Source organism: Micromys minutus, assembly GCF_963924665.1.
Source record: "Micromys minutus genome assembly, chromosome: 8".
Lineage (NCBI taxonomy): Eukaryota > Metazoa > Chordata > Mammalia > Rodentia > Muridae > Micromys > Micromys minutus.
In genome coordinates this window covers 858,739-991,668 of record NC_137977.1, presented here as the reverse complement: position 1 = coordinate 991,668, position 132,930 = coordinate 858,739, and the positions used below count along the sequence as shown (strand labels likewise).

The 132,930-nt window shown below is 45.3% G+C and overlaps 2 protein-coding genes across 3 annotated transcripts; one reads left to right on the top strand and one right to left on the bottom strand.

Moving 5' to 3' along the window:
- Nucleotides 1-1,435: 1,435 nt before the first annotated feature.
- RIOK3 (RIO kinase 3) lies at nt 1,436-26,373 on the bottom strand. The gene is made up of 13 exons (XM_080919839.1): nt 26,175-26,373; nt 19,510-19,625; nt 18,684-18,829; nt 18,488-18,595; nt 18,178-18,287; nt 16,138-16,281; nt 12,723-12,850; nt 7,411-7,608; nt 6,763-6,922; nt 4,669-4,749; nt 4,488-4,577; nt 3,716-3,823; nt 1,436-2,883 (listed from the first exon to the last, which is right to left on the bottom strand). The coding sequence occupies exons 1-13, from the start codon at nt 26,235-26,237 to the stop codon at nt 2,776-2,778; spliced, it is 1,560 nt and encodes a 519-aa protein (XP_080775965.1). The 5' UTR covers nt 26,238-26,373; the 3' UTR covers nt 1,436-2,775.
- A 7,257-nt stretch (nt 26,374-33,630) lies between these two features.
- Nucleotides 33,631-131,686, top strand: TMEM241 (transmembrane protein 241; the record flags this gene model as incomplete). 2 transcript variants are annotated; one of them, XM_080919813.1, is made up of 15 exons in its annotated part: nt 33,631-33,743; nt 36,340-36,386; nt 40,463-40,540; nt 47,003-47,084; nt 56,172-56,249; nt 67,408-67,433; nt 69,531-69,582; nt 71,185-71,233; nt 72,590-72,635; nt 73,349-73,384; nt 78,234-78,268; nt 88,227-88,296; nt 91,206-91,299; nt 122,241-122,305; nt 131,406-131,686. In XM_080919813.1, the coding sequence occupies 15 exons, from the start codon at nt 33,672-33,674 to the stop codon at nt 131,467-131,469; spliced, it is 894 nt and encodes a 297-aa protein (XP_080775939.1). In that variant the 3' UTR covers nt 131,470-131,686. The 2 variants fall into 2 exon arrangements, with proteins under 2 accessions (XP_080775939.1, XP_080775940.1); XM_080919814.1 differs by lacking the exons at nt 33,631-33,743; nt 36,340-36,386; nt 47,003-47,084; nt 56,172-56,249 and having other exon boundaries at nt 40,502-40,540.
- Nucleotides 131,687-132,930: the final 1,244 nt, after the last annotated feature.

The following is a 132,930-nucleotide window of genomic DNA, read 5'->3' as shown; positions in this document are numbered from 1 at the left end:
AAGCCACTGTATTCGCCATTACAAGATGGCGCCCAGCCCAAAGGGAGGATGGCCAGTTTTGAGGTAAACAACCTAAGTGCGCATTCATTCGCGCCTGCCTGTTTTTGCTGAATCATGGTGACTCTGAGTATGCTAATTAGGGCGCACAGAATGCACCAATCAGTTGGCGGCACAGTCCTCCTAAGCATATATAAGGAGGGCTGGTTTCTGGGCTCGGGGTCTTTCACTACTTCAATCAAGCCCGCAATAAACGCCTGTAGAAGGATCCTGTTGTGGCGTGTCTTCCTTGCCGGTGAGATAGGTGATCGCTACAGCTTCGGTCTGTTTTCTGAGTACTCTGCTGTATAAAGTGTGCTTTTCTCCGGTTCATGTCCAGTCCCCCCACCCCAGGCAGCATGGATGACTTTCTCCCACAGATAAATGAGAGCACTATGAAAGCAGACTCTCCAGTCCCAGTCAGCGTTTCTCATGTATGTCTACTGTCATTTTACCAGAGATCAAACTCAGTACTAACAATGTTTGGGACTTCAATGTGCAGACAGGATGCTCTTCTGGTCAGTGTGCAAATGGCATGCCTTCTCCAACAAGGCCACACCTCCTAATCCTTCCCAAACAGTCCAACTGGGGACCAGGCATTCAAATATATGAGCCTGGGGTGGAAATGGGGGTTCTCATCCAAACTACTACAGTCTCCATCTTCTGAGGGAGTCATCCTTACTTAACATAGCCCCAATCGATGCCCAACTTCAGTTTTCTTTGTCCATCCAATTTGTTTTGTCTAAAGCAGAGTCTAAGGCTGGCCTCAAACTTGTAGCAATCCTCCTGCCTCACTCCATGCCTCTGCCAGGATTAAAGGTATGTGCAGGCACAATCCAATCCAGAGTTTTAACTTCTAACTTGCTTTCTGTTGTTGTTTGGAGACAGGGTCTATGTATTCTTGGCTGGCCTGGAATTCATTAAATATACTAGGTTGGTCTCAAACTCACAGAGATCTGTCTGCCTCTACCTCCTAAGAACTAGACTCTGTTTCTTTATATCAAGGGAACTAGTAATAAATTATCTTATTGAAACAGAAATGCTCTCCAATCATACTTGCATGGCTAATTTATTTTTATAGCTATATATAATCTCCACGGTCAATAAAATAAGGCAAAATATTCCTATTATATACATATACACATTTTACTGGCTTACTTATCAAACTAATATCTCCTACAACATCCAGCTATATAAAAAAAAGTCCTGACCTCACAAAATGGAAAAAAAAAACTTATGTGTAAACTACACTGCTAGTATTACTCAAAATAAAAATCATGTGTGCATTTGTGTGTGTGTTTAAAACAGCACTGCTTACTTCACTATAGAAAGGGAGTCTTGATGGCAGGACATTAAAATAAGGATTAAGAATTAACCACACAATGAACCAATTTTAAAATGATCTCTTCATTTTTAATTTCTTGAAAGGCAAGTTTCATAGCACACTCCAAGCAATGGTTTGAGAAAGAATATGTCAAGAAAGCAAACAAAGTTTTAAATGATTATTTCAAATGAGTTTTCTGGAATTTCTGTCCAGCCAATAATTAGTCATCATTTAAATCTTTGTGTGGAGTAGCAAACATCTCAGAAGTGGGATGAGTCACCTAAATTCACACTCCTCTGAAACGCAATTAAAAGCAATATAACAGAAACAAAAATAAATAGTCTAGAAAGAACATATTTGGCAATTGAAAATGTTAAAAATTTTCAAATATAAATTACATTTACTCTTTATAACCAGACAGAAAGCTAGGCTGTGTAGTGGATCCAATGTGACTCCTGGAACTGGGGTAATGAGGTGAGATCCAGCAGCCACTGGTCTTTGAACAGTGGCCGCCTTCTCAAGCTGAATCCAGCCAGGATGAAGGCGGGCAATGAGGCCAGACAGATCAGTTAGTTGGTTAATTCGTTAAGTGAGTAGTTCAGGCTTTGTCTTCCACTTATTTGACAGCTACTGTTACTTTGTTCTATCTCTCCAAATGATTAACAATCGATATGTGAACAGCTTTAGGGAAATGTGAACTGAAATGCTTCATTGCCTTCTTAAAATGTATCAGATACGATTCTTACATTCTGCCCTTCCAGATACTTTGAATTTTCATTATAAATGTAGATGAGTTACATCCAACCATTTAACCTAAATGAAGAGAACCTGAAAGTTAGATGTTAAAATTTAGTTAAGAAATGCTTCTGTATTTATCTTTCAGAAACCTGTTATCTTTCCTGGGTATGGGATTGAGTGTACAATTCCATACATCCACGATGCACCAACAGAAGGTACACCGTTCATGTCTATTCCACCGTCCACTCTGAAACAAAACGGCCATTTCTCACAGCCACTGGGGTCCCCAGGCTGAGAAGGGCTGATCTAGAATGATAGCAATCACTCAAAGATGCAAAGGGAAAGCAAGAGGCAAGTGAAGTGGGACACAGTGCAGCCACCCACCTCCCACGTGAAACACTGCCTATGTGAAAATCCTCATCAAGACATTCCAGATCATGAGTTGTGTAAGATCCAGACTCCTCTGTCTACACATCTGTGCCTGTTAAAGAATTTATTATCCTTTTTGTAAGATGAGAGGTAGTGACATTTTATTCTTTCAATGCCGACTTAAAAATTGCACACATCTGGCACGTGGGTCACAAGTGAGAAGCCCAGAAGCAGCACTGTCCACTCCTGCTCTGGTATGTCAGGTCACCCACACTCGCCGGCTATGGTAGCTGGCCGTCACTGCTGCACTATTCTGCATACAGCGCAGGTGGACTTCCATCATCCTTCAGAAACGAGGCTGCTTTCCTTCCATTCTTCTGAACGTGATCTTCATTCATTTTCTCCAGAGCTTCTATCTACAGAACCAATCATGCAATCCACTCGTCAAGTTTTGACTTTTTATCAACATACCTGACCAAGGTGGTATTTTTCCTCGCCAGCCCCTGGCCATTACTAATGATTCTGGCTTTGAATTAGAATCAATCTCTCCCCGCCCCGTCTGTCTGCATGTGGCATGTGTCCATGCTGAGTATCTGTATGGAGTCAGAAACAAGAGACTCTTGACTACTCTCTGCATTGTGGGTAAAATTAAAAAGACATCCTCTATGTAGCTCTCGATAGTCTGCAACCCTCCATGTAGATCAGGCTGGCTCAAGGTCACAAAGATCTGCCAGCCTCTGGGACTAAAGGCTGTACCACCTGTTGCTTTTACATTTTAGCTTTTGTCCAATACCTAAGGCATCAAAAGATCTCTGAAGAAACCTGGCTTTCTGCCTCTTTGTTCCCATAGCTCTCATACTACCGTGAAGGAATCCATCTCTGTGGCTACTTGTAGCTTTCTACCTTCTGTTAAGGGCAGGTAGGTTCCATGAGCTCCTGTCTGTACCTCACCCAGAGTGTTCCTTAGTCAACTTCCTCATTCTTCAGATGGAGAAAAGAAACTAAGCTGGAAATGTGTTGTTACCCAACAAGTAGAACATGCTGCCCATAAACTCAGAGATCTTCGTCTCTGCCTCCTGATTGCTGGGATTGAAGACATGGGCCATGCCCAGTGTTCTATTACTTTAAGCAAACTGTCAACTCTGAAAAAGTGTTTTGGTGTGTGGAGAGAAGGTGTGGAGGGTGTAAGGTTTGATGGGAGCTCCAGCAGCTCCCCAGCACCAAGACACAAAGCTGTGCACCACCCACCTCAGCTAAGAAATCAGCTTCGTTGTCTGCAGAGATGTTCAGGCCAGAAACAGCATTGAACAGCTCCCGTTCATTAAGGGCTTCCTTTACTCCTCCTTTCTGGAAGAACTAGCAATGGCACACAAGTGGTCAGACACCAGGAAGTTCTCACAGAACAGCATGCACCAGGCACCAGTAAACTCCACCATTTTGCAGGAATTAGGTTAAGAGGCCCAAGTTCTACTTGATATTGTCTATCTTTAGCACCTGCTCTGCTCTCTGGTCTCTCTTCTTCACTTATAAATGTGGTGCCCTGTGTACAATTACTTTTGCATCGTACAGACATGCTATATTCACTAAATCCATGAATTGTCATTTTAAGCAGCCCACAGGTTACCTCCAGAACAAGATCTTTCTCTCACTTGCTGCTAGCAAGTCCTTTCCCTTAGAATTGGAAGTGAGAATGAATAGGCACTGCTCCTCCTCCTCATAAAGGACGTGGTAGAAAGCAGCAGGCTTACCATGTTCCACCGTTAGTTTATGCACCATGTATGCACCATGTATCACTGTGTAAACAGCAGGAGCCAAAACAAAACCACAGTCTCTTAGAAACAAGCCAAGTGAGTCACAGACTCAAGAGTCCATGAATAAATTCTGAAAATGTCTCCGTTATCTCATCTGCAAGGTAGCTGGTATCCCCCTTCCTTAAATTTCTACAAATATGGTTCTCTTAGAAGTGAGGAAAGTATTTGAACATTTAGGTCCTTCAAACGAAATTGCTTTTCACACCTACCTGTGAAACATTCCTACAGTCACGGAATAAGAACTCCAGGCCATGAGGATGGGTTGGTTCTACCGACTGACTGACGTCAATCAGCCAGACCTAGCAAACATAAAGCACAGATTGATGCGTTTACATTCAGTAATTTACATCAGGAAATGTGACATGGAAATTAACTAGATGTGCCACTTACCGTTCCTGCATGCCATAGCATGTTATACTCGCTGAGGTCAGCGTGCACAAGGGCGCAGTCCTTATATAACTGCTGCATCAGCTGTGAGAGAGGAGGAAGGCACAGTTCTAATTCACCTCCACTAAAGGAATTACGTTTCTGATTAAATACTCCCAGAAAAACAACTTAAACTTACTTCCTTATTTGTCACAGTAATGAACTGGACCCAAGGACGGGCACACAAATGCTCTACAACTGAGTCACAGCCTCACCCAAACCCTTCCTTCCTCCTTGTTGCCATTAGTGTGGCTTCGGAGGATGAGGAATAGCATGGCACTCCAGAGAATCACTAAGTGACACTGTGCTTTCTTGCTGGGCCAACAAAATCAGTCCATGGGTCAGAGTCCAAGAGCATCTGCTGCCCCAGCAGGGCACCAAGAGCTGTAAGAGCTCTTGTGTCTCCCTAAGACCTCCTGGAGCTCATACATGTGAAAACATTTCCTGCAGTGGTGATAAAACAGGAAAAGAGAGGTTCTTCTTTGTAAGCCAGTGTCTGGGTAGATGAATAGATGGGTCTTGAGCTGGGATTTGCAGTGTGTGGCACATGTGGCTAACAGCCTTTCTAAATTAAGGAGCATCATACATTGAACACAGTGATAACCCCAAACCTTATACTTGAAACCACTGTTTGATCCCCTGATAGAACCAAACAACAAAAGCTGATGACTTTGTCTCTTCTCCAGTTGCCCAAAGCTTCCAGAAAAGGGTTGTTTGGTTTTTCTTTGTTTGCTATTCTTTTGGCAGTAGAAGGTGGTTTACCCCTTAATTGTATACGTGCTCATGCATGTGTAAATGTGCATGCAAGTGGAAGCAGGAAGTCCATGTCTGGTGTCTTCCTCTTTTACTCTCCGCTTTAGTCCTTGAGACAAGGTCTCTCTCTCCCTATAATCCTGGAGCTCATGGATTCAGCTAGAGTAGCTGGCCAGCAAGGCCCTGGTATCCTCCTGTTTCCTCCCAGAGCTGAGATTGCAGGCACACACCAGGCTTTTTAGAGGAATACTAGGAGTACAAACTCAGCCCTGGGCTTGCAAAGAAGTATACCGGCTTTAAGTCCATTCCCTGCCCCTACATTTCCTGTTTGCATAAGAGCCCAGAAGCACTGGAATGAAACCAAGGCTGTGGATAGCTGCACCACTGAAGCCCAGGCCCCTCAATCATGTCTTAACAAATGACTTGGGTAGTGTTTTTATATTCACAACAGCACCACAAAGGTTCCATGCACACTGTAAGTCTCACAGTGTTCACTGAACACTGCAGAGGAACAATGACATCATTAGGGATGTTCCCTTAAGCAGAAGGCCTCAAACTTAACTCAGTTATGATCCCAACACTCCTGACATGGGCTTTCCAGTGCAAGCATCTAACACGGCTACTGTCACTCCAGACCTCAGTTGTCATGGTCCTCCTGCTGTAAGAATGTCAGTCTGCTTCCTCAATTCCCAACAGTAGCCATAGGCCCTTTCTTTACTGTTAAGGAACTTCTAAGAACTCAGACACAGAAGGATTCCATCTACTAAGCTTGACTGAAGGAAGTTCAGTGAAAAGTTGTTTCATATTTTGAGTCAGCAGTGCTAAGAATGAAGCCTGCCCTTGCTCCATGAATGTTGTCTAAAGTCATTCAACACACAAAACACAAAAGCAATTCTTTTTGTTGAGATAGGGCGTCACTAAGGAGGTCAAGCTGGCCTTGAGTTTGAGATCCTTCAGCTTTAGCCGCCCAAGTTGTAGTGTTACAGACAGGCAGCTTTCATTTAAGGGATTAGTTCTTTTACTCTGTATGTATGCGCATCAGACCCCCTCAATCAGAATTCCAGGTGGCTGTGGACCAGGTGACATGGGGCCTGGCAACAAGAGCAGTGAAGTGCTCTTACTTAATCACTAAGTCAACTGTACCTTCCTACCTCCCTTTCAGACAGTGCCTTACTACATAGTCTACTTGTCTAAAACTTGATATGGAGACAAGGCTGACTGAAACTTGTGGCTAGCCTCCCAAGCAGCTGGGACTATAGCACCGCACTCACAAGGCAGGGCCCACATGCCGCAGAGGCTACTTACAGTCACAGTCTGATAGTAGGCATCCTGCATCTCTTCATTACTGAGCTTTGCTTCTTTTAACTTAGGGGCTGGAACTTGATCATGGCCAATGAAAGACATAACTAAAATGTGCTTCTTAAGCAGTACAACAGTTGGACAAGGAATTCCAGCCTTCTGCATTCTGTACAGAAAGAAATAATTAAGAATATAAAGATCAGAAGGAAACAACATGCATTAATTCAACAAGCACCTAAGTAGGGGCTGCATTGAGCTGATATTATGTTCTGCACAGGAGATGTGGAAACGAAAGGAAGGAAAGGCACAGGCCCTGCAGGGACATTCAACAGTGCAGTGGCATCATGGGAAGGTAGGCATAGGTGCAGTGGGTGCCCTGTATGCACTGTGATTCTCCAGAAGGAACGTCTAACAGAGAACTTTCATACATATGACAGCATGTCTCCCTATCAATGAAACAGGAAAATGGCTTTTCATTTCCAAAGTAAGAATTCCGGTTGTTTTTCAAACAAAAAGCTGCACGAAGCACTAGAAATCCAGAGCCTTTTGCTACTTCTGTAAATCAGCTTAAAAGACAGCATGGATCTCGGCTGGCTAGCAGTCCTGGTAGAAAGGGCAATTTCCAAGGTCACCTGTGGCAGATGGTTTCTTTACCTTGTAAGATTGTGCATCTCTTTCTCCGCCCACATCCGGATGATCTTACGTGGATTTAGTTTACTGAAGCGGTCTTTAAACCTGAAATCATCTTTAATGTATTTGTCCCGATTCTTAAACTCATTGAGGGTTGTTTTAAATACCTTGATGGCACATTCTGGTGGTATGACTTTGCCATCTTCCTTTTCATCCTCCAGGCTAAAGGGAAGAAGAACTAAGTCAGTATAGGTCACCAGTGCACGGTAAGAATGTCCCATCCAAGTATGCCTACTTTGTTTCCAGGTACCAGCCACTGTCTTGTCTTTTTAATTTAATACCTACAAGTATTGTATCTTAATAAAATGTTAGGTTTTTACAGGGTTCTAATATGTTTCCTAGAATAGCCTGGAAAATCCTAGACCCAAATGATTCTCCTGGCTCAGTTCTCCAGGACTCGGAACTATGGACACACACTATTGCAAATAGTTGTTTTTGTTTCTTTTAATGTAAGTATAGTTTCATGACTATAGTTGCAAGCTTGACAAGTAACAGGAAAGCATACTTCTTAAACCAAACCACTCAACAAAATCAACACAGAGAAAACCCTCTTAAAACTAATTCCTTCCTTGGCAGCTGTGGAAGGGTAAGTAAAGGTGTGAGCACATGAAGAGGCAAGAAGAGAGAAGCAGAGTGTGAATGGACGCCAGGAAGAGCCAACAAGGACGTGCAGGTGAACAGAGCCAGGTCAAGGGGAGGGCCCGAACAATGTTCACAAGAGACTTGGGCCCTGTCTGAGCGAACAGTACAGTGAAGTCCTGGCAGGAGAGGAAGTCACAGATGCGGGTGAGTGACAGGGTGAGGAGGAGACAGGCTGCAAAGAGCTGGGACATTTCTCCAGAGGCAGCAGCCATCACGAGGGCTTATTGACCAGCATGTTAGAGTAGGAAGATCGAGGCAGAGGCAGGGCTGACCCAAGAGGTGTGGATCACAGTGGTAACTGGGAAGAAAAGAAACTGGGCGAAAGAAACTACAGCAACATTTGCTTCTAAAGACCTGCAGGCATGCTAAGCTGGAAGAAAAGTGCTTCTAGAAGACAGCATCTGAACTCGGCCAGCAAGCTCTGTGTATTACACTCTCCTGGCTACTTTTCTATTCAGCCCCAAAAGTTCAGAGTCCTTCAGCAGGTTCTGTGGCACCCCATCCTTTGTGTGACATCTAAGGCCTTCATGTCCTCTCTATGGAGAGCACTTAGCTTCCCATACCTGATCTGGTTTTCTCTAGAATGTCAGGTCCCTTGATTCAGCCCACTATTGCTTTCCTTGGATGTCCAGCAACTTTCCATGCCAAGAACAATGGTACCTTCCTAGTTCTATTGTCCCTTAGGCTCTCATCTCAGGAAACAACACCAACATTGGCTATGCTGGCTAAGAATACCCCATGTCAGCCCAACAGACTGCTGGTTAGACTTTCCCACCGCAACTTCCTGTTCCTTACCATCGAGACTAAAGCAACACAATAGTTCATCTAGACTGCCATGAAGACTTTCCACTGTAATCGTGACTGCATCCAGGACTCTCCATGCTGTGTAAGTACTGAACTACATCCACAGCCAAGACTTTTTCTTTTTTACTATTATTCATTTTCCTTCTAGCAGCCCAAGTCATCTTTTGAAGATAAAATTCCCATCTTTGGCTCCCACTGTGCTTAAATAGAAGACTCCTTGCAGGTGCTGGCTCCTCCTGCTTCCTAGACTGCTCTCTCTAGCCTGCAGTGTGGTGCAGCCTGACCTTCCACGTACATCGCGGATGCCCTTCCTGCTCCCCTCACCAAAGCCACGGCATTGCCCCACTGAAGCCGTGTACAGCACACACCCGGTGTTGTCTACACACTGACAACCCTGAAGGCAGAGGTGATGGGACTGCGCTGTGTTACAACAGGGACTTGAGCACTAAGAACACCAAGAAACTGCTCAAACATTGGCAAGTGGATGAGGCAGTTTTCAGGAAGACATGAGAGACTTTACAAAGAAATGTCCCCAGTACCCTAAATGTTATAGACAGACGAGGCTGACTTAAAATGAGCTTCCTGTCATTGGGCACTTTACCCAGAGTGAACAAAACCTGATTTTCAAAACAATCAGTGATACAGAGTTCAATTTAAATAATTCATTTCAATATTCTCCTAGCAAAACACATCCATGTACTTTAGACAAATCACATATCCCTCTGCTAATTTTATGATCTTTGTTTTTTGAAACAGGGACTCCAATCGCCTAGATGCTTGCCCCACATTTACTGTGTAGCCAAGGATGAGCTCGAAATCCTGTGCCCCTTGCCTCCACTCTGAGTGCTGAGATCATGGGCACCAACTCACCCAGCTCCTCCTCTCCCTTGTACAGGCTTCCTGGTGCTCAAGGAAACTCAACTCACAGGAAGCTGCAGCTATCTACGTGCATCCTGTCTGGCTTCCTATGCCAACTTATGGACCTTAACCACATCTACTGTGTTTATATCATGTTATTCCCTGTATCTCTTAACATTTACTGTCAGGTAAAAGAATAAATCTGTTTAGCACAAATATCAACAGAGCTGAAGCTTTGACTATAAGCCTAAGGCAACTACTGTCACAGTGCTTCATTTCTAGTGACACTGATCTTGGTTGTTAACTTCACTGTATTTGTAACCAACTAAAGCCCAAGCAGCTGGCATGCTATGGGGAATAATTCTCTTCCTCCTCCTTTTTTTTAATTTATTTTTTGGCCAAGACAGGGTCTCGAGCAATGTAGCCCTGGCTCAAACTCACAGAGCTCTTCCTGCCTCTGCCTCCCAATTGCTGGTAAAGGTATGTGCCACCACCACCTGGCTGAGGGATTACTCTTGATCAGATCTTGGGTAAGAAGATCCACCCTAAATCTGTTCCAGCCCACATAAAAGGGAAAGGAAGGCCTACTTGCATTCACTTCTGCTGGCGTGAGAACTTATTTCTTCATGATTCCAATGCAGACTGAAGACCTGCAGCTCCCTAGGAATTCCCGGGGGCTCCAGGGACATCCAGTCTCCTGACCGAGCAACTATCAGATTCCTGGCCTTTCTATCTATCAGGAGGCATCCACTGTTGGTCTATCAGACCACAGTTTGTGAGACACTGTAATAAGTCACCCCCTTTGACTTATATACATATGTATGTATATGCAAGCCTATCACTGATGTTTTTAAAGAGCTCTGACTAAGCCAAGTGTGGTGACCCACAGCTTTAATCCTGATACCTGAAGGCAGGAGGATCTCTGTGAGCTCGAGACCAGCCTAGTGCACAAAGCAAGTCCAGGACAGGCAAGGCTGGCTACACTGAGAAACCCTGTCTCGAAAACAAACAATAATAATAATCTGACCAATATACATACGGAAATACCTATGTGGATATGCAGCTGCAGATGTACTTCAACTAGCATTTGGCTATCAACATTGGGTTTTTTGCCTACTTTAAAAAGAAAGTTGAGGTCTGAGTGACTTTTTCATGGCCTCTCCCTGAATGTGTCTGGCAAGGATCTTGCTTGTGTCTCTTCCTCCTCTACGGTGTCTTCCCGTGTATAACTGTGTGCCTTTTCACTGTTCACCACTGTTCCTGCTGCAGTGACCTGTTATGGCAGTCTGCCTGACGGCTGTGGTGACACACGGGCCATACGCACTTTTCCTTTTATCTACGAGTCTGTGGTAGTGAAGGTCAGCAGACAACAAGGGCGGTGGCCCTTGCCTTCCACTTTGGGGCAGCCTTGCTGCCTGTGCCAGGCAAGCTGACCTGTCAGCTTCCAGGGCCCCTGCTGTCTCTAGCTCCACCCTGCCACAGCTGCACAGGGAACTCCAGCCCTCACACGGCACAACAAGCACTTTACCCTCTGAGCCAACTCTCCAGTCCCAAGAAAATAGACTGTTAATTCAAAACAAAAAACCAAAGGGAAAACCCATAAAACCCCAAGAAACATTATTACACTAGCCAGCTCAGAATTTGAAAGGGAGCAAAAGCAGCTTTCATTTCAGTGAAGCCTTCCACTAGCTATTTAACAAAGGAAAGTCAAGTCCACAGTGACGTGTCCAGGGTAGCCTGTGAAAGCGCAGCTGCACTCAAGGGTCAGTTAGCGTAGCGGGCAGCAGTTGGAGAGACTCAGCCCTTAGGAGCACTTGCTGTGCTTCCCGTTCCAGAGGACACCCACACAGGACACTCACAAACCCCTGCAGCTCCAGCTCCAGGGCCAATGCCATCCAGTCTGTTACTGTCACTGGTACATGTTTGCACACAGTTGCACAAACATAAGTCAAAAGAAGGAACGGTACATCTAGAATACAGAAAGTTCTTCTAATACCTAAGTCCTTAAGGTGTGTTAAGGGGGGAAGACCACTGCATCAGATGAGAAGAAACAAACCTACACAAACTCCTGAAACATTGGACTCAAAACTGACAGTTATGGAAAAACCTTAAGTGAGTTCAGATGAAGACTGCTTCTGACACTTCATGGTCAAGTTTTAGTCATGGACAATCTCTTGCTTTACAGTAATTTGCACATTAAGTCATATGTGTCTTATTTCAAGGAAGCCTGTGTTGAAATGTATAAGGAAGAAATAAGTGTTTATGAAGATTAATACCAGCAATTACATCGAGCTCCGCAAAAACCCGTATTGAGTAAGTCTGTTCCAGATCAGTGGTTGAAAGAGGCAAGCGGGCTGGAGAGGTGGCTCAGCAGTTAAGAGCACTGGCTGCTCTTCCAAGGTCCCGAGTTCAATTCCCAGCAACCACACGGTGACTCACAACCACCTGTAATGGGATCTAATGCCCTTCTCCAGTGTGTCTGAAGATACTGAGAGTGTGCTCACATAAAATAATAAATAAGTAAATCTTTTAAAAAAAAGAAAGAAAGAAAGAAAGAGGCAAGCCCTCTCCCCCACACACCTCCTTCCCTTTTGGTTGTTTTGGTTTGGACCTGGGATTGGACCCGGGCCTTCTGTGCACTAAGCATGTGCTCTACCTCGGAGCCACACACCCAGGCCCAGCGCTGCCTTCGCTCCTCTTCTTTAGAACCCAACAATCCAATTCAATATGATGTTTGTGCATTATGGAGGTGTGTAAAGAGAAACAATTAAGGAAACTAAAGGCAAAGACTTGATTAATAGGCATTTGAATGGTTATAAGTACAAAATAAAAGTAATGTGTAATCTTTCTACAGTAACGCCTTCTAAATGACTTTACTTGCTATGCAGAATTAAGTTTGAATAATATATATCCACCAGTCCTGAGGAGAAAGGTGTTTTCACACCATGGCACTATTTTGTTTTTTCATTTACCTCCCTCCATATGCATGAAAGACAACAGATTCCTTTCCTGTACTAATACAGCCAGTGATTGTCTCCAACATTCCAGAGTTGACCATTTTATACATAAGTAAGCGTGTCTTAGGATCAACTGCTTTTTCCTGTAAGAGATAAAGGTCTATAAGTGAAAATGGTCACCATGAAAGAATCTTTAAAGGCATATGCAAAGCAGGCTCTCGTTAGAGCTCGGTCATGATGATGCACTTCTTTCCTCGGAGGCCCCCGGATTCCAGCCCCAGTGTCATGAGGCTGAAGACATGGGTTTGGTGACCGTCCCAAATCTGGACCATAGAGCCACTGCTTCTGTGGCAGACCTCCATCAAGGGTCAGAGCTTCTCAAGGAATAGCCCCAAAGGGACTTCAAGTGCTGGCAGCAGAGCTATAGTAACTCATGTCCAAAGGTAAGGACAGCCAATTAAGGACAATCCTAGATGGTAGAGCACAGAGTAGGTGAGACAGAGTGTGTCTGAGTGTGGACATAGGCGCTGAATGTGTGCAAGGACTCCGGCCCACCCATATCCTGCCTGGAAGTGTCTGAAAATGACCACTCATCTGCTGTGCTTCCTCCACACTGACCTCAGGGAGAAACTAGCTCATTCTCCTTCAGTTCACCATGGGCCTCGACTGTGGGAAACTCTGAGGTATTGGGAAAACTAGCCTCCTGAAGAGCATGTGCTCCGACCAAGGGCTTCCCCCTCATTCTCAGCAGCACTGCCGGCTTCCGTGCTCTGGCTCCCCACTTTATGGAAGATGATATGGGTCTGGAAAGGAATCTCTTCAAGGAAAGAAAAACCTTGAGTCCTGCACTTTACGCTATCCTCACCCACTCCTCCCCGTCCTCCCAGGTAGAGCACTAAAGTAGACAAGGTTCAGAGACAATGACAGCTCCCAGGTAGCACCATGCATGGTTCCAGTCTTAGAGGCCACAGATACAGTTCAGAACTCCTGTCCATTGTAACATTCCCTTTGGCCTCCAGTAATTCCCAATTTTGTCCCAAGATAAACAAGTAGCCCCAAAGGAGAAAACAGAGTGGGAGCATAGCCATAGCTCCCCTGCAGAGACAGAACCTGAGAAGGGGCTAGAGAAGTGGGGGTCATATTACCTGCTGTCTCCTATGGCAGCAAAGTGCTGCTCCCCAGCCCCCACATCATAAGCCAAGATTACAACCAATATGGACTGAGGCAGTGAATGCAGGTGGTTAAGTGGTACAGTTGGGATGCCGTCAGGAGTGTACTCTAGACTGAATGTATACCAGGTCCTCCCTTCCCTAACCTCTGGCCTTTCTCCACTGTCCTGCAGTATTTTCTCTACCTAAGGAGGCACCCTCTGCTGGGGACCCAGGTCTCTCTTCTACTTTCATACACCACCTCTGCAGATATTCTGAGGCTATAAAACAACAGCTTCTCCCTTCCAATCCTGAGCTAGTATCAACCTTGTGACATCTTTCCCTGTGTACCTTATTTGGGCCCCTACTACAGAGCCTTGAAATGAGGCTCTTTGACTATAACTTCTACATTCTGCCCTTAAAAAAGAAACTGAAAGTTAAATCAAAATCCAAACACTGGCTTAATAAAAGTCTTATTTTACCAACTTTAACCAAGTTTAAATATCTCTTGTTAGTCTTATAGATTTTTAAAATTCTTTTTATTTATGTGTGCATGTGCTAGGGCAGTTTTGAGCTGTCTGACATGAGCACTAGTAATGGAATGCTGAGCCTCTACAAGAACAATACGTGTTCTTCACATTACACCGAGACATCTCTCTGGCCGTCTTATGGCTTTTGAAATGTTTAGTAAGTCCACTTCTTGCCAGAATATTACATATTATCCTCACTGATATAAAAAGATTAGTGTTCTAAAGAGTAGTAATTTTATTTTCAAAATAGATATATTCATTAATGTAAAACACCAGAGACTATTAAGTTACAAGTGTCAGTGTAATAGGCAAAACCACTTTTTTTTTTAAACCTAGAACATCTGGGCTGGAGAGATGTGTGGGCAATAAGAGCACTGGCTGCTCTTCCAATGGACCTGAGTTCAATTCCCAGCACCCACATGTCAGTTCATAACTGTCTGTAACTCCAGTCCCAGGGAACCCAAGGGTACCATGCACCCATGTGGTACACAGATGAAATACCCATCAATATGAAATAAAACAGATCTTTAAACATCTGGAACACCCAACTAAATGCACAGGGTTTGCTCTAAATTATTGTCATTAAAAGAAAACGTTTTTAGGGGGAAAACTTTATTCTAATTAATTCACAAATATTATCATTCAGATGGCTTAAGGAGGCTGCATATAACCACTTATTCTACTATAAATCCTGTCATCTCAGTGAACTTCTGTAAGGAGATAGCATTCTGAAGCAGTAAGATTATTACTAAATAAATCACAGGGTGTATTAACACATAGCATTAGTCCCAGCACTTGGGAGGCTAGAGGCATTTGTATCTCTGAATTCAAGGCCAGCCTGCTCTACAAAGCAAGTTCTAGGACAGCCAGGGTTCAATTCAGTTTACACATTATACTTTCATGACCAGTTTTCAAACATTTCTTCAACTGCATTAATCCAGAGAGCAACTAATGTCACTTTTTTTTTTTTTTTTTTTTTTTTTTTGATAAGATATCACTAGTCCAGGCTGACCAGGAAATCACTGTGAAGCCCAGGCTACCCTCAAACTCATGGCAATACTGCTGTGTCAGCCTCAAACTTCAACATGCTGGAATTATAGGCACGAGCCACCTGAACTCAATTTGAACTCCCTGACCATAATAGTCCCTGGCAGGCAGACCAGACACTTTAACATTACCAGGAGTTAACCTCATACAGGTTTTGGACATGTTAAAACTTGTTGAATCTTATGAACTCAAGGGTCACCAACTGTTTCTGCTAAGCCAGATAGGTTCCTTAAGGGTTCTGGTAGGTGATGTCAGGGTTTAAAGGCTGAACATTACTACCTCCACTGAAGTCTCTGATGACCCCTGCCCAATGCATGTTTAACAGCCACATCACCAGCTACAGTGGCTACACCTGGGCCATTGCATCTGGCTCCTGGGGTGCAACAGCAGGTGAGCCAGCTGCAGATGATGGTCACTGCTGAAGGCTACCCTGGGTCCACACAGAAAGAGGCCTTCACCTTCTGCACCAAATCCCCAGAGCCTGGCAGCACTGCTTCTAGATACTGAAAACTCCTTAATGCGTGTTTCAAATAACTGATCAACTAAACTTTCCATCAGAAAACGCGCAAAGTGACATCAGTTGGGCAGCATTGGTTTGGAAAGCCAATTGGGTAATCGTCAAGTTTGGTTTTGTTCTTTTTCCCTCAAACACTGTTTGTAATATGAATTTTCAACCAAAGCGAGGGAGATGCTAAGAATGCTTACAGCAGTGGAATGTTCCTTCTTCTCATGGAGACGAGCACTTCGACGCTCTTCCGAGTAGGCGTGTTGTTTTAGAGCATTAAAAACGTGGTTGGATAGTTTTAAATCCATTCCAATTCCATCCCCTACCTGAAAACCAGGTGCAAACTGAGAAAGAAAAGTCAGGAGTTAATGTTGGAAACAGTGACAAGTTAGTTGTACAGCAGATTTCAGATTCAAGAGATGACCTTATGCACAAACCCACAGGCCCCGGGGGCAGGGATCTCAGACACAGAGGAGCAGCACCAAAGAAACTGCAGCCCAAAGGAAGGCACAACCCTTATTTTTATGCCAAAGAACACAATGTTATAAAGTCTACACTAAACCTTAACAAAAAAAAATACAATTTCCTAAGTTCTTTTCGAAGACTAAGTTGTTCCAGTAAACTGTAAACCATGGCAGGGAGAGTGCACTCTGGCAGCTGCTAGGCACCCTATGGATATGTAAATTTGAAGTGATTACTAGTCCTCAGCAGGGCAGGCAGTCTTCCTTCCCTATCACAAAGTTCCCTATCAGCATTCCGGGCAAAATACAATACAACCACACCCAATGAGATATTTACTAGACAAATATTTGTGGGTTAAGGTCTGCATTCTTACTGGCCACGGTATTTATGAAAGAAAATTCTTTAAAAGAGATTTATTTATTTGAGGCAGAAGAAATGACTTCCCAGCTGGGAACACTGTTCTTCCAGAGAACCTGAGTCAGTTCTTAGCACCCATATAAACAGGTTCACAGTAACCTTTAACTCAGTACCAGGGGATCCAATACCCTCCTCCTCAGGCCTCCACAGGCACTGAACACCTGTCTGAGTGTCTGCCCATATGAATGTACCATGTGTGTGCCTGTGCCCATAGAAACCACGAGTATCACACCCTCTGGAACTAGAGTTGAGGATGGTTGTGAGCCGTCATGTGGGTGCTGGGAGACAAACCCAAGTCCTCTGCAAGAGCAAGGAGCACTATAAACTGCTGAGTACCTCTCCAGTACTCAAGACTTTTTGGTTTTAAGATTTATTTGTAACTGTATGTGGGTGCGCACACACTCACACACATGTGTGAATGCACATGGAAATAGAGGCATCAGCAGATCTTCTGGACCTGGAATACACAGAGGGTTATGAGCAGGTGCTGGGAGTCAAACCTGCATCCTCTGGAAGAACAAGTACAAAGATTTCTTCTTCTAGTTCCTTCCCTGTCCCCATTGCTGTGTCCTGTAAAAACACTATTTTGTAAAAAGTAATGCACTAGGGCCTGGAGACATGGCTCGGCAGTTAAGAGCACTGACTGCTCTTCCAGAGGTCCTGAGTTCAGTTCCCAGCAACCACATGGTGGCTCACAACCATCTGTAATGGGATCTGATGCCTTCTGATGTGTCTGAAGACAGTGACACCGTACTCATAGACACAGAATAAATAAATAAATAAATAAATAAATAAACAAATCTTTAAAAACAAATAATGTACTAGAATGTAGTTTCTTTCTTAAAAGACACAGTCTATGTACCCAGGCTAGCCTCAAAATCACCATGAAGCCAAGTATGATTAACTCCTGACTCTCCTTCCCCTACCTCCCTGGTGCTGAATTTCAGGCATAAGCCACCCATGCTCAGCTTTATTACTTAATTTTAGAATCTTGTAAATCAAACTGGCTTTGAAGTTATCATGTGTTCTTTTACAGAAGAACACCGTGTGCTCCTTTACAGACTGGGTTTGGTAGTCATGTGGGGTTCTCTCTTCACACTGGGTTTGGGACTTGTGCTGTCTCTGCACCCTGAGGTGGTGGCCACAGTACAGAGGAGGCACAGAAAGGAGCGTGAGTCTGAGGCCATATGAAATAAATAAAAGAAAGCTTTAGAAATGTGCTGTGCTGTATCCAGAACGCTGCTGGCTGGTTTGTGTTTCTGTGTTCACCATGTATCCCTGGCTGGCTGTAACTCACTATGTACAGCATATAGACTAGAATGCTGCTTTTAAGACTGAGAGGTACACTACCTGTAACTTACATTCTCCATCCTTGCTGTATTCTTTCTTCCGCATACTACTGCGTCATGCTTAGTGGTAATGTCTTTTCCTTTTCCAATGAAACCCTTCTTGGGAGTAGGAACTGGTTTTGCTAAAGGCAATCAAGAAAAGCCAAGAATGTAAGAACAGTAAGTAGTAAAGTCTTGCATTCAGCAAGACACTGGCGACCCTTGACTCTAGTAGAGGGAATGATCAAGTGAGATTCAATGTAACCATGAATCTGAACATGCTCAGAGGAGACAGTCCTCTTCCTACTTCACCCTCCCCACGGGGTGTGGAAGCAAAGGGCACCTGGTCTGTAGGGGTCATCTCGAGTGTCCTGCCAGTCAACCTCGTCCTCAGAGCTGTCACTGTCTTCAAAAGGATGAACTTTCCGATAGTTTTCGAAGGAAATGGAGACTTAAAGGTAAAAATGGTTGCTGTTTATTTAGGAGTGCACATAGGCATTTCCTACCCCCCAGAGGAAACGTCACGATGAAGTCCGTACCTTTGCTATCACCGTTGAACTTCTTCTCTTCACGCCTAAGCTGTGCGTCATATTCTCTGTCAAATTCCATCTGCAGCATCTGAGCCAGCATTAGGTCGCTGGAAGTGTCAGTGTTTTCTCCAGATATGAATGGTCCTTCGGCAACACTGTTCAAAACAAGGTGATACAAGCTGATGTGCTATGCACCAGTTGCTGACTGTGAGAGAAGAAAGCAACTTTGCAATGCTAAAATCCCGCTGAAGACGGGCAAGAATCTACTACCGCCACCATCTTCTGTCCAACCAGCTCCAGCCAACTCTGAGAGCCGCAGTTAGGACTGAGAGCGGGAGTCAGGACTACAGGGTCTGTCAGGAAATCCAGACAGAAACCCAGAAACTGTTGTCTATGATCTAATCAAAGTAGAAAGAAAACTAATGAAGAAACAGACAACAAACACTAGAAAACAATCCTTCAATAGTTCAACTGTTGATTAACAGGGAGAAAACCCAGAGAAACAGTGGTTTGTCTAAGATAATATAAACTCAGAATCGCTTCTCTGAATTGCTTGCGACCAAAAGTACTTATAATTTTGAAGTTTTCAGACCCAAAGTCTGAAGTGACTAATGTCTAAATGTTCTTGATCTAAAATATTACAATGTGAAATACTCTAAAATCTGAACATTTCTGAGTGCTTTACTGAGGGCCACTCGCTCTGACTGAGAATCAGGACGAACCCGGTACAGTGCACTTTCTTTTGCACTGCTGAGCGTGCACTCTTACTCATCTGTGACAGTCCCCAGTCAGACTCTAGAGCTGTGTCACAGCAAGCGCTGTGTGTGGCACATACACAACATCAGGGAAAGCAGCCGCTTCTTCTTCCAACTGCAGCTCTTTCGCCAGCTCTTCACTCATCACCTCGGTCAGTGAACAGGATACTGTGTTTTGAGGGGCAGCCCACGGGCACTGTTCAAACAAAAGAGAAAAATTTTATAATAGCAACTAAATAGTTGAAAACGAGGTTATCTTCTGAGAATTAAACTAGTTAATACTATAAAAATGAGCGATTCCCTATTTACAAATTTCATCTTAAGAGAAAGCGTCTTATTTTGTTAACTGCATTTTGTAACTTGCTTACTCTGTGTACAAGCACCACAATGCAAGTCAGGTCAAAGGACACCCTGTGGGAGTTGAATGTCTCCTACAGCCTGAGTCCCAGGGACTGCACTGAAATCAGACAGCCAGGCCTGGCGACAGGTACCTTTACACGGAGCCATGTGACTACCCCACAGTGTAAATCCCACTGAGGGTAAATGTAAACTGAGGCACACCCGGCCTTTTGGTAGGTGTGTTCTCAAGGTTGAAACAGTACCAGGCTATTACACACAGCATCACCTAGAAGGCAAGAAGTTCAAGTACAACTAACTCCCTTTGTTCCAATCTATTTCTCATCAAACTTTTCTTCTTCTGCTTTAGCTTCCCTAGAATATTCTCTTATGGAATAGATTGTATCAGCAGACATATAACTCACTTCTGTAGCTCCAATGTCTGGGAGTCTGAAGGAAGAGGGTTGCTGTGGGATTGAGACCAGTCTGCCCTACAAAGCAAGGCTGTCTCAGAAAAGAAAAAAATTAGTTTTACCAACGAATACAATTCTAATCCCATTAAAGAGTCATGCCTAATTACAATCTAAGCATAAGGACATGGCTCATTATAAAAGTGCCAATCCTCCTAAAGATGTCTGAGTATATGCTAAAATAGAACCAAGGAGAAGCCACAAAATATGTAATTGGCCAACTTCAGGATCTGAGAACCAGACTTAACGAAGTATGATTACAAAAGAGTAATGTTCCTGAGATTCTTCTTCAGCACTGGCCTCCCTTTGTGACGTCACTGTCTCAGCTTTCCTGAAACAGAGTCTACACCATTTCACACCTTCCTAAAACATCCAATTCATCATTTACTCCTTGTCTTGGTTCCATTTTCCATAACACAGCACTTTTACCAAAATGAAGATTTTACTAGTTACTTTCCCTTAGTTAAATTTTGTGTTACTTTCACTGTCTGAGCTCATCCTTAATGAATGTCTACTACAGAATTAACAAACATCAATATCTACTTTAGCCACAAAACTCTTTAACCAAGGTGAGACAGCAAAGGCACATGAAACTGAGACAAGTAGAGAGAGGAAGCACCCATGCCCAGGTCCAGAGCACTGTGCAGAGAGGGTCAGGACTGACTTGGGCAGGCTGAGGGTGATCAACAATTATTTCACGCCTAAGGAAACCAGAGCAAGTTGTGTCTGGACTTAGCCTAAGACAGAAGTGCACATGGCCCCTTGCACAACCTACAATAACCATTGTAGAGCTGGTGCATCCTCATGGAGGGCTCTACTGAGACAGAACAGAGACTTCTTGAAAGTTGATTGAAGCTCTCTGTAATATGCAGAACATGGTTTTCTTTGGCCTTCTACTCTTTAACTTAGAAATGCTTGGTCTGAGGGATTGGAAAGATGGCTCAGCGGTTGAGAGTAACTGGATGGTCTTCCAGAGGACCCAGGTTCAATTCCCATACCCACATGGGAGATCACAGTTGTCCGTAATTTTATTTCTAGGGGATTCAACACCCTCATATAAACCATACATGCATGTCAAGTAAAATTAATTAAAAGAAGTTCTTGGTCTGATCAATTCCAAAGCCCAAGCTCCAAAAGCAGATGATTGTGTTCTTCCAGTCACAATTCTCACCACAAATATCAATAAATAGCAGCCTCCTGTACCTCCCCTCCCCCCTTGCAGTAGTGGAGACTGAATCCAAGGTCCATTCTAGGTAACTGCCATTCCAGGCAACAGCATGAGCTACATTCCCAGCCCAGATAACATCGCAATAGCTCCTATATTTAAGTCACATTTGAATCATGCCATGACTGAGTTGCTATATTATTTCTTTATTGGTTGGTTGGTCTTGTAAGATCTTAAAGAAACCCAGTTAAATCTCACTTGTGGCTCCTCCCAGCACTTCTCAGCCACGCCCCCTATTCTACCTCTTCAGCCCAATGGCTGGGCTTCCCTTCCCCCAGTTTATAATTCCTATCTAATCCAACCATTGTGGCCATGCACCGTCTTGGTCTATTGGTCTGCTTGCCTCGCCTTTCTCTTGCTTTTCTCTCTTCTTCCCCAAGCATGGCCAAAGCAAATGTGAACCCTTCTAGATGTACTTTCCCTCAGATCTATAATAAACCCCTTCTCTTGGATGAGAAGCTATCTCTTGGATCCTCATTTGAATTAGGTCTGTTTTGTAGTTCTGGTTGTCCTGAATGTGGACCAGGTTCTGCCTCTCACCTGCTGGAATTAAGGGCATGAGCCACTACATCTGGCCATATCACCTCCATTTTAAAGGTTCAGAAACTGAGACAAAAGAAAGCTCCATTAGTGCAGAATCAGCATTAACATTCATCTCAGCTAGGACAGAGCATGCGCTCTCATCCTTAGGACTCAGCTCAGAGCTTCAGACACAGAAACATTCAAGTAATTACTGCACGATATATGCCAAAGAAAGCAATGCAAAGATAACTAAATGTAGTCTGAAGCTGCAGGGGTCTGGTGCCTTTCAGCATCTCAAATTGCTCAAGTTCCTTCCTTCATCCTGCCTATTTCTGAGGCTTGAGGGTCTACAGTCATCACCAGATTCTAAAGACATTAACTATAAACTATTAGCTGACACACTGCTCAGAAGAGCCAACAATGCCAGGCAGGAGTTTTGTTACTTTGAAGTAGCAGTTTCTCTATATTCCAATGATAAGTTCAAAAACACAGACCATAGATACTAACAGCACCTGGAACTGCCCACTCACAGTGATCATGACCTATGCAACCTCACACTCTACAGCTATACTTCCCTATCTATCTCTGCCAACCAGTGTCAACTGGGCCACCTCCCACTGAGGCAACTTCCTGGAGTTAGGTAAGTCACAATTTCAGGCTTCCAGTTTAAAATCCAAATTGAAACATTTAAAAGTAGCTAGTAAAAATCCACAAAATTCTCCAGGGCTCTGTGAGGGATAGCATTGGGGAAGGGAACACTCCACAAATGGCTCATCCTGTTGAAAGGGGCTTGGAAAATTTACCAGAGGCTTCTCCTATGAACTAGCACTAGGGATATACAGTGGCTCCCTTATGAACTAGACTAGGGATATACAGTGGAGAGTCTGCTGTCAGTGCCGAGACTCTTTACTGAGTGGTTAAGAGGCACTGGGACAGAGAGATGGCTTAGCTGATAAGACACCTGTGGTACAAGCGTGTCAACCAAGTTCAACCCCCAGAACCCATGTAAAGCTGGAAGAAGAGAACCAAGTCCACAAAATTGTCTTCCGATTCCCATATGCAAACCATGGCACATGTGCACCACACCTAACATCATACATGTTCACAAGAAACTTTAACGAATTTAAAGTGGCAGTAAACCTAAGACAATGGGAAATGTCCGACTCCTACCCCATCAGTGACTTTTCTGTTCATCAATATATTTACGAATAACATAGAGTTCATGTGAAAAACAGCACCCAATCCTTTCTGAATGCATCTGAGGTGGCTGTCAATATAATCAAACTAATAAATGCCCAGATTCAAATCACTCCTCTGGGTGTATCTGTGAGGGTTTTCCAGAGGCAAGGAGACCATAAGGGTTCTGGTCTGCTTCCTTCCAGACCCTCAGCTCTGACTCCCACGACTCGCTGTCTCATTATGGGCCTAAAAACACAGCCAAGTGACCATGGTCTGAACACGCCTAAACCACGACCCAAATCTTTCACCTTTTAAACGGTTCTCTCAAGTATTAACTATCACTGTATCTGACACACCCACAGCCAGCTTCCTAAATCCTTAAACTTGGAATAGTTCCACCATCTAATCTGTTCAAGTCCCACCACTGAACTCTGTTCCTGCTAGTGCGGGTTGAAGGGAATCAGCCTTCTTTCCTTTGGTTCCAAATGTGTCTGTTCCTACCTTTTCATCCCACAATGTAGAAAGGATTTTACTGAGGTCTATGGAGACAGACTCAGGTCAAATGAAAAATGACAGACACACAGAGGCACACAGTAACAGAAGTTCGGTCCTCCACTTAAAGCAAGTCTAAGATCACAGCTCACAGGAAGATCCTTTTTCTAACCAAATAATCCAGGACACATTGTCAGAGTCAAACATTTCTGGAAAAAGTGATGTGGGTTTGCCCAAAGGGCCAACATCTTGTGCTAGAATTATGCATTCATCATAATTAACATAACTTTTCTTGGAGATACAATATATAGCCAACAGTGGCCGCGAAACTTCACCTCCCACCTGCCCTCAGTCCTCCTACCCGGGATTACAGGTATGCACCATTACTACTGGCAGTTTTTGAGACAAGACCCTCACTAGGCAGCCCAGACTGGCTTTGAACTTCTGATTTTCTTTTCTTGGAACGACAGGCGCACACTGCCATGCCTGGTAATATGTTACAACTAAAGTCCACACCTTATTAACGTTCCCTTAGTCTTCCCCTAATGCCTTTTTCTGATGTAGAACTACATCCAGGACACCACATTAGAGTTGTCATGGCTCCTTAAGCTCCTCTTGGTTCTCAGTTTCTCAGACTCTTTGGTGTCTGCAGAAGTTCCATGGATTCATTTCTACAACTCCCTGTCAGAGGTAGAGGCTTCCCAACCTCTGCTCTGGCTTGACAGTCCCCTGCTGTCTCGGGCTATGGCCTATAACTTTTTGTCTGTAATAGCAGTGTGGCATTCTGTCACTTGTACCCTGGGAGAGCAGGTCACTAGGACTGTGAGGTCAAACAGTTTTCAGCATTACTAAGACATGCTCTGTAACTTTTATCTCTCAAGTATAATAGAGTTTTCCAGAGTTTCCATCAGATCTGATGACATCATCATCCTGTGGGCTGACTGAATGTGTAAGTGCACACTCATGCTAACTCTACTGTATTTATCTCTACTGTGTCCATCTTCAACTACACACACAGACACACACACACACACACACACACACACACAATGGATTTTTCCCAATATACTTCAATCAAAAAAAAAAAATTACAGCAAATACATAGAAGAGTAAGCTCCCCTCTACTGAACTATGCACTGGTGAGTCTTTACAGTGTTAAACAGTCTAAACGGTCCATCCTCAGGGCCTGTGTGTCTCCTCCCCAGGCACTCACTGTGGTTTTCCATGCTTAGAGAGGGAAATGGTTACACCAAGCTGGTTTTGGTAGTCTGTCTACCAAAAACCTTCAAACTCACTTTTGCTAAATGATGACAATGGGACTTTATAGCTCTGATGATACACACGTAGAGAGGGCGACAGGCACTGTTCATCCAGTATTATTTATCTAGGAAGTAAAACATGTTCTCAGGGTCCATGTTTCACTGAAAATTTCCCCCAACTTCTGTGGGTGTTTAGCTGGAGAAATTCAAAGAACCTGACCTCTACTTTTGTCCTTTTATGTATGTTCATCTTGATTGACCTCAGCAAGGTCAGAGCCTCACACACAAATGGATAAAATGACATGAAGATGTAATCATATTTATAGTACATTTGACTCTTCCTACAGGTTTATAAACTTATGAAAACCAACTTAAAAGCTGAGGAGTTGAGCCTGGCAGTGGTGGTGCATGTCTTTGGTCAGAGGCAGGTGGATCTCTGAGTTAGACGCCAGACTCATGCACAGAGCAAGTTCTAGGACAGCCAGGCCAGGACTACATAAAGAAACCCTGTCTCAAAAAACCAACCCTTCCACACCAATCACCCCCAAATCCAAAACTCAACAGTTAATTATCTCTTTTTCTGGATTAAGAAAAAGGCACGGTCCATTATAACTAATAATGAATTAATAAATAAAACAAATTATTCTGTTATCATGCAAACACTATTACGAGGTTTTAGAAGGCTGGATTCCCTTCACGACCTTAAACCTGAAGAATTCAAACCCCATACGAAGCACTATTGCTCTTTTCATCCTAACCAGTATAACACGAAAAAGAGGAGGCTCAAAATCAGACGTGAACACTAAAGAATTGTAGTCTGCCATTCGAGAGGCATGGAGAAACCAAGCCTACGGCAGAACATGAAAATTCATAACCATATTACAGTATTACTGCCCACTTTAGTATAAATAGCTGGTGAGGGGAAGGCGCACGTAGATGTTTATCGTTAAGACTGCAAAAACAAGACATTACCGAATTGGGATAACCGCACTCGTCTGAAAGCGACAGTTTCCTAAGCAATTTTCTGCCCAAGCTTTCTCCGGGTTGGGCTGACCCACTTGGCTAGTGAGAAACAAGAACCAGCTGTGTTCACTCAAACCTCGGCATCCGTGTAGAACAAATGGAGAAGACAAGACTACCCGGGGCGGCCTGAGCGCAGCCGTCAGGGTCCCGCCCCCCAGGCTCGCCCGGCTCACGTCTTCGGGCTTCGGAGACCAGCGTTCGGCGTGAGTTATACCTCCCTTGCCGTGACCACCGCTCACCTTACTGGGTCCCCAAGCTGCTGAGGGCCCGGCCTCCGGTGAAGACACTCCGACCAGATCCATTCGGGGAAGAAGGCAGACGAAAACGGAGCCGAGAGGTGACAGGAGGGAGAGCGGGCTCCGACGAGGACACGGGCCGGGCACGGGCAACCCGCTGCTGGTGCCGGAGATGAGGTGACAGATGGCGGCGGCGGCAGAGGCCGCGTCCGGAACTGGACCGCTTCTCTTCCGCCCTCTACACTGGGGCTCTCACTTCTGATTGGCTGCTCGTAACCCGGAGGGCTGTACTTCCGGTCTCGGCCCATCGGGCTCAAAGTTTCTCTGGCAAGGGTTGGTGTTGACACTCCTGGCACAGCAGAGCTGGGTTTGGTTTCCTCTCCGCTGTTACTCACTGTGCGGGCACCGCCTTCCCGTTCCTTCCTCCCAGTCACCGAATCTAATTATTCCAACCAGCACGGCCTCCGAATGGTCTAGCCAGGCTACCTCTGATCATTATTTCCCGGGGTAATTCGAAACTGGAACGGATGGGGGGGGGGGGGGAGGAACGGCAAGTTTAAAGAGGGGAAAGTGATGAGGCTTTTACTAGTTGTTTTACGGTTGTTACTAGTGTCATTTGAGGGCACGTGTGGAATGAGAAAAACCACTGAATATGTGGCATAATGCGGAGCAGAGCATAAGACGGCACAATAAAATTTGTGATTTTGTTGAGAAATTCATAAAGTGACTGGAAAAGCATAAGCATTATACATCACCATATCCAAGCACTAGTCAGAGTCTTAATCTCAAAAATGATGTTGAGAAGATTCTATCCGTACCTGAAAATGAAACAGGCACATAGAATAAAGTAACTCAATTTGGAAATTAAATGACCCCTCCAGCTGGTCGCCTAGCATTTTAACACACGAGCTTTGTGGGGGTTGTTCAGATTCAAATCACAAGAACTAAGATAAAAAAGACCTCAAAGATGGTTGTTATGACAAAAAGATATAGTAAGAGCTGAAAAGCAATTAAAAGTAGAGTGTAATGCTTCTAATTGAGTACCAGAAAGATATTTTTGACAGCTGTCAGAGGGGTGATTGCAGTGGGTAAGGCTAACCTGACAGTCAGTTAGGGAGGGTTTCGGAGACTTGCCTTAACACATCTTTTGAATGTGTTGCCATCCATCTGTCTAATTTCATGTCTTAGGTACTTTTACAGGGTTCTGTAGGGTGACTGCATATTCCAACTCTGGTCTTTCTTTTATTTCCAAGATTTTAGTTTTGAGTTGGGGTACAGGTATTGATAGTGTACTGCTTAAGAGTTTTAGAGATAAGCAAACAGTACATTCTTGAACAAAAGGAAACCCCAGTGAAGTGGAAGTAAGATTGAGGCTGGGATGCTTACAAGACCAGGACAAAGGTTGGGCATTGAATAAGGATCCAGATGGATCTTGATATCACTCAGCACAGTGGCAGTACTGGAACACGGTGGGAAATGTGCAGCCGCCAGCTGCCACAGTCTTCAGGAAACACCCAGCTTGTATCCTTGAGGCTGTAAAGCTCCATTAGCTTCGGGATCTCAGTGGCGTCGTCAGGGACCAGCTTTAAGGATGGCTCCAGGGCTATGCTGAAGAAGGTGAAGAACACACATGTTCTCTGCTCCAGACATGGCCGACAAGTGCACCATCTTACAGAACACTCAGAATGAGGCATGGCAATAGACCAGGAGATTTGGTTCATCGTAGATGGTGTTCCCATTTAGCACAGTTTTGTAGGCTGACTAAAACACCCTCTGTATCAGTAGTTAAGGTGTTTACCTGATATTGCCAACTACATACTCCTAAAATGTCAGGCAGACACTTAAATTATCTACAACCTTTGGCCAAAGGAGCTGGCATATACCATTGGTCCCAGCACTTCAGAGGCTGAGGCAGATGAATCTCAGAGTTGGAGGCCAGCCTGGTCCACATATCAAGTTTCAGGCCAGTGAAGGCTACATAGTGGGACCCTGCCTTAAATAAATAACCAAATATTTTCAAATCTGAATAGAGAGTGTGTGTGTGTGTTGCTTACTGAACCAGTCTTAGAAACCTGACTGTGGTGCCCAGACATGTAGACACAATGTCCAGAAAAGCTGGCATCAAGTAGGTCATGCCTGCTCTGATGGGGTGTATGTACTATGTGTGCAGCAGCTCAAATCTCAGCACATGTACTGTACACAGCATAGTCTAGGTAGGAGGCCTTTGTACTAGAGCTGTCTCCAGCGGCAGTCATCTGCTGGGAGGAAGCTTCAACCGATAGTCTTTGTATGTATTCATCAATTATTTGAAAACACTCTCACTTCGACCCCAGTAAGGGTTTACCATTTACCAGTTCCAAGCTTCACCCATACAGGGAAGGCATTGCCAATCCCATGGGTCCTAGGTCTTCAGCCCTTGATGTGCCCAAGTCAGTTACACACATTCACTTAGAACTTCATTCATTCTTTACACATTCAGTCAAGGTTTCCTCAGCTCCACACAGGTACAGTGTAGCAGTGATAGCATTTAGATCTGTAAGATTTAACAGGGAGTCTTTGAAGGGGGTTGTGCCTGTTTTGCTATGAAGGAAGCCTGACATTTAAGGGCTTTACTGCCATGTTTGCTCTCTCTCTCTCTCTCTCTCTGCTAAACAGCCCAAAAGTGCTCAGCTGAGACCAAACACTTGACAGATTTGCGTGTCAGGACTTGGGATCAGCACACTTTTAGGTCTCCAAAGAAAACATAAATAAGGCTCCTTGTTTTTTAATACTGAAATGAATTTAAATCTGTTTTGCAAATAGATTTTGAAAGGTGGTTGCCATCATGTCCCTTTACGATGAATATATGCATATATGTATAAATATATGAATGGATCATGATTCTGACTTCTTAAGATATGTTGTTCAAAGCCTGTACTCTCCCACAAGGTTTAAAAATTAGGCAAAGTTTGGAATTTTTTGTAGTGTTTAAAAATGGAGTAAGAAGCACATCTGAGCTGCTTTACTTCCCTTCATCTTACATGATTTCCTTTTGCAAATGAAGTTATGAAGAGGGTTTGTGAGGTACCTGAGTGAGAGATTCGAGGATAAGAAATCCTGCCCTATGCAAGCCTAGCTCACTTGCTGTGTTTAACATCCGTTAGGGAAAACACACATTATCTCTGGAGTTGCGGAGGCCCCTGTTCCGCCAGGCATTTGCATAGTTTCTGGAGGCCTGGACTCCAGTCCTCATGCTCACACAGGGAGCTCAACTGCAGAAACACCTGTCAGCCCTGCCGTGTTTTCTGTCTTGGTGCTAAATACGTTTACCCTCATGCCCTCAGCTTGGCACAGTTTCCAGCCCCGAAGCACGCAGAACAAGATGAACGAGGTGAGAGTGGTCCTGGACCTGTTGTCCCCTCTCACCCAAACAGGGTTTCTCTGTGTAGCCCTGGCTATCCAGGAACTCAGTCTGTAGATCAGGCTGGCCTCAATCTCAGAGATTCACCTGTCTCTGCCCCCTGTGTACTTGGAGTAAAGGAATGTGCCACCACTGCCCTGCTGGGCTCTGGCTTTTTTGTTGCTGATTTAACAGGTTTTTACAAGTGTTATACATTCATTTATTTGTTTGTTTATTGTGGTGAGGCACTCACATATGCCATGATAGTCATGCCTTTACTGCTGAGCTATCTCAAGAACCCTTGATTGTTTGTGTGTGTGTGTGTGTGTGTGTGTGTGTGTGTGTGTGTGTGTGTTTTACCTAGACTCAAAATTACACACAGTTCTTTAAAAATGCAAACAATACTAAAAGTGGGGAAAGTAGGTGTAGTGACAATTTTGGAACTCTGGTTTGTTCGAAAAACACAGAAGAATTATAAGAAAATGTTTTTGTTTTCATCCCAGGTGTGGGATATGGGGCTGCTTCAGATTGTCCACAGCAACTGACTATGATTTGCCTCATGCTGTAGCAGGGGCGTGATTTTTCCAGCAGCAGATAGTTTCTGGGACTTTTCACGGGGTGTATAAAGTCCATGGCCCCAGCAGAGGTGGGTTAGTGGTCGGTTGCTATTGTTCATGATTTGTTATGCAGTCGATGGCAAAGAAGAAACAACAGAAGAACTTAGATACCTTGATCATGAAGAACAAACTTGCCCCAAGGAACTTGATGCCCTAATCGCCAGGAAGTAGTCTAAGAAACATCGCCCCCTTCTTTTCTATCCTTTTTTCTCTCCTATCTAGTGTTAGAGGCTGAAGGGGTAGAAAGGAGTGGAGAAGGGTGGAAGGAAAAAGAACCACAAAGTGGCCAATAACAGGTGTGTTTCTAGGGAAGATTAGCTAAAAGGACGGGAGAGCAGGCAACATGACTCACTAGGCGGGGCTGGGAAGGAAAGGAAAGGAAGGGAAAGGAAAGAGAGTCTGCTTCCAGACATCTGCTCTGCCAAGCCCACTCAGCCAGTGCTACCTGCTCCTGTGTTATCTGATCCCCGAGTCAGCCCCATCCTGTGCAGGTTGTGTGTTGGTAACATAGTTGCAGTCATGTCTGGAAGCTGACATTTCCCCGAAGCTCCCCCTTCTCGCTCATCCTTACACCCTTTCCACTCTGTCTCCTTCATTGACCCTTAAGTAGGAGCTAGCCTGACAAACCCATTTCTTTAATGTACAAAGTTTGGGAAAAGACAAAACAAAGAGGGAATATCAGAACTTTACCAAGGCCAGTGTTTTCTGGCAATGAATTTAAATGTTTTGGCTGCATAGATTTTCATACACTTTTTTTTTTCTTTGTCAGACAGGGCCTGACTGTAAAGCCCTGGCTAGTCTGGAACATGCTGTGTGGACCAGGCAGGCCTTGAACTCACAGAAATCTGCCTGCCTCTTGTCTCCTGAAAGACCCCCGAGTTCGGGAAGCCCCTCACTCTAGTACCGGGAGAACTCGAACCCAAGAACTCACAGGGAGCCAATCTTGCTGCGATCAGGCAAGAGGTTTATTGGGGTGGGGGGCAGAGCTCTGGGGATGACACATATCTCACACAGGAGATAGAGGAGTCAGCCCCGAACTCAATTAGGGGAACATATTTATAGGGAAAATTACATAAGCAGTTAGCAACAGGCGCATAGCAATTTCATTGGTTTATTCAAATTGGCACACTCTGTCTGCTTTTGGATATGATTCAACTCTAGATCACCCTGTTTTGGGGCACACTGACTTTCATACTAGTTTTTCTCAGGACTGCAGAGTCAGACCTTATTGAGACCAGGTGGTCTGTGGTTTTTGTTCTCAGCCTGAGACATACTTGTCCTCAAGGCAGGGTTAGTGGGGCTAGCTTAAAATTTTAACTCTTTCATTCCCCACTTCTTCTAGTGGCTAGTTCTAATCTTAGAACTCACTGTCTTTAGTCTATTTGGAGTCCCTTAATGCATGATATTGCTGGTGAAGCATTAAAATCTGCACTGCACTAACTCATTTTCTAACAAAGGCTACCAACTTATTGAGGATGCATGGTCCAAATGTAAGAAGCAAAAGCAAAATTAAAAGAGGCCCCACTAATGAGGAGATTAAAGTAGTCAGCCATGGGAATCTGTTAAACCATTTCTAAAACCATCTTTGTGGTTTTTTTCTGTCTCTTTTTCTTTGTCTAGTCTTTAATCACCCCTGAATGATCTATGTAAAAGCAATATTCTTCTCTTAAGGCAGCACATAGCCCTCCATCTTTAAGGAACAGTAAATCTAGTCCCCTTCTGTTTTGCAAGACCACCTCTGAGAGGGGGGTCAGTGACTCTTTAAGCTTAGATATGGATTGTTCTAGGGCTTGTAAATCCTCATCTATTGTGGATCTCAATGTATGAAAATATTGAGGAGTCTGTATTAGTGCTACTGTGTTTGTTTCTACTCCCATAGCCATTCTAAGCCCCAATATAACTGCTAGGAGTTGTCAAAAGCACTAGATACGGCCCCTTCCAGTGAGGTTTCAGTTTCCTACTCGATGACAGCATCTCTGACCTGGAACTGGTGGGTACGTTCTCAGTCTCATGGGCCTCTTTCAGTTGTTCCCAGGCTTGACGTCTTATCACCTCAAGGGCAGGCAAACAAAGGTTTAGAAAGACAGCATCACACAGGATCTCATTAGGTGTTAGGTCAAAGGGGCCAGGGGTGTTCTGTACATGGAACAGAGCGAAGGGGAGGAGGACAGTCCAGTCTCCCCACCGGTCTCTGAGGCCAATTTTGGTCTTTTTTTAGAGTTTTATTTATCCTCTCTACCTGTCCTGAACTCTAGGATCTATATACACAATGTAATTTCCAATTGGTCCCCAAGAAATGAGCTAATATCTGACTTACCTTGGGCAATAAATGAGGGTCTATCTTCCTGGCTTAGTCTCTGTAAAATCCACTTCCCAGTAAACCTCAGTCTTATCTTTTCTCTTTCCCGGCCTTCTACTTACATTTACTTTCTGGCATGGAACACAGTTATCTACTCAAATCTGGCACAAAAGAATTTGACCTCAAGACAGTCTTTACAAGTTTGTCTACCTCTAGATAAGTCCATTGATGCGTTTTCTTCAAGTCCAGTACTGTATGCCAGGTTCTGAATGGGGCTCAACAGGTTATAGGGGTTGGGTACTGTGAGGTGGAAATCAGTCACCCTTTTGTTTACCTCTCAGAGATCTTGAACTGTCCAGCGGTCGTTGGTTCCAGGTTTCTGCACCAGTCAGGCTGATCGACACTTACGCAGAACCCGGAGTTGGAGTAGGAGGATGATGTGTGTCTTGATTCTGTCCCGCACCTCCTCTGACACGGGGTACTGACGCACAGCTATCAGGCTAGCCTGGGCTTTCAGCTCCTGTGGATGCGCCTGCAGCCACCAGTCCATCTGATCTGAGGCAGGCTGTTTCTCCTTTTGGCCCTCTAACCTGTGGTCCATCAGAGTGGAAGTGAATCTGTGCCCCATCTTAGTCAGGAGGTCTCTCCCCAACAAGGGGATTAAGGCCATGTACCGCCATGTCCTTAAAAAGGAAATATTGTGTTAAGTCTTTTGAAATGGTGAGGACATTTTAAAATCCCATCCATATGTCATTGGATTTACTTCTTCACATTTCATCCTGCTTGAAGATATGGGTCTGGACTGGGCTCAATTTGGAAAGAACCTCTTAAGAAAGCATGAGGACCTGAGTTAGGTCCCCTACACTACAGTAAAAGTGGGTGTGAGGTGGTTCTGGGGAAGCCTACAGAATTTTCATTCAGCCATTCAGTAAAAGCTATGGCTGTTTTTCTTCAAACCATAAAGGGGGGCGATGACATCTTCTGTAACGTGTTTACCCTCTCTCTCTTCCATCATTTCCCACTGGTACCAGAGAGGACCAGAGTCTTGCCACCCAGAAAGATGCAGCGTGGCCCCTTTAAGGAGGCGGGCTCTCGGGCGAGCGGCCCGCTGATTGGCGGAGCGTGTCCGCGTGGCAGGGCGGCGGAGACTGAGGAGGCGGGTTGGGCTCCGCAGCCTGTCCCCGGGAAGCCGGGAGAGCTGACAGATGAACGCGAGGAGGTCCCTGCTCGGCCTCACCTTTTGCGCCTGTTACCTGGCTTCTCACCTCACCAACAAGGTGAGCGGGCGGGCGGGCGCGACGGCAGTGCCGCGGAAACACCCTGAGAGGAGGCGCTGAGTCCACTTCCCGGGACTTTGTCTTCTAGAGTAGGCGGGAGACGTGGCTTGGCGGCGGGCACAGAGCCGCGGGCTCCGTCTGCGCACTCACCTAAACTCTCAGACCGTGGGAGGTGGGTGTAGGAGGATCGGGGTTCAAGGTCATCCTCGGCTACCTCTAGAGTTTGAGGCCGGCTTATGAAACCGTGTCTCCAGTAAATAAATACAAATATACGCAAATAAACGGAAAGCAAGCAGTTGCCCCTCTGTTTCTTCCCCAGAACTCAAAGTTCCAGAGCAGTGGAAAGATGAATTCCTTAGCCCTTACCTCACTGATGGGTTCATTCATTAAGTCTTTCCATTCCAAGCATTTCAGATATACTCGAGGTTTTTTTTTTTTTTTTTTTTTTTTTTGCTTCCTTCCTTGTTTGTTTTTGTGGTTTGAAATCTTGGTGAAGCAGAACCTGTCATATTTTGATAGGAGTGGGAGGTTGCTTTGAGTTAAGATTTATTTTTATTTTATGTGTATGGTTGTTTTGCTAGTATATATGTCTGTGCAGCATGTGTGTGCAATGTCTGCAAAGACCAGAAGGTATTAGTTTCTCTGGAGCTGAGTTACAGATGGTTGTGAGCCACCATGTGTTAAGACCCTCTGGAAGAGCAGCCAGTGCTCTTAACTGCTGAGCCATCTCTCCAGCCCCTCTCTCCCCTCCCGCCCTCCAGATCATCAGGCTTTATTCAAGGAGCCATTTCACCAGCCCTGTTTCCCCCCTAAAACAGGGCTTGCTGAGTATTCCAGGCTGGCCTGGACTCTTCCTTCTGCCTCCTGACTGGAATGTTGGAATTACAGTCAAGACCCTGCACACAGCTCAGTGACATTATTAGAACTAGCATTCAATTTGTCATAGATTTAAAAAAAATACTTATTTTAAGTTTAATTCCATAGGGGTGTGTGTGTGTGTGTGTGTGTGTGTGTGTGTGTGTTTTAAGATGGCTGTGAGCCAACCAGTGTGGATGCAGATAATCTAACCCAGGTCTTTTTCAAGATAAGTAAGCAGTTTTAACTTGCCACTTGCCATCTTGTAGATTTATTTTCTTACTGTTCTTTAGCAAAAGTGAGGTGAGAGCCTCTGAGTTCTGATTCATTTAGTGGTCCTAGGGGACTGAACCCAGAACCTCATGATAGGCTTATGCTCAGCCACTGACCTGCACCCCCATCCCTGCCTGGGCCCCGGGCTTAGATCTCCCTCTGTATCTAGAGCAAAGCTAAGCACTAAATACACTGAGTGATATTTGGTATCACTGTGAAGGTCATTATGGGTGTTCAGAACATGCCCAGTTCAATTCACCCTCCAGTTCAGAGTGAAAGCATCAGGGGAAGGTAGGGCGGGGCATACTCCAGGATGCAAGTGAATGTACTTCCATGAAAAATCATAAATGTGGACCACAGCAAGGAAGTCATTCATCGTCGTGATAGTTAGGAACTTATTCATGGAGAACTTTGGGTAGGCAGAGGAGGATATTTCCATGAACGCCCTCAATACCATTGATTCTGTTTGGTTTATTTAACCCCTTCCTCCCTTCCTCTTCCTACCCCCCTCCCGTTTTCTTTCGTTTGAGAAAAGGTCTCAGTATACTTCTAGCTGCCCACTGGCCTGGAACTAGCTTTGTAGACCAGGCTGGCCTTGAACTCACAGAGATGCACCTGCCTCTGCTTCTCAAGCACTGGGGTTGAAGGCGTGTGCCACTCACCTGGCTTAACTGCCTTTTTTAGACAATGTAGAGAATTAGCAGAGTTCTTTTCTGAAGTATTTAATGACTATAGACAAGAATGAATGAATAAATAAATACGCAATAAACAAATAAACTTAAAATGTTCATAATAGAAAAGGATGTCTCCAAAGACAGGATACAATTCTTCCATTATAAAGCTCTATACATGAAACACATATGAGAAGGTCTGGGGAGACACTCAGGTAAACATGCGTGCCTTTTAAGTGTGAGGACCTGCCTTCAGATCCTGGAACCTGTGTGAAAGCTGCTGTAATAGTGTGTGTCTCTACTCCTGCAGCAAGACTGGAGCTCCTGGGCTAGCCTGGGTATGCGATGGTGGGTAACAGGAGCACATCACAAGCAAGCTGGGAGAGAAACTAACACTGCACACATGGCTGTACTTGCACACACTTACACAGCTGAGTGTGTGCACATATTATATCAATGAATTGAATTACATACCTGTAATTCTGGCACTTAGGAGGCCAAGGCCAAAGGATTAGCAGGAGCCTGGGTTGTATAGCAGACTTTAGGCCAGCATGGGCTATAGACAAAATCCTGTCTTAAGAGCAAACAAGCAAACAATAACAAAATAAAAATATAAGCTTACCTCAGCTGAGTTGCTCTTCTGTGTAACTTGGAAAGTCATTCTTTTGCCATTCATGATTTTGGGGAGTAAAGCCCTTGAGGTATTTAACATACTCATATTTCTTCAATAGAAATATTATATGTTTTATCAATTCTGTGTCATTCAGAATGTCCATTAATTTGTATTTGTCTTTCAGTATGTCCTGTCTGTCCTGAAATTCACCTACCCTACATTATTCCAAGGGTGAGTATCTTTTTTTTCTCTCAGATTTTGTTCTTTAAAGTTTGGATGTTTCTGTATGTGTGTATGACACATGAATGAAGGGACCATAGAGGCTGGAAGAGGGCATTGTTGCTGGAGTCACAGGCAGGTGTGAGCTGTCTCACATGGCTGCTGGGAACTGAATTCTGTTTCTCTGCAGGAGCAGTGTGTGCTCTGAACTCCTGAGCATCTCTCTGCTTCCAGGCAAATGTCTTCAGCAGCCTTCGTATGTGTTTGTAGGAGATGTGCACACAGTGCCTTAGGATCTTCTTAGAAAGTCTTAGTAACTGCACAGTCTCGTCATCAGCGAGATACTGTAGTTCATCCATTTTGTTACTATGCACTGAATCATGTCCCACTTAGGAAGCACAGAAGCTCCAGACATTTTTGTTTTTTAACTGGTCAAACTGAACGACTTCTTGGATATTCTCACTTAAATTTGACAAAAGAACTTCTTCAGCATTCTTTTTCCTTTAGTTTTCCGTCTTGAGACAGATTCTCTCCACAGAGCTCTATTAGTAATGTTTAGTGTACTACTACTCACCTGCCCTTAACACACTGCTTTTCAGACACAGGCTGGGTTTTAACTCACTCTGTAGCCCAGGCATGCTTTGAATTTGTGATCTTCTTGCCTCAGCCTTTCTAGTAGCTGGGATCACAAGCCTTGGCCACCAGGCCTGACTTTACTGTGTTTTCACATTTTAAGGATATAACCATTAGGGGCTGGGTGGCATAATGGTTCGGGGTATTAATGAGAACCAGAATTTGGCTCCCAGCATCTATATCAGGTTATTTGAGACTGTTTGTAACTTCAAGTCCAGGATACTGATGCTCTCTTCTGGCCCCTCTTCAGTACCACTTCTCACCCCAAATAAAATACTAAAGAAAAATAAAAGGGTACTAGCACATGACCACTATGTTTATTGGAACATTTTTTTTTTTTTTGTAATTTGTTTCTAATTGTTTAAAATTACCTTTTAACTTCTTAGTTTGTAGAAGGAAGCACCCATGCTTGAAAGTGATGTCTAATTGAGTGGCAGACAAAGTGACAAATCAGAAAGAATTGACAGAATAGGATCTGCCCAACTCTTACCTAAAAGAGGAGTGCAGAGGGGGCGGGGAGAAGGGGAGGAGGGAGGAGTAAGTTTTACCGTGACAGTTATAGACAGGTTGTAGAGAAAGAACAAGCTACACACGAGTGAAGACAGACTGAGCCAGAGAATGAGAAGGAGCCAGAGTTACTATGAGGTGGAGCAGAGCAATTCAGTCAGAGGCCAAGAGAGAAGCCAGATTGAATCAGTCAGCATGGAGAGTAGTTTTGAGCCAAAAGAGCTGAGTTGAACCAGCCAGCCAGAGTTCACAAGAAAGGGTGAGCTTATTCAGCAGTAAGTCTCAGGGGGTGAAAACATTCTAGGCCTAGATAGCATTGTATGGAGGCTGGAAGCTTCCAGGACTAGGACTAGGATAGCAGACAAGCAGTGAGCCTCCGAGATGACACCTAATACAGGAGAACACAAGTTACGTTTACAGTTACCCAACTCATTGATTGTGTAATCCTTCCTTTTGCCTTTGAATCCTTAAAACAATATATAGTTAGTCTAATATGGTCTTTTTTTTAAAGTATTTTTTGTTAATTTTTTAAGGAGAAGAGTTGTTGACATTTTTAGGCATTATGCCATTTACATATGTATAGAACATGTCTCTCATGCTTTTTGTAGAAATGTGTTTAGTAGATGGAGAAATGGCTCCACGGTGCAGAGCACTAGCTCTCTCATGAAGACCCTAGTACCCGCAGTTCAGTTTCTAGCGTCTGCGTGATGTCTCGTAACTCCATAATTCCAATTCCAGAGGATTCGACACCCACTCCTTGCCTCCACAGCCACTGCACACATGAAGACAAAAACACCCATTCACATAAAATTAAATATATTTATTTTCAGAAAGTCTCCAAGCATTACTACATGTCTCTGGGGGAACTGACAAGGTTTAGACCTCTGCTGTATACCAGAATGATTCAGAAGGCATAAGCTAGTTGGCCTGTTCTTAGCTGGACCAGTGCAACTCTAGGTCTTACTACTGACCAGTTGTCCTCTAATGCATTAGGAGATGAGGGCATATAATGGGGAATGTGAGCAGTACCCACAAATTCCAAGCAGTAGGAATTGGCCTGGCACATTTTGAGGTTGCATACTATGTCCCCAAGACAGGGGAGAGAGTTTATCCTAGGGAGGGACTGGCCTGTGTCAGAGGGTTTTGAGTCACACATGAGAGACTTTGTCCTGAAGGACAGGGGTTCTTGGTATAATATCACAACACATGGGTGTGTTACGGTCACTTCTGAGGTGAGGTCCCTCGTGTCATTTGTGACTAAACTTAAGGTCTTAAAATGTATGGATGAATCATGTGAAGTATAAAGGTGACTAAACTGAGGGTGTCCCGAGAGGGAGGCTGCTATCAGATGTGATCCCTAGACACGGCTGTGAGCACGACCATGATTGCAGCTATTAGAGCTTCCATATGCGGACAGCGGGACAGAGAAAGGCCACTGTTAGAAACTGTCAGGGAGAAATTGGCTACATGAGGCCTGAGGATCCTGGGACCCACCATAAGTCTTCGAGATACAAACTGTGGCTCCTTCATGTAAAGTGATCAGTGGGAATTTACTGCATTTGTGTTAGCTCTAGGAGCTCAATATTACTTGGAGCCCCAGAATATGGATAAGAAACATCACTAAAGAGTACTGAGAACTATCACTTCTCTGTCACCTGTAAGAGATGGCCTTGAGTTATTTCCCTTTAAAGGTTTATTTTTATCTATGTAAGTGTGTGTGAATGTTTCTGTTGAGTGTGCTGAGCCATCTCTCCAGTCCCTCACATTCAGCCTCCCAGGAGTTGGGATTACAGGTCTATTCCACCATGCCTGGCTCGTGAGAGGAAGGGAGTTGCTAACCTACACTCTCCCTGACTGTATATAAGAGCACGTACACATATACTGTAGTTAAGAGCAGAGTGCCTCTAGTGAGCGCCATGGCCCTAGGGTGCATGTGGCATTCATGACTGTGAAGGGACTGAGGGCTCAGGAAGAATCGACGATTTTTAAAACAAGTGAGTGGCATGATTTAATTAGCAACTTAGAAGAAAATGCTGCAAGATAGAGAAGGAACGGTGGGGACAGCCTTGGGGACTCATTATAGGACTAAGCTAAGGACAAGGTGCAAGAAACCAAATTACAGCAACAGCCAGGGGGGTTGCTTTGGATGCGGATTGTACTGGCTGGTTCTGTGTCAGCTTGACACAAGCTGGAGTTATCACAGACAAAGGAGCCTCAGTTGAAGAAATGCCTCCATGAAATCCAGCTGTAACGCATTTTCTCAACTAGTGATAAAGGGGGGAGGGCCCAGACCATGGTGGCTGGTGCCATCCCTGGGCTGGTAGACCTGGGTTGAGCAGGCTGAGCAAGTCATGGGAGGCAAGCCAGTAAGTACCATCCCTCCATGGTCTCTGCATCAGCTCCTGCTTCCTGACCTGCTTGAGTTCCAGTCCTGACTTCCTTTGGTGATGAACAGCAATATGGAAGTGTGAGCTGAATAAACCCTTTCCTCCCCAACTTGCTTCTCGGTCATGATGTTTTGTGCAGTAATAGAAACCCTGACCAAGACAGGGATGCTGTGGGGTGAAATACAATCATGAGAACTTTGCCAAGTAGCCGAGGAAGGGCTAGGAAGGACAGTTGAGACCATATCTCGGTTGGCTGTAAGGATGGTAGCCATGTCTGCGGTGGCATTTTGCATATGACATAGTTGGAAATGTATGGAATTTCAGGGTAGATCTGGGTAAGAGTGGAGACCTGGAAGTCACCCATGTCTGTGGCTGTGAGTGAGGTTGTTCAGGAAATGCCTAGAGTGGAACAGGTGAGTAAGAATGCCAGCGTACCGGAGAGCTGGAGTCAAGAGGGGAAGGGCTGGAAGTACGTTAGTGACGTCAGCAGGTCTGGCGTGACTGGGGAGAGCTGGACTCTGTAGGGCTGGAGTTACTCATCTCCACATTCATCCTTTCCAGGTGGCAGACATTCATTGGTGGACTTTTGCTTCATATGTCATGGAAACTGGGCTGGGTGGAGATCCACAGCAGTCTAAGGTACAACAGCACCTGTGTAACTGACTCGTGGTTCACACACACTTGCTTTAAATGTGTATTGAATTGCACCAGGAAACCAACCTTGAGGTTCAGTGATTTTATAATGAGGTAAATCTTGAATAGTGTGAGGAATATGATATTAAAACTACTAGAGAGATACAAGTTGCAATACCATATTAATTTGCCTTTATTTTAGGTCTAAGGATCACTATGGATATTTACTTTAGATATTTAGATATAAGCTTTAGATATTCTTAGAAATTTTTATTAAATTATTTTCTACTTACGGAATAGTTAAGTATAGTTCCAATGTATCAGTTACTTTTCTTTGGCTGTGATAAGACACCAGGGCCAAAACAATTTATAGAAGGAAGGGTTTGTGGTGGGCTTACAGTTCCACAGGTTCAGGGTCCAGGATGGCTGAGTAGAGGCGCCACAGCAGGAATAGCTGAGAGCTCACATCTTGGTCTGCAAGAAGGAAGCATGCATGCAAAACAATGTATGGCTTTTTCAATTTAAATTTTTTTAATTGAAAGTTATTCTTTTATTGTTTTGAGGTTATAATTTAGTTATTCCGTTTGCCTTCTTGCTTTCTTCCCTCCAACCTCTCCGATACATCCAGAAGGAGCTGCCAGACCATTGAATCATTAAAGTTATTGCTTGACTGTAAGCCCAGCACTGGTGTGTGTGTGTGTGTGTGTGTGTGTGTGTGAGAGAGAGAGAGAGAGAGAGAGAGAGTGTGTGTGTGATGGGGATACAAAGGAAAGGTTAGCCAGTCTAGCAGAGTCAGTGAAATCCAGCTTTGGTGAGAGACCCTGTCTCAAAAGAATAAGGTGCAGAATAATCGATGAAGACATCTTAGGTTGACCTCTGGCCTCCCCATGCACATGCACAACATGTGCACACACACAAACACGTATACACATATACGTGCACAAGACAGAAAGGGACATGCTGAGGTCCTTCCACCTGTATAGCAAGTGGTGGGTGCTTGCATTTTAGGCAGTGTCAGTGGTCAGCCGTCTTATGCTTTATTTTCATGTTTGGAAGTTACTTTATGTCCACTAGATGTCAATAGAACACAGAATTTTTGAGAATTCCATTTGAGGAGCCCTCCAGGTATCCATAACAAAACACTTGCAGAGTGTTTGCAGGAAGCAGATGTTCTCTCAATAAGGCGTGCGCTATTTAAAAAACAAGTGATTTAATTTAATTAGGCTTCGTCTCAGTAACAACAGCCTTATTATGTATGCCTATGGTACTGTGCACATGCCAATGGAAAACAGACCCGAGTCAAGTGCAGTGCACTGTCTGGGCTTTTGGTCACTTAAGGGGCATGACAGATTGGCAGTTTTCAAACCAGACCTCTTGGCAAGAGATACTTCAAAGTGATGTACCTGCAATCCCTTCTGTTGGGAGTTGGACCTCTACCCTCTTGCAAACACACCCTCATGAATACTCTCAGTGGCTCAGCATCCCCCCAGGCCCAGATGCTGAAGGGACCTGAGACCCTGCTAGGACCACCACAGACTTCAAGTCTATTTTGTTTCCTCTGTGGGCAAATAAGGTAAAGAAAGAAAGAATTTACGCATACAAATGCCTGCTCTACTCCTAATGTTCTTAGACTCAGGGTTAGGCCGTTAAAGGTGGCCAGGTCAGTGTGAATCCTCTACAAAGTGAGTTTGTAACCAGCATAAACTTCCGGCTCTACCTCTGAATGGCACTTCTGGGCACTCACCCTGAGTAGCCTGAAACCATCACAAACATGAGAAAACAGTGCATCCAACACGACATTCACAACACTGTTCAGTTATTAAGGCAAGTTAGTGTCGTGAACTCAGTTTTCAGTGAGTTGGGTGTGGCTTTTTGCCATGGGGATGTGAAGCTGAGGAGGTTTTGAGACATTATATGTGTGCAACAAGACCCACTGTTGGTGAGGTGTTACCATGCTTGCTGTCGGGCCCTGGGAGTAGCCTGCTGGGTCTGACTGCTTTCTGGAGTGTCCTGGGTTGTATTTGCAGGACTTTCCTTTTGTTTTCTGGTTTTTTGAGACAGGGTTTCTTCTCTGTGTAGCCCTGGCTGTCCTGGAACTTCACCTGTAGTAGATCAGACTGTGAACTCAGAGACCGGCCTCTTCCTTCCAAGTGCTGGGATTATAAGTGTGTGCCACACTGGGCCTACATGTTGTTTCTGTTAATGTTAGAGTGTGGCCCAGGATGGCAGGTTCTCCCTGCTCAGAGGGGCCAAGTGTCTCCGCAGCCAACTCTTAGAGATTTAGGGTCACAAATCCAATAAGCCAGGTTCAGCTGTCAGTCTGCAGTAATCCAATTAAAATAGCTAAATTAGTAGTGAAAAGTTGAAAAAGGTGATTTATTCCCTATGATCACACTGGGAGGAGTGACAAAGTGTGACAAAGGAGTCATACTCCCTACCAAGATCTTCCTCAGGGTTCTAAAGTCCTCAGGTTACAGGTCTGCACTGCCAGGTTATATATGCCCAAGCGACCCTGCCCACCTATCGAGTCTTCTGTAAGTCACCAAGCAGCTTGTACCTCTCTTTCTGGTAGCAAAGTGTCTTTTCGGGCTGGCCTAAGCCTCCTCTTTTTCGGGTTTGGGACTCCTGGGGGTGATCGGTTTTGGGAGGAGTCCATAATTGGAAGAGCCTGACAGCTAGAGTGATGCACATGGGTGCCTCTTTGGGAAGTCAGGACAGTCTCCCAACCTCTCCTCCCCGTGTCTGAAAATGCCTGCACCCTTTAGGCTGGGGACAGACACTGTCTATGGGCACATCCTGCCCTTTCCAGTTAGCCCCAAGTGAGATGGCAGGTCAGTGTGGGGTCATTATAAGCCACAATGCCCGATGCCAGGGTCCTGGCCTAGATGTTTGGGACAAAATGCTCCCTCAGCCTCCCGCTGCACTTCCCTGTGTGTCTGGTTGTAGTTTGTGTTTCGGAGCCGGATCGGCACACACTATGCTGTTTTCTTGTCCTCACATCCTTAGCCAGTGCACACACTTATTTATCGGAGTCTGTAACTCAGCAGGAGTTTCCTTTGCTTATTTTAAGAGGGACTCCTGGGCCGAGGCCTGGGACTTCACTGACCTTACATTCATTGCCTTGGGCCTGCGACAGTCAAGCCAGCTGCTGGCTGGCATTGAGCGTTGCACTTCTGGAGCATGGCTTGCTGTAGGTTGTTCTCTGTTGCCTTTGATCCTTGTGAGCTTAGTCAGAGGTGGGAAGGCCTTTTCCTAGGGAAAGGCCACCGTCTGTAGTATCTCCTGGCCCATGAGGGTGGGGACGGTGCTCTTCTCTCAGCTCACCCTTAGGTTGGGGATACACATGTCTGTTCTTTCAGGCAGGGCTGCTGGTGATGGAGCCTATATCCTTGTTGGATTTTTTTACTGGATACAAAGCTCCCATTGTTTTTGCAGCTTACCTGTTTGTAGCCTTGTCTCCCATTAGAGAGTGAGGCCGTGTGGGCAAAGGACTGAGGCTGAAGACTTAGAGCTGTGTAGACCTGACTTCAGAGTCTGGCCTCATTGTTTACTAGCTGCTCAATAGGAAAGTGACCTGGGGTCGGTGTGCATCTGTGTGAGTTGACAACCTTTGATTAGAACAGGATTTAGGAATTGGTCAAGTAGGCTGGGGATCCCAAGGCAACAGGTCTGAAGATGTCAGAAGTCGGCTGTGGTTCCTGTTTCTGTGTTGTCTCCTTGTCTTAGTTAGGGTTACATTGCTGCAGTGAAATACCATCATCACAAGCAAGCTGGGAAGGAAAGGGTTTACTTGGCTTATACTTCTCCCCTGCAGTTCATCACTGAAACAAGTCAAGCAGGCAGGGGCCTGGAGGCAGAGGCTGCTGCAGAACCACAGAGGGATGCTGCTTACTGCCTTGCTCCTCAGGGATTGCTCAGCCTGCTTTCTCACAGAACCCAGGACCATCAGTCCAGGGATAACCTCACATACATGGGACTGGGCCTTCCTATGTCAGTCATTAGTTAAGAAAATGCACTCACTATAGGCTGGCCTTCAGCCCAATCTTATAGATGCATTTTCTCAGTTGTGTTCCGAGAGGCCTTAGTGGCTCTGTGACTGAAACCAAGAGGAGACCTCAGACCCCCATCTGAAGGGGCCACCTGGGCTAACAGTACATCCTCACCAAACCTCAAGCCAGTTTCTGCCAGAAGTCCTTTTTAAGCCTCCAGACTAGGACCTTGAAAGGAACCTTATTTCTGGGACCCCTCCTGTTATATGGGAGCCCTCTTTTCCTCTTCCTCTTCCCCAACTGCATAAGCTCTTACCTATGAATCTATAATAAATTTCTTTCTAGAACTGATCCTTTGTGGTTCAAGAATTTCACTATTTTTATTTTAATTTTGACTTACGTGTGTGTATGTGTATGTCTGTGTGAGCGTGTGTTCCATGTGTGTTGGTACCCTTGGAGGCCAGACGACCAAATGGGAACCTTTGGAGCTAGAGTTATACGTGGTTGTGAGCTGCCCGATCTATATGCCGGGAAGTGAACTTCCACCTTAGTTCTCTCTGGCCTCTTGAATTTTATTCTTTGACTTTTAGAGACAAGAATCAGAAAATTATTATAGGCTGTTTTCGTCAGTGTTCTATTGCTTGGTCACGGCAACTCATAAAAAATGCATTTAATTGGGCTGGCTTACAGCTTCAGAGGGTTAGTCCATTATTGTCATGGCAGAAAGATGTTGGCATGCAGGCAGACATGGTGCTGGAGAAGCAGCTGAGTAGTCTACGTCAGATCCTTAGGCAGCAGGAAGAGAGAGATAGATACTGGGTCTGACATGGGCCTTTAAAACCTCAATAGTCACCCCCAGTGACACTTTCTCCAGCAAGGCCACTCTTACCCCAATAAGGCAACACCTCCTAATCCTTTCAAATAGTGCCACTCTCTAACCATTCAAATTCGTGAGCTTTATCTCCATATTTACTCCTGAGAATATTTTTGTTCTCCCTTCTAAGGACTGAAGCATCTACACTTTGGTCATCCTTCATCTTGAGCTTTCTTTCTTAAAAAAAAAAAAAAAAATCAAATCCCATTACAGATGGTTGTGAGCCACCATGTGGTTGCTTGGAATTGAACTCAGGACCTCTGGAAGAGCAGTCAGTGTTCTTAACCACTGAGCCATCTCTCCAAACCTCAACCGTGTCAACTCCTAAAGGAAAACATGTAATTGTGGCTGGCATACAGGTTCAGAGGTTTATTCATCATGACAGGAAGCATGATGGTATGTAGGCAGACATAGTTCTGGAGAAGTAGCAGAAAGTTCTGTATCCGGAGTGGCAGGCAGCAGGAAGAGAAAGTGACTCTGGGTTTGGCTAGTGCCACACTTTCTCCAGCAAGGACAAACCTACTCCAACAAGGCTGTACCTCCAGCAGCACCTCTCCCTGAGAGCCTGTGGGGCCGTTTTCATTCAGACCATCACATCCCACCCCCTGGCCCTGTTAGCCACGTCATGCATTCAGTCCAGCTTCAGAAGTCTCCATAGCCCTTCACAGTCTCAACAGTGTTAAAAGTCCTTAGTTCAAAAACTCCTCAGGACTCATGCAATCTCTTAACAGTGATCGCCTGTAAAATCACAAAGCAATCGCATACTTTGTGCAATGGCACAGGTGAGAGCATTTACTCAGTGTCCCACTAGGATGCTTTTCAGTATCCGAGAGGGGAGAACTTCCTGATGGATCTGTGTGTAATTGACTGGGTATTGGGATGCCCAGTAGAATCGACACATGGGGATGCTCCCTCCCCATAAAATTGAAAACTGTTCAGTGGACAGTGTTAACCATTGCTAAGTCAGACAGCTTCATACGTCTTTGACAGAGGGCTCTCACTGGACCTGGGGCTCACAGAGTCAGCCAGACTGGCTGACCATCAAGGCCCAAGTCAAGCCAAATGCTCATATAAAAGGCAGTTTCTATTTTTGTCTATTTGATGTAATCTTGTTGTGTAGAGGGTTTCTGGACTGAAAGTTGAATATATAAACCTGTATGAAAAGCTATCAGGCTGTAGAGCTGTGTTTGTGAGATCTTGGGATAGAGAGACACCCTGGTACAGAGGCAGAGAACAGGTGGTAGAAAATCGCCAGAGAAGAGAGTTGCGCGGACAAGTTGGGCTGTGAGGGCGATTCAGACCAGGCAACAGAGGTGTGCGAGGCTCTGAACTAAAACCGGACCTGAGGAGTGAGACCTCGGGGCCGATAGAGAGATAAACCACTTTTTATTTTTTAATATTTACTGCAACAGACATCACATGACAGAGCTGTGTGTTGAATGGCTTCATTTGCTGTGTTGTTTTCTAAGAGTACCTGTCATTAATCCCCCTACCCCAAGGATATTTAGACAACCTTGGTGGGAGGAGTTGGTGCCTCTGGGGGTTGGGGATCAGGTCTTTTCCAACATGAAGTTAACAAAAGCGTTGACTTTTTTCTCCTTTTAGATCTGATGTTTTGACGTGGCTTCCTGCTTCAGTGCTATTTGTGGGCTTAATCTATGCGGGGTCCAAAGCTTTGTCTCGATTGGTAAGTATTATAATTTCTGTGTGTGGGCAAGGACACACAGTCCCTCTGTCCTTGTCCTGTTGGTGTTGTAATTTGCGACACCTGGCATCTGTTGGCATCAGGCATCAGCTTGAATGTCTAACTAGATCCGAGAGTAGAGGTGTTGGTTAGCTTACTGTACTGCAATCAAAATTCCCAGGGAGCAACTTCAGGAAATAGGTTTTGGCTCCTGGTTTCAGAAGGTTCCAGGCTGAGGCCTTGCCTCTTAGATCCTGGGCCAGCGGTGAGCTGTACATCCTGACAGTGGAGGAGGGAAGCTGTCCACCTCATGGCAGACAGAAACAGCAGGATACAGGATAGAGGACTCGGAGTGGCTTTCAAAGGCCTGACACCCAGTAACTACTTCTTCCAGCTAAAGGATTTACTGCCCAAAGTTTCCAGTTGTTCCCAAATTAGTACGGCTACCTAAGGACCAACCCTGCAATATGTGAGCCCTTCTGAGGGGCCTCTTGATACTCAGAGCAGGACAGAGAAGTCTTGGGCCTGAGCTAACACAAAGCTTTTTTTCAGCTTTTTCTGAACTGGAGATAAACAGAAAACGGGGCTGCCGGCTGTCTCACAGGGTGGAGGCAGGCAGAGAGAGGAGCAGTATCAATTGTGACATCTGCCAGTCGGGCCTCGATTGAACAGATCTCACATGGAGGCTAGTCCTGGCACTCTGCCTGAATGCAGGATATCCTTGGAAGCAGAGATCAGGGCTAAACCTTCACTGCTGCTGAGGAGGAACTGGATAAATTAGTACAATGGTCCAGGGGATGCCGGATGCAGTTGCAACACAAGTATGACCCAGCGTCGCCAGTACCTGGATTAGTGGCTGGTTTATGTGTCATCTTGATACATGTTGGAGTCATTAGAGGGAAGGAGCCTCAGTTGAGGAGATACCTCCATGGGATCCAGCTGCAAGGCATTTTCTCAGTTATCGATCAGTGAGGGAGGGTCATCCGTGGGCTGGTGGTCTTGGTATCTAAGAGCAAGTCTGGGGAAGCAAGCCAGTAAGCAGCACTCCTCCACGGCCTCTGCATCAGCTCCTGCCTCCAGGTTCAGCCCTGCTTGAGTGCCTGTCCTGACTTCCTCCACTGGTGGACCATGCACTGGAAGAGTGAGCCAAATGACCCTTTCCCAACCCTTGCTTTTTTCTGTAGTGTTTCATCTCAGTGATAGAAACCCAGAGCAGTCTATTCTGTTTCCCACCCACTCCCCATGCCTCTCTCCCCCAGGACTGAGTGAGCTCCTCTAAAGAATACAGGTGCTTCCAAGTACGTCGTTCAGAACTCCAGAATGTTCTTATTTTACTGTCGAGAGAATCCATTAAAACCACAATGGACTTATGAATCAATTAATACCTCCCTTTCTTTTCCCTGACTTCTATTTTTATTTATCAGAAGTTCTGACTTCTGGAAAACTGCAGACTTTGAGACACAGTTCAGTCTTTTCTATAGTGTTTGCTGTTGGGTCAGTTCCTGAGGCCTCCGGTATAAAAACAGTAAAACACACACGGTCTCTAAGGAGGGGATGTTACAGTTAGGACTACTTAATGTCTATAAGATAGCAGTTGAGAAAGTAATTTTGGAATTGTCATCATTTCTCTCTCACGGGTCATACACTAAGGAGGTGGGAAGACATTCAGAAGGGTAGGCAAACCCCGAGTGGGTCTAGAAGCTGACCCATACTGCATGTTGGCACGCAGCTCGGAGTGTTCAGCAGGCTTCCACTCTTTCTTCTGCTTCTTTCCGGTTCTTTGGCTTTACCTTTTCCCCTAAGTTCTGGATAGGCATGGACGCCAGAAACTTAAACATTGAATAAGTCTGTTATTGCGCTTATGAAAATAATGGGGTTTTTGTCGAGTAACTTTTTTTCCCACTCAAGTTCCCAGAGTGATTTTCTTTGTTTATTTATTTATTTATATATTTTATTTTGTGTGTGCATATATGTTTGTAGGTGTGCCCACTTGTAAGAGCATATGTAGATTTTAGAGACTAATGTTGGAAATTTCTGTCATGTCTCAGTATACACGTACATATACATACACATGTGCACATACCTACACATAAGCATGTGTGCACACTCATACACGTGTGCTCACAGTTCCAGCTACACTCGATGTCTGTGAAGGCCCCGAGGTCTGCCTGCCTTCACCCTGTCTCCACTGGGGTCCAGGCATGCACCTTCACACTTGAACTCAAGAGAAGTCCTCCTGCATGTGCGTCAACCCCCTTGTTCACTGGCCCTGTCACTCCTGTGTCTTCATGTGAGTCACAGTGAAGAGTGAGGGTGGGGTAAATCCAGTCACCTCGGGGCAGCTCTTCTGATCCATCATGTTCTACCTTTTTCAGAGCTAATGCATATGGACTTTTCCCAGAAGCTTTTAAAATTATTTTAATGACTTGGTTTTATATTTGTTAAATGCACATTGGTGTTTTTCCAAACTGCGTCTCTGTGAGGGTGTCAGATTCCCTGGAACTGGAGTTGCAGGCAGTTGTGAGCTCCCATGTAGGTGTTGAGAATCGAACCCAGGTCCTCTGGAAGAGCAGCCAGTGGTCCATCTCTCTACCTGGACATTTTTCTTTTTCTTCTTTTAAAGACAATGTTCTCATATATATCCCATTCTGGTTTTGGATTTACAGTCCTTTAGCCATACTCTTTGAGCAGTGGGTATGGTTTTAAGTGTGTGTCACTATGCCTGATTGCTTCGAGTCTTTTCACTCGGTTAGAAAGCTCCCACTAGTCTAAGCAGCATGGAAGTGTACAGTTCATGTAAGTAAATTGTAGGATAGAGACCCACTTCAGGCCTGGCTATATCCAGAGAGATTAAGGACATAGCCAGAAAATCCAGTCTCTGTCTTTCACTTCTGCAAGGTCTGCCCCAATGTCAGTCCCTCCCTCAGGGCATCACTAACCTCAGGTTCACCTCAGCTCACAGGGAGACTGTCTTCCTGACACCTCTTATCTGAGTCCCGGGCTTTGCTTGAATTGGATCCTGTAAGTCATTGCCCATGGCTGCTGTGCAGACTAGCTGGGAAGACTGGCCATGTTTCCTATCTCGCCATGGATCTTAGCTTATCCACACTCTGACTGCAGAGGCTCAGAAGACTGAGAGAGACTGTGGCAGATTCTCAGTTCAGGGCCCTTACTGCAAAAAGGGATGATTAAATCAAATCAAAATCAATATCAAAGATCAAATATCAGATGGTTAAAATCCCTCCAAAACCCACCATAAACATCTGTTCAGTTTGTCTCAGCAGCCAGGGAGTTCTATATCCTACAACAGTGCTTTGGAAGGACAAATGCTAGGCAAGCCTGTCTTTGAGCTTGTTCTTTAGTTACAAGGACATGCATCAGCTTCAGCCCAAAATACATCATTCAGTTGAGTTAGTTGTCTAGTGGTACACTGAAGACTTTATGAAGCTGTATAACCAAACAGCTTTCATTTTTGTGTGAGTTCCTGAGCCTCTCAGTTGAGGGGCCTGACCTAGCACATCCCTCCCTTCCTCTAGCAGGCTACGATTAGCCACTCAGTTCAGATCCATTAGGAGAGCTCAGTGGGAACCAGAGGGCAGCAAGCAGGAGACCCGTTATACTTCTTCCGTGGAAGAATTCAACCCAGCATCTTCTCAGTTCTGTCTTTGCATCGCCGAGTAGATATTACTGTGGTGGAAAACACCAGGCACTCACACAGTTTGCTTGGGATGGAAAATAGGCCTCACTGTTGTGGTGCCAAACTGTCAGTTAATGAATCCGTGAGGAATTAGGGGTAAGTGTATTAGGTGTAAAATCTGTGGGTGTATTGTTATACAAAACACTTTGAGTGGCTGTGCTTCAGAAAAGGCCCCCTTGATCTGACAAAGCTTTGAATTCTGTTCTGATGTACAGCTCCAGGGAGCAGCCTGAGCAAGCTGCGCTGGGCCCTGTGAGGGGTTAGTTCTTTGTGGATTTCTCACCTCAGACTTAAGACTGACTGATACGTAGAGGTTAGGGAGAGAGGAGTGTTTTCTAAGGGTTTTATTGTTGTTATTTTATTTTTGAAGACCTTCAGGCCTGGCGTATGCCGCTCTAGGAGTGGTCCCCGGCTCGGGCTCCTTTGGCCCTGAGCACTTTGCTGAGTTGCGCTGACTTTTGGTTCACAGCAGGTCTTGGGGAAGCAGGGCATCAGCTCTCATTCTAGAAGAAGTTCTAGCCAAGTGTTCCATCACCCAAACTGTGCCCCAGCCTAGGAGGATTGTTTTATGCTATTGGCATTTGAGACTTACGGTGTGCTTAAAGACAGATGACATGGCTTCTGACCTTGAGGAAATTAAAAGGTGTGGGGTTAGAGGGAGACCGTCTCCAAAGCAAAAGCTACTGTTGAAGTGTACACCTGGACTTCCTGTTGGCAATCTTGAGGACAGACAGAGCTGGGCTTTCTTCAGGTCTGCCTGTCAGCCTTCCTACAATGGGTGAGGTCACAGTGATGGTGTTCTCACATCCTGAACAGCAGTCCTTGGACAGCTCAGTCTGACGGCCATTATAACTCACTATAATTCCTGGTCAGAAGTCTCAGCAAGACAGAATTGCCTCAGAGCTGAGGGGTGAAGACAGATGTTTGCATTCTCTGTAAACAGGTCTGCCAGTGTTGGCGAGTGCAGGTCATCTGGATGCTTCTGAATTGAAATAAAATGTGCGTTTTCTGGAGTAGGTAAGGTTGGGGGTGCAAGCTGAGAGCGGTGTTTCTCAGCCTGTGGGCCTTGACTGCTTTGGGGTGGAGCTGACTGACCCTTTCCCAGAGTCAGATACCAGATATGCTGCATATCCAATATTTACATTATGGTTGGTTGGCTGGTTGGTTAGCTTTTCTAGACAGGGTTTCTCTGTGTAGCCCTGGCTATCCTGGAACTCACTCTGAAAACCAAAATGGCCTTGAACTTAGAGATCCATCTGCCTCTGCTTCCTGAGTGTTGGGATTAAAGGCACATGCCACCACTGCCTGCCACTATATGATTTATAAGAGCAGCACAATTCCAGTTATGAAGTAGCAATGAAAATGATTTCATGGTTGGGGGCACCACAAGTTGAGGAACTGTCACAGCATTAGGAGTTGAGGGTTATGGACGAAAATGCAGATTAGGCACCTTACTAGGACTGGATTGGTTTCCATCTCCCACCTTTCCTTCCCCGTCCCTCTTTTCCTTCTTTTAGTCTGTCTGTCTGTCTGTCTCCCTCCCTCCTTCCTATCACCCTTTCTTCCCTTCTTCCTTTTTCTTTCTGGTAAGGTGTCATGTGGCCTGGCCTGGCATGGAACTGCACTGTGTAGCGGAGGGTGTCTTCAACTGTCTGACTGCTGAGTGCTTGAATACAGGCAAGTGTCACATCTGACCTTTAGCACAAGCATGTGTCACATCTGACCCTGAGTACAGGCATGTGTCATACCTGACCTTGAGTAAAGGCTTGTGTGACACCTGACCTTTAGCACAGGCATGTGTCACACCTGACCTTCAGCCAGCTCTCCTGCACCCACACCTCCAGAGCCTGCTCTCATGCTGTTCAGACCTGGGGTGGAACCAGCTCAGCATAGTGCTAGGACTTCAACATGACCTCAGGTGGCAGCCCAGCCCAGAGACATCCACATGCCTCTCCTGCCTTCCCCACCCCCCTGCCTCAGGAGCAGCTCAGGCCACAGATATTAGCACAGACCCCAGCTGCGGTAGGGCCATGGACTCAGGCATGGCTTTTGGTGGTAGCCCCGGTGCACACATCACATGACCTCAGCTGGTTGTGCAGGGTCCTTATACCTGTCAAGTCTCTAGTTCTGTATTCCACCACGGTGTGCCAACCCTCAACCACCCTTGCTGTCCTAGCTCCTCACTGGGTACTCTGTCTTTTCTGTCGCTCCTTCACCATCCACTCACCGCAGTGGCATCCTTGGTGTCTTTCTTCCGGCTACTCCAGGCTCAGGCTCAGGGTTTTACGTGGAAAGTCTTTCTAAGACTTCAGAATCCTATTCTAGGAAGAACTGGCATGCAGTACAGTGTGACCGGTTACATTTGGTAGATGAGTTTTCAGAATCATGATTTGGGTTTTATGTAGCTCATGATAGGAGCTTTTGTTGTTGTCTCCAGAGTTGTGGGGGTATGAAGTAAACTTGTTTCCAGTCCTCTTTCGGTGGTCTGGACTGTTCATGTGCACGTGTTCTCAGAAGGGGCGTGGCTCCACAGTAGAGACCCTTGCCTAGTGTGTGTGTGTGTGTGTGTGTATATGCCTTCAGTTCATAGTGTGTGTGTATGCCTTCAGTTCATAGTGTGTGTGTATGCCTTCAGTTCATAGTGTGTGTGTATGCCTTCAGTTCAAGCCTTGGTAATTAAAGCAGTAACTCAGAAAAAGTAGTTTATGCTTGGCAGTGTTGGTGAATGCCTGCACTCCAGCATTCAGGAGGCAAAGGCAGGTGGGTCTCTGAGTTCTAGGACAGCCAGGGTTACATGGAGAAACCCTATCTCAAAAGATTACACACACACACACACACACACACACACACACATGGTTTCAAGTGGTTAAGAGGTAAGTTAAAAAGCAGAAACAGAATCTTCTTCAGTTTTCCCATCTGTACAATGGGGATGTTGGAAGCATCTGTCTCAGAATTCTTATGAAGTTTATGTAGCAGTGATTGCCTGCCGTATATTAAGCACTCTGTGTATTTGACCTACTGTTATTACTGTTAGCATGCATCATAATTTTGTCTAATTACACTAAGAGTAATAAAGGGGAGTGTTTTGGTTTGAATGTGAGATGTTTCCTGTAGACTCAAGTGCATAATTCTTTCTGGTTGTCAACCAGTGACTCTGTATTTGAAGGCTGTAGAACCTGTAGAAGGCGGATCTTTGCCAGAGAAAGTGAGTTCCTGGGGGTGGTCCCATCTTCCTGACTGTGGTGGTCTGAATGAAAATGGCCCCATAGGCTCATATGTTTGGATGATTAGTCCCCGGTTCATGAAACTGTTGGTCAAGGTCTAGGTAGGAAGTGTGGCCTTGTTGGAGGAGGAGGGATGTCACTGGAGTAAATGGGCTTTGGGGTTTTAAGAGCCCACACCATTCCAGTAGCTCTCTCTGCCTCAAGAGGTGAGCTCACAGCTGCTGCTCTCTGGCCCGCTTGCCTCCTTCCATGTTCTCTGCTGCGAAGGCCATGACCCTAAGCAAACCCTGAACAAACTCCTGTGTGAGTTGTGTTCTCTGGTGTCTTGTCATGGTAATAGAACAAGACTTCTGACAGGAGGAGGCAGTGTGATCAGTGTGATCAGCTGCATCATGCTCTTCACACATCTTCCCGGACACGAGGGGTGGTGTCCCCTCTGACACCCAGAGACCCTAAGAGGATCAAGTTAGTGATGGAGAAATGGAAGAGAAAAAGAGACCAAGGACGTGGGCACAGTGAAGAGAGGCAGAAATGGAGACCTGAGGGTAGTGGGGAGCAGCCTGCTGTGAGGAGCTGGTGAGACCATGGGCCAGTGGGGTTCTGGCCTGAGCTGCCGCTAGGGCTGTGACTGGGTCCATGGTACTGCAGCACAGGGGTCTGTTACCACTGAAGGCTGGCAGAGATTCCTGCTGCTGCCCAGGGACAGTTGATGTCTGAAGGCTGCACAGAGCTGGCCCAGCCCCTCGCCAGGGCATCATGGGAGAGCTGAGCCTCAGGGTATGGGATCTAGAAAGCTGCCCCCGCCCCAGCCAGCTTCAGGATTCAAGAGAGCGGGCACCCATACGTTGTAGAATTTGCAGGTGATCCAGCACCAAAGATATGAACCTGGGAAACTTGGCCCTACCACTCATTTACTGTGCTGTGGTGTGGACGAGGGAGAGATGTCCTCCTCCCCTCTGGCCCCTCACCACCTGTCATAGGCAAGAGACCTGGCCTCGTGGTCATGAGAGCAAAGAGCTGGCCTGGGCCCTACCTGCGGCACCGCTTGGGAGAGCAGGCCCTGCACCTCACTTGAGCAGAGTAGAGCTGGCCCTGGATGGTTGCAAGTGAGGCGGCCTAGAGAGCAGGAGAGTCAGCGGGCCGACCAGCTCAGAGCACTCTCAGGCCCAGGGATTGAACTGGCTCCACATCTTCCCTATCACAAGGCTGGAGTGCACAAAGGGCCAGTCCAAGAGCTACAGGATCTTCAGGACACAGGGCAGCAACAGGGTATCTGAGAGGAGCCCGTGGGGATCCAGGATTGGTAGAGTAGCAGAAGCCAGGGCCTTGCAGCAGAGCAGCGACTCAGGGCAGTGACCATCTGCAAGCAAAGAAGCGTGGAGTGTGAACACTGTGACACACTACAGCTTCCACAGCCAGTTTTGTTCATTTGGGGGAGGTGGCAAGGGTAGAGGACAGGTACGAGGGGAGGGGAGATGAGTGGATTGGGGTGCATCATGAAAAATTCACAAAGAATCAATAAGTTTTAAAATTGTTCTTAGCTTGATGAACTTAACGGCCGTTGTTTCAGCCGTAGGCTGGTTCTTCCCTGGCTGGGTTGGCTGTGTCTTGTAGTGTGCTCCACCTGAGCTCTTGCCTGCCGGGGACACGTTCTCTACCGTGTTTCCACCTTGCTCCTAGGGTTTGTTCCCTGGACCCGGCATAGTGCGTAATCCACAGGAGGTGCTTATGATGAAAACATGCAGTAGGAGAGTAACCTTGTCATACACTCCACCAAGATTAACACTGCAAGGCTGGAGAGACCACTCAGTGGTTAGGAATGCCTGTTGCTCTTGCAGAGGACCCAGGTTCAGTTCTGAGCACCCTCATAGTGGCTTCTACCATCTGTAACTCCAGTTCCAGCAAATCCGATGCCCTCTGTCCTCCAGGGACATTGCATGCACACGGTACAAAGTCGCACGCAGAGAAAGCACTCATGCAGAATAAGTAAGTAAATGTTGGAGGGAAAAGGAGCACCTCAGCAAAGTGCAGGGCTAGACGACTCTGTTGGAGAGGGCGTGAGTGCTGGGCGCTCCCATGCACCTTTTTCTTTTTTCAGTAAAAGGCTGGAATCATGGAGCTGTACGATAGAGGAAGTCTTTCCATGTTTGTTGTTCTGTTTGCTTTCAGGCTGTTCCTGTGTTTTTCATTTTGCATAACGTAGCTGAAGTTCTCACCTGTGGGTACCAGAAGTATGTCTGGAAAGAGGTAAGGGATCAAGCAAAATGCTAGTTTCACAGCCCTTGCTTTAAATGTCACAGATCTGCTTTTCACTCAGTGTCCTGTCCTGGTTAGCATTACTATTGTGACGAAATCCATGACCAAGAGCAACCGGACGAGGGAAGGACTTAGTTCACTCACGTTCCACATAAGAGTTAATTTCAAAAGCAGTGAAGGCAGCAACTCGAGCAGGGCAGGAACTCATCCTGGAGACAGAACTGATGCAGAGGCCTTGGAGGGGTGCCACTTACTAGCTTGCTCCTCATGGCTTACTCAGCCTACTTTCTTATAGAAAGATCAAGGGTCATCAGCCCAGGTGTGGCCCCACCCACAGTGGGCTGAGCTGAGCCCTCCCCAGCTTAGCTCAGGGGTAAACGTCCAGGAGACTTAGGCAGTGCAGAGGCTTTCCCCACTGTGGTTCTTGACGAGAGAGACAGTCCTTGCTTGCCCATACTGTTCATTCATTGTCGTGGGAAATGGGTATATACCACTTCCTCAGGGTGGACCAGAGATTAAATAACTTTTGCAGGAAGAAATGACTGGAAATGGGAGCCTATTGGCTAAACCCTCAGGGCCTCTAGATACCTTATTAACATGTAGAACTCTGTGGTCTGTGCTGTGCGACTATAGGTCGGGTTCTTTATGTGGAGAGTGTGGTCTCATGTTCTAGGTCAGGAATCTGGTCAGGAACAGGTTAAATGCCTACTGTCCTCAGGTATGAGGTGCTGGAGTTTCTGAACCCACCTCAACATTACCAGGTTTCCTGGCATAGTCTACTGCCCCACGGGGCACAGACTCGATATCTGTCCTTTCCCCAAGTTTTCTAGTCAAGACTGACAATTCACTGATTCAGGGAGCCCAGCTTGCTTGATGATGGGAAATGCAGCTGGACCCCAGGCCAGGAAAGACCCAGACCCTCAGGAGACAAAGATAAATCTGCTGAGGGAAAGCATTCCCGTTTGGAGCTAGTCTCAGCACTACAGGGAAGCACACATCTGAGTTTCATACAGAGTGTGACCCTTTTCCCCTCTACAGAGATTGGCTTTTCTTTCCAGTCCTAACCTATTAGATACTTTACTAAAGAACTGGAAGATAAGTGGGGTCTTAGAGTGCAGCTACGGTCAGGTATGTCTTTGTTGGAGCATCTTCCCAAGAGTAAGCAAGCTATAATGAACAGAGTGGCCCAGGAGAATGGAGGTAGGACAGTGGAGAAAGAATAAGGGAGCAGTCCCACTAGTGAGCCTTTTATTGGAGAGGCTTGAAAGGTACATTCTGCTCCCTACACCTGACAGAAATCCCATTTCACATCCTCAGGCCAATCAAGTTAGAAAGTGACTAAACAATCTTTCACTGTTGGCTTAACTTTGCAGTCAGAAGGTTGCCCTTACAGCCCAGGACAGGGAATTAGATGGGAGATGCTTGACTACTTTGTTACCAAGAGCTTAGCTTTAGGCCAAGGAGGAGACTAAATATATCTTTCGGGATGTTAAAACATTACCTTTTAACTATGTAGTCAGTTTAAGGCCCAAGCTGCCTTTCTGGTTTTTGTGATTTGTTGTTGAGTTGTGGGTACCTCAGGCTAGCCTGGATCTTACTGTGTAGCTAAGGGCAACAGGCGTGTTCCACTCAAGTGTTAGTGGGGATCAGACCAAAGGCTTGTGCATGCACTATTCAAACACTGTATCTGAGCCCCAAATCCTCCCCCTCCCCCTTCTGTGTGTGTGTGTGTGTGTGTGTGTGTGTGTGTGTGTGTTTGTGACCAGGGGGCAAGAATGACTACGTACATGTGAAATGAGAGGAGAACTCTGTAGACTGGGTTCTCTTGCATGTTTCCGTGAGTCCCAGGGACTGAGCTCAGCTTGAGTCCTGCACAGTTAGTACCTTTACCTGCTGAGCCCTATCACCTGCCTCCTGGCTCGTTTTGTAACCAAACAATGGTGATTTGAGGGTTGTTTTCTGAAATGTTAGCTTTTAACTTTTAAGCTTTCTCTTTGAGGAGCTGCTTTTTCTCTCTGCTTCCCCAAATTTTGCCTGTTCTAATAGTAACCCCTAAAATGGGTCCTTTCCTTTTGGGGCCCTTGTCTGTGAAAGACCATATTAATGACACTCAACTCATAGGTTACAGGGGGACACAATAGCAAGTTAAGTAACCCCAGCAAATGGACCATAGGGAGGACACAGTTGTTACAATATCCTCTTCAACGAAAGTCCCCAATTTGTTGCAATATCCTCTTCAACCCAAATAAACCCATTGAAGAAAAACACAACTCAGTAGTTAGGAACACAAGCTGCACATCTATATTGGGCAGATTTACCACTATACTCTCTATTCCCCTCCTAGGAGATCCCTTATCACTTTCTGATTTTCCAGGCCTCCTGTTCCCGCTTCTCCTCTCTCTCTCTCTCCCTCCTTGACTCCCCTCTCCCGTTTATCTCCCTGACTCCACCTCTTCCATTTCATCTCCTTTTTCCCACCTCCTCTCCCTGTCCAATTGTGTATTGACTTACCATAAATCTACATATTACTATTTTTGTTTACCTTAAAAAACAAACAAAAAGACAAAACAAAAAAACACTTTTGCTTTTAAATGTAATCTGTGTATAACTGTTATCACCTGAAAATATTCTAAATGACTGTGTTTTCTCAAAGTTAATTATCTTGGATAGGCTATAAGACTAAATTATTCTTGAACTCTGTCAGAAATCTGAGAATGGCCGAATATCTAAAAACGTAGGAAGCCTAACAGGGTTTCCAGAGCTGAGAGAGGTTGTAGAGACAGATCTCCACCAGCAGTCCCCTGTTAGCAACACGAGAGTGAGTCTTCGGCCTTCTGGCCTAGGTTCACTGATAGACCTAGAAATGCAAAAATCTCGAAGGGATGATAGTTTTGGCTCGGCAAAGATTATCAGTCAACTATTCTGCACAAATGTCTCTTTTTGGACAGTAATAGTCTGTTGATGAATTTGGCAGTTTTGCCCAGTGGCTGCCTAGCCACCAAACTATACCTCACCTCGAGGTAGAGATGCTCAATTTCTTCATTTCTTCTACCAAAGGGAAACTGTAAGGAGCAGTTTTGTCTCAAAAAAAAAAAAAAATTAAATGTCATGATTTATGGATTTCTGATGTTTTTGAAAACCATCTAACTACAAAAAGCATTTATGAACTGTTAAGCCTTGAATACTCTTGGCCATTTTTAATTGAAATATTTAAAAACATTCTGTATTGACTCAGAACCATGAGTTTACTATCTGGCCCTTAGCTAGTATTGATTAATCAACTAAAAACAGTGTATGATAGCAGTTATAGGACTGGGTGCAAGCCTTATATTCCCAAATGTATTGTATAGGTACAATGCCTATATGAAAGTAACAATATAAATCTCAATTTTAAATCAATAAGAAACTATACTAGTGAAAACATTAGACTTGTATCAAATGAAGTCATACCCATGTAAAGAGCGCAACCTCAACCTTGTATCAATTACAAAGATTTCACTAATGTAAGATATGCTATGTAACATCTTGTTTGAGAGTAAATTTACTAAATTATTCTTATGTCTCTAACTTTCATAATATTACTGTATCCTCCATTTTCCCTCCAGCCCCTTTCCCCACCTAAGAAGGAAGGATAGAGGAAAGGTAGCAGTTCCCGAGTTTAAACTCTTTAGTTCCCTCCCTGTCAAAGCTGCATTTGTAAAGTGGCTCTTAAATGACAACATATCTATAATTCAAAAAATAACCAGAACCATCCACCCCCACATAAGGAACTGGGACAAAGGTTTCTTATCTGCTTCCAGCTGAACTGGGGTGAAGAATTTCCTTCAGGAGGCCCAAGGGAAAATAGGAAAACTACCTTTGTCACAGGAGAGCCAGCTGGCATCATTTGCCTTCCAGTCACTATGTGCTGAGAAAGTTCACTACTTAGCTGACATCTTGACTATGACAGTCAGAAAGGCTGAAAGATTCTGGAAACATTCTGGAAGCAAGGCTTTAAAACAAGTAGCTTCAATGTAGTTGAGGTAGAATGAAACTCAGAGCTGGAATGGAAGGTCCCAGAATCTCAGCATTCCAGAGTGTGGATCTTTTCAGGGCTGTCTTTCTCTTCTTTCATCCTGCAGCACACAAAACTTACAAGCATCATATAGTTGTGTAAGGACATTCACATGGAGTGTGCAGGGTATATAGATTGGTTAATGAAGATTGATAAAGATAACTGTCTTTTTTCAGGTTAGTTTGATCACATAATCAAACTGTAATATAATTCTGCATACATGTCATCTTGAAGGATGGAATGTAATAACAAGTCATGAGAAACTTGTGCCCAATCAATGTTACTGGATGTACATAGACATTTTAGTCTCGGCCGGTTCCAGAGCTGTTTCCATACAGAGACATAAACATTACCACATATACATCACCTACTTGTTGATTGAGTCAGTCTCCCTTTTCTTCTCGGTCACCAAGGTCTTCAGGAGGCCTCCCTTGGTCATGTCTGATCTTTATCAACTTGGAAGGAACCCACAGCTTTTCTTTTCCTGTGTAAACATAGGCATAACCCCTACCCCAGCATAATACATTCCCCATTTTCCATTCTGATGTCAGAATATCCTTACTATAAACAGGCTAGTTTAATTCAGTGGGTTTTTTTCCACAATCCAGTGTCTTTCAGCAGCTATGCTGTTTTGTTCATTAACATTAAAAATTTTAAGGTTAATAAGGCACTATGTAATCTATCTCTGGAGGGGGGGGTTGTTTTCCCCTTTGGCCTATTAAGCATCTCTTTTAGAGTTCGATTAGATCTCTCCACAGTCTCTCATCCTGTACGATTGTATGATATGACTGTAACATGTTTTATATTATAATATTCAATAAACAGCTTCATCTTATTAGAGATATACTCTGGACCATTGTCTGTTTTAATTTGTATGTGTATTCCAATAATGGCCATAACTTCTAACAAATGTGTAATTACAGAATCAGCCTTTTTTGACGCTAAGGCAATTGCCCATTGAAATCCTGAATATGTGTCTATAGTACGGTGCACATATTTCAATTTTCCAAACTTACTGGAAGACATCCATCTGCCAAATTTCATTTCTTTGAGTACCCTTGCGGTTAGTTCTTGTAGGCAATGAAGTTTGGTTGTATAATGAGCAAGTAGGACCTTGCCTCACAATTTCCTTGGCTTGTTGCCAAGTGATAGAGAACTTTTTCTTTAACATTGTGTTTTTTATGGAATTTTGAAGTCTCTAGTACAGTTCCTATCAATAGCTGGTCAATTTCGTTATTACCTTGCACTAGAGGGCAGACCTGTATGAAACCTTATGTGTGATATATATATATATATATATATATATATATATATATATATATATATATATATATATATATATATATATATATATATGATAACTTTTATTTCTGATCATTTGTTGTAGCTGAATAAATAGTGAAGTCAATTCAGAATCATCCTGAATAAGTTCAGCAGTCTCTATGTGTAAAACAACCCTTTCTGCATATTGAGAGCCAGTTACTATATTAAGAGGCTCTTGAAAATCTGAAAACACCAGGAATAGTGCATATAATTCAGACTTTTGAACTGACTTTTAGGGACTCTCATCCACCTTACATCTTCTGATGTATATCCAGCCTTTCCTGACTTACTGGCATCAGTATAAAATGTAGGAGCTCTAGATATTGGAGTGCCCTTTATTGTACAAGGGAGAATCCAATTAGTTCTTTTTATGAACTGAAATCACTTGCTTTTAGGGTATCTGTTGTTAATCTCTCCCAAGAAATTACATGCTCTTTGCCAGTGTTCATCTTGTGCCCATAAGGAGGAATTTCTGCATTAATAAAAGGTACCACAATTTCAGCAGGATCGATTCCAACTAATTGTCGAAGTCTCATTCAGAGACCTTCTCAATGTAGGTTTTCAGTTTCTTACTCTGTTTATGTGCTAAAAGTATCCATTCTAAGATATAATCTTCCCTCTGCATAAGAATTTCTGTAGGAGAAAGAGTAGAAGGTAAAATGACTAAGATGCAGTCCATCTTTGAATCAATATGATCTAGATGTGCATCCTGCAATTTCTTTTCTACCAAAGCTAACTCTTTCTCAGCCTCAGCTGATAGTTTCCTTGGGCTATCTAAATCTTTATCACCTTGTAAGGTTTGAAATAAATTGCTTAGGTCTTGAGTGGCCAAGCTAATTGCAGGCCTCAGCCAATTAATATCTCCCAGTAGCTTCTGAAAATCATTAAGAGTCCTTAATTGGTTTCTTCTGATTTGCACTGTTTGTGGCCTAACCTTCTGCAGACTTATTTAATACCCTAGATAATTAATAGAATCCCCTCTTTGTATTTTTTTCAGGGGCAATTTGCAATCCCCAACAAGGCAAGGTTTTTTGTTGTTATTGTTGTTGTTGTTTTACTTCATCAACATTTTTCTAGGATATTTATATCCAAATCAGCCAATAATATGTTTTCTATATAATGGTAAATAAGAGATTGGGGAAATTTTTTTTTGAATCATTTCCAGTGGCTGTTGTACAAAATATTGACACAAGGTAGGACTATTTAACATTCTTTGTGGCAGGACTTTTCACTGATATCTTTTTACTGGGTGATCTCTATTGGAGTTGGGTATTGAAAAAGCAAACCTTTTCTTATCACATTCGTGTAAAGGAATTGTGAAAAAAACAATCTTTCAGGTCAATCACTATGATAGGCCATTCCTTAGGTAACAAGGACGGCAGTGGGATCCCAGGCTGCAGGGAACCCATCAGTTGAATAATCTTATTAATCACTGTGAGATCTGTCAACATCCTCCATTTGCCTGCTTTTTTTAAAATGACAAATACTGGAGAATTCCAAGGGCTGTTAGACTCTTCCATATGCTGAGCCTCCAGATGCTCCTGGACTAGCTGTTCTAATGACTATAATTTTCCTTTGCCATAGACCACTGTTTAATACAAATAGGTTGGTCAGGCAACCACCTTAGCGGCAAGGCTGTTGGTATCGTACCAGGAGTAGCTCCTTGGGTTAGAGCTAAATTGTCAGCCTCTGTTGTATCCTTTCTATGGACAGCTTGGACAGTCTGTAACTGCCTTTGATGACGTTCCCTGACTAATTTAAAATTTATATTAGGAGACTGACGGTGTTCATGACCAGACACCGAAACCGAGGGGATATTAATTTGGGTTTTCCACTGCTGTAATAGATCTCTTCCCCATAAGTTAATGGCTATATCAGCCTCAATTTTCCTATTTGACCTTCTGGTCCTGTATATGTAAGCTACCTGGTGTTTTGCTTTATTTGGAATAAAGTGCCAACACCTTGAAATTGTTTATCCACTTCTTGAAGTGGCCAACTAGCAGGCCAAGATTTTGGAGAGATGGTGGTTGGTAGAGCATGAGACTCTTACTTAATCTCAGTGTTGTGGATTCATGCCCCACGTTGAGCACCAATTGTTGCAATATCCTCTTCAACCCAAATAAACCCATTCAATGAAAACACAACTCAGTAATTAGGAACACAAGCTGCACATCCGTATTGGGCAGATTTACCACTACACACTCTATTCCCCTCCTGGGAGATCCCTTATCACTTTCCAGGCCTCTGTTCCCACTCCTCCTCCTCTCTCTCTCCCTCCTTGACCTTCCTCTCCCATTTTCCTCCCTGAATCCTCCTCTTCCTCTCCTTTTTCCCACCTCCTCTCCCTGTCCAGTTGTGTATTGACTTAACATAAATCTACACACAGTAGCAATGGTTAAGTATCCCCAACTCATGGGTCACAGGGGAGTGCAGTAGCAAGGGTTAAATCCCCCTAACAAATGGATCATAGGGAGGACACAGTAGCAAGGGTTAAATCCCCCCAACAAATGGATCATAGGGAGGACACAGTAGCAAGGGTTAAATCCCCCCAACAAGTGGATCATAGGGAGGACACAGTAGCAAGGGTTAAGTTCCTTAAGCAGGAAGCTTGATGAGCTCCTTTGTCCTGCTCCAGCTCTGCCCATGTTAACCACTCCGCCTGGACAGAGGCCTTAGTGACTGTGAGACCTAGCGTTTTCTAGGATTGCTTGTCCCTCTCACCTTCAGCTGTTCCTGCATCCTTCCATGGCATATATGTAGATGTATGACAGACATGGCCTTTTATTTAACAGGCCTCGTACACCCCTAGCGCCCTTATTGCTGTTGCTGCTTCCACATTGGGTGGGACATGTGGAGACCAGACCCTTGTTGCTCATGTGTAGCTAGGTGGGGTTTTTGTGTGTTTGATTTTTTTTTTTCTAGCAGTTTGGCATTGCAATCTTTTCTGGGTTTCTGTTTATTTGTTTGTGTTGGTTTTTTTGTAGTGAGGGTCTCACTTTGTAGCCCTGGCATCTTATTATGTAGATCAAGGCTAGTCTTGGACTCACAAAGATCTTCCCAAGTCTGTGTCCTGAGTGTCTGGCCTTCAACTCTTGATTCTTGAGCTGGTGACCTAAGGTCAGAGAGGCTGTCACTGGAGGACTAGCAGGCAGGCTGTGGTTTAACCTCTTCCCTGATTTCCTTTCTCTGTTGAGTATCTGTATAGGAGAGTCCATGGCTGTTGACCCACAATCATACTGGCATTGGTAATGCCCTTAGTACATTAGATAATCCAGAGTGATTTTTGCCCTCATTATAATTTTTGTTACTGTGACCTTTTCTTCCTCACTGTGTAGCCCAGGCTAGCCTTGAACTTGCAGTCCTCCCGTCTCTGTCTTAACATAACAGGGTTAAAAATACTGGTCTGATGAGCTCAGGCATTCTTCCCACTAGGGGGCAGCACAGCCATGTTTGCCCCGCTTCCCGTATTCCAAAGATCCCAAAGAGACAAACCATAGCTTTGTTAATATCTACTTATTAATAGGATAAAAACTTGGTTATTTACCAACATGTGGAAACTTAAGGTATTCTAGAGAGCAGACCACGTGCTTCTTTTATCAGGTTGTTGTTTTTGTTTTTGTTTTGTTTTGTTTTGGACAGGGTCTCAGACTGCTCTGGAACTGGCTAACAGTGGCCTTGAACTCATGGTTCTCCTGCCTTAGTCTCTGGAGCACTGGGATGACTTTTAGCCCTTTGTTACTGTGTGTTACTGGGCCTGGCTTTTAGCCTTTTGCTTCTTTAAAACACACTTATACTTAATGCTGTCTGAATAGGCATCAAAAATTGTAGTTTGTCTCAGATAGTAAAATGATTCTGAAATACCCAGAATGAATATGTCATTCTTCCTAACTGACTCTGCTAACCCTTCATTTTCCTGTGCCAAGGGTGAATTTACTCGATCTGATTAAAAAGATGTTGTCAGGGAAGAACCCAGGTTACATTCTCTTCATTTCCAATGCCAGGTTTCCTGTTTCCCAAATCTGCTTTTTTCTCTTCCAAGAGTGAGACTCAGTGTTCTTTACCCTCATTTCTGTTTACTTTTCACATACCACAGAATATGAAACCATGCTAACAGTCAGAGCTGAGCGAATGAAAGGAATATTTAGAGAGACACCGGAGTGGTTGTGCACAGTAATGTATGCCCCTAGCTATACAGGCTGATGCAGGAGGATTACTTGAGTGAGGAGTTCAAGAATAATCTAGAAAACATAGCAAGACCAACACCCTCTCAAAAAACATTAAGCAGGAGGTAGGAGATATGGCTTAGAAGTTAAGACCACTTATTGCATTTGCAGAGGACATGGGTTCAGTTCCCAGCATCCACATCAAAAGTCTTAGAACCTTGTAACTCCATTTCTAGATGATCCAGTGCTCTCTTCTGTCTCTGTGGGCATCTGTACACATGTGGTGTATGTAAAGTCATAGGTCACACATACATGTACTGAATAAATTAATACATACATAGAGGCTAGACGTTTACCTAGAGGTTAGTTTTCTTTCCTGTGGAGATCATGTTGACATCTCTCTGTGTCCTTGATTTGTGTGTAAGATTTGAAGATTGGCCCTGATATGCTGTTGTTCATACGCTCACGCTGCACCAGTGATCAGAGGGCTTTGGCAGATGGTCACACCCTCACACCACACCAGTGGCTTTGGCAGACTCAGCTCTACCCTGTGCCATTTTTTGTTTGGTCCAAGCAGCAGAAGCTGCAGGAAACAATAAATGTTAGCAAGCTCTCTTTAAAATAAATAAATAAAAGATTTATTTAGGTATGCATTTTATATATATAGATATTTTGTCTGACTATATGTTGCAGTAAATATTAAAAAATAAATAAATAGGTTTATCTCTTTATGAGCCTGAGGTCTCACCCCTCAGGCCTGGTTTTAGTTCGGAGCCTAGAGTACCTTTGTAACCTGTTCCAAGCCACCACCCATATCTCACTCCATTCGAACAACTCCCTTCCCTGGCGGTTTTTTACTGCCTGTTCTCTGCCTCTGTCCTGGGGTGTTTCTCTACCCCCAAATCCCACATAAATACAACTCTACAGCCGGATAGCTTTTCATACAGGTGTATATATTCAACTCTCAAACCACAAACCCTCTACACAACAAGATTGCATCAAATAGACAAAGGCACAAACTGCCCTTCTATATGAGGTACTAGACCTGTAAAATCCTTAATGTTCATTGCTATTTAACGCCAATCAATCCCACCTGGGTCCAGCTGGTCTTTGTGAATCTCCATGTTGCAACAACCTCCACCCTCGTCCTCTGACCTCTCAGACCTCTCCTCTCTCCTCCTCCCTCACCCCTCCCAGTCACTGGCTTTCCTTTATTTTACTAATTAAAATGGGAAGGTTCAGATGAAGTCACCTCTTGAGTACTTGACTGGGCAGCTGTTTCTTGGGGAAGTGGAATTAACATTAAAATACAAACAGCTTCAGGATGATGTACACCTATATACACACATCAGAGGAGGGCATCAGATAGATCCCTTGGGCCTTCACCATGTGGGTGTTAAGAATTAAACTCAGGGCCTTAGGAAGAATAGCCAGAATTCCTAAACTCCAGTGATCTTCTTTGCTGAGCCATCTCTCTGTCCCCTGGCAGTGAGCTTTTAAGACCCCTAAAACATTTGTAATTTGTTTGTTTTTTAATCTAAATGTTTCTGTTCAAGGGAATTAAAGAGTTTTGAAAGATTAATTACCCTGTCTCTTCACTTTCATACAGAAAACCTCCCTCTCAAAGATCTGTAGGTAAGTTGAAACAGCCTAAGGGTGTAAGATTTAACCTGATTTTAACTCAGCTGATAAGTGCTGAAGGAGGGATTTATTATCATTTACAGTCATCAGTCACACATTTGTGGTTTGTGTCTCATTTTTTAAATTGTTTTCTTCTTTTTGCAATACTTTCTTCTGAGGGGAAAACTAACCCAGTGTTATATTTCCATGATGAGTACACAGAACTTCATTGATTGCATGGTGTGGTGGAGAACCAAGTGAAAACCATGTAACAACTTAAAGACTTAAAAAAGACTTAAAGACTTACAGACGGGTGGGGGTGGGGTGGGGGACGCAGGGTCTGGAGACAGCTAGTTCACAGTGCTTATCACACAGCATGGTGTCCCTGCTCACACTTTAAAGCACAGTGTGGCAGTGGATGTTTGTAATCCAGTGTGGGATATAATGGGGAGACCCTGTCTCAGAACACAGAATGGATCATATCTGTGGCATGACATGTTTACTCACACACATGTGTACCTCTCCATGTGTACCCCTTTACACATGAACATGTATGTGTGCATCCTTGTATATTTAAAATGATATTTGAATTATTAGGTGTCTTAGTCAGGGTTTCCATTGCAATGATAAAACACCATGACCAAAAAGCAAGTTGAAGAAAGGGTTTATTCAGCTCACACTTCCACATCACAGTTCATTGTCAAAGGAAGTCAGGACAGCCACTTCAAGCAGGGGAGGAACCTAGAGGCAGGACTGGTGCAGAGGCCGTGAAGAGGTGCTGCTTCAGGCTTGCTCATCCTGGCTTGCTCAGCCTGCTTCCTTATAGGACCCAGGACCACCAGACTGTGGGTGGCGCCACCCGCAGTGGGCTGGGCCCTCCCCTGTTGTTCACTAAATAAGAAAATGCCTTACAGCTAGATCTTATGGTGGCGGCTCCTCAACTGAGCGCTCTCCTTTCTTGGGTAAAGTTGATATAGACTATGTACAATGGGGTCTATGATTTCCCATGATGGTAAATCTCAGGGTCTGAACTGCGGGTCCAGGCTGTGAGCATAGATAGGTTTTAAAATGCCCTGTGCCTTAGAGGGGTCTCAGCCAAGAGGGTCCCAGGCAGGCCAGACTCTGATGTAGGGGTCCTTACTCTGACAGTGCTCTGTTGCCCCGCAGCCTTCTCCCTCAGCAGTGACAGAGAAGCTGCACCCTGAGGGCAAACCGGCAGTGAGCTGCCTGATGGATTGGTTTAGTTGTGCTGCTGAATGGATTCCCCTCACCTCCCATGGCTTTCAGTACAGGTTGCAACTTGAAAACAAATGTCAGCACAACCTTAGGACCCATCCTCTTCATTAGAGGGAACTTAGCTGTTGTAAAAAGCTGCTGGTGACTCGTGAGTGACTACTTGATGCAGTCAGTGTGGCTTGAGGGTAGGTGCTGTGGGAGCCCGTCCATTCTCACCCCTCATTTCCCGTGAGCCCACCCAGATTCTCCTCCTCCCCTGCTGTGCTGGTCCCTCCTCCCATCCTTCCCTGCCTTCCTTATCCTTCATTATCTTTTGGACAGCACAGCTGTCAGGAGGGCAGGTGAGTGCAGAGGCCTCTGGGCTGTGGCTGGCTCATGTTATTCTGGCTCATAACGAGGGCCCAGCTATGAGGGGTCCCCAGTGCCTCATTTTGCCTTGGGTCCCAATAGCTCTGCAAGTCTGGGTGCAGTACACAGCCCTTATCTGATACTGAGTTTATGTTTAAATTTCGTCAGTATTCCATTTTGTCTTTTATAGAAGTTTCCCCCTACAGGATGGCATGTGTTTTCAATATCAGCCAGATCTTCAGCCTTACACACACACACACACACACACACACACACACACACACACATCAATCAATAAATATAGTTTTAAAAGGTTGACGTGAGCATGTTTGGAGTGAGGCAGCTCTAGTTCTCAGACCCTCTGTGGCTCCAGCTTTAGGAAGAGACACCTGTGGTCAGAGGAGCACATACTGTGAGCTGTAGGGAGCGGGTCTCTCAGAGATGCTCAGGGAACTGGATATGTCTCAGTCTGCACACTCTGAGACGTACTGAAAGCTGAGGCTGCCTGTCTTCTGTGCCTGCCCACAGTGCCCTCTTTGTCTTGGCTGCTGCAGGGTGCCTTCCCTTCCAGGACTCTGAGGTAAGTCCGGGTGAACTTGGTACTTTTCATCACTTCTGCGGCTCTTTCCTTTAGAACCAGAATGGCATGGCCTACCAAGGCTATCAGGCCGGTTGCCTGGTGGCTCAGCCTGCCTTTTCTCCAGGCCTTGGAACAATGGCTCCTGGAGGGGTGCAGTCTGACCTGTGTAAGTGCCTCAGGAAACTTTGATCCCACACCTAAGTAACTGATTCACACTCAGGCGCTGATTCAAAGTTGATTGTCCCTCTCATCCTAAAATGTCTTCTGCTGGGGGTTTGCACTGGCATCCTGAGCCAGATGTAGTTTATCCTATGAGTTACTTAAAGGCCCCTTTCAGCCCTAGTAATCACCTCATTGTGGTGAATATTAATTGGGAGTTTATAGCTCAAAGACACAAAACCTTTATATTTATAAGACTTAAATGCACCAGAGCCGGGCAGGTATCAACCCTTTATGCTATTTTGTCTACTTTGCTATCAATAACCTGATGTGTAGCTCACCACATTCCTCCTGGGCTGCTCCCGTTCTGTCAGCCCCCATGGCCCTGTTCTCACGGCCCCTCTACCCCATGGCTTCTCATCCTTGTGGTTCTGCCTCAGACCCCAAGCTTAAGAACTGAAGCCCTGCTTACCTCTCTTCTGTCCAGCTACAGGCTGTGAGCATTTAACCAATAGTATAAATTAAGGAGCTGAGTTATATAGTATCACTTGGTGTACATGAGGATCTCCTTGTCCTGGTGTGTGTGTGTGTGTGTGTGTGTGTGTGTGTGTGTGTGTGTGTGTGTGTTGGGGATGGGGTTAGTGGGCAACCAGATCTTGGGGCCAAAATTTAGCATACAATACATAGCAACAGACCAGACCTCAACAATTACCCTTTTTTGAGGTAAATCTTTGGCTTTCCTCCTTTCTCCCCTAGTGTTAAGACTCTACTGAGTGTCAGGCACCGAGGCTCCAAGGATATGAACACTGTCTATTCCAGCAGAAATTGGAGACATTTAGAATAAAGGGGAGGGAAACAGATGAAGATCATTTTGACACAGACAGGCAAGGGCTCTGCCCAGGGAAACACTGAGGCTGGGGAGTCTCTGAGAGGCTCTAAAAGTAGAAAAAGTAACATTTATGGGACTTAGCTTATGACAGGCTCTGAGCCTTGTGTAGTTTGACTCATTTAAAGTCTCACAACATGGGCGAGAGAGATGGCTCATTGAGTAAGTACTTGAGGACCAGAGTGTGGATATCTAACGCCCAAGTTTAAAAAAAGCCGGGTGTGGTGCAAGCCTAAAATCCCAGTGCACACAACCAGGTTACCGCTTGAGGGAGGGGACAGTAGCTTGTCTCTATCTTGGGTTAGATTCCATTCTTTGCCATAACACACAAATCTCTGGATGTCATGAACTTGTACTTGAACACATCAGGGGTGGTGGCAGAGTAGGGTACTGGGGAACCCAGGAAGATATCTGGGGCCTCTGGGTGGGAACTGATTCTAAGTCCCAGGAGGGTGCTCTGGGACCTTCCACTGTCTGTTTACCGTCTGATTCCTGACTGCTGTGCAAATTCCTGCCCGTCTATAACTTGACCCTTTGCCTTTAATCCTGTCTTACAGTTTGACCCAAATGGATATTTTTGGGCTCTAATCCACTTTTTTTGTGTTGGTAAGTTTTTAAGTCTTTTCTTAATCAGTAGAGGATTGTTATTAAACTTTTACTGTGTAGTCATTTTTTAGTGACCCTAGACAATAGGAACATTAAAATATTAAGATTAAAGTAAAATGGACACTTTCCAGATTTTTTGTTTCTATTTTGAACTTTTCCCCAAATATTTACATTTTCAACACAATTCTCTTTTGTGCCAAACTCTCCTCGGTTTGGGGTTCATTTGTCTTTTTGTCTTTGTTTTTCAAGATTGGGTTTCTCTGTGTAGCCCTGGCTGTCTTTGTAGACCAGGCTGGCCTTGAACTCACAGAGACCCACCTGCCTCTGCCTCCCGAGTGCTGGGAAGGTACACAAGGCATGCGCCACAACGCCTGGCTTTGGTTTCATTTGTGACGCTGGTTGGTCTTTCCTAGAAGTAGTGGGCTCAGTGTCTGTGAGGGGACTCAGTAACTTCTGTCATGACCACTCCAGTAGGACCCAGGGTTAATTTATTATCCAGAGGTGTCTACAAGAGTCCAGAGCAGAGACAAAGGAAAGCAGTTGGTCATGGCCAGGGCTGGGGAAGTGGAGAGGAGGTGGCAAGAGACAGCGTGCATCAGAAAAAGTGCAAGAGAACAGCAGAGAGGGAGAGGTCGGATGGAAAGAGGGTGAGCGGCTGGAGGGAGCTCCGAGTGGGGAAGGAAAACTCATTTCACAAGTTCCTAAGGAATGCTTGTTTTATCTGACCAACAGAAACTCCATACTCCTGCTTGGGCTCATTTCTGGATTATAGGCTTTGAGACCTAACACTCAGAATGGCCTAAGATTTTTCCAGTAGCAAACAAAAGTCCAAAGCAGGTGAAGTTAAAAGACTTGATCTTAGTTTGAGACACGAGTTCAGTATTTCTTGTTTGATTTGGTTGTGATCAGAAATCTTGGGGGTTTCCATTGTCCACAAGCAACATGGGAAGGAACTAAAAGTGCCCCGTTGTCAGTACCACCTGGTCATTCCTGGGAAGCGCTTCCTGCTAGGCTGACTTGCTGTGTGTGCTGTGCGGAGCCCTGCATGCCGTGCTGTGCCGTGCGTGCTGTGCGTGCCGTGCCGTGCGTGCTGTGCGTGCTGTGCCGTGCGTGCTGTGCCGTGCCGTGCGTGCCGTGCCGTGCCGTGCGTGCTGTGCCGTGCCGTGCGTGCCGTGCCGTGCCGTGCCGTGCCGGCGCAGCAGCGTGAGATCTGCATCCCTGCACCTCTGTCAGTGTGAAACAGGGAGAGTGAGCCTGGAGCCAGGTCCCCTTCTCCGTGTGGGTTTCTGCTTTGCTGCAAGTGTAGGCAACTCCTTAAACAGAAAGTGTCAGTGACTCGTGTCCCTTCGTGTCCAGGTTCTTACAAAGTCCTTCGGAAGTCCCGGAAGCCCACTATGCTAAGGTAAGCTCTCATTGCTTGGGAGGAGATGAGACCCACACATGACATGGGTCTTCTGCCAGCTGGAGCTGCAGCATGGGATTTCTCAACTCTGAGAGGAGGGAGTTCATGGAAACCTCAGGTTTAGACTCTGTATCTGTTCCCTTCTGCTGCAAAGGAGGTCTCTCTCACAATGGCCGCACGCCACTGATCTGTGACTATAGCAGATGTCACTGGAATCCCTCTATTCTGTTTTGTTGACCAGTGTTTGATTTTTACCCTGGGTCTCTGGGCATCTAGTGTCTAGTTCTCAGTATCCAGGCAGTGTTGGGCATGTGTTCCTTCTCGTGGAGTGAGCCTGAAGTCAGATCGGACACTGGCTAGCTACTCCTACAGGTTCTGTGTCACCACTGCTTTAGCATATCTTGCACAGAGGACAGATTGTAGGACTTAAGGCTGGGTTGGTGTTCACATTTCTCTTTTGGTAGCCTACAGAACACCTCCCTGAACCAAAGAGAACACAGGGTTGAAGGCTTCATGTTCAATGAGTTATATGGAATTTAAAATGTTATTTCAGGTTAAATGATGAAATTGATCTAAAATATGAAGTACTCCTCTTTTGATAAATTATGAAATCAATAACTTAGAGGTAGAATTTATTAATAGAGGATAATGACCATTTATAGACTTAAAATTTTCTTCTGTTATTTCTGAGTTTTTTCTCTCTCATTTTTCAGTGACATTGACCAGCAGTACTTAAACTATCTATTCAGGTAAGATATTATTTACAGTTTTCAAGAATAATGTGTCTCTTGCTTATGCCTCCAGGTAAGTTTTTGTTTTCCATTGATTATAGAATTTTAAACAAATTGACTGCAGGGAGGAGCAAGTTTAAATTTTGTGTGTTGATCATAATCTGAAGACTCCAAATGGTCGGCCTGCCCTTAACCCTTGCAAGAGCCTGTTTGGCCTTGAACTTCAGAGGGTGACGGAAATTTTTTCTAGTGCCCAAACCTTTGTTTTGAGACTGAATCCCTAATTCCTTAGTCAAGTGGACCTGAGTTTGGCTCTTCTTGTTAATGCCTGTCTTATCTGACCGTCCCCTCCATCTCCACACAACAGACACACATACCACACCACACGCACATACACAGACACCCCCAACAACACCTAGACCCTCCTCCCACACCCTCAGAGTACAGAGCAGAGAGCCATGTGCCACATCCCTTTGATACGAAGCTTCAGGCACTCTACAGTTAATCATATCTGAGGATCAATTTATAAACTTCTACGTATAGCATGTGGACTCCGGCGTGTGCCTAGCAGAGGGTAGGCTTGTGCTGCCAAGGGATAGCTCAGGATCTTCTGGGCTTCAGCAGCTTCAGGCTGTGCATTCCAGATCTGACTGAGAAAGTGAGATTTGCTGCTGTGGACCCTAGTGTGCCTACAAGACTTTTAGTGAAAGCGCCAGGTTAGATGTGGCCCTTAGCATTTGGTGGTGGCAGTTTCTGATGGAGCTGTTTGGCTTACAACATTTAGCATTCACTGTAGCTCCATTTTCGGAGAAAGCTCCTGTTGGACCACTCAACCCAGCAGTTATTAAAACACCCTGTAGTATTTTGGTCTTTAATTAGTTGTGTGTGTGTGTGTGTGTGTGTGTGTGTGTGTGTTCATATGTGCACACACACATGAGAACAAATAGTAGCAGGGGGCAAGTGAGTCATATCTTCTGGAACCAGAGTTCCAGGCCACAGGGGTGTGTGAGTCTCCTGACATGGGTGCCAGGAACTGAACTCAGGTCCTCTGCAAGAGCAGTACACACCCCCACCCCCCAAACACTGTTTACTGTAAAATTCACCCTAAGTAAAAGACTGTTTGCTGCTTTTGTACTCAGAAAAAAAGTCCCAATCATTAGTTGTGCTGTGCTTAGACCTACTGGCTGGTGCCTCGAGTATGTGTGTGTGTGTGTGTTCCAGAGGTCAACTTCTGGTATCTTTCTTTGTTGTCTGTCTATTTTTTGAAACAGGCCCTCTCTCTGAACCTTGCCATTTCAGCTAGACTCCTGGCCAGAGAGCCCCTGGGGTCTGCCTGTCTCTACAGTTCAGCTAACTGGCTGGAACTTAAGATACTTTCTCCAAAATGCCAATGGTTCTTGGTGTTTAAAATGTTTTCCAGTGCTACAGTCAGTGATACAGTACCAGCATGCTCTGGGCCTTGGGTTTATTTCCCAGAGGTTGGGTCACATTAGGCAGTTCTGCATAGAAGACATGCCATGCAGCAAGGGTAGAGCAACAGAAAAATGAGCCTCTGTGATGCACAGCCCTTTACTCTGCCCGCCCTCCCTCCTCTGCTGGGAGATGTCCATTGCCTATGACACTGGTACTCTGGACTTCTGGCTGAGGCTGTGGCAGACTCCTGTGAAGCACCAGCTCTGTCCAGACCTTTTTCAGGAGTAAAGTATGAATCAGAGCAAGGACCACTTGTCAGCCGCCATCACCGACTGGTGCTGGGAGGTCAGCACACAGGCCCTGCACTCCGATCAGATGGATGGACCGTTCTTTCTGGGCCAGCCTGCAGCACTGCCTGCCCGGGCACACATTCATTTGCTCCCTCAGTAGTTTGAGAGATGTGCAAGTGGAAGGTTCTCTATCCTGACAGGTAGCATCTTCGTTGAGAAGGCATATGCTTCTGACTTTGACTCTTTGGTCACCACAGATACACCTAGAGGTGATTAACCGCATCAGAGCCCATTTGAGCACTTGTTGTTTGCTTGGGACCCAGAGATTTCTAAAATAAGGTTCTTCCCTGTGAGAAGGTTTGGGGTAAGAACAAGGAGAGAGCTAGTGCTGTTCTTGCAGTTCAAATAGGTGAATAAGGCTGGGGCCTAATTCAGGGAACGGTTTACTAGAGGGTTAAAAATAACCAAAACTTCTAAGTACATGTGTGCCTTCTATCTGTATTATGAATTCTTCTGAGTTCCTCCAGAGTATAAAATACAGAATTATTACTGTAATGTTGCTAACACGTTTTCCACTTCCTTGTTCTTCGGGTGAGATTATGCATAAGCCTGTAAATGAGCAATGGGCAGGTATTCTCTGGGGTGACTCGGTGGGGCTGGCAGCATGCAGGCTAGAGTTTGGAGACCATAGTTTCCCTGGATCCTCCCACTTCCTTTCCTGGGAGCAGATGCTTCCTGTCCCACTTACTGTTTCATTCTGACACTAGAGCACCGTGCTCAATGGCTCAGGCCTATGTTAATCTACGCAGGAGACTGAGGCAGAGCGATCCCAAGTTTAAGGTCTACCCTGGGCTATGTGGTGAGTTCAAGGGTAGCCTGAGCAACTTAGTAAGACTTTATCTCTAAAAATCAAGAGTAAAAATAGGGCTGAAGGTGTAGCTCAGCAGTACTTGCCTACCATGTATGCATGACATGTTAGGTTTAATCCCTAGTACCATACACCACACACACACACACACACCACACACACACACACACATACACACACACACCACACATACACACACACACACCACATATTTTGTATTCAGTAAATAATTCATTAAGATATCTGCTATCCATAATAAAAATATTAGCTTAATTTTTATATTAGTATATCTTCCTCTTTATACTACATGCAATTTATAATTTTAGGGGTTTCAAGTTATAGTTCTCCTCAGACAGTTCTTACCACACATACATTCAGAGGTGACTGAGTCTGTTAGAACCTGTATGGAACTTCAGCTGCATGCCTGACTGCTTATGACCCCAGAGAGTGAGATATGGTTCTGGTCCCCAGGATGCCACAATAAGACTGGCTTTGTGAAATTCCAAGTGAGGATTGGAGAGTCAACTCTTCAGTTCTTTTAACCTAATAGAATGCTCCTGATAGTATTTAAGGTACCGTGACAGGGCTGAGAAGACATTTTGGGTTGGAAAAGGGGTATCCATGTCCTGCCATGGGAGCAATACGTTCTATGCTCCTAAAGTTATAAGCAAAAGAGGATCTACAAGTTAAAATAATGAAGGGTGTACACTTAAAGAATGTGAAGAGATATAGAGGCTAAACCTTGCCAACTCTGCAGTTTCATGTGATGTGTGTGTGTGTGTGTGTGTGTGTGTGTGTGTGTGTGTTTGTGTGTTGTGTACTTATGGCTGCATGTAAATCCTGTCTTACAAACCTACAGGTTCTTGAATAATGGGACACAGGGCTTGTACTCTTTCTCTTTCTCTTTTACCAGCCTTCGATCTTCCTACCTCTGCTGTTCTAAGAAATCCCAGTTTAAAAAAATCAAAAGCACAGGGCAGGGCTTAAAATACAGCTCATTGGCATGACTGGCATCAGGAAGCCCTTGGTTCATCTTGATTTTGGAAAATCAGAAATACCCAGATGCCATCCTTGGAGACTGTGATATGAGCCAGGATGCTGGGCTGTTCTGCTCTACAGCCTTGTAGAGCCCAAGCAGGCCTTCCTATACCTGCAACTCAACTCCTAAACTCAGCACTTAGTTTTAGTCCTACCCATAACTAGATCAGTTGCTGGATGGCATGGAGTTGTGCTAGAAGCTGCAGAAGGTGGGAGTTCAGCCTTTCTCAGCTGGGCTCAGGGGGCACAGGCAGATGGAGGAGTACCAGAGGGAAGGATGGAATACGGCCACATCAGAGGAACCTGAATCACATCTCACATGCCTCACCACTGGGCATCTAGTGAGCGTTGGCTCAGGTAATCTTTGGCTATGCAGTGGGAAGATGGATGAATTTGTGAGTCAGTTGGAAATTTAACTACTTTTTGCACAGCTCAGCTTATGACAAAAATATCCTTAGCTCACATTCAACAGCTAGGTTTTAGCTTGCAACCTACTTGAAATTTGGAATTTACTTTGGTTAGCTTTCAGATAATCATTATAAGTTAAATGAACAGTGTAATAGGGCCAGCTAGGGCCAAGGAAAGTAATAAATGAAGGAGGGACATGAAACCCTTGTCCCAGGCATGCACCCCTGTCTTACCTGGGGTTTTATTGCTGTGAACAGACACCATGACCATGGCAACTCTTATAAAGTAAATGTTTAATTGGGGCTGGCTTACAGTTTTGGCGGTTCAGTCCATTATCATGGTGGTGGGAAGCATGGCAGTGTCCAGGCAGGCATGGTGCTGGAGGAGCTGAGATTCTACATCTTCATCCAAAAGCAGCCACTGTCTTCTGCAGGCAGCCAGGAGGAGCTTAGAATCCCACACTGAGCAGAGCCTATGCCCAGGTGACCTCAAAGCCCACCCCACAGTGACACACCCCCTCATACAAGGCCACACCTACTCCAACAAGGCCATATTTCCTAATAATGTTATTCCCTGTGGGCCAAGCATTTAAACACTAGAGTCTATGGATATTAAATTTATTCAAACCAGCACAGCCCTCTTGCCAAGTCATAAGCCATTCCCAAAGATTCTCATTCAGGATCTGGGTTCAAGCAGAAAGACCTGTGAGGCTAGTCAGCTTTCTTTCGGGTAACTTTACCTGATGAAATTCGATAGAAATGTGTATTTTTAAATGTATTTTCAGGTGTTGGGCATGTGCTGAAGAAAGCTTTCTTAACTGCTGTGCTGTGTTTTGTGTTTTGTTTTTCAGCACGGCACTGCTGGCGTTTGCATCTCACCCTACAGGTGAGCTACTCTGTGTGTCTGTAATCCTTGTTCAAAACCTAGCCTGGCTAGAGCTCCGAAGACATCCTGTAAGAGGGGCGTGCTATTGTATTCATTTGAAGCTACATTTAACCCAGTTGGTGGGTGGGGAACGTGGCTCAGTGGTAGAACACTTGCCTGGCACGGACAGGCCCTGGGTTGATCCCAGCTCTTCAGAATAGGAAGATGGGAAAATACTTCCTTGTGGATTTATTGCCTGTCAATGTATTTGTTTTTAAAATGTCTATTCATTTATTCAGTGTTTGAGTGCTCTGTCGCATGTACATCCCATGCCAGAGGAGGGCATCAGATCCCATTGCAGATGGTTGTGAGCTCCATGTGGGTGCTGGGAATTGAACTCAGGGCCTCTGGAAGACCAGCCAGGGCTCTAACCACTGAGCCACCTCTCCAGCCTCATGAATGTATTCTTACCCCTGTTTTAACATTTTTTTGAGCGTTGAACTTTTTAGTTAGTCTGCAGAATAATAGGCTCTCTAATGATACTTTCCCACATCTCTGTCATTGTTTACTCGTCACCTCAGTCCTGCCGTCCCTCGTCCTCTGTACCGCCGCCTCTGTCTCCCTCCTGCTCTCATGTCACGTCTGTAACTTTATATAGTTTGAGGCTGTGGTAGTTTGAATGTGCTCTGGCCTGTTGGAGTAAGTGTGGCCTTGATGGAGTAGGTGTGTCACTGGATGTCGGCTTTAAGACCCTCATCCCAGCTGCCTGGAGTCAGTCTTCTTTTAGCCACCTTCAGATGAAGATGGAGAACTCTCAGCTCCTCCTACAATATACCTTTCTGGACACTGCCATGTTCCTGCCTTGATGACAATGGACTGAACCTCTGAATCTGTAAGCCAGCCTCAATTAAATGCTGTCCTTGTGAGTTGCCTTGGTCATGGTGTCTGTTCACAGCAGTAAAACACTAAGACAGAAGCCTAGAATCAGCAAATGGGAAAAGACATGACAGTTATCGAGTCTGACTTGTTTGCTTAATATGAGCTCTGGTTTGTTCATTTAACGTAATGTTTTCCTTTGTGGCTGGATAAAACCGTGAGGCACATACGTGTGGATGTCAGGGAACATGGGAAGCAGTTGATTCTTACATAGGTTCTGAGCTTCAAGCTTGGATAGTCAGACTTGGTTACAATTGCTTTATCTTACAGTCATCCTGTTAGCCCCAGTGACATCATTTTAACATCGTTTCTTTTATGTCACAACTTAATCTTTTTAGTGCTGGAGTAAAAATTGGCTTTCAAATTACCTTTGCTTTGTTGCTGCCTCAGTTGCTCTAACATTGTTATTTCTGATTAGGAATCTCCTAAATGTGCTGCTCTCTCATGCAGCTTTGTTTATTTTTCACTTTGAAAGGCTTGGAAGCCCTATTAGTCTGTTTTCTGTTGCTAATAATGCAGCTCAACTACACAATGATCACACAGCTGTGAGCATACCGAACCCCAGGAAGTGTTTGTGAATTATATCTCAGTCAGAAAGTATGTTGGAGACAAAACAGAATTTGTAGTGTGGTCACTTTGAAAGAGTAATCCTTCAAATTATATTTGTAGGGTCTTGGCTGTGTCGCTCAGTGGTAGAGACTTAGATACTTGTGTAGCATATGTGAGCTCTGGGTTCAATTTCTAGAACGTGTGTGTGTGTGTGTGTGTGTGTGTTCTCGTATGTGTAAGCTCGTGCTGTAAGCTTGTTATACAAGAGGAGTCTTGTTGGTGACTGTGCATTAACTAAAGTGTTGTCATTGAAGAGGCTTGGTACAGGAAATTTCACTCATGGGAAGGATTTTTGCAGAGCCACTGGTTGGCTGTACCTCTATGTCAACAACAGGGATAGCCATGACTTCCCTTGCTTGTGGACAGCTGAGGCTCCCTAGGAAATGAATGCCCCCAAACTTCAGTGTGCAGAGTCCCAGATGTCTGAGTGCCATAGCAGGCTTCAGCAAAAGCCCTGGCAAAGGTCGTTATGGAGCGATGAATGGGTTTATCCATTTGCAGCAATCCAGGAGCTAGACTCTTCTGTGTGTACCAGAAGCAAGTTCATGATCTAATTCTTAAGCAGTGACATTGTAAAGCCACATGCCTGCCCTTGCGTAATGTGAAGGTGTCTTTTTTGTATTTGTATATGAATGTGTGCATACATACTAATGCATGCTAATATGTGTGTACACACGTGAGTATGTGAATAAAGGACAGGCAGACTGGATGTCATTCTCAGGACATCATCCACATTGCTCTTTTGAGACAGGGTCTCTCACTTTCATCTGGATTTGACAATTCAGCCAGTCTAACTTGTAGGTAGCAAACCTTAAAATGTTGCCTGTCTGTTTCTCTAGTTCTAGGATTACAAACACACCATCATGCTTGGGTTTTATGAGATGGGTGCTTGTGTGGCAAGCACATTACTGACTGAGTCATCTTCTTAGCTGCAAGCTTTATTCTTTCTATAAAAGTGCTCTTCGTCACCAAGGTCATGTTTGTCACTTTCTTAGTGCTTTTGCAAATTGTGTATCAAGGTGCCTTAAGAACGGATATGCCTGCTTCTCCCATCTCCTAACTGGGGAGTTCCACAGGCGTCAAAGCTTAGTAGCAATGAAGTTTTCCATTGAGCTGAGTCTGTATTTATGAGCTGTGCACAACTCTCAGAACTGTGCAGGAGCTGACCTGTGTATGTGCTCGAGCAGCAGCCTTTCATTTTGAACTCACTCAGGAATAGTTGAGTGCTTTGTTTATGTTTTTTAGAGCAGACAACCAAGACACCAAGGGCTATGGTATGAACAATGACAGTTTCATGTCTTAGTTTCCTTTTCTGTTTCTGTGACAAAGTACTCTGACAAAAGCAACTTAAGGGAGGAAGGGTGTGTTCTGGCTCACAGTTCAGGGTTGTCCATTGTACAGAAGTCAGAGTGACAGGAGCTAGCCACATCTCATCTGTAATTTAGTAAAAGAGCAATGAATGTCTGTTGTAACTCAGTTTATCCCTCTATTATTCTTCTCAGCCAGGGAATGGTGCCACCCACCGTGGGTGGGTCCTTTCCTCTTCAATCAATATCATTAAGAAATCTATAGGCATGCTAGAGGGCCACTGCCCAGATAATTCCAGATTCTGTCAATTTGATGATAAACAGTAAACATCATATTCAGAATGTACAAGACCTCTTGGAGTCAGGTATATTAACTGCAAATGGATCATGTGGTGTTTTGTATCTCAGGGTTTTATGGCCGCAAAGAAACTCCATGGCCATCGCAACTCTTATGAAGAAAACATTTAGCTGGGGCTGCTTACAGTCCACAGGCTGAGTGCATCATGGTCTCGGTGTGCTGGAGGGCCTGGCGCTGGAAAGATAGCTGAGATTTCTACATCTGAATAGTCAGGCAGCAGGAAGAGAGTGACACAGGGCCTGGCTTAGGGTTCTGAAACCCCCAAACAAGCTCCAAGCAACATACTTCTTCCAACAAGGCCACACCTCCCAACAGTGCCACTCCTTATGATCCTTGGGGTCATTTTCATTAAAGCACATTTTCTAATGGTTGTTTGCAGCTAATTCTAAGGTTTAGCACATAAACCAGCTATATGGAGTTGTCGAGTTAGTGTAGATGTATGACTGACTAATAAAGGACACGTGTCCCAGAGTGTTTGTGCCATTTGCCATGTCACCCAGAACAGCATGAGGATTCGGTGGCTCCACATCCTCACCAACCTTTGTTATGTCTGACTTGATCTGGCTGGTGAGGGCCTCCTAGTGGAATTCTTGCCTGAGCATCCCTCTTCCTTTCTGAGAGGAAGTAGGATGAGTTTCCTTGTAAATGCCTCTTGGGATCAGGCAGGTCATTTGTATGCCTCGAACACTAGGTTTCTTTAAGTTTGGGGAGACAGAGATGACCTGTTTCCAAAGCCATTTCACAAGTTGATGAAAGGAGCCAAGAACCTTAGAATCATAACTGAGAAGACCCCACTCCTTTCTCTTTACATTCCTTGATCTGTAGTAGAGATAGTCTCCTCATGTTTAAAGGTTTTTACTTTACGTTCTTATGGGGTCATTGGCTGTGGTGTTCAAAAGAGACACTTTAAAGCAACCAGAAGAGCAAGAAGCTCCCGGGAATGTGAGCCAGCCGAGACCTTGGTATATGGTTTCGATTCATGAGATGCCATCTTGAGGTGCAGCAGCCGCAGCACCTTTTGGAGGTGACAGCCCCCACTATGACCACTCACTGCCAGTTCTAGGGCTGAGATGGGGAGAGAGGAGCTCCCTTGTGCTCACCTCATGCTACTGCTCTGTGGTAGTTTTGTGTTCTGTAACCTTTAGAGCAGCGGGGCTCATGTCCTCTGCTCAGGAAAGTGCTGCCTCGATCCTAACCACTCAGGATGGTCACACGCTTGTTTGCAGAAGCCTCTTGTGGCTGCCTTCAAAACTGGGTCAGCTCTCCAGCCACAAACTTGGTGCCATGTAGCTCAGCAGAGAAAGTAGAGGAGTGTTGTTTTGTGGACACCTTCACTTGTTTTGTTTTAAGATGTTTACTATTTTATGTATATGTGGCTAAGTTTATGTATGTGTACCACAAACATGCACATAGGTACAGAGCCTGGAAGAGGGCGTTAGAACCCCTAGAGTTGCAGGGTTGTGTTAGTTAGGGTTTCATTGCTGACAAGAGATAGTGTGACTAAGGTGGGGCTGGCTCACAGTTTCAGAGCGTCAGTCCTTATCATTATGGCAGGAAGGCAGCATGCAGGTAGAGATGCTGTAGTCCACCTTCAGTTCTCATAGTCTGTCACAGTCTCAACAATGTTCTCTTAACTGTGATTCCCTATAAAATCAAAATAAAAAGGCAGATCACATACTTGTAATATCACAGGATAAACATTACCATTCCAGAACATCACAGTGAGGAATTATTGGACTAAAGCAAGACCAAAAACCAGCTGGGCAAGCTCCAAACTCTGCATTTCCATGTTTTATCTCCAACTCCTTTGATCCTTGTTGACTGCAACACACTTCTTTCTCTTGGGCTTGTTCCACTCCCTGTCAGCAGCTTTCCTAGACAAATATCCCATGGCTGTGGCATCTGCATCATCTTGGGGACTCCAAGGCAACTTCAACTTCACAGCTCTCTGTCCCAATGTCTGGGGTCCACACATGATCTTCTGGGCTCTCCCAGAGGGCTTAGCTCACTTCTCCAGCTCTTCCCACTCTAGGCTCTGGTTAATTCCACTCCACTGCTGCTGCTGTTCTTGGTGTTCATCCCATGGTACTTGTGTCTTCAACGTGCTGGAGGCTTTCACTGAAACTAGGCCTCATCCATAACCTCTTACAGGTTTTCTTCATGGTGCCAAGCCCCAAATTCTTTTCATGACCCCTCAGTCCTGGGCTGTCAGCTGCTACTGAGGCTGCACCTTCAGTGACCTCTCCTGGCCTCTCCCAGTGTGAGCCTCAGCTGTTTTCCAGGACCCCCCCCCATGCCTTTAAAACTAGTATAACCTGGGTGACTCTTACATTTTACCAAGTCCAGCCACAGCAAGAGTTCTATCTCTGGAACACAGCGTTTTTTTTTTTTTTTTTTTTTTTTGTGCTCTCAGAAAACACTTCCCAGAAGATTTCACCACAGTGATGCTGGTCTCTTCTTAATCACCACTAATTTCTTAGCTTCAGCTTTCCGTTTTCCAATTCTGTCACTGCCTGAGCTTGGCTGTCCTGGAACTTACTGTGTGGACTGACCTTAAACACAGAGATCTGCATTCCTCTGTCTCCTGAGTGATGACGTTAAAGGCATGCGCCATAACACCTGAGCTAAGCTTCTCTTTACCTTTTCACAAGATCTTTATAAGTTTCAGATTGTAGTTCATTACACAAATATTCAAATTGACAGCTGAGAATAGCCATCACAATCCATCCCTTGTCAATTTGAAACATAATCATATCTCCTTATGCCCAAATGAAAACAACCAGATCATAATAACATCTAACATGATATAACTTAACTGTTCCTTGTTCAAGTTCAAATGCATAAACACTAAGCTTAGCTGGCTGGGATCCTGCCCCAAGGTCACCATTCCCTTGATTTAATATTTTTTGAATACAGGATGTAGCTTCGTTCTACTTGCTGGTGCCCCTTTATTCTCTGGACCATGCATTTTGTATTTTTCCTTTCTAGGTTTGCTAGAACTCTCTTATAAGAGTGAACCACAGATAAAATCTAAACTAGGCTTTTTGAGACTTTCTTTGTCAATGCAATTAAATCTCTTTATCCTCAGGCAGACTCACACAAGGGCAAAGAGCAGACACATTCTTTATCAGAATATCACAAGAACAATCTTTAGACAACATACTAAACCTCTTGAGCCATGTCTTAGGATTTTACTGCTGTGAACAGACACCATGACCAAGGCAACTCTAATAAGGACAACACTTAAATTGGGGCTGGCTTACAGGTTCAGAGGTTCAGTCCATTATCATCAAGGTGGGAGCTCAGCAGCATCCAGGCAGGCGTGGTGCAGGAGGAGCCGAGAGTTCTACATCTTCATCTGAAAGCTGCTAGAAGAGTGACTTACAGGCAGCTGGGATGAGGATTTTTAAAGCCCACAGTGACACACCTATTCCAACAAGGCCACACCTCCTAATAGTGCCACTCCCGGGGCCAAGCGTATACAAACTCAGAGGTTGTGAGCCTCCTAACGTGGATGCTTGTCAAGAGCAGAAAGTACTTCAGTGCTGATCCATCTTTAGCTCCTGTACTGGCTGATTTTGTGTGTTAACTTGACACAATTAGAGTCATCAGGGAGAAAGAAGCCTCAGTTGAAGAAATGCCTCCATGAGATTCAGCTGTCAAACATTTTCTCAGTTAATGATCAATGGAGTAGACCTAACCCATGGTGGGTGATGCCACCTCTAGGCTGGTGGCCTGGAATGAGAAAGCAGGCTGAGCAAGCACCCCTCCGTGGCCTCTGCATGAGCTCCAGGTTCCATCCCTCCTTTAGTCCCTGTCCTGACTTCCTCTGGTGGTGGGCGATCTGGAAGTGTGAGCCCAGTAAAGGCTTCCTCCCCAACGTGCTTTTTGGTCCCGGTGTTTTATCTGTTTTATCGCAGTGTTACAAATCCCAACTACGACAGCTCCCAACACCTTCACAATCCTTAGGCTCCTGGATTGAGTTCTCCTGGGGTTAGAACAAGCTACACCCTGTCACATTCTTGTGGCAATGACAGCAGTGTCACCAACCTTTTAAGGGCTGTTTAAGGGCAGATGGTTCCCTTTTCCACTTAAAAGTCTTGCTTTTGCACCATTTTGGTGATGCAAACCTTTAGTCTCAGCACTAGGGAGATGGAGACAGGTGGATGTCTGTGAGTGTGAAACCAACCTGGTCTGCACAGCCCTAACTGTCCTAGAAAATTCAAATCTCTCTCTGTCTCTGTCTCTCTCTGTTTACTTCTGCTTTTTCTTTCTTTCTTTCTTTTTTTTTTTTTTTGTGTGTGTGTGTGTTTTTAGTTCTTATTTGGTTTACTTAATTTATTTACCTGTTTGTTTTCTAGAGAGAGAAAGGTGTGGAGTTGGATGGGTGGGAAAGATCTGAAGGAGGAAAACCCATGATCAGAATGCAATGTATTCATACGACAACAAAATGCTTTTTTGTTTGTTTGTTTGTTTTGTTTTTTTGAGTGACATATTGAGGGCCCCAAAGTATTTGGAGTCACAGAGTCAAGTCTAGAACGTGTATGGCCTGTCAAGAAGCACCGTCTTTCAGAGCCCCTTGTTTCAGTGTTGCTTGCTAAGGCATCTTTGTGGCCACGGGCGAGTGAGATGGAGACCCTGCTTTCACAGGATTTGGTAGCTGTAGGAGGTGGGGCAGGCCAGGTGTTCAGGCAAGCAGATGATAGGTGATAAGGATAATGTCAGGCCAGTTTATCCTATGTCTTTGCTTCTCACCCTCCCTGTAACTCATGGAAGAGGCTCCTGTAGTCTGAATACTGACTATCATCTAGTTCGCAAGTTCCTTAGCTGTGATTTTTTTTCTTTATTTCCCTGTCTCCCTGTCTGTCCCAGACCATTCCTCTTGTTCTTTAGAGTTCCAAAGCCCAGGCTATGCTATAAACATTACTCTCCCTAGCTCACCCAGCCGGAATATTTATGACAAAATGGAATGTCAAGAGGAGGTGTGTCCAGCGGCTCCTAAGTCCTGGATTTAACTGATAGCCTCTCTGCCATTCCTCATCATCGTCCTGACACTGCAGCTCCCCCCACAAAGGCCAAGAGCCAGCAGCCACAGCAGAGACACAGCAGATCCTCCAAGGATGTCCACCCGTGGCTGAGCAGGGCCTCAGCCTTTTTCACTGGCCATAGTGCCAGGATTGTCTTGATTGTCACTCCTCTGCAAAAAGAAGACCTCAGTGGTCTTTATTGTATCTTGTACATTATACACTGTAGCTCTGAAACTGGCAGGTAAAATCAGGCTCTTTTCCTCTGACACCGTCCCTTCTGTGGATGCTACCCACTGAAGGGAGATATGGTCGAGGTTGACCTGGGAGCATGCTCTGGTTTCACAGAACAACAATTACAAAATTATATCCATGTTTCTTCTCTGGGCTTCAGATGAGGTTGGGGTAATAGAACCTCTCAGTTACTAAGAGATAAAGTCACCACCTTCCACATAAAGCTCTGCACAAAACAGGCTCTTGCTAAATGGCCACCACCATCACTTTATTCATAGTAGGAGGCAATAGAATGTTCTTCAGGATGTGGCAGCTGGAGGGCTGGCACGTCACTAACACAGGTTCCATTGAAGGTGGAAGACATCCTGTGGAGTGGTGACCTAGAGACAGTGAGTCCTTGACCTGTGATGGGCAGCATAAAAACTAAATCCCACAGAACTCTTCCTTAGACATACATCTACAAAAATGAAGATCTGTCTCCTCTGCGGGTACAGAATTGGAATTAATAGGTAGTTGAGTTCACATACGATGCTTTATACAAGTGTAGCAGCCCCCCTGAATCCTGTTCTGAAATGCATGCAGGCGTGCCTGTGTGTGTATGTGTGTGAGCTCACACATGTTCCCAGTGATGGAACCCAGGTTACTTCGTGTGCTGAGCACAGCTCTACCTCTGAGTTGTCTGTGAAGTACTTGACTCATAGGTGTAAGTGAGTGAAGGAAATAGTGCTCACAGCTCCACTGCAGAGTTTGTCAGCAGGGAGGAATTAGCAATGTCAGCCCAGCCCCCCAGGCTCCACAGAACAGACCCGGACCAGAGCCCAGACCTCTGGAGAGCCAGGCTCCTGCAGAAAGTCCAGATTTGGAAGGATTAAGCTGTCCACTGTTGAAATGCTTAATTCCTTTTCTTGAGACATTTTTGGAAGAGTTTCTGCGTTTTTAATCTCCTGACTTCTTGTTTGTGACCAAGTTCAAATTCCAGAGAGAAATAGCCAATATGTGTGATTATTTCCTCTTGTGCTAAAAATGGAACTAAAAGAATGAACTTACTTTACAAGAAATAAATGTACCCTTTGGGCCTTAAACTAAATGGAGTGTTCATGATTGCTCTGGGCCCTGTGCTGTCTGTGTAGTAATTAAACAAAATAAAGAAGAGAATAAATAAAAGAATTAAGTAAATAAAACAAAATAAATAAAGAAAATAAAGAAGAGGACCATCCCTCTGTCACTGTCCCTGTGTGGCCGTTAAAGGGAAGATCCAAGGTCTGGTCGATCTGGTACACATTCTGGCTCCACAATTTTAGCTTCGTCCCTTGTCTGGGCATCAGTTGGAGTGTGGGTACAGGATGCACGGGATAAAGGGATAAAGCCAGCACATTTCACATGGTTTTCAGTAGGAGGCAAGAGAGGAGTCTCAGGGATGTAGCAGCTGAGTGCACTGTGCAGAAGACATTGTAGCTGGGGGACCTGATGGAGCAGTGTGCTCACTGTATCCCCTTTCCTGTGCTCCTTAGGTGACCTCTTCGGTGCCCTGGACTTTCCATTCCTGTATTTCTACAGATTCCATGGCAGCTGCTGTGCCAGGTAATCTTGAGCCACGTCATGTGTATTTTGTGCCATTAGCTGTGTTTTCCTCTCTATGAAGCCTGCTGTAATTGAGAGAGTTGGAGAAGCAAGTAGAGGGTACATCTGTAACTCCAGTCCCAAAGTGCACATGGATTCATGGAGGCAAAATGATAAATAATAAATTAAACAGTGAATAAGTAATAAAATGAATCAACCTGCTAAGTACTGCTTCTGGAGAGCGCATACATGTTCTCCAGGGACATTGAGGCAGTGGGTGCACTATTACAGACATTCTGCATTTGAGCCTTAGAACAGTTCCTCATCACCCTCAGAGAAGTACCAGCAATGCTCCTGTTGGCTCTCCCAGCTTGTCAGTCTGACTAGCCTAGCCCGTTCAGTTGTCCACGAGCTAAGCTTTCACGTGGTAACCCTTGCTGCCCAGGCACCCGAGGATGGTTATTTGGTAGTATGGGCAAGCATGCTCTGGGCGCATGGTCAACTCTAGGTGGATCAGAACAGCACCTTCACAGCTCACCGGTGCTGGCTATTTTTCTGGCCCCCTATAATCAACAGCTTTCTTCCAACTCAACATGTTAGATCAGCCCTTTTAATTGTAAAGAGCAAGTGGTCTTTGCTTGAATTGGCTTAACTCTGTATCATTTTACCCTCCTGGCTTCCGTACAAAGCTGACCTTTTAAAAAACTTGTAAAATTTCCTCACATCATCTCAATGGTTCCTCCATTTCCATATCTCAGATTAGGGGGTTCTCTTCAGGGGGTCCTAAGAAACTCAGAGGAGGTTCATGGATGGCTACCTGAGGGGAAGGAGATAGCCTTAACCCAGAGACCCCTGAAACAGATCTCTCTTTCTCCCAAGGCTATTCTCGTCAGGGATTCTCCTTATTGAGGGGTGGATAAGTCAGAAGGAGGAAAATAAAGATGAGGTAGTAAAAATAAATGTCTTTACAAGGGGTCAGGTGATGAATATTCATATGGGAGGTTGAGTTTACTCTAGCCTTCAGAGCAGAGTTAGAAACAATATAAATGTGCAACAAGGTAATGATACAGGAATCTAGGTAAGGTGCTTTACACTTGAAACCCTAATTTCCATACCAGGACAAATGTCCCCACCAAAATAAGCCTTGCAATAGGAAATAATTAAATTATGATAAAGCATAAAAAAGAAATTATTCACAAACTAACAAGTCAGCAATGGGAGGGAAGCATTTGCTATCTCTAAGCCATGAGAACTACCTTGTCCTACCTGCCTCTGTGCCAAGAGACTGCTCAACTCACGCCTCTTAGCTGGAGGTGGTGAGGATAGGGCAAAAGGCAAGGACAGGCTTCGGGAGACTGGACACCCCTGTGATGTGGGTTCTTGATGGCAGTAATGGGAGCCACCAAGAGGTACCTCAGAGAACTGACTGCCTTACTCCCCATCCCTTCCCTCAAAGATGTGGACCCTCAAACTCCCCACTTTGACTCACTGGTGACTGCTATAGACTTTGCTGTTGTGAACTGCTGTAGACTTCGGTGTTGTGACAGGTGTCTAAGAAAAACAAGATAAACATCAAAGGCTCTCTTTTGTCCTGGTCTGGTGTTTGTCTGGTTCCCTTACTTGAGGCCTGTGATACTGTGCTGGAGACATAGGAGGGATTCCAAGTAAAAGAACAGTCAATAAAGGATTTACTAATAGATTTTCTTAGAAGACATCAAATCACAGGAAGGGAGTGCTGCCTCCAAACACCCTAAAGTTAAGTTGTAGCTACCCAGACTTACTAGAGGTAAGCAAACTGACCATGTGTGATGGAACGTTTGTTCACCAGCACTGACTGGCCAGCCATCAGCTCGAGCAGGCAGCACAGGGTCACAGCTACCCCTGAGCCCTGGCCTGCCAGGAAGTTCCTTGTGCCCTTATCAGGAAAAGCAGAATTCCACCAGGTGGGTCAGATAAGCCTGGCCAACAACTAACTATTTGAGAAGAACAACACTGCTGTATTTCTTTCGAAAAATTTCCATCTGCCCAAGTGGCCAGAAACGAGGTCTCCTATCTGTCTATAAATTGTTCAATGTATAACCTGGGGCTGGGACCCACGAGAGACATGTAAAATATGTAAGCCTAAGGTGCAAATAAGTTAGTAAAGCTTCCATTGGAGGCTGTCTCTTCCTTAAGCCTTTTTTTTTTTTTTAAAGATTTTTTCCCCTATCAATCTCTTAAGAGAGCAGTTTCTCATCGGTAAGGCACATTGATTTGTTAATAGTGGTGGTACACAGTGGAAGCTGAATCTGCCTCGTGAAACAGAGGCAGATAGAAGAGGAGGGGGTGGGGCAGTTGTGCTTCTGAGGTGTATCCCTGGCAACATTTCATCTAACCAGGTTCCACCTCCTGGTGTTCCCATTATCTCTCAAGAACACCTTCAAATGATGAGACCATAAATAGACTTAACCAAAATCAGCAACCTCATCATACGACCAACACGGTTTACATCTTCCACCGCGTCTCAGCGCCCAAGCTTTTGGAGCAATCCTGATGTTGAAAACATAACAGTGCACATCTGCATATTTTCTCTCAAGACTTAACCAGAGTTAGTCTTTCACCTCTTTCACCTCTAGTGAGATACTCGTATCTCTTCTTCAGAAAAATAGAAGTTCTGGTTTCTGAACTTCTTTTATCCAGGGGCACGAGAAAACACAAATATGGTGAAAGTTGTATAGTCCTTAGAAATTGGACGTTGGCAAGCAGACAGTCATAGCATCTCCCTGTAATCACAGCTCCTTGGGGAGACAGGGAGACAGTGGGAGGATTTAGAGTTCCAAGCCAGCATGCAGCCACCAAGACCTTGTCTCTATGGGGTGTAAGAGGAGGATCTCACTGTCTGTGGCTGAAGGAAGGTGGCCTCACTAACCAAAGGGTGTTTGTCTTTTCAGCGGAGTTTTGGGATTCTTTCTCATGCTCAGCACAGTAAAGCTGAGAAGCGTTCTGGCCCCAAGGCAGTGTGCCGCCTGGATCTTCTTTGCTAAGGTAAGAAAGAGAGAGGGGCTCTAGGGGTAGGAAAGCCTACCTCAGGCATCTGTGTGCCCAGACTTCTCCGCCGGGGGTATGTAAATGGGGGTCTTTAGGAAACCGTTTTTAGTGACACAAGCCTGGGCATTCATGCAGGTAATCATTTCTGAGACCTTTCGCCTACTTTAAGACGACATCACGACATCACATTCTTAGAAGGTGGATGTGAGTTGGTACCTGAACTTCCTCTGAAAAAATGAGAGATTTTGGTCAAAAATGCTCCAAGGCAGCCCTCAGAGCCTAGATTAACGTTTGGCAGGAAGTCATTTGTCCTTCCTGGGAACTATGAGGCTTTCCAGAGTTCAGCTGACTTTCTCAAGAGGACCCCGCCTGTCCAGTGAGGTGGCCGAAGAAAACATACAGATGGCCAGGTTGGAGACACTTCCGTGAGCCTTCAGGACAAGGGATGCCACAAGAATAGCTTTTGTGTATCACAGTGACACGCTGAAGCATGAGAGAGGAGGGTGAGCTACGAAGGTGTGCAGCAGAAAGGCAGCAGTGGGCAGCACTGTGGGAACAGATGCTTTGACGTGAGCACTCCTCTCCTGGCTCCTTACTGTTTTCCCATGGTCAAAGGATGCTGGGGCTAAGGAGCTGCTCTGGGGGAGTGGGAATCAATCTAATGACTCGGTTAGCAGAGCTCCTGCCTCCGCTGCCTCATTTTGTTCTCTGTGCTTTTGCTTCTCTGGAAATTGGTTTGTACAGTGGCGATGTCACCCGCTCCGTCTGTGTTAGTACAGTAGCGATGTCACCCTCTCCGTCTGTGTCAGTACAGTGGCGATGTCACCCTCTCCGACTGTGTCAGTACAGTGGCGATGTCACCCTCTCCGTCTGTGTCAATACAGTGTCGATGTCACCCTCTCCATCTGTGTCAGTACAGTGGTGATGTCACCCTCTCCGTCTGTGTCAGTACAGTGGTGATGTCACCCTCTCCATCTGTGTTAGTACAGTGGCGATGTCACCCTCTCTCTCCGTCTGTGTTAGTAGTTAGTATAGTAGTGTTGCGGTAAATATTAGAAGGATGGTTCACCTTTTTTCCCAAACTTTGCCGGCTCTTGCTCAGGGCGACCTGGCACTACAGGGATCTCTAACTTGGCAGCCTTATGTCTGGCGAAGTTCACTCTTCTGCCCCTTTCCTGCTTCCTTTCCTTTGCAGGTTCCTTTCCTCCACCGCCCGGTCACTTATCAAGCAGGTTTATATATTAAATTCTCAATCCACAAACTCTATACAATAAGCTTACAACCAGTGGACCAAGATACAAATTGCTCTTCTATATGAGATAAAAAGATCCATAGAAACCCTTAGAAATAATAACAACCTCATCAAGCTAGAGATGTGCGAGAGAAACATACACATCAGTTTCCATCTCTGTTCCTCCTAGAATCTCTCCCTCCTCTTCTGTTTTTTTCTAGCCTTTTCCCCACCTTCTTCTCTACTGTCCAGTTTACGTATCACCTTAACATCGACCCACATAATGGTATGGTAGTTTTACATTCAGAAGAATAGGGAGACTGGGTAAGAGCTTCAGCATGAGAGAGGAAGCTGACAGTCTGCTGGGAAGACGCTATCTGAAGTCTTTGTGCCCATGCTTTCAGAAATGGACTGAAGGCACACAGAAACCAGAGGTATTTGTTCTTGGTAGGAACAGAGTAAACTGTGGTGTTCTTCCCCATTCCGTCCTCTCAGCTCTGTCAGTATGATGATTAAGCCAGAGCAGGTTGTGGCGAGCTATAGAAGTTAGCCTAGCTGCATCTAGAAGTCACTCCCTCTGTTTGGGGCATTGTTAATTTTGGCAGCCATTTTGGTTATAAATAAACAGGGGAGGCCAGTAGTTTCACTGTTTTGAGTTTATAGGCTCATTGGAGCAAGCTGTGGACAGTGATCTTGCTGATGACTTAAGGAGCTCTGCAGGTAAGAGCATTGTGAGCTCCATACCCCCTCCATATATCTCACACTCTATGTCAAGGAACACACAAAAGAGGTGGAACAGACTCAAACATACCCACATACCCCTGGCCAAGAGAGCCTGTTTGCACACTGAAGAGCCAGAGGAAAGTACAAACTAAGGCAGACTTGAAAACTGCCTGAGGTTCAAATGCCCTCCCCCGCTATGCAGAAGCAGAGACAAAGATTTCTGGCTCATAACAACAATCTCTTACTGTTCCTTGCCAGGTGCCAAGCTGCACGTGCATAAAGAATGAGGATATAGATATTATTAAGGACATCAGCATCTGTGCCTGCTATGACAGACAGACTTTAAACTTTCTCTAAGAAGATCACTGAACTAGCAAAACCAAACACCTATAATAACGACCCATGTAGGGAAGGTAGAACCAGAGTTGCCACTGTACATTATCTAAAAAGCCTAATACTCAACCAAAAAGTACTGACATTTAGAGAAGCAAACTGTGGTTCATGTGCAGGAAAATGAAAGGCTTCACATACAGGAGCCAGCCTAGAACCCTGGAAAGCACTTCTTTCAGATGCTCAGGAATAGGGCTGCAGTTATGCCAAGAAGCAAAGGAAAGGCCTACTGGGTTCAAAATGTCAGTCAGAGGATTAGAAAGTAACCAATGAAGGTCCAGATGGAAGAGTATAATGGAAGTGAGAGTTCTGTAAGGGACTCAGCACATTTTAGATGGCAGAGAATGTGAACTGAGAGAAGAATTGCCATCTAATACAGAGATAAATATTAACTGGAAATAATAACATGTATAAAACCAGTCTGGAAGAGGAGAAAGCAGGGATGGAAAAATATTAGAATAAACAATGGATGCAACTCCCAAATTTTATGAAAGACATTAATATTCAGTAAGCCTTACAAACAAAACCAGAACCTTATCTGAACAAATTACAATCAAATGGTTAAAAGACAAAGAGAAAATATTAGAAGCATCAGAACAAAAAAGATTTAGCACATATGGAGGAAAAACCAATGCAATTCATGAAAAACAGCAAACCTCAAAAACAGAGCAAAAACATGGAGGCTAGAGGCATTCCACATACTGTAGGAAAGAAACATATGATAACCAGAGACTTAACGTATAGCAAAATTGTCCTTCAAATATGACAGAGAAATAAGACATTCCCAAATAAAGACTGAGAGATGTGTTGCTAGTGTCAGTATTAATAATTATATTAAACGTGAATGAACTAAACAGTCCTTTAAAACAATTTGTATATACTTGGCCCAGGGAGTGACACTATTAGGAGGTATGATGTTGTTGGAGGAAGTGTGTCATTGTGGGTGTGGGTTTTAAGACCCTCATACTAGCTCCATTGAATCTAGTCTTCTCCTAGCAGCCTTCAGAACAAGATGTAGCACTCTCAGTTCTTCCTATATCATGCCTACCTGGACCCTACCATGTTCCTGTCTCGATGATGATGGACTGATCCTCTGAACCTGTAAGCCAGCCCCAGTTAAATGTTGTCCTTGTAAGAGTTGCCTTGGTCATGGTGTCTGTTCACAGCAGTAAAACCCCAACTAAGAGAAAGAGGTAGGGAAATGGATCAGAGGTTGGGAGCACTGGCTGCTCTTACAGAGGACCCAGGTTCTATTTCTAACCTTGGTTTTAGTACAGTGTGCCCACTTGGGAGTATGAAGATCCAGAAATGTAGTAACTTTGTTGTAAACTGCTATGACAGAAGTATAAAAGTCATATATCAATATGTCATTATTGTTATCTATCATAGTTTCCAAACTTGAAATGTTCTGCTTTATAATTCTGAGTGGTGCAGCTCATGCTGAGTTCTCTGAGTTTCTTTTTTTTTTTAAGATTTATTTTATACATATACATACATATATATACACTGTAGCTGTCTTCAAACACACCAGTAGAGGGCATCAGATCCCATTACAGATGGTTGTGAGCCACCATGTGGTTGCTGGGAGTTGAACTCAGGACCTCTGGAAGAGCAGTCAGTGCTCTTAACCACTGAGCCATCTCTCCAGCCCACATTAGCTCATTTTTAACCTGCCTTTACAGCTCAGTGGCTAGGCTCTTCTAAACCTCCTCAGTGTAGTGTGCCCTTCTCTTTATTCCTTGCTCAGGACTCTAAATCTGCCCTCAGCTCAGTTGTATTTCTAATCTCCCATCTGCTACTCCAGGCCCAATCAGGGAAGTGGCCAATGGCCACTCTACCTGAGATCTCACATGGGTAGTGGCTCTCTCTCCCTCTGAAGTGTGGCATATCCTCTTTCCTCCCCCTGCGTTTCCTAGCCTGCCGGCAGGAACCTAAAAGTCCTGACTCATCTGCCCAGCCATTGGCTGCTGGTATCTTTATTGATCAATCAAGAACCAGTTGGGGAATATGACCTTCCTTATTCACATGCAGATTCCTGATCAAAGTATCAGAACCATCCCCCTGCAATAGTGACTCACACCTTTAATCCCAGCACTCAGGAGCCAGAGGCAGGTGGATTGCAGAATTTGAGGCCAGCCTGATCTACAGAGCAAGTTCCAGGACAGGTAGAGCTGCATAGAGAAACCCTGTCATACACACACACACGCACACGCACACATACACATGAAAGAAGAGAAATCACACCTTATATTTGAATGCTGATTTTGTGGCTTGCAGACCATCCCTGAGAGCTGTGTAGTACATATTCTGTCCTTTACAGTTTGACAGTTTGTATGTGGCTTTGCCTATTGACTACTGGTTACTGAGAGTCTCCCCTGCGTTTTTCTCCTTGAAAGGAAAGCTAGAACTTCTTCCTCAGTAGTTATTGTCAAAGAAGACATTTTTTAGTTGGTTCTTGTGGTTTAGTGCTTAATACTTAAGTGTGGAGGATTAGATTAGATGAGCCATGAAGGTTCATTGCAGCCTCAGTACATCTATAATCTGCCTCCCTCCCCATCTCCCACACCTTTTCTATCACATCTGAGTTCTGTGGTTCTTAGTGGCCAAGAGTGTATCTGTTCCCTGGACCAGCAACATACCTAGATGCTCTGGTATTTATAATATACCACAACTGTACTGGGTGGCACAGCATTGCCTGATGATGTCATGACTGAACAGGTGCCCGTATTTTCAGAAAGTGACTCTTTTGGATTCCTAAAAACAAAACAAAACACTCAAAGACACAGGCAGAAGGTCATTCAAAGGCCAAGATGCTCCTGGTGCCACTGTTGAAGAGGTTGTCATATCAGCAGCATTATTTCCATGTTGTCTGCTTTCTTCTTCTTTCTTCTGCCTTGTCCCTACCTGGCCTACAGTCATTGCACACTGGCCTCAGACCCACAGACTCACCTGCCTCTCTGCACTTCAGTGTTGGGATTAAGGGTTCGCTAACATGCATGGCCCAGTTATGTTTCTCTTAGTTTTCTCTCTTGGAATCTGAGAAATACTTTAAAACACAGAAAGCATTATAGTGCTTAGCAACCTTTGGGAAAAAATAATCTCTTCTTTTTGGTAAATTTGGACATGTGAAATGTAGTATATTTGCAAGTCTTGAGCACTCTTCTCACTGGAAGTACAAAGGATTAACTCAGAGAAAGTGAATGAGGTGTGGGTGTGTAAGAGGATGCTGCCGGAGTCTCCACTCTCAGTGTTTGGGTGTGTAAGAGGATGCTGCCTGAGTCTCCACTCTCAGTATGTGGGTGTGTGAGAGGATGCTGCCTGAGTCTCCACTCTCTGTGGGTGTGTAAGAGGATGCTGCCTGAGTTTCCACTCTCAGTGTGTGGGTGTGTAAGAGGATGCTGCCGGAGTCTCCACTCTCACTGGGTGTGTAAGAGGATGCTGCCTGAGTCTCCACTCTCAGTGTGTGGGTGTGTAAGAGGATGCTGCCTGAGTCTCCACACTCAGTGGGTGTGTAAGAGGATGCTGCCTGAGTCTCCACACTCAGTGGGTGTGTAAGAGGATGCTGCCGGAGTCTCCACTCTCAGTGGGTGTGTAAGAGGATGCTGCCGGAGTCTCCACTCTCAGTGGGTTTTCCAGCAGATTTAAATCTTGCTTGAGAAATCATCCTGGGTTGAGTTGGCGCCTTATCTCATGTGTATTCAAACACTTGGGTTCTCAGTCACTGGAAAGAAGCAACTGAGGTGAGTTTATAATGAGGACACGCCAGGAGAGGTGAGGGAGCCCTTCTGTACCGATGGCCTCCTGTGAAGCTCATGCCTCTGCCATCAGCATTCTTGTCATGAAGACAGCAGCAGCCCATAGAAGTAAGTCTGTCCTTTTAATGGCCCTTGGGAGATTCTTTTTCTGTACTTTTTATGCTAGGTCTTCTGATTCAATTTAAGTTTGTTTATTTGGTTGGTTTTAGTTTGTTAGTTGGTTTTGTTTGGCTGGCTGGCTGGCTTTTTTAGGTGTTACTAGGGATTGAACCCAGAGTCTTAAACAAATGAGTCAAGTGTTCTTCCATTACACTATACTTGTAACCCTCTTTTAAAAATTAATTTCTAACCCCAGGGCCTCTATTAGCCTTATTAACATTCATGATTCATATATTTGTGTGTGTGCATACATATTTATGTATCTATGTGCACATGTGGAAGCCAAAGGACAACTTGTAGAAGTTGGTTCTTTCTTCCCACCATGTAGGTCTCAGGGATTGACTGTGGGCCTCGGGCCTCTGGTTAGTTTTTATGGAGTTTACCTTTCATATATGCAGGGCTCAGACTCTATTAGGGTTCTCTAAGGAACAGAACTTCTACAATGAGCATGAGTAAGATGTAAGTCTCTTTACAGAAAGCCTGAGAGTCCAGGAGTTGTTCAGTCCGCAGGGTAGATGTCTTAGCAGTCCTAAGCAAGTGCTGGCATCCTAGGGAGGTCCTAGAGAGCTGACAGTTTTCAGTCCATGTTAGAATCCCGAAGTAGATTCTAACACCAGTGAAAGGGTGTGTCAGAAAATATGAACTTGCCAGTGAGAATGGGGGCAAGCAGACACTAAAGTAAAATCTTTGTCTATGTTCTTTTATGATGGCCACCATTACAAGGCACGGCCTAGATTTAGGATGCGTCTTCTCATTTCAGATGACTTGGATTTAGGGTGAGTCTTCCACCTCAAATAATCCAACCAAGGAAAGTCCATCACAAGTGTGCCCAACCAACTGCTTCAGTTTTAGTTAATTCCAGATGTCGTTGGCCACCAAGATGAGCTGTCATGGACTTGTGCCCAGAGCCAAGGAGTGTCCGTCAGCACTGAGAGGAACAGTCCCCTCAGTGCTGTAACCTTGGTCACATTCTATCAGTTCTTTAGGGAAATCTTTGGAGTCTGACGAACACCGGGGCAGGAGAGACACGTGCGCTGCCTGTGTAAGGCCCGCTATAACTCAGAGTAGGTAAGAGTGAGACTGTTAGACAATGATACCAGATTGGGTGGCAGAAGAGTGGCTGACACTGGCCCCAGAAAGTTATGGTTGCCTAGAGCAGGACCACTAATCAGGATAAGCAGGTGGGAAACTGTAAGCTGGGTCAGAGGCAGACAGTGGAGGCAAAGGGAAACTGGGCAAAAAATGATGACAGCCAGAAGAAGCTGCTCTGTAGAGCACATTGTGGCCTCTGGATGAACTGAAATGGTGAAATGGTTTGAGTAAAAATGGCTCCTGTTGGCTCAGAGGGAGTGGCACGTTTTAGGAGGTGTGGTATGTCCTTGTTGGAGGAGAACTTTGAGGTTTCAGAAGCCTAAGCCAGGCCCAGTGCCACCTTTCTGCTGCCTGCTAATGCAGATGTATAACTCTCAGCTCCTTTTCCAGTACCATGTCTGTCCTGATGGTGATAATGGACTAAATCTCTGAACTGTAAGCCAGCCCTAATTAAATGTTTTCTTTGATAAGAGTTGCTGTCTCTTCCCAGCAATAGAAACCCTAACAGAGACAAATGGTAAATTACACTAGAGAGAGATACAATCCACTGAACTTTTCTTTTCCTTCTGTGAACTTTTCTGTCTGTGGCCCCTGAAGTTCATAGTTTGAAATCCTAATCTCTGAGGTGATGGTAACGTTGCAGCATTGGGCACATGGACAGATTATGAAGGCAGACCTCTCAGGAGTAACATTGGTGGCCTTATAAAAGAGGCTACAGTAAGTCATGGCATGACTCACACCTTCAATCCCTGCCCTCGGGAGACAGAGGCGGTGGCTCTCTGTGAGTCTGAGGCCAGCCTGCTCTATGTGGCCCGCTCCAGGCCATCTCGGCTACAGATTGAGATCCAGTCTTGAAATAACTGAGCTGTCTTGTGCCACCAACTAAGGTCACAGCAGGAGGCTGCTGTCTCTGAGAAGACAGCTCTCTCCAGATACTGAGCCCACCCACGTGCTGATCTGGACTTCACTGCCTGCATAAGAGTAAGGAGCACATATTGTCTATAAGCTGCTGGTCTCTGGCATTAGTCATAGCCACCATGACGGACAAGACACTGCATTGGTAATTCTCTTGTAGCTGTAATACCTAACAGAGCATCAGGAGGAGTGGTTTGTTTTGGCTTACAGTTTGGGAGGATCCAGGCCATGATGATGGGGAAGGCATGACAGCAAGTGGCTCCATGGTAGCAGGATTACTCAGTGTGCTGACACTGCTAAAGGAATCTCATTTCCACGGAACAGGGAGCAGTTACTAGACAGGAAGTGAGTCTAGGCTTGCACAGTGGCCAACTTTCTCTATAGAGGCTCTACCTCTTAAAGGTTCTGCAGCATCCCAAAACTGTCACCACAAATACTGTCACATCCAAACCATGGTGTCACCTGGAAGCCCTCCGGCCTTTCCTCTGTAAAGCACAGTCCCGACTACTCCAGCAGCTCTCTAATCTCATGACCTCCTGACAGCATGTGGGGTGGCCCTGAACAGTGGATTGCTAAGAACTGTGTTTGTAATGATCATGCCTACTCATAAAACATCCGTCAGCTTCATAAGGAAGTCCTAGAGTGTGTCACCCCACAGTAGGACTGTCTTCTGTCTCTGTCACCAGGTGTCATCCTCTTTGGAAGAAGATGTTGGTGTCAGTGTTACAGGTTACTGGAACGTTTGTTCTTAACTCGGATAGTCAGAATTTACTCTTAGAGAAGGTGGTTCCTTCACATTTCTTTTAGGAGAGTATGCTGTTCACATGGAAGAATATTGTAAATTTAGAAGGTACTAGAATACAAGCTCCTGCCGGTTCAGAGCAGGATTAAATGAGCTAATGTATGTGGAAATGTCTGCGGTGTGCTTTGCAAACAGCATTATATAGAATAACAGAGACCTAAATAAAGACTTAATTCTCACCTAATCTCAAGTCCACCATTGTAGGTTCATGAATTCATTTTCTTTTCTGTAAACAAGCACAGTACTAATTTCTGCCTGACAGAGGGCATTAAATGCTATCTGACATCTTTGGATGGGTGAATGCCAGTGCTTGGGAGGTCCTTGGCTCTGTCAAACACTAGCTCAGTCCTCTCACAAAGTTAACCAGTGCTTTCCTGGCTCCAAATTTACCATTGTGCCCCCTGGTTTGCGGATTGCTTCTCTGAGTGCAGCATCACTAGAACCAGACGTCTTGCATGCTGTTTGATCTGAGATTGCCCAACAGAAGAGGCTTCTGTTGCACCTATATCACCATTGATCTAAAGCAGTCACTGTGTATGTGAAGATACATGTTTGTTGGTTTCCATGGATGCCACCCAGCTGGCTGCTCTGATCACTCACTAGCCTTAATTATATACTGGCATTGCCTGGGAGCCATCAAAGCTGTCTCCATAACAACATCTCCTTGTGGAGTAGTATGACTGCCACCCTGGTCTGTGTTTCCTGTGTAGGAGTTTCCGTTAAGAGGTGCACAAATGCTGCTGGTAAACTGGCTCAATGGCCTTCTGAAACCATTGAGGTACACAGGACATTTTCTGTATCCTGACTTCCTGTCTCTCAGCCTCTTACAAGTGCAGGCCACGGCACAGCTCCTTTTACTTTCTTGTGTGGCATGCTGACATGTCTCCCCAACCTGTTGCTAAGAAACTGAACTAAGAAGGAGTCCATGACAGTGGACTAGAATTTCTTCAAAGGTTGTTTTTCTTTGTGTATGAGTGTTTCCTTATGTGTATGTGTATGTCATATGCATGCCCGGTACTGTGGAAGCCAGAGGAAGGGAATCCCTTGGAACTAGAGTTACAGAAGGTTGTGAGCCTCCATGTGGGTGCCAACAATGAAACCTGGGTCTTCTGGGTCTACTGATTCATCTTCACAGCCCCCAAACTAAAACAAAAAACAAAAACAAAATGTAAGACACAAGACAACCAACCTCTAGACTCCACACACATGCACACATATGCACGTGTCACCTGCACATATATGTTCATGCACACAGAAGCAGATTCATACATATCTATCATACACAAAGGCTGATTTGTTTTTTTTTAAGATTTATTTATTTATGTATATGAGTACTCTGTCACTGTTTTCAGACACACAGAAGAGGGCATCAGATCCCATTATAGGTGGTTGTGAGCCACCACGTGGTTGCTGGGAATTGAACTCAGGACCTCTGGAAGAGCAGTCAGTGCTCTAACCACTGAGCACCTCTCCAGTCCTGGTTTGTTTTAATAGGGAAGTTACATTTTCTGACATCAAAATCATATGTGCACAAGGGTACGAGTATATATGTGATGCTTGTGGATATGTGTGTGGGTGGAGAGCCCAGAAGTTGATAATGGGTGTTTTCCTGCCCCTCCCCCCGGCAATAGGGTCATTGATTGAACCTAGAGCTCACTCTCGTGATCAGTGGTCAGCTGACAACTTCCAAACCTACACATAAGCATGGGGTGACAGGGGTGCCCTAGTGTAGCCAGCCTCCTGGTATTTCCATTTCCATCGGCTGTCTTGGCATATGCTTGTAGAAAGGCTTAGCACTGACTGTCACCTTGAATGTTCAAGGAGGTGACAAGCAAAGGTACCTTTCAAGTTCCAGTTCTGAGGTTCTGTTTTGACATGTGTCTGGGCATACAAGGCCAGACCAGGGAGGAAATCCCAGAAGTGCGGCTTTGGTGGTGTGCTAGCTGCCTGTCCTGTCTGAAGAGCAGAGAGCCTTCTCTTCACCTGCTGTGTGCTCTCTTTATTTCTTCTGGTTGCCCTTATTGCTGACACTCCTCCTCCCGTGTCACTGCAGATGAGCTGGCTTCCCCTGTGCCTGTGCGCTTATGGTTCCTCACTCCTTCCTCACACACCTCGACGCTCATTTGACCGTAGACCTCACTGGAATATTCTTTCTCTTCTTTTGACTTTTACTCAACACCTTTGTGTGTTCTGGAATGGTCTGATGGAAATATGTCACGGAATAAAGCAAAGCTCTGCTCTAATGTAACTTTTATGTTGAAAAGCGAACTGAAAAGAATCTAATTATGGCCGTCTCTTAATTAGATCATTTTTCTTGTTCGCCGGCTAAGCTTCTGTGGCGATGGGAGCAATTTTTCATGGAAAATTTAAGCCCACAGGCAACAGCATAATTTCCTTTTCGTTTCTAACTGGGCTGTAATCCAGCATGCTGATGTCTTTCCATGACATCAACAGTGAGGTGAGGGGTGGGTGATTCTAGTGCTGAAGGCTGTGATGATTGGCTCAGTGCTAATGCATGTAGAAACACCAACAAAGAAGCCAGTTGCCCAGGAATCTTTTGTTTATGAACAAGATTTTTCTGAAGACTCTTGTTCAGGATTTGAGGAAAAATAAGCCGATTCTGTTTCCTGTTGTCACATTCATTCAATTCCATGGCATCTTGCTGGTCTGGATAAAGTGATGGTTTGTCCTGTCTCTGTGTGTGTCCTTTCTCCTCCTCCCTCCCCAGTGCATTTTGGTCTCCCCCCTCCGACCTGGTTTTAATACCGCCCATCATCACAGGTTCTGTGTTGCAAAAAATACACAGTGGCAGTTCTGGGTTTCACAACTTCTAGCTGAAGTAATTTATTTGCTGCTTATTCTCTGTGGAGACACTTAATTTCTAAATGTTCTGACTGTTGGCTTTTCTGGATGCCTCTCATATCCAGGATAACTAGAGTATGAACCTTGAAGGCCAGTTAGTTCTCTTTTGGGGTGTGGAGTTGGGGTGGGGGTGAATGCAGTGAGATGAGTGCCCGCCCAATAAACAAGTTTCCAGGGAGCGGCACTGCAAGGGGCTGATTAAGCACTTCTGAAACACTGCTGAGAGGGGTCAGAGCCCTTTAAGCCAGTCCTTTACACAACTTCCTCTCCCCAAAGGAACAAAATTATGTGACATTTTTTCCACACCATGTTAGACTTCCTTCTCAGCACTTGAAGTTTTCCACCTGGGAGATTCCTTCTTCTGTTCTTACCTGTGTTCCACTCTTGGGTCCAGACAGGGGTAGTGTCAGGGGACTCTCCTCCACCTCAATCGCCTTTATAAAATTTTTAAATATTATAATTATTTATTTGTGTATATATGTGTATAGGCACATGCCATAGCTTTCTTGTAAAAGTTAGAGGAGAGCTCACCAAAGTCACTTTTCTGCTTTTTGCATACTGATCCCAGGGATTGGACTCAGGTCCTCTGGTTGGTTGACAGTGTCTTTACCTGCTGAGGCGTCTCACTTGATGGCTGGTCCTCCATAGAAATCTTCCGGCGTCCATATCTGCCTTGCTCTTCCAGATTGTCAAGCGTTTGCCGCCATTTGGCTGTGTTGTGAGTTCTGCACTTTATTCTCTGTACCTTTAAAGTGTGGGGATGCAGGAGGGAAAAGTGTGAGCAGTAATTCAGTCTCATCTCACAGGTGTCCTGTGCTGGCTTTGTTCTTCTGAGATCGCTGTGGGGAGCTGTCAGCTTGTTAGAGTAGCTCTCACTATTCTACCCTTCAAAGAGTTTTAAAACTGTCACAAATCACCAAGTAAATAAAACTACCAAAATTACAAGCCATATTATGCAGTTTTAAAATACATTAAATTTTCTCCAAGTAACTCACAGAACTCAGTGTATTGCTTTAGCTAACTTTAAGAAGTACTTTCTTGGTGGGTTTGTTTATTTGAAGAGTAAGAACCATCATCCCCTAAGACAGTTGGACACATCTCCAGTGGGGACTCACAGCTTTCGTGTCTGTTAAGTTGGTGATGAGCTGAGATAGATGAATTCACAGCCACTGGTGGAAAAGACTGGCAGTTTCCAGTGCTGGAGGAGACTCTGGGACACTGATCAGTGTTACATTGTAGCCTCGCCGTCACACATACACACCAGTCCATGGAGCAGAAGTCTGGATGTCACCTGGGGAAAGGAAGATGTTTAGGCCGAAGCCTGGCTTTTCTGGCTGTCAGCCACTGTCTTCTGAATGCCTTGACTGTTTCTAATAAATAGCTCAATCCTCACGTGAAGAGATAAGCCCAGACTCCCCATAGCATGGCAGAAGCATGTATTGTTTGGCCCAGCTCCACAGATGAGGACCTGGGACTGGCAGGCACTCTTCTGTGAGGGGCTGAGGTGAGTTAAAGAAAACAGCCTGCCTGCCATTCCCTCAGACTAAAGATTTAAGTAAACAAACACAATGTTCCAGATCTGTGCCTCTCACTGGCTACACCTGCTAGGTCTGGGCTGGGCACCTCCCAGGGGGATGGCCTCAGGCTTGTGGTGGTGTCCTGGCTCCCCTCCTGCCTCTCAGGCTCCCTTTACTTTGTAGTTTGGATTGGACACTTTTTAAGTCGACAGCTCTCTGTCCTAACTTGCCAGGCTGTGTGTGCACATCTTTGTGTGTTATGGGTAGAGGAGAGGTGGTAGCCAGCTTTTGTGAGAGAGACCAGGAGGTGAGCAGACCTGAGGGTATGGAGTATGGCCAACCAAGGGTCTGCCTGTGGCTGTTCCCACGCCACTAGAAGGCCTGCCTCTGCCTCAGCGCCACACATGGAGACATCCCTGCTGAGATGCTTGCATTATGCTTCTTAACCACTTCTAATCAGTACTTCTCCTCTGTATCTGGCTGTCTCTGTAAGCTTCTCACTGGAAGCTAGTGGGGCGGCTCCATTGGTAAAGTGCTTGTTACTAAGCAGTGAAGACCTGAGTTTTGATTACCTCCAGATAGGCATGTGTTCAGGGTCCAGCCACAAACGGCCATCTGGGTAAAATAAAGAAGTTACCGTGTAGTGTGCCTCCGATCCTAAGGCTGGGAAGGCAGAGGCAGGAGGATCTCTCGGGCTTACTCACTAGGCAGTCTAGGTCAATTGGTGAGCCCAGGTTCAGTGAAAGGCCTTGTCTCAAAAATAGAGATTGATTAAGGAAGATGGATTGTACACACACATGAACACAACCACACACCTAATCACAGGCCTCTCTCAGGGTACAATAAATCTCTCTAAGTGGACAAAAATTCGGGATTTTTAAAATGCCTTACAGGGCTGGAGAGATGGCTCAGCGGTTCTTCCAGATCCCTGCATTTAATTCCCAGCAACCACATGGTGAATCACAACCATCTGTGATGGGATCTGATGACCTCTTCTGGTGTGTCTGAAGACAGTGTCAGTGTACTCACATACATAAAATGAATAAATAAATCTTAAAAAAACAAAAACACCTTATTAGGAGACAGGGCTTTCTAGTGATTACCCCACCCCCACCCGGCATTTTCATTAGCACCCAGTGCCTTAAATTTCCTAAGCTTACTGCATGCTGTTCTCACCTTTGCATCGGTGGAAGTTCTTGCCATCCTTCAGACTTCACACAAGCTCCTCTCTGTGAGAGGCTTGTTCTGTGACACTCAGTACTGTACCCATATCTTGACTTGTGCCAGGTGATGTTGAGCCCCTTCCTCATGCATGTCCACTGTTGACTAATCAGCATGTGTGGTGGTGAACACTAAACCAGGGCGAATGGTTCCAGGCACCACACAGCCCTCTGCATTCGCCATGTCGAACTCAGTGAAAGACGCCTTTGAAACATTTCTTCTTTATTTTTAAACTTACATTTTAAAATATTTTCCAGCAGGGTAAAGGAGAGTGTCTTGGTCAATCATAATGAAATGTCATAGACTGAATGATTTCAACTGATGAAATTTATTCTGTCCGTCTCTGTCTGTCTGTGCACAGGGGCATGTGTCCACGTGAGGGTGGAGGTCAAAGGAAGGCTTTGAGTGGCATGCTTTTGGGGCCTCTCACCATTTGTTTGGCTAGCCAGTGAGCTCCAGTAGTGTGTCTGCCTCTGCCTCCCATTTCGTCACTGGGGTTAGAAGTGTGCTTGAGTTCTGAGGATGAGGCTCAGATCTTCATGCCTTCAAAACAAACTCTTTAGTGACTGACCTGTCTTCCCAGGAATTTATTTCTTGACAATTCTTGAAACTAGGATTTCAAGATTTGGGAATCGGCAGAGTGGTGTCTGGAGAGACCTGCGCTGTCTGTCTGTCTGTCTCATACCGAATGTTCATGTGACTTCACCTTTTGTGTCTGTGGAGCCGGTGGGGCGTGACCTAGATGGCATGAGAACCCGGGAGCACAGCTTTGCTCATTATTCAGCTACTTTTGGTTTGGTGCTGGGGTGAGCCTAGAGCCTCATGCACATAAGCACACACTACCGTGGAGCTGCACCCTCAGTCCTGCTTTCTCCATATGAGTGCACTGGGGCTGTCCTGACGGCTCGGCCTCCAAAGGGCTGGTGGGAGGTTAGGACTTCAGGGCATCAATCAGTCTATTGCTTAGGGGCCCATAGGTGTCCCATAGTTTAAAGATTCCTGGAGTTGAGTAGTGAGAAAGGTAAAAGTCTTTGTCAGTCCCTCAGGTGGAAGTCTGCTGACTGAGACCTGTTGGATGCGTAGCACGCTAAGGAGTTCTTGTGTGATCCTTTGGAACCATATGCTGATGTGTGGAGGCTCATTTTGCCCAAGTGATGCTTCCTCGGGAACTTCTGGCTAACAGAAGGAGGTGGGTCAAAAGCAGCTAAGGCTTTGCCTATCAGACTTTTGAACACTGACAGGAAAGGCTGGTCTCAGGTGCTGATACGCATTTTCGGCACGTCTATTATTCCCGTCTACTATGATGAAGTATAACAAGGAAGATGAATTGCAGGCATTGTATCAGAAGGAGATGAAACGGTTGCCGGGGCCCTGGGGAGGCATAATGGATTTTTGTTTAGGACTCCTTTCTAAAAGCAGTCTGAGACCTGAGATCTACCCTCTGCTTGGATCAAAGGTTAACAAACAAGGACACTGTGGGCACAGGCCCTTCATCTGCAGCAACAGGACACTGCCCCGGGACTTGAGATCCACAGGACAGAGAGCTAGGAAAGTAACTAACAGGTTTCCATCGATTCCATCATTCATGGAGCCGCTGACAGCAGAAGGGCCCATTCCCTGAATCAGGTGCAACCATGAGAATGCAAAGGGTCAGGCTGAGGAATCTGCCCGGCACACGGCCTGGCACATGCAGGAGCAATGGGGTAAGTCTAGGTTCTCTGTTCTTACACAGCTGGATGCTTTACATTTATCACAGTGGCAGACAGGATACAGCTAAACAGGAGAGAGTTTGCCTGAGGAACACAGGGCTCTGGGTTCAAACCCCAGCACCGCAGAAACAAACAAAGAAACGGAATAGACACAGACTAGTGGCTTTTTATACTAACTTGAAAAAGAAGCAATTTGTGGTTAATTTGTAACCCCCTTCTGTAAAGAAAATTGTAATAACATATAGCCAACCTGTTTTTGACTCATCATAGGATGAGGTCCGATAGAACATCAGTTCAACAGGCATGATATTAATATGGCCTTGAGAGAAGGGTTTGAATCCCAAGGAACAGATAACAGGAGGATTACAAGTCTAGGAGAGAGGGTGTGGTTGAGGCAGAGCGTTCAAGGTTATAGGGCTGGGGAGTTACTCTGTGGTCAAGTGCTTTCCTGGTATGATACCAAGTGTTGAGTGGGAACAGAACAAGAAAAAGGACAGAAAGGGTGAGGGGAGAGAGAAGGAAGAGGAAAGAAGGTGGAGAGAAGACTTGTTCTCGTAAAAGGTTTTGGTGCCAGAGTTCCTCTACCCCCTGCTTGCTGGTTGGATTATAGACTAAGAGCAGACACATACAGGAATAGTAGGCAGATGGGAAACAAGTAGAGTTGGAAGTAAGGCATTCAAGCCTGGCTGTAAGACATAAGGCCTCTGTTTCCAGCCTCTTCCCAACCCCAACACACGGAGGCAGAGTCAAGAGATCTTATTGTATGGATTCCCGAGAAGAAAGAGACCAAGTGTCCTGCCTTTGATTCTCAGGCTCCCTCAGTAAATGTGCAATCCAAGGGACATGTCTTCCTCTGCGGGAGACGGAAGAGAATGAAAGGACGTCTGTGAAGATGGCAGAGCTTCCTGCCTAGAGGCTGGAGTAGGAGGAAGGGACCAAGTGCTGAGGAATCACCACAGCCACACAGCTCAAGCAGAGACCGAACCCTTTGCTTCAGTCTGCTGGACAGAGACACTGGACTATGACTTAAAAAATAAAGTCATTAACCTTGCGATGATGAGTTAGGAGGATGGTTGCTGATGAGAGAGATGTTTGGAAGAGTTCCCACAAGGCTTCCCCCATTACCTCAGCATGGCATCGAGTAGCTGCAGGAAATACTGGTTGGCCAGGCCCGTGTTGAAAGCCAGTAGCTTTTAGATCATATCACTGCCTCTCATTTCCCTTTTATATAATAAAGGGAAACCTTTAATTTCAGACTAGAATTTTGTACCATGTAACAGGCTAACATTTCAACAGAAATAACCAGGAAGAAAAGAAGATGTGCATGTTGTATTTTTAAGGCAGTTGGAGAACTATAAAAGCAGTAAAAATTGGATGAAATGCATTTCCAGAGAGGAAAGGACCCTTTTCAGGTATTCTGAGAAGCATGGAATTTTTGGTAGGGATGGGTAAGGAGGAAGGGTTTGTGCTGTTTCTAGATATGAGCTGAATATTTGGTTTGGTCCAAGAGGACATATTCTCAGGGAAGGAAAACCCAGTAGACAATGGATCTATTGTGGGGTTGGAAACTGGAGGAGCCAGGAAGGCCATTCTAGTTTTCTTATGAGGTGCTAAATTCTGAGGCAGCATGCAGGATGCAGCCTAGCCTAGAGAGGAAAAGAAAAACGTACAGTTCTGGGGGACAGAATCATTCTATGGGACACCTGTAGTGTCAATAAGTTTAGATAGTTGTCTGAATTTGATTGGGTTAGAGGGGGGATTTAACGTTCAGAGCCTCCAGAAGCCAGACCTTTCATGAGTGAGGAGGTACAGACCCACCAAGCTCCCAAATCCGGAGTGGCTGGGTAGAGCAGAGGGAACCAACCCACCAGAGCACATCCCTGACTACCCCCACACTGCCACCCCCACCCGCATCCCAGAGGAGCCAAGACCCATCTCCTGTGGGAGGAAATTCTTTCTGGGAGAAGGTGTTGCCTGGAGGTCCTGCAGTTATTTTACAAAGAACATTCACACACAAAGATGATGGGGTTGTTGGGGTGGGGAATAGTGAATATGTGGCAGTTGTAGTAAGTATCTGACAGTTACAGGGACAGAGCCACAAGGGACCCACATACTGGAATAGCAGTATTGTGCACAGCAGTAGACACTGGCCCAGCACATGAAGCTCTAGTTTCAGTATCCAGCACCACAAAAAGGAGAAAGGAAAGAAAGGGGGAGAAAAGAAGAAAGGACTTGCTTCAAATTAAAGAAGCATCCTTAGGCTAAAGACTGACATTTTAATGGAAACCATGTGCATAATGGACAGAGAAGTAACATTGCCCAATAAAAGTGCAGGGGCAGGTGAGTCACCCTTCATTCCTCAGTCCCCACTTCTAAGAACTTACCAGCCTGTGTGATATGTTCTAGAGTCTGGTGTAAGAAGAACTTACCAGCCTGTGTGATATGTTCTAGAGTCTGGTGTAAGAAGAACTTACCAGCCTGTGTGATATGTTCTAGAGTCTGGTGTAAGAAGAACTTACCAGCCTGTATGATATGTTCTAGAGTCCGGTGTGCTCATGTTCATTCAATATCCTAATCAGATTTCTTGTGAGTAATAAAAGAATTCATAACATAGAGCATGTTGGCTAATTCCCTAACATCCCACTGGATAGTCATTGTAAATATCAGGTGTAATAGCTTTGGTATGTGTGGATCATGTCAATTAAGTTGTTGGATGAAACAGTGATTCCTTAAAATGTGGCTATGAAACCAAAAGTACAAGCAAGAAGAAGAAAAGATGCTTATCTGGGTTCTGTCAAAATCAAAAACGTTGAGCTACAAAAGACTCATACAAATGGCATGCTGATGTGGGCTCTGACTTAGGTACTAAGTAGAGATTGAGAAAAGGCTCGGTGATTAACAGTACAGACCACCCTCGCAGAGGACCCATGTTCAGTTCTCATATAGGGTGGCTCCCAAACGCCTGCAGTTCCAAAGAATCTGATGCCCTCTGCTGGTGTCTGTAGCGCTGAACTCCTGTACAACCCGCCCCCTGCAACTCTTACATTTCAGTGATGAAGGCCAAGTGCAGGCTTTCAAATGGGCCAAGAGTTTAAAGAGGCAGGTCTCCAAGGAAGGTGAGCGAACGGCCCAAAAGCCCATGAGAGAGTGCTGGATAATAACGAGTAAGAGAGGAAATCAGGTACGTTCATGTGAGAAGGTAAAGGGTGTCGCAGGTGAGCCCACATTGATGACAAGGCAGAACTAATGAGATCTTGTTTTACCAAGTTCTGGTGTAGCCATCTGTGTTATAAAGTGGTTCTGTGTTGTTGATGATTGAATGAATACTTTTACTCAAATTACTAATATAGCAACACTCAAATTAGTAATACATCAATGATCAGGGATCCAACCCTGTCTTGTTACCAGAGTCATGAGGCTATCTGAAGGATATCACACCTATGCCCTAAAATGTTTCAGTGAAATAGATCAGGGTATACTGAGGTTTTATTTGCTTTTTTATTTTATTTTTTATTCCCATAAGATTCTGCATATGTGGCAAAGGTTGAAAACTGCCAAGACACGTTGACATTAAGCAAAGCCACTGTGGAAGGTCAAGAAGATATTGCTTGACCTAGGACTCAGCAGACACTGTTCTGATTGGAGTGTTTGCCTGTTACAGGCTCCAGGAGAGATTTCCTAGATAGAATATATGCTCCAGAGAGCCCAGTTATCTGGGACATTTTATATCCTCCATATATTGGTTACTTTCTTCCCTTCCTCACCTCAACCTATAAATTCACATCACACTTCCCCAGTTCTGTTCTTCTGCTTCTCTCATAAAGCTTGGTGTTGGCACAGGTTCTCTGCATAGCAACCATCTTTCCTTAATGCAGACATAGTACTTTGTGTTCTCAGCACCATTCTGCTTATAAGGTTGGCAGGATGAACAGTCCATATATTTAATGAGCAATATCAAATGCTATTAATACTCATGTCTGAAGATAAGCAGGAGTTGTTTTGCATTAATAATTATACTGGTGGTGGTAATAAATCACAGCATGAATTTAAAAAGCTATTTAAATATTTAAAGACTGTCAAATAAAGTTTTTAATCTTAATGGTTTTCATTTGGGGAACAGAGAAGAATTCCTTGAGTTGTAGAAGGGGACAAAAAAGCCTCTTCTTCAGTTTGTTTGTTTTGACTTTGGTTTAGGTTTTGTTTTGGTTGGTTGGTTTTTTTGTTAGTTTGTTTGAGACAGGGTTTCTCTGTGTAACCCTGGCTGTCCAGAAATTTACTCTGCAAATTAGGCTTGACTCAAACTCAGACCCGCCTGTTGTAGTAAATATTAAATAGATGGCTTAACCTTTTATCCCGCTCTTTGCTGGCTCCCGAGGGGAGATTTCTAACTTGGTGCTCTATACTGCCTCTAAGAACGCAGAGGCAGTTCACTTCTTCTGTCCTGGATGATACAATTGCTCGGTACAAACATGACTCCACAGCCTGATAACTTATCAAACAGGTTTATATGTTAAATTCTCAATTCATAAACCCTCTACACAATAAGCTTACAACCAATGGACAAAGATATAAACTGCCCATCTGTATGAGATAAATAGGTCCATAGAAATCTTTAGAAATAATAATAGCAACCTCATCGAGCTAGAGAGAAACATACACATCAGCTTCCATGTTGCCTCTGGAATCTCCTCCCCTGTCAAACTCCACCTCCTGCCTCCTCTTCTGCCCTCCAGCCTCTTTCCAGCCTACCCCTCCACTGTCCAATCATGTACCACCTTAACATCAACCCACACCCACCTGCTTTTGTCTCCTGAGTATTGTGATTAAAGGCATGCACCACCACTATCTGGCAAGTTATTAATGTCAGATTTCCTTTGAACTTAAAAAATAAGGCTAGGTTTGGGGTATCTCTGTGTGAGTTAGCAGTGTAGACTCCAGGACTGTCTGACATAGACCTTTGAGTTGTGCATCCCTGGAGAGGTGCAAGACCCACTTGGTCCAGCTGCTGTGGAATACTCATCTGGTCCCTGGAGGTGTGGCAGGGCAGCTGGAGGAAGTGGGTCTTCTACCTGCTGCTGGTGCTACAGGTGCAGGACAGAGCTCCCATACTAAGAATGCATGCTGTCCCTGAGCATTAGCTCCCGGACCCTGCTGTTCCATGTGGGCTGGAGTCTGAGCTGCTATAGTTTCTGCAAGCTCCCAGGTGATTCTCATCCATCTTGTCTGGAACTACACTCTAGGGCTGGGACTGTGGCTCAGAGATTAAAGCACTTGCCACACAGCAAGAGGACAAGAGTTCAGTCCCCACCTATACTGGGTGGGAATGGCAACTCACCTGTCATTCTAGCCTCAGAAGGCAGAGGCAGGGATCCCCAGAACAAACTGTCTACCAACTGTTTAGCAATGGGTTATAGTGGTAAGTTCTGCTTGGTTGAGAGACTCTGCCTCAAAGAATAAAGGTGAAAGAGTGGTTGAGGAAAATTCATGACATTCATCTCTGATCTGCACACACACACACACACACACACACACACACACACACACACAGGTGTATACCTTACATATGTGCTCATATGCATGCAAGCATGAATAATCATAGACACAGGAAAAGAAGAGTAGATAGATACCTCTTATTCTGTCTGTCTGTCTATCTGTTAGTCAGAACTCTCTGTGCCTTCCTTTGAGAAATGTCCCCTCCTGTTTTCCAGCCATGACAGTCAACAGTAGGTTTCTGAATTCTTATGCTCCCTACTTTCCAAGCCACAGTCTGTTGGTCCAGGGTTCAATTAGAACTACTGTAACCTGTCCTGCCTTGTTTGAACTGGCACCAGGTGATCTCAGTCCTTTTCTGTGGAGGCAAGTAGCAGCAAGGGCCAGAGGGTGTCTTAGTAAGCCTTGGTTCCAGTTATTCCCTTATCTGTGAAAGATTTTAAGTGACCAGTGCTGTGCCCTCACAGACTGGCCTAGTGCAGTCACACAAAACCCGTTTCATGAAGATCTCTGAGCACTCACAGCAGAGTAGCACACACCCTGCTTAGGGAGACCAGACCATATGTTTGAGTACAGTTTGGCATGTGCAGTATCAAAGCACCGTGAAAACCAGAGAAGAAATGCCTGATACAGTCAGATATATGAATGGAGCTAGGTTCAGGAAAGACTTCTTGGGATAGACGTTTGAGAGGTGAGCAGGCATTGTGTGGGCAGGCTTCTGAAATGGCCCCCGCAGGGATGAGTCACTGCGGAAAGAAAGTGGTGTGAGAATCATAATCTGTCTGAAAAAACTACAGCCACAGCAGAGGGGGCTTGGGGCAGAAGCAGGCGATGTGCATATTACTTTTTTCTTAAAGAGTCATGACAGCTGGGCATGGTGGCCCACACCTTTAGCACTAGAACACAGGTCAGAAGCAGGCAAATCTCTATGAGTTCAAGGCTAGCCTGGTCTATGTAGTGGGTTCCAAGAAGGACAGAGCTATATAGTGAGACTCTGTCTCAAAAACAGCAACAGAAAGAGTCATGTACGTTTAAGTAACAGCAAACAGGGACTCTGACTCTCGGACTCTCTCCCAAGTACCTCACAGTATGGCAGGTTCCCACTGCCCTCCCCCCTCTACCTCATTGTCTCAGGTTTGAAATTAATGTTTGAAAAACAGACATGATCGGCTTTAAACAGCAAAGTTTGCTGAAATAACAGGCCGTGATATCCTTGACATAGGCAGGAAAACCAAAGCCTGCCACTGCTTGTCAAAATGAGTTCCTGTTGTGCAGAACTGTGCCTGTGGAGGGGCATGGGGCTTATTATTTGGTCTTCCAGAGAGATGTACAGCTGGCCAGTCTTTCTCCTTTGGGAAAACCTGATCTCAAAAACTATCTTAAAGGCAAAGACAGTGCTTAGTACTGATGGCCATTTCTTACCTCTTTTAGATGGTTAATTCTGAGAGTAGCAGGAAGCCTTCTGCAAGCAGCACCATTGGCCACTTCAGGAGCTCTTTAAAAAATGCAGATGCTTTTGTTGACACTTTTGGAGGACAAAGTGTAGTTTATTTGAAGTACTTTCTTATAGCCCAGGCAGTATTATTACATGAAGGTGATTGTGGGTGTTGAGAACTTGGTAACCCTGGCAGTATTGTTACATGAAGGTGATTAGGTGTTGAGAACTTAGTAACCCAGGCAGTATTATTACATGAAGGTAATTGTGGGTGTTGAGAACTTAGTAACCCAGGCAGTATTATTACTTGAAGGTAATTGTGGGTGTTGAGAACTTGGTAACCCTGGCAGTATTGTTACATGAAGGTGATTGGAGGTGTCAAGAGCTTGGAAGGCCCTATAGTGAGGTTACTGCCACAGGGCCTTTCGCTCTTGGACTTACTCAGCTCAGGAATATCATGTACTAGGGACCAACCAACTGTTCAGTGTGGCACACATGGCACTTTACCTAGTGCTTTGGATGTGATGCTTACACCCTCTTTCCTAACATCCAGGGCAAGAAAAGAAGGGAGAGAACTAGATTTGACTTGCTTAGCTAATTAATTAGCCATTCTGCCCTGAAGATCCCCCTTCTTTTTCTACCAAATGCTAGGTGTGATGGTTTCTATATGCTTGGACCAGTGGGTGGCACTGTTAGGAGGTGTGGCCTTGTTGGAGTGAGTGTGTCACTGTGAGTGTGGGCTAAATACTCTAGTTCTAGATGAAGATGTAGAACTCTCAGCTCTGCCTGCACTATGCCTGCCTAGATGCTGCCGTGATCCTGCCTTGAAGATAATGGACTGAACTCTGAACCTGTAAGCCAGCTCTAATTAAATGTTGTCCTTATAAGACTTGCTTTGGTCATGGTGTCTGTTTACAGCAGTAAAACCCTAAGACACCGGGATTCCAGGTAGTCATCATGTTTTCATGGCTTTTCCCTAGGTTGTGGGGATGTGAACTCTGGTCTTCACACATGTACAGCAAGTATGTCCACTAAGCCAGCTCCCTCACCTGCGTTTTAGGTCATGGGGAGCTTGTTGAATTAACTCAGTGGGTTAATTTTCATTTCCTGCTGCAGTGATAAAATACTCTGACAAAAGGGACCTAAAGGAAGAAGGGTTTATTTTGGCTCATGATTCCAGGCTATAGTCCTGTGAGATAGCACAGAGGACTTGAGATAGCTACACTGCGTTCACAGTCAAGAGCCAAGGAGGACGAGTACACCCATGCTTCTGCTCAATTTGCTTTTTCACTCCTAGACAACCCACGATTCCTTGCTCAGGGAATGAGGCTCCCCATGATGGGCAAATCTTCCTATCTTAATTAATTAAGATTGTACCAAATGACAGTCAAAAATAATGATCATAGCTTGGCAGAGATGCTTGCTGCTAAGCCTGATAACCTTAATTCAGTTCCCTAAACCCTCACATTGGAAGGAAAGAGCCAACTCCTGCGGTTTGTATTCTTACTTCCACATGTAAAACAATTCCTCACCCCAAAAAACAATTTTAAAAAATAGGTCTTACTGTGTATACTGGTTGGTTTTGTGTCAACTTGACACAATCTGGAGTTAATCACAGAGAAAGGAGCCTCAGCTGAGGAAATGCCTCCATGAGATCCAGCTGTAAGGCATTTTCTCAACTAGTGATCAAGGGGGGAGGGCACAGCCCATTGTGGGTGGAGCCATCCCTGGGCTGGTAGACCTGGGTTCTATAAGAAAGCAGGCTGAGCAGGCCAGTAAGTAACATCCCTCCATGGCCTCTGCATCAGCTCCTGCTTCTTGACCTGCTTGAGTTCCAGTCCTGACTTCCTCTGGTGATGAACAGCAATGTGGAAGTGTAAGCTGAATAAACCCTTTCCTCCCCACATTGCTCCCTGGTCATGATGTTCTATGCAGGAATAGAAACCCTGACTGAGACTCTGTGTCTCCCAGGTTGACCTCAGCCTGCTTACGTACCTTCACCTCCGTGTGCTGAAGCATGTGCCACCATACTGCTACTTCACGTTGTAAATATTACTGGCTACAGCATTCTGTTATAGCAGGGGAAAAAAAGATTAAGTCAGTTAAGACAACCGAGTGTCAGAATCAATACCTTCCCACAACTGCTGTTTATATAACACTAGGAGTATTTCCGGCTAGGGAGTGTGCTGGCTCTGCCCCCGGACTGTTCAGTGATCAGTTGGCATTGAGGAGTCAGGAATTAAATGAATTCTCTCTCTGACTCTCTCTGATAAACATAGGATTTGCCTTAGCCTTTCTTTTTCTTTCCATTGTTCATGTGTATCTGTATATGCACATTTCCAAATGTGTGTGTGCACACCTGTGCTCGTGTGTGCCTAAACATTTAGAGGCTCAAGGTTGATGTAGGAAGTCATCCTCTGTTCCTTTTCCTCTTCGTTCGTGGAGGCAAAGTCTCTTGGTCTACCTTGAGGCTGGTCTTACCAGCCAGCTTATTCTGGGGACCCTGTCTCAGGCAGGGTGATATGCCCTCCTGGCAGTGACATGGGTCTCTAAACTCAGCTCCTCACACATGCAGTTAACATCTGTACTCAGAGCCGTGTCTCTGAGCCACAACCTTTGAGTGGTGTCTTAGTCACTATGCTGTTGCTGTGAAGAGACACCAAGACCAAAAGAAAGAACTGAATTGGGGACTTGCTTGCAGTTTTTAGGACGCTAGTCTGTTATGTGCATGGTACTGGAGCAGTAGCCGAGAGTTACATCCTGATCCACAGGCTAAGAAAGACACTCTGAGTTTGGCACAGGTTTTGAAACCCTGAGGCCCACCCCCAGTGACACACTTCCTCCAGCACCTCCTAATCCTAATCCTTTCAAATACTGCTACTCCCTACTGAGCAAGCACTTAACAACACAAGTCTGTGTGGGCCATTATTCAACCCAGCACAGATGGGCAGAGCAGTGGCCTTGTGTGGATTTCCATCACTGTGGAACTACCGTCTGCCTCAACGGATCTTCCTGCACTGAAACACCGCACCCATTTATGAGCAACTCCCCTTTCTGGGCTCCTCCCGGCCATGGCAGCCCCTTTCTCGCTCCATGATGAATTAAGTTTTAGAATTTCCTCTTTTTAAAAGCTGAATGATAATACCTCCATTGTGAGTCAGTTTCTTTACTCGCTCATCTCTCAGTGGACATTTTGGTTGTTCCTAACTCTGTTGTGAATGATGCCATTGTGAACGTGAGTATGTGAAAGAAAATATAAGGTTTGTGTGTGTACATATGTGAATGTGGGTGTTCATGTGTATTGTATGCTTGTGTCATTGGTGTATAAGCTTAAGAACAACCTCGGGTGTTATTTCTTAAGTACCTTCTACCATTTGTTTGAGGGACAGTCTCTTGTTGGCAGGGAACTTATCAAGTAGGCTGGGCAGGCTGCCTGTGAGCTCCAGGGACCTGCCTCTCAGCCTCTTACCTCAGGACTGCTGGGGTTACCATCGGCCACCAGTCTATCTTTCTACATGGACTCTAGATACTGCACTGAGACCCCTACGCTTACAAGGCAAGTAGTTTACTAGTAACTGGTCTCCCCAGCCCTTACCAAGGCTTTTTAAAGCCACACGTGGCTTATGAGGCCCTTTCTTAAGTTCCTGGCCATAAAAGGTTGAACTAGGAGATAAGGCTTTGGTTCCTCTCACTGCCACAGGCCAATAGTCCCCAAGGCAAGTCACAGCTTCTGAGTCCCAGCCCTCTGCCTGTTAGCCAAGGGAGGGCTGTACTGCTTAGGTCTTGCCGCTGCACGACTATATGTGAGCCGTTTTATATTCCAGCCTGGAACCCTCAGCCTCTGGCTGTTACTTCCTCATAGGTGGGGTGTGAGTGGAGTGTCCCTTCGAACAGGCTCAGCATTGGCACTGTAGAGTGTTCCCTGAAGGGCTGAGGTGTACAGAAAACTATCACTTTGAGCAGACATGAGTTTGAGCCTCAGACATGGAAAGGTTAGCATTCGGGAGCCATCACTGAGTGAGCAGGCAGACAACTTAGAGAGTTTCCCACTGCTATAGCAATGGGAGGAAAAGAGAGCATAAAAGCTGAAAACCATGACAGTTGTTACAGAGATGGAAAAACAGCCTGCTTCACTCACGGTGGCCCTGCCAGGCAAGCACATCAGTGTGCATGTTTGACAGGAACGAGCCACACTGATTTATAACAGGTCGATGAGTGTCACAGCCATCAGCAGTCTTGCTTGTTAAGAGAGAAAACTTTGAAGAGCTTGAAAACATGCTCAGAAGGAAGGTGGGAGGTTGCACAAACATTTCCAGGAAGCAGCAGAGGCAGAGGCACCAGCATGGCTGTTAGACCAAACTGATTTTCAAGTAAGAACTGGTTTGAAAACTTTAAGACATGTTTTTCTTGGCAAAAGACAACTGTTCACAGGCACAATGAGGCCAGCTGCCTGACTCCTGACAGGATTCCTCCCAAGTTCCAGAACCTTCTGGAGGTGCAGACATGCAAGCCTGGGTGAGAACATTCCCGCCAAGGGACTCCTCCCTTTTCTCAGGCAGGACTGAGTCTCAGGAAGTAGCCCGAGAGGTGAGCAGAGGATGATGGAGGACAGAGGACCAGAGAGATGGCTCAGAACATAAAGCCACTCACTGGACTACCTGAGTTCAGTCCCAGAGCCCGCATGGTAGTAGGAGCAAGGCAGCTTCAGTACAGGTGTACTGTGACACACGCACACACGCATACGCACATGCACACGCACAAAACTTTTAAAAGAGATTGAGATGCAGCCAGCGACAGAGAAGGAGAAGAGGTGTAAGGTGGATAAGGTGGGTCCCCACAGTCACCGTGGAGTGCTGCTGTATGCCAGGCTGATAGTACAGCTAAAGCCAGGCTGCAAACTTCCCGTCAGTTCCAGGAAGCCCGTCCCTGTTGGTACTGTGCCAGGAAACAACAAACGTTTTGGAAGAAAAGGACTATTGGGATAGCCTGCTTTACTCAAGCTTTGTAATGAAACAGATGAACGGGGAAAGTAGCAATTGAAGTGAGAAGAGAGGAGTGTGAGAATAGAGGAGTGTGAGAATAGAGGAGTGAGTGAGAATAGAGGAGTGAGTGAGAATAGAGGAGTGAGTGAGAATAGAGGAGTGTGAGAATAGAGGAGTGAGTGAGAATAGAGGAGTGAGTGAGAATAGAGGAGTGAGTGAGAATAGAGGAGTGTGAGAATAGAGGAGTGTGAGAATAGAGGAGTGTGAGAATAGAGGAGTGTGAGAATAGAGGAGTGTGAGAATAGAGGAGTGTGAGAATAGAGGAGTGTGAGAATAGAGGAGTGTGAGAATAGAGGAGTGGGTGAGAATAGAGGAGTGAGTGAGAATAGAGGAGTGTGAGAATAGAGGAGTGTGAGAATAGAGGAGTGAGTGAGAATAGAGGAGTGTGAGAATAGAGGAGTGAGTGGGAATAGAGAAGTGTGAGAATAGAGGAGTGGGTGAGAATAGAGGAGTGTGAGAATAGAGGAGTGTGAGAATAGAGGAGTGTGAGAATAGAGGAGTGTGAGAATAGAGGAGTGTGAGAATAGAGGAGTGGGTGGTGAGGTTTGTCCTCTACAGAGAAGCATGTGTGGGTAGTATTCCTCATTTCCAAAATTAGAATCTGCCCTGCAGTTTTGATGCTGGTTCCTGACCACATATAGAAGGCATGAGAAGAAGTCTAGGGACAGTGTGGCACACTGTAGTAGTAAATATTAAAAATGGATTACTTATTTCTTTATTGGCCCCCGAGGTCTCACTCCATCGATGCCGCTCTAGTGTGGAGGTGAGCACACGGTCTGCAAGCTACACTCTCCACAAGATTCCCTTCTCAGGAGGTTTACTCTGCCTGCCCTGTTACTTCTGCCCCCGGAGTGAATACGACTGCCCAGTGTGTTCCTTCTCCACTGCCTGGTACAAACACGACTCCAAAGCCCGATAGCCTTTCATGTAGGTTTGTATATTAGATTCTCATTCCACAAACCCTCTACACTAAGACTATATGCAGTGGACAAAGATACAAACTGCCCTTTTATATGAGATAAAAGACCTATAGAATCCCTTAAAATATTCACATCTACCTAACGCCAGCTAGTCCACCTGGATCAGATAACCCTTCTCCAGCTCCATCTTAATTTCCCCTCCAGAATCTTTCTTTTTTCTTGCCTTTTCCCCGCCTACCTCTCCACTGTCCAATTTTGAATTGACTTACCATAAATCTACAGCACACACCTGTAATTTAGCACTTGGGAGGTGGCGGTGGGAGATCTCAAGTTCAAAGCCAGCCTGAGCTTCCGGAACCTGTTTCAAACAGACTAAAGAGAAAGACGGAGAGGAAGAAGAAGAGGAGGGAGCCAGCCATTATTCTTGTTCCCCTGGCCTGGTCTTTAATGTCTCTGCAGACAATACAGGGGTCTTTTGTCTGGGTTTTCGCTGTAAATCAATAAAGCAAGGTAAACAAAAAGTGGCTGCCACATAAGAAATGAGGACCGAATGAGGACGCAGAATGAAGCCAGGTGTGGCATTGGGCATCTGTCACCTTAGCTCTTCTGCAGCGAGATGACAGGAGACAGCAGAATCCTGAAAGCTTCTGGAGCAGGCAAGCTTGGAGAATGCATCAGTGAACAGAGACTGTGTCCCGGACAAGGCAGAAGATGAGGGCAGACACATGAAGTTGTCCTCTGGCACATGAGGGCCCATACCCTGCACACGGGCAAACACAGAAAACAGGAAAGGAGGGAGGGAGAAAAAGAAAAAAGGAGGGGCATGGGAGAGGAGAGAAGAAGGAAAGACAGTACACCAGGAGGGACTCACCAAACCCATTCCTGGCATCTTCTTGCGTACTCCAAGCTGGGGCACCTGAGCGGCCTCTGGAACAGTGCAGGGCATCCCTTCGAACGGGGGTAGCTGAGGCTTCTGAGCGCTCCCAGCTTGAAGGACTCTCCCAGCCTGCACCTTACTCTTAGGGTCACGTTTCTTGGAGAACCTGCTTTGGCTGCAGAATTGAGAATTCTATACACAAGAACCATCGTGGCTTAGCACAGACACTAAGTGTGTGTGGAGTTGGGTCATTGGCTCACACATTTCACCACAGCTGTTCTGGGGTCCAAACCCCATGACTACCATTCCTAAGAGTCTTTTCTAGGATTCCTAGCTCTAGAAGGAGTAGGGCTAACCTCTTCCCTCTACCTTGGCTTAGGGCTGACCTCTGCTTCTGTGATTCAGATAAATTACTGATTCAACTGCTCTCTTTCTCCCGGAAAACACTTGGCTTCTTAGGATGTGTGTGACACTAGAAAGACTGGGGTATTAGAAGAGGTAAGAGAACTATGGACAGAGAAGTGCTGACCCTGAAGATCTGGGTGCACACCATCCCGCACTGGGGGTGGCTTCTGCACACTCACACCGATGAGCACACCGTTGCTGGAATAATCCCTTATTTGGGCAGATGGGGTGACTTTGGCACTACACCTGTCTTTTAAGCAACTTAGAAATGAAATGCTTCCGAACGGGCTCCAGCAGGCCATGGACATAGCGTTTTCCACATCACACTTTTTGTTCAGGGACAATGGCTGGGAGGCTGATTCGTACTGTTCTGAGCATTTGTTGTTTTTGCAGGTCATCACAGCTGGCTTGTCGCTGTTGCTGTTTGAGATGACCCTGACTAAAGCAACTGTGGGCTGGTAAGTTCTCTCTAGAGAGAAGGCATAATCCATTAGGAAAGCGAGTTTGCTTAAGTGTGTCCATTCTCAGTAAGTTTCTACACTGGTGATACCTTCCCTGTTTTGTTTAGTCCTTGGTTAGTTGGTTGGTTGGTTGGTTGGTTGGTTGGTTGGTTGCTGTACTATGGCTTAAACATAGTGTTTCCTGTGTCCTAGGCAAACACTCTCCTATGTACTAAACCCCCTGCCTCTGGCTGGCAGGCATGAGCAGGCTGCCCACCTCTTTATCTGTCAGTAGTTATCAGTGTGTGAATTTACACTTAGAAGAATACTCCTCTTACACAACCTGTACCATATACAGTGTTATGCACAAGGTTGTATGCTTATCCACTTGTTATGGAATCAAGTGTTACATTTGAGCAACAGTAAGTAATTCCTATGGGCTAAATGTGAGGGGGCAGCCCTGTCAACCCTGTGGAGTCCATGATGGAGAGTCTACGGGGGTGAACTAGCATCCTGTGTGTTTCGGGATAGAAGGTCTTTCTTCAGTAGTTGGACATTCCCCACAGATCTGGTATGTGTCAGGAGCTATCTCGAGTGTCCTTGCTACTTCTGTGGTATCCACAGACAGTCATCCCCCTGACCGAAGGTCAGCCCTCGCCTAAGTCTTCCCAGACAGACAGAAGTGAGCATCTTTTGTTCACAGCACTTCTCTCAGAATAAGAAATAAGGAATCCACGTCTTCTCTCAGAGCAGCATTTCCTGTCTGGAGAACAGCAGAAGGAAGAGTAAACGAAATGAGGAGACAGTCCTCCACTTTCCTTCTCCTCTTCTTTTTGTTTTATTTTTATTTATTAATAAAAGTATTGGTAGTTGATGTCGATGATGTTGTTTGAGACAGAGCCTCACTATGTGGCTCTGACTGACCTTGAACTAACAGAGATCCACCTGCTTCTACTTGCTGGAATCAAAGGTGGGCAACTCTATCCCTAGTTTCCTCTTCTTTTTAATAATAACTGCTCAGAGGACAGGGGAGATAGCTCAGTCTATAAATACTTATAAAAGGACCTGAGTCCAACTCTTAAAGCCACAGCCAAAAAACCACAGTGCAGTGTTGTGGTCATTTTAGTCCTGGGAAGGTGGAAACAAATGAATCCATGGAGCGTGCTGGCCATGAAAGATACTTTCAGAAAGTGTGTTAGTCAGCGCTCTGTTGTTGTGAAGAGACACTGTGACCACAGCAACTCTTATACAGGGAATTTCACAATTTACAGTTTCAGATATCTGTCTATTATCAGCATGGTGGGGAACATGGCAAGAGGCAGGAGGCAGGCAGTGCTGGAGAAGTCGCTGCGAGTTCCACGTCCAAACACAGCAGGAAGAGAGTCTCTGGGCTTGGAATGTGCCTTTTGAAACTTTAAACCCATCCTAGTGACACAGTAAGGCCACATCTCCCAGCCCTTTCAAATAGTGCCACGCCCTGGTGACCAGGTATTCAAATCTATGAGCCTGTGGGGTTCAATCTCATTCTAACTACCACAGAAAACAAGGCAGATGGCATTCTGAGGAACTTTGACACCCAGGGTTGTCCTCCGGTCTCTAGATGCATGTGCACAGAAGTGCATGCACACACACACACACACACACACACACACACACACACATCTGCACATGCACACACATAAAATATAACCATCTACAGAGGGATAACTGTGACTGACATTTTTGTATTAATATATCTCACTTGCACAATCTTCCTAGTTAATTGTATTTTAAAACTTAAGATGCAGAGGTTCTGAGGCATTTAAGTGATTTCCCCTCCAGGGTTGTACAGCTATGGGGGATTGTACCAGAGTTCAAACGAAGGCTTGCATGGGTCCAAGTCCCATAGCCTAGTGCTGACTTGAGCATTGTCAGGACTTGCCAGCAGCACAGGCTACAGTGTCAAAGCCCAGAAGGGAGACACGCAGGAAACTGCCTGAATGTTTCTCTTCTTCCACAGACATGTGTTACTCAGCCTGGAGAAGGTCCATTCGCAGGAAGAGAGAGGTTTGCTTTGGCTCCATTTCAGACACATCCTTGCCTTTGGGCCTGAATGAGGCAGGATGGAGTAAGCTGACTCCATGGTTCAGCCTGTAAGCAAAGAACAAGAGAGAGCCAGGGCCTCATCTCTAGCAACACAATTTTATCTAACTAGGCCCCACCTCTTAAAGGTTCTAGCCCTTTCCACCGGTGCCACAGACGGTTTTTAACATATGGGCCACTTATTCAAGCCATACCAACTATCAGCTGTAAAGAACATGGTGAAGATCAGACAGCAGAGGGAGCATTTCCTGGGATGAGACCGTATTAATTCCTGGTTAGGATCTGACATGGCAAACTCAAAATGTCCACAGATTGTGTATAGGGTAAAAACTTCATTACTGCAGAGTTCTCAACTGTGTAGTCTCGTCAGTGGGTATGATGGATCTTGATCATATCTACCCACTCACACCACCCCACTATCTTTGGGGTTCCCCCACATGCTTCCTGTTCTTTCTGTCCCCTACCCCCTGCTTGTAACCTACTGAGCTAGTTCACGTGTCCTCCCGTCCACAGCCCTCCTGTTCTGTTCACCCTCCATCCATGCTGTTCCCTGAGCTGTGTAGGGAAAGATTTTTAATACTACGGCTATGATTCTGTTAAGGCTATGCAGATGTCCTTATGTTGGGCTGCCACTGGGGCCCATGTTAATGTATATGGCCTGCACTACAACCATCTGGGGCCATGGTGATGTCTGTGGTATGGGCTGCCTCCAAGGAACTTGCCTGGGTCCTTGGGTCTACTGAAGCTGAGGGTCATGCTTGTGGTTTGTGCTGTCACCGGAAACCATGTGGAAGGCCATGGTCTGTGCTCCCACTGACTATAAAGAACAAGGAATCTACTTTTGCAGCAATATTGATGGCTGTATTAATGGTTGTAGAGGCATAGCTGAGAGAGACATGGAAGGCTTCTGTGACAACCCCACCCCCACCCCCAAAGAGTAGCAGCCTAAACAGGAACTATCAAAGAGAACTCTTATAAAGTGTCATAAGGATGTAGAAGTTAGCTCTTCCCGGTTGATGACGTCTAGGCTGTGGGAGGGGAAGAACTCAGCTCTACTTAAGGGGCAGGCCACTGAGAGTTCATGACAACTGTCTTCCTGATCGTGTGCTAAGGAGGTGTAGATAGCAAAGGTTGGATTTGGGTTTCATTTTTTGTTTTAAGTTTTAGTTTTAATCTTTCTGTTTTCTTTTGAGAGGGAGGTTGTAAGCGTGGGGTGAGTGTGGCATGACTGGGAAATGGGTGTGAGGGGATGTATGATGTGAAATTCCCAAGGACCAATAAGACATGTTGAAAAACAAACTCATCTTTAAAAACGTTGACTGAGCGTTGCTGGGAGTTGTGGTGCAGCCTTTAATCCCAGCACTTGGGAGACAGAGGCAGGTGGTTGTGGTTCACAGAGTGGGACTACAACCAGAGCTACAAAGTGAGACTGTCTCGGACTAAAACAACACACAAGCTACTAAAGGAGTGGGAGATATTATCTAGTTCTTGAGGGATCTAAGGGAAACTGAGTCAGAAAGCCTCTGTGGGAGCATAGGGTAGTCGTCGGTAGAAAGTCCAGCGGATGTGAAGATGTGCTCGAAAGGTAAGCATTGCAGCTGTCGCTGGCAGGTCACTGGTAAGAAGGACTTGCTCGGGGTGTGGGATAGGAGAGCACTCTCCTTTCTCATCCAGGGAAGACAGGCCAGGGTACCGAGGGTGAGAGCAAGGATTCAGAATGGTCTCTAAGCCACACAGCTAACCCTATTCTTGCTCTCTCTGTCCTGAGACAGAATATCAGAAGATGTCCAAAGAGGACACACAGGCCTTCTTACGTAGTATGCACAGATGCGTGTATGTATAATGTATTGTGCATGTGCCCATATATGTATGCCCCAGCATTTATGTGGTGTCAGGGACAACTTCGGGAGTTGGTTCTCTCCTTCTGCGTGGTGTGAGTCCTGGGGACTGAACTCTGTTAGGCATAGATGCAGACACTTTTACCACTGAGTCATCCTCCCAGCCCTGTCTGTATCCTGTCCGGAGGCATTTAAGTGGTTTTCCCTTAGCTCTTATCGATCTGAGTGGATTGATTATACTAGAGTTCAAGGTCAGGCTCAGTGTGTTCACACCTTCCACAACTAACAAGCAGCTGGACAGACTGTCAGCAGGCACAGGTTAGTGTGTGTAGTTAGAGCCTACACTGTCAGCAGGCACAGGTTAGTGTGTGTAGTTAGAGCCTACACTGTCAGCAGGCACAGGTTAGTGTGTGTAGTTAGAGCCTACACTGTCAGCAGGCACAGGTTAGTGTGTGTAGTTAGAGCCTACACTGTCAGCAGGCACAGGTTAGTGTGTGTAGTTAGAGCCTACACTGTCAGCAGGCACAGGTTAGTGTGTGTAGTTAGAGCCTACACTGTCAGCAGGCACAGGTTAGTGTGTGTAGTTAGAGCCTACACTGTCAGCAGGCACAGGTTAGTGTGTGTAGTTAGAGCCTACACTGTCAGCAGGCACAGGTTAGTGTGTGTAGTTAGAGCCTACACTGTCAGCAGGCACAGGTTAGTGTGTGTAGTTAGAGCCTACACTGTCAGCAGGCACAGGTTAGTGTGTGTAGTTAGAGCCTACACTGTCAGCAGGCACAGGTTAGTGTGTGTAGTTAGAGCCTACACTGTCAGCAGGCACAGGTTAGTGTGTGTAGTTAGAGCCTACACTGTCAGCAGGCACAGGTTAGTGTGTGTAGTTAGAGCCCACAGGGGGACAGAGGAACCAGCTGTAGTATTTCTCTTTCTACCTCCATGGTGCTAGGTTCAATCCTTGATAGTATTTTCTTTCTTACACACACACACGTTCATATTTTTTATACAATTTCAAAATGAAGCAAAGAGACCCAGGTGTTGGATTGAGCAGGGGAAATCCAAGCGAGATGTGCTCTGGGCTGAGGACATGTTAAGGCGCACTGGTAAAAAGGTGGCTGTGTGGAAGGGACTCGGTCTTTGCGTGCGTGTGTCTATTGCAGAGAGAAATCCTTGGATTTGGGTGTTTGGAACTTTTGAGGTTAGAAATGGTTTTTCAGCCTCAAAGAATTTTCTAACCACAAAGCGAGCAACCAGAAGGGTGTGTCAAGATGTAGTTCCGACCTCTGTCTCTCACCAAGGTGGTTGGCCCATGCACTGGCCAGGGCAGCGCTCAGGTTTCACATGGGAGTGCTTAGTCTCTGTCTCCTTGGAATTTAAACAAATCAGAAGTCTTAAAGTGTGGGGATTGCAGCCATCAGGTTTTGTTTGTTTGTTTTATTGTATGTTTTAGACCTACTGCATTTTCCTGTATAGTTGTTTTTCATGTTTTGGTTGATTTTAAATTTTTCAAATTAGTCACTAGCATTTAGAAATTAGGTGATTTCCTTCTACAAATCTAGATTTCCTTAATCCATTGAAAACAATGACCAACTGTGAGTTTGTGTTGGGTCTGGGACCATACAGTGCACATGTGTCACAGCACACGCATAATCACACAGAAGCCACAGCACACAGGCACTCACACACGTGTCACAGCACACACATACTCACACAGAAGCCACAGCACACAGGCACTCACACACGTGTCACAGCACATGTATGCTCACACAGAAGCCACAGCACACGGGCACTCACACACGTGTCACAGCACACGTATGCCCACACATAAGGCACAGCACACAGGCACTCACACACGTGTCACAGCACACGCATAATCACACATAAGCCACAGCACACGGGCACTCACACACGTGTCACAGCACACGTATGCTCACACAGAAGCCACAGCACATGGGCACTCACACACGTGTCACAGCACACAGGCACTGACATCTCCTCCCTGGGAAGAGAGTGGAGAGATTGTTATCTGAACAGGATCCTAAGGAATTTGCTCAGCTCCAGTCCTAGGCAGCATCTCCCAGGCACCCTGGGTGTGGCTTTGAAAGCAGCCCTGTGATAGGCAGGTGTATGGACTGTATACCTCCCACCAGCTCCCTGTTCCCTCACCATTGTGAGTCCAGCATCAGATGCTTGCTTATGATTCAACCTTCCAAGGACCGTGCCTACATACCCAGTATGTCAGCATTCAAAGTCCTGACTAAGAGCAACTGTGTCATGTAGCCATTTGTCTTGTTTTTCATGATTAAAAGTCTATTTTGAGCTCAGTAATTATTTAGGTTTATATATAATTCATTTTTTAATTAACACAGTTTTATAGTTTACACTGACTCGCTCTATTAAAAACCTCAGCAAAGGAGGTTGGACACATGTAAGAGAACTCACCTGTAAGCAGTCTCCCTGCTGAGAATTATTTGTGACACCAGCTCTCTGGAGAGTTTCATTTCCCTTTGGGAGGATCCAAGTGTAAGGCTGTGGGGCATGACCACAGTGCATGTGCTTCCTTCTGAGGACTCCGTGACAACTGTCTACCTTTGGTCATTGCTCACTGTGATGTGTCTATGAAAAGGTAAAGAGAAGGAGGATATGTTTTGGTGGGTGTTTGGTAAAGTGTTGGGGAAAGGCATCCCCTCCCCTGAGGGACCAGCCACACGATGGCTTAGAATTGAATAGAGTTTATTCAGGGCATGGGGAGGGGAGCTAAGAGGGTGGTAGAAACAGAAAGGCAGAGAGACAGAGAGTAGAGAAGTAAAGAAGTAGAGGCCAGCCATGTGCAGTAGAGAGATGGGGAAGGCAGTGGGGAGAGCAGAGGAAAGGTAAGGGGCAAGAGGACAGAGCAAAAACAAGAGAGCGAAGGGAGCAAGCAGCCCCTTTTATAGTGAGTCAGGCACACCTGGCTGTTGCCAGGTAACTGGGGTGGAGCTTAGACAAAATGCTAACACACTGAGCCTGCCATTTATCATAGGTGACCAACCATGACAATTAATTACTTAGATCTAATCACCAAAGATCTTTAGAAAACAATTGTAAAGAGCTAGGGTGTGAAGTTTTGTGGCTCATGTAGTAAGGCCGGGAGTAAAAACCAAGAAGTTGGAACACACACACACACACACACACATACACACACACACACACACACACACACACACACACACACACACACACACACACAGTGTGCTGAGTCTGCATCTAAGGAAAAATATAGTCTGTTGAGTTCAGTGGGAATTAACCAGGCAGCCACAATAACAGATGGAAGGTGAGACAAGGCCTTTGATCCCCACAATAGAAAAAAGAGACACTGAAATCCCCCCTGAAGAGATGCTTGGAATGGTTGTTTGTGGCCACATGTTCTCTGCAGCCTGAGGTTTATGCCTCCATCTGGTAAAGTGTGTTCATTTCAGGAGGGATGGGGATTACAGGGTTTGCAAACAGCTCAGTCAAGCTCCAACTTAAATAGTTGTAATGCTATTAAGCCTCCAGACCCCAAGTGAGATCCTCCTGCTGTCTGAAAAACAACATCAAAGTTCACCTCTTGGCTCCTCGGGGTTCATTTTGCCCTTCACTAAGCTCTTTGGGCCTTCAGGAAGTCTCTGCAAAGGGATGAATGGGAGGTTATTATTCCAGGCATTGTCCCTAGGCTGTGGGAGCATCTGGCCAAGGGCCAGCACAGTCCTGGTCCACTCCTGGTGATTAAGGAGGATTAATGAAAAGTGTTCAAAATGAAATTGCCCCACAGCCGAGCTCTGTGCAGCGTTGTGCTTGCAGGGACAGGAGGAAACATGCATGACCTTGATGGATGCTAGGAAGAATGGCAGAGCTACCTAAGATAAAGGAATGGCACTTTCAAGGAGAGTCTGTGGAGGCCAAGAATGGCTTCCCTCACCTCAGTCTTTACTAAGGAGAACGGGACAGAAGCCCCTCAGCTCCTGGGGTCCCAAACTAGACAAAAGCCAAGCAAGTTCCCCATCTTCACACAGGCATTTCTAGGTTTGGTCTTTTGAAACTTGGACCATGGCAGCGTCTCACTAGAGCAGTCCTATGGCATTGATTGCAACTCTTTGTAAGTGTACATGGTTCCTACGACATCAGTTCCAGGTCCAGCCCTGTGAGTTAAAAAGAAGTGATTGATTTTTCCCCTGCAGGCAGTGGTTGAATAGCCGGCCTACTGCTTCTGAGGCTGATTGCTGCTCCAGAACACATCTGGGTAGAGGATAGCCGGGTGTTTGTTGGTACTCCTTTATAGGCCAAGTACAGGTGGCTTCGGACATGTTGTCATCTTACAAGCCTTGTACACACTATGAGTTGTGGTCAGCTCACATGGGCCAGGGAGTGAAACAAAGGCTGAGCAGATCGGAACTCATGACTGAGACTTTAAGTTTATTACTTTCATATTCTCATACCTAGTTCATTCTTGTACAGAGTGGTGCAAGTTATAGTCAGCATCTCAGACACGTTAGAAATACAGACATCGATGTGTGCTGAGTTTGCGTGAGAGAACTGGCGTAGCACGTGGGTGGACAGAGAGGAGGGGACGAAAGAAGGTCTGACTGGAGGGTGGTCATCACCTCCGAAAAAGCCTTTCACTGACAGGGACCTGCCATCACCATCCCTTAGCAGTGATCCAGCCCCATCCCCAGAAATACAACAGACACCAAATTGTCTACCAAGAAGCTTACGGTAGAAGACGAAAAGCCCTTTGAGTGTCTAAAGTATCTAATCCCTTCTCCCCGGCTGCAGTTCTCACGTCTTAATTTTTAAATTTCTTTTTGTGTTGGTGGGAAATTTATGACTCCCCTCTCCGTGCTCACCTGTTCTGTTAGTCTGTTAGAAGCCACATCCTTCTTAATTAGAAGGTTGTGTCTGTATAATTTCATACCCCATAGTTCCCCCAAGAAGCCCCCAAGGGGTCATGGGAAGTTCTCTGCTTTTTTCTTCGGAGTGTTAACCTGGTTAGGGTACGTGGGACACCCGCCCTGCCCTGAGGAGGCGTCCCACACCCCCCACTTCCGCCCATTAGTGGCGTGATGGACTCAGGCTTGCCCGGGCTAGTCGTGGTGGAGAACTTTCCTCTTCTATGTTGTTCATAGGTACCAGGCAATGCTGCCAGCCTGCAAGGTGATGAAAGTTAACCATGTTACTCTTCGCAGCCTCTTGCTTGGTGGACTTGGCGAGGCCCTGCTGGTTTTCTCAGAGCAGAGGAGTTCCTCATGAAGATGACCAAAGGAAACATGCAGCTTGTGCTGAAGAAGACAGCACCCAGCCTCCCTCTTGATAGTGATGGAAAACACATTACAGTGAGACTAAGCTGAGGTTCCGGCTGGACAGAGCTGTGTACTTCGAATGCCCCAACCAAGCTGAACTGAGGATGATCCAAACGGCCCACTTCCGTATTACTTAAGGGGGGTCTCCCAGGGACCTCTGCACCACTGCAGAGAAGTGTCCATCTTATATGCCGAACCCTCTTCTCTCTGCTGTACCGAGTTCTGCGGGATCAGGAAGCAGAGGGTCGTAATGGGACGGCTGTGTCAGCTGGATGGACCCCAGCTGCCTCCCACCAGGTACTGCCTGGGAACTGATGTCACAGCCCATGAACTCTTGGGGCATTTGGGGAGTTGTTTTGTGTCTTTACGTCTTGGAGTGTCTTACACCCTTTGAATTTTATGTTTACCCTGGAGCCCAGGCCCACCCTTACAAAACAAGGCATGTGCGTTCCTGGCAGGCAGGTGTGAGGACTGAGTAGGGGTGCTGTACCAAGCGGAACACCAGCAAAGATCTTCAGACTGCAGTGAGTAATGGCCCTGTGGTTGATGTGGAAGTGTTTCCAGCCTTACATTTTTCTTGTTCTTTTGAGTTTGTCACGATGTATTGAATCTGTAGACTGTGACTAATCAGTTACCTGAAGTCTTCTAAGTATTATGTAGTCCAGGTGGGCCTTAAACACGTCTCCTATTACCTCTGCCTCCTGGATGCTGAAATTGCAGGCATTGACTATACTGTTCTAGGCTTTTGTTCCTTAAACTCTTCAATAGATGTAACCTCTTCATATCTCAGAAGCGATCTCAAACCTCTTACACCAGATTAATAATTGAAGTCCCATAGCTTACTACTAGAGAACAAGCCACTTTATATAAAACATCCACTTGATTCTGAATCCACCGAGGCTTAAGAAAGTGACACCAGATGTCTCTTCTCACTGGTTTCAGAGCACTCGGTTGTTCTGGTGAGTCTCAGATTTGGTCATACTGGGGTTGCTTCTTCAGCCCTGAAGTGGAGGAGACCTGTGCATTGACAGTTAGGGACCCTCTGCACTTTGAGGACTGCTTCTTGTCACAGGCTCAGGACCAGGATGGATGAGGATGGCTCATTGTTGATGAGTGTTTTTTCCAACTTGTTGGCAAACTGAATGAAACAGGAGGATGTACTTAAGTATTGAGAAGGTGAGGACCGTTAGCTCCTGTCCCTTCCTTGTCCACGTTATCAGTTAAGGTGTATGTACTTTTCAGTTTGCTTCTTAGAATATTTTTACATTTATTTATTCTATTATTTTATGTGTACACACTTACACCACACATGTGCCTGGTACCTGTAAAGGTCAGAAGAGGGCAAACGATCCACAGACACTGAGTTACAGACAGTAGTGGCTGCTGTGAACTGAACCCATGCTCTCTAAGA

Bases quoted from the DNA above. Each gene is read 5' to 3' on its own strand.
- RIOK3 (XM_080919839.1), bottom strand. From the start codon at position 26,237: ATGGATCTGGTCGGAGTGTCTTCACCGGAGGCCGGGCCCTCAGCAGCT. The intron at 12,851-16,137 runs GTAAGCATTCTT...TATCTCTTACAG, and splicing joins AGAAGGAACATTCCACTGCT to GAAAAAGCAGTTGATCCTAA. The intron at 6,923-7,410 runs GTAAAGAAACCA...CTTTCTGTACAG, and splicing joins GAGATGCACAATCTTACAAG to AATGCAGAAGGCTGGAATTC.